Source organism: Adiantum capillus-veneris, chromosome 5 (assembly GCF_014529385.1).
Source record: "Adiantum capillus-veneris isolate H3 chromosome 5, ASM1452938v2, whole genome shotgun sequence".
Classification (NCBI taxonomy): Eukaryota; Viridiplantae; Streptophyta; class Polypodiopsida; order Polypodiales; family Pteridaceae; genus Adiantum; species Adiantum capillus-veneris.
Genome location: NC_140935.1, coordinates 142758090 through 142902268, shown reverse-complemented (window position 1 = coordinate 142902268; position 144179 = coordinate 142758090). Strand labels below are relative to the sequence as shown.

Genomic DNA, 144179 nt, shown 5'->3' with positions numbered 1-144179 from the left:
TGCTCACGAAATCCGGAGGTCGGAGCTTTTTTCTCGCTGCGGGGTGTGTATCACCCCTAATACCAATTTTTAAGTCCTAAGGCCAAGGGCCTTAGGCGTTTAGATGTGAACACCTAACTCCAAAATGCGATGGGTATGAGCAGGCAGCGCGCGAGGGTGTGGGGAAGAAGATGGGGGTCGGTGTGATGCGAAGCAGGCTTCGGCCGTGTGTCGAAGGTTGACTAGTAGGCCAGCGCGCTCCTTTTGAGCTTGCGCACGGCCGTTTTGGTGATGCTTCACCCGGCGGCTCTGATACCAGTGTAAGACTAGGGGAACTAGTGCCTTGGAGTCCACCTCCCAACCTCCCACTATATAGCATGGCTCCTAGCCCTTTGCCCTAGTTGGACCCCCTTTCCACACTGCCTAGCCCGGCCTTGCCCTTGTCTAGTCCGGCCTTGCCCTTGTCCTGACACACACCTCATTTGGCTTACACATTGACCAAGGCATTGCCTCGCACGGCATTCATTTGCAGTAGCCCTTGACTGGCAACATAATTGTGAATTTTTGTGGCCATATCAACATCTTGTGTAAAGCCCCATGCCTTCAAGATGCATGCTTGCATCTAAATAGAGGCCCTAACTTCGCATTTGCTAAAAACACACAAGAGCTTCTAGCCTTGCCTCTGTGGGGCAAATATTGCAATTAGTGAGTCAACTTTCTCAATTTAAAGCTCATCAATAACTCTATGTGCTTTCATAAGGCACCACATTTGACATATATATCACCCAAGGCATTGCCTTGCAAAACATTGGATTGAGTATCAATCAAGCATTGCAAGTACAGATCAAAACATTGCCAAGCACAACACACTTAGCATATATCTTGGCCAAAGCATTGCCAAAGCACCATATTAGGCATATATCTCAACAATGATAGTGTCAAGCACAAGTTCCACCTACTTACCCAGTTATCAATGCGCTTACAAGAGATAAAATTCCAAACAAGAGACTCCTCAAGCACTTATTCTATTGTATTCTAGAACCTGGTTGAAGCTCAAAAACTCCCAGATGACAAATCCCGAGGGGACCAAAGTGGTACAAAACTAGCCCTTGATGAAACTTAAACTGGAAATATCTCGGCAACCAGAACTTCGATTGCTGATCTAAGAAGACCGACACACTCCATATGATGAGCACTTCAGGCCCATGCATTCGTATCAACTTTGACCCTTTAACAATAGCTGCCCAATTTGATACAAATTTGCAAAAAATCACAACTTCAGACTGCCATAAATTCCTCATCGTAGCTCCAATTGATGAGTCGTAAAGACAGGCATGTAGAGCACTTTGAGTACTATAGTGCCGGTCCATAATCTTCCATTTGTGCTCACTTCAATTATACTCTTTTTCAGCATCATCAAGACAACTTTTGGTATGACATACATTTAGCATTCAATCAGGCAATGCATTAAGAACAGTTTGCACAAGTGAACTGTCAGAAATGACTTTGCCTGTAGAAATGAGTTTCTCATTAATATTCTTGATACCAGCAAGGAAAGTGTCCATGTCATCTTCCTCATGCATAATTTTTGACTCCTTCTCTTTACGCAACAATGCAATTCTAGCATCATTGTGACTTGCATAAAGACCAACCAGAATATCCCAAGCCTATTTTGTTGATTTAGCTGAGCGAATGTGAGGAGTAATAGTGTGCTTCATAGATAATGCAATCAATGCATGAGCCTGTGTATCTCTAACATCCCAGTGAGACTCCTCAGCCATAAACAAAACAACTTTCACCTCATTGATCAAGTTGTATGCATCCTAATTGAAGACTAGTTGCACACATACACAAGCATATAAGGAGGCGCTCATTGGAGATTTGGCTCTCTTGCTTCTCACACTCTCTCAAGTGGCCAAGTTGGCAAAGCAAGCTCTCTTTCTCTTTCTCCCTCTCTCATGGGAGCTCTAGAGACGGACTCCGTTCTCAAGCTCTTGGCTATGGATGCAAATCCAAGCCAATGAAAATTTCTTCTTCTCCATCTCTACTATTCTATTCCTAAGCTATGCTAAGAGCTTGCCCATGAGCAAGCACACACAGATTATCAATTCTCTTTCTTGAAAAATACTTCTTTCAGTCTCATCTATCTTTGTCTTAAAGAAATCTCTTTCCTTTCATAGTTATATTCTTCAAAATCTAAAAGTAAGCATTAGCCTATTCTCTGGCACTGTGATGGCCAATTTGCATGTGTTGTTTGTAGTACTTTTTGCATATTATTAGCCTATTTCTTTGAAGCGTAGCTACACAGACAAAGGCCAGAAACTCGAGAGCTTCACTAAGTGTGTTTCAACCACCTTGAGGCTCGAGATGACAATTCTTGTTGCTAGGTGCACAACACCATGTTGACAAGAGGGATATGAAGCTGGCTCAACCAAGGAAGAGGACCTTGTGCCTAGTGTAAGGTGCACACGCCAATTCTATGAGAACATTGTTGAGGCATGGCATTTGTTAGGGGCTAACTATCTGGAAGTGTATTCATGTGGGAATGTGGGATTAAGTTAGGAGCCTAGGTGTCAGGACAAGGGTCCCGTAGGGGCACGGCCCAAACCTAATTACTAGGGAAATCACAGACTACGGCCAGGCAGTCAGGCTAGACAGTGTGGACAGGGGATCCGTTTAGGACAAGAGGCTAGGAGCCCGCCTATATAATGGGAGGTTTGGAGGAGGATCCAAGAGTCTAGTTCCCTAGTTCTTATACTCGTATTAGAGCCAACCATTTTAAGCTTTGCATGTTGCATGAGGCGTGAAGGTGAGGCGTGAAGGTGAGGCGTGAAGCCTCTCTACATAGAGAAACTCGTTGCGACCACTGCGTGGCAATCCCGCTTGCAAAGAGGGAAGGCGGCAACATCACATGCACGAAAGCGGATGATTGCGGTCTTGACCAGTGCGTGAGGCCGCGCTGCACACAGTTAGTCACTGCGACGGGCAAGCCCAAGCAACACACGCGATGGGGGTTGTTTTCCTCTCTCTCGGTGGCTCTGCAGCAGCACGCCATCACCCGATTTGCTTTTCTTTTCACATGCAGTGCCCTAAGGCCAATGGCCTTGGGCAAATTATCTAAAGTAGGGTGCATGCCCACCCCGGCATACACCCCATACAAGCCAAACACGCACTCTCGGTATACAAAGTTGGGCAAGCCTTGCTTCTTGGCATATCTTTTGGCAAGCCATCAGTAATTGAAGTTGCAGAATTTTGCACGAAACTATTGTACGAGAATACCTCCGGATTGAACATCAATATTGTAGTCGGTCAAGTGCAACATAACCTCGCCGACAAGGGTCGGGAAATTTTTTGACAGGCTGTCGATTTCTTGCAAATTCTCCAAAATTGCAGAAATCAAACAAGTATCCAACACCACTTGTTTCTTCGGAAGATCGAATCGCTTGCGACGTGTTCAAGCGGTGTAATTGAACGGGTGGACTTACGGGTTGACAAAGCTTTGACAAACAAAGTAATTAGCACGGTTAACTCTCACCGTTTGCATACTACGGCTACGAGATTGTTTTTCGAATCAAGGTATTCTTCTTTCTCTTTCTTACACTGCACAGTGTTGAAGACCATATGGATATGTTGAAACTCACTCGTCAAAATGTCCGACAAGCGCAGGATCAATATAAGAAGTACGCTGATGAAAAACGTCGGCAAGTTTCCTTTGACGAAGGGGAAGAAGTATTTTTGCATGTGCCAGAGCATTCAGAAATTTTGAAGACTAGGCCAACACCTAAATTATCTCCACGATATTGTGGGCCTTTCAAAATACTCAATTAAGTTGATGATTGTGCCTACAAACTATCGTTACCCACACACTCTCATGTCCATCCGCTATTTCATGTAAGCCGTTTACGTAAGCGATTACATGGGGACGACAATGTCATTGACCAACAGATTCTGATCGGTTTCATTGAACCTCCTACCCCACCGCATGAACCTGAGTGGATTCTTGACTATCATGATTTACGTACGCGTCATCATGTATGTTGACAAGCTTTAATCAAGTGGAAAGATCTCGACCTGAGGAAGGTGCCACTTGGGAAAACATTAGTGCTCTTAAGAAGAAGTTTCCCACTTTTTTCTTTGAGGATGAAAACTCTTCCTTAAGGGGGAAGTAATGTCAAGACAAGGGTCCCGTAGGGGCACGGCCCAAACCTAAGTACTGGGGCAGTCACGGACTATGGCCAGGCAACCGTGCTAGACAGTGTGGACAGGGGATCCGTCTAGGGCAAGAGGCTAGGAGCCCGCCTATATAATGGGAGGTTTGGGAGGAGGATCCAAGAGTCTAGTTCCCTAGTTCTTATACTAGGGATATGGAAAGTCATATGAAGGTCATGGGATTTGGGCTCGATTTGGGAAGCTGCAAAGTCCTAGGAAGTGAGTGGCAGTTGGAAGGTGTCTGTGTCTCTCTTTCTCCATGTGAGCACGAGGCTTAACATTGGTGATCTTGATGTTGTTTTCATGTTGATGGAGGAGTTGGAGCAGACCTAGCATCTCTAGGGAATATAAAGAAGTAGCCAATGTATGCTACTATTTTGCAACACACACACACACACACAAAGGAGCCATGGCAGGTGCAAGGTAGAGTTGTGATCTGAATTTCAGACATCCAATGGCTTTTGTAGCAATAGGAAGCGCAAAAGGATGAAGGGCGAGAAGCACATAAGGGAGTAGGGCTAGAAGCATATAAGGGAGCAAGGGAATTTGAAGTATGGATTTGAGGCTGGAGCCAAACAACATATGGGAGGCATCGTTATCTGCAAATCAGACATAGAAATTTGATGTTGAAAGGGAAGGGCAATGCTCTTGAGAATGGCGTTTCCTAGATGGGAGTGTGCAAGAAAGACAACAACGTGACATTGCAGGTATGCTACTATTTTGCAACACACACACACACCACACACACACACACACACAAAGGAGCCATGGCAGGTGCAAGGTAGAGTTGCGATCTGAATTTCAAACATCCAATGGCTTTTGTAGCAATAGGAAGCGCAGAAGGATGAAGGGCGAGAAGCACATAAGGGAGTAGGGCTAGAAGCATATAAGGGAGCAAGGGAATTTGAAGTATGGATTTGAGGCCGGAGCCAAACAACATATGGGAGGCATCGTTCTTTGCAAATCAGACATAGAAATTTGATGTTGAAAGGGAAGGGCAATGCTCTTGAGAATGGCGTTTCCTAGATGGGAGTGTGCAAGAAAGACAACAACGTGACATTGCAGGCAGATTTCTCTATGTATTTGAGAGGTTATTCATATACAGCAGAGCATTTACACAATTGTCAACAATTTTTGGGGTGGAAATTAATCCTCACGCTTGAATTTTTTGTTTTTGCATGCCACAGTTGTGGGGGGGGCATCATATTTTGATAGGTTATCAATTATTTGGAGCATACTTGAAAGTGGTGGAAAATTCAACATGGCAGAATTTCATGATGGGGAGCGGATAATCTAGCATTTCAAAGCAAACAAATTCAAGAACGATATCTTTAACTGAATTTTCCAAACACATAAAATACATCACTAAACTAAAATATCTCAATCAGTTTAAGCAGCCAATTAAATGAACTTTTAGAATCTCGGTACAACATTTCTGGCTCTTTGTTTAACAAGTTTAATCGGTCTCGGATTGGTGTGATGCACTAATCTTGAGGGCTAAACATGGTTGATGTATTTTAATTGGAGTGCCTGTGATGGGGGGTAAAAAGAAGAAGAAGAAATGTGAGGTTTGCATGAGTCGAAAGCATGAAGTGGATGATTTTCCATGTGTAGTTGATGAGTGCTCAAAGATAGATGCATGGAGGAAGTGGTGCATGGTTGATTTGTGCACGAAGTTTCATAGAATAATTGGGAAGTTACATGGAGAATCATGCTTTTTAAGAAGATGGAAAGAGCTTTAGAGAAGCTAGATGATTTTGAGGATGACGTTGACAATGCATATGAATGGTTAGATGATCACAAAGGGGAAAGGAAGAAATCAAGTTCTAGTAGAAAGAAGGTTTGCATTTTCCAAAAAGTATGTGAGAGGTTGAGGGATGCATATAACGATGAGTTCAAAGGGGATTCAAGTGATGATGATGAAGATGATGGACGGGCTTGTATGTTGCCATCAAGCCATGAAATAGGGACACCAAAGATGGAGGTGCAAAAGCCCCTAGATACCTCTACCTTACCACGAGTATGCTCACTAAGTGCAAGTGGAACATCCATTGGCCAAATTTATATGGGTCATGTCATTTGCATATGGGAAAAGTAACCTTGTTTGTGGGGAGAAGCATGTCATACATGGTAATGATGTTGTTCATGTTAAAGAGGCAAATAGTAAGATGAAAGGAGAGGAAAATGTGATTAGGTTTTCTCTTGGTTCCATGGATGATGAGTACAAAATTAAGAAGAACGAATCAAATCAAGAGCAATTTCTTGAAATCAAATTTGTTGAGGAGGAATTTTTGGCAAACAAATCAGTACAAGAGGAATTTCTTGTAGTGAGATTCACTTGGGAAGATATGTAACCAAACGATGTTGCAGAAATTGTATTTAAACCATATAAACAGAAGTTGAAAGTAAAAAAACAAAAAGAGGAAAATTAGTAATAACATGCGAAAAATCATAAAAAGCAACAAGTGGAAAAATTAAAAAAAGCAACAGGTGGAAGATCAACATAAACAGGGGAAAAGTCAGCAAAGGAGAAAATATTACAAATAGGAGAAAATGGGTAGAAGAAGTTGATTGAAACCAGTGATGGAATTTCAGCAATCAATAAAATGGAGTGAGAAGAGTTTGCAGAAATGCATTTAGATGGGTTGCGGATTCAAGAGAAAAGTCAAACCATTATGTCTGAAAGTGCGGATGCCAAGGAGGATGGAAACTTTGATTATGAACATGTCGAGGAACATATTTGGATGCTAGAGTCTAATTACGAGGAAGGAGATCATTAAATCGCAAAGAATTTAACCAAGTGGATTGATTTATGGTCATATTTGGATGAGAATGGATCATGCAAAATCCTCACTGAGAGCATTCAACAAGTGGATTGTCAAGAGCAAGTATTTGAGGAGTATGAAACAAGTTCAACAGGTTTTGTGGAACAACCAAAGATGTTTGAAATGCAGAATGACAAAACTTCAAGTTTAATTTCAATGGATGTGCTTTCTGAAATTGATGTGGGACAAGAAGTTGGCAATCCAAACATACTTTTCTTAGAAGGTGTGCATAAAAGCTGATGAGACAGTAGATGACATAATAATCAATATATCTAATACTCCTAAATGATTTTCTCATGTTAAACTGATCATTTAATATGGGGAAGTGCCAGGGGAGAAAAAGCTAGAATATTGGTTAAGCTAGCAGACCAGCCACAGTAGGGATCCAAAGGAGGGAAAATAGGGATCCAAAGGGGGGGGCATCTGCAAAAGAGCAATGTGCAACAATGGGCTTAAAACACCCTAAGGTTCAGCCCATTAAGACTTCCAAAATGGTAAGGTCCCAAAATTCAAAGGTTGTGTCCAAAGGCCAAACACTAGGGAAATTGGATGCTTAGTGTGTGTCACAAAAAGTCTTTATCAATCCCTGCATAGGAGGGGGCAAGCCTTTCAAGTAGGGGATGAGAGAGAAACTCACACACACACACACACACACACACACACACACAAGCTCCCTTTACACAAAGGGAATGAGGGACACATGTCAGCTCCCTAGCCCAGATGCCCACAAGGTGTACCCAATTCCTATTGGATGGCCTTGGAGGTGGACCAATGAGAATTAGCTAGAGTAAATCTAGTTTAATTAATTTGAAAACACTTAATAAAAGAACCAATAAGAATTAAGCTCTCTAGAAGACTATTGGACAGTCTCCCAAGTGGACCAATGAGCATTCAGTAGCCCAATGGCTTACCTGATTCCTATTGGCCAGGAGGCAAAGGGGTCCAATGAGAGTTTAGTTGAATTAAATAATTACCTAAATCTCTCACAAAAGGGGAAAGGGGGACACATGTAAGAAGTGTAATGGAATTGCCCTATTTAACTTGAGAGTAGCGGAAATTAATGAAAGTACTTTTGAGAAATGACTTTGTGAGCATAGCGGGTGAACATAGTTGAAGATAGCAACATAATCATAGCAATTAGTTAACTTGGCATGAACAATACTTTTGCAAGAGAGAGAATTTAGAGAACATGACAACAGTTGAGGACCGGATTTATGTGGAGCCGGTCCCCCCTCCAACAGGCATTTGTATTATGATTTCTCCCATTAAGAGAGACTTGTTACAATACAATCTTTGTGTTCCTTGTGACCTAGGTGATGCAATGAAGATGGAAAGCTTCATGCATCACAAACATAACATAAACTTGAAGAAATCTTTAACCATCCCAAGCCTCAGTCCCAAGACCTCAAGCACCTTCGAAGGTGGAGAGAGCTAGCTGGGAATGAGGGTAGGGAAGAGGAAGAAGAAACATTTCGTAGGAGAAAGAATTAGTTCCTCACTTATCATAACTCTTGTTGCTATCATACATAATAGCATAGTAATGAAGAATAAGGAGATGGCAAGCTTAAGCATTGAAGCATGGCTCTTGGTTGGATTTGCACTCCATATCCAAGAGTGTTGGTGTAGGCTCTCAACCTCTACTTGCTTGGAGAAGGAGAGGGAGCTCTTGCACTTTGCATAGCACACAATGAGAGTGTTTGTGAGTGTGTGTGGGTGAGTATACCCCCTAAGCAACCCCCTAGCTTGCTTGGGTCGACCCCCCCTTGTAGCTCATGCTTGAAGCTCATTAGACCCCTCCAGGCCTAGCCAATCAGAAGGAGGAGGCATTACAAGCAACAAGGGTAGCCTTGAGACAAGTGTCCCCCTTTCCCCTTTGAGAGAGAGGGCTAGATAAATTCTAAATCAATTAATTAAATCTCCTAAATTATTATTGGACCCCTTGGGTGGCCAACCAATAGGCTTCAGGCACACCATGAGGGCAACATGAGGAGGAACTTGACAAGTGTCCCTTTTGCTTTCTTTGTACCATGCATGCCTTGTGTGAGTGTGTGGGTGTTCTCTCTCATCCCCCCTCATGTAGGGTTCTCCCCCTCCTTGTAGGGATTGAATATTTGACTTTTTGACACCTCAAGTCCCTCATGCATAGGCCGAGTTCCCACCACAAGCTTGGCTCATAAGCACTTTAAGCTTGGGCTGGGTTCTCACCTCAAGTCCAACCCTAGCATCTCAAGCATGTCAAGCACCTCAAGCATCTCAATAATTAAGCACCTCAAGCACCTTAGTCATCAAGCATGACAAGCAGGACAAGCACCTCGAGCTGGGCCGGGTTCCCGCGCCTCAAGCTCAGCCCTAGCTTACCTAAGGTCAAAGGCCTTTTACACACATTATTGGAGGTCTTCAATGAAGCTAACCCTAAGGTCTTATGCTCCATTTGTTAGCCTTGCTCTTTCATAGACCATCTCTCATTTGGGCCCCTTTACCATTGGCCCCGTTTTGAGATAGATCTATAAGCACATGTCTATATTTTAACACTTGTTCCCGTTTATTCTCCCACATTAAGTGATCAATTTAATATGAGAAAATCATTTGGGTTGGTTAGATATTAGATATTAAATTTTATGACATTACCTCTCTCTTGAAATCATAGTCGTCCTCGACTATGAGGTAGAAGAGATAAAGCCTTGTCATTAGTCAACTTTACTTAGCGGATAGAGGATCCCTTTTTACCCTACGACATCTTTCCAAGATGGGTGACTAATCCATTTGGTGCTTGGGAGACATAGCTGCCGCAAGCATGTCTGCTCTTTAGTCCATTTCATTCTCCCAAAGTAGAGTGACAAATTCTACCTGGTGTTTGAAAGATGTCGTCATCACAAACATGATTCTAAGGATGCATACTAGTTAAATTTGTGCACAATTAAAAAGAGGACTAGTCTTATAAGACAAAAACATGAGTCATTTAAAAGAAATTTGTACATTTGCTTACTCTAATGTAGCATTGTAAGCATTCACGAGGTTCATACTATCCTTAAGCTGTATTCCTTGCATCCATCTAGCATCTTCAAAAGGATAATTTTTGAACTTAATAAGATACCGTCAGATAATCTTACCATGTCATAGTACCTTGTCTTTATGCCGAAGAACAACTTCGGGTTGTAGCACCTCTTCTTGGTCTTCAACTTCACGAGGGTCTTCAATAATTGGTTCAGTTGGTGGTTCTCCTTTGTAGGGCTTAAGTAGGCTTACATGAAAGGCATTGTGTATGAGCCAATGGTTGGGCAACTTGAGTTGATAAGCCGTCTCGTTGATGGGCTTCAAGATTTGGAAAGGACCGTAGTATCTTTTTGCTAGTTTAACATAATACTTTTGATGGCCCGTAGGATTTTTGCCCGTCGTTTTCCTTAATCGAGCCTTAGGAAACTTGAGCAAGACCCAATCATTTTCTTTGAACATTAAGGCTCTTTTGTGCTTATCAGCAGCAGCTTTTTGCCTTTGTTGAGAGATGGATATAGCATCCCTAATCTTTTGAAAAGATTCTTGTAGGTCACGGCTATACTCATCGGCGACGAAGATCTTCCCATGTACTTTGAGTAGCAAGCGACTTTAGGTCTTCCCTCAATGATCTCAAAAGGTGCTTTTCCCATAGAAGTATGTACAGTATTATTGTAGGCATACTCTACAAGAGGTAAGTACTTTTCCCATTGTGAGCGTTGATCTACTTCGGTAACATAAGTCTTGAGTAGATCGAGTATCGTGAGATTGGCTATCTCACTTTGGCCATCCGTTCGTGGGTGATAGGCCGAAGAGAAATTCAATCTTGTTCCTAGATTTTCAAAGAGACCTTTCCAGAAATTACTGGTCATTCTAGGATCTCTATCTGACACGATGGATGTGGGTAATCCATGGTGTTTGAAAATCTGAGATATGAAGAGAGTTGCCATTTGATGTGCCTTAATAGTCTTTTTGACAGGAATAAAATGTGCTTGCTTGCTAAACCTGTCCACTATTGTCCATATTCCTGTATTCCCATGGATAGACTTGGGTAATCCAAAGATGAAATCCATGGATATACTCTCCCATGGTGAATTTGGAATAGGCAATGGTTGGAGTAATCCGGGTTGCTTCCCTCTATCATACTTGGTCTTTTGGCATACTACACATTTTTAAACATACTCTTGTATGTCCACTTTCATGGTAGGCCAATAGAAGTACGTCTCTACTCCTCTGAGAGTAGGTTGAATACCTCTATGCCCTGCATATGGAGGAGCATGGGATTCATACATAAACTTCTCACGAAGGGAATGGGTAACACATAGCCTATTGCCGTGGAGAAGATAACCATCCTGCAAGCTGAATGGTTCCTCTTTCTTCCCCAAAGCAAGGGCTGACATTATGTCTCTAAAGTCAGCGCCAGTAGCATACTCATCTATCATAGAGGATAGATCATTGTGAGTAGCTATAGACACCGCATTAACTTTTGGTCGTCGTGAAAGTGCATCGGCAACTTGATTGTGCTTACCAGCTATGTGAGCAATATGGAAATTAAATTGCGAAAGAAAGTTTGCCCACCTCGTTTGTTTGTCGGAAAGCTTGGTTTGCGTCATGAAATACTTGAGACTTTGGTGGTCGGTTCGTAGGATAAATGGAGTCCCCAATAGGTAGTGCTTCCATGTGTCTAGGGCATGTAGAACAGCTAAAAGCTCTTTCTCATAAATGCCCAAGACTCGTTCATCACTATTGAGCCTTCGGCTCTCATATGCTATGGCATGCCCTTCTTGAAGAAAAACCGCTCCAAGGCAATCACCACACGCATCACATTGGACCTCAAATGGCTTTGAGAGATCCGGAAGCACGAGGACTGGTTGGGAAGTAAGCTTCTCTTTGAGTTTTTCAAAAGCATTTTGCTCCTTAGCAGTCCATACAAACTTAACGTTCTTCTTTGTTAAGTCGTGTAGTGGTCCTGCTACTTGAGAGAATTTTGCTATGAAGCGTCTATAGTATGCACACATACCAATAAAGCTTCTTAGCTCATGTAGATTCCTTGGGTTAGGCCATGATTTTATTACCTCTAACTTTGATGGATCCATACGAATACCATCGTGAGGGATAATATGACCTAGATATTGAATCTCTTGAAGGAAGAATTCACTTTTCTTTTGGTTGAGAAAAAGTTTGTTCTCCCTCTTGGCTTGAAAAATCACTTGGAGATGTTGCTTATGTTCCTCCAAAGACTTGGAGTAGATGATGATATCATCAAAGAACACTCCAGTGAATTTCCGATATGGTCTAAAAAATTTCTCCATGAGACGATTGAAAGTAGCTGGTGCATTAGTCAAGCCAAAAGGCATGACTAGATATTCATAAAGACCAAATGTTGTGCGAAACGCGGTCTTTAGGATATCTTCATCCACTATCCTTATTTGATGATAGCCACTCTTAAGGTCAATCCTACTGAAGTAGGTAGAGCCTTGTAGCTTATCAAACAGAATTTCTGCCCGAGGCACGGGAAATCTGTTTTTGATAGTGATATGGTTTAGTGCTCGATACTCCACACACATACGGTATGTACCATCTTTCTTTTGCACTAAAAGGACTGGAGAACAAAAGGGAGAGGAACTAGGCCTCACCATCCCTTTGTCTACCATCTCTTGTACTTGCCTTATGATCTCCTCTTGTTGAGCTTGTGAGACTCGATAAGGAGGCTTGTAAGGTGGTGAGCTTCCAGGAAGAAGCTCAATACGATGGTCATTATCCCCTTGTTTTGGAGGTAAGTCCATAGGGATATCATCGATGAACACATCTTGGAATCCTTTTAGAAAATTAGACAAGTCTAACTCTTCTTGATTAGTACCATTTACATTTGATGAAACATTAGTATCTTTTAGAGACTCTTTGACAAAAATCATGTACGCAGAAACTGAGCTCTTCATTGACTTATCAAAAGCAAGAGGATTTACAAGTGGAATAGTGCAACCATGCTCACTAGCATCTATATACATGTTCTTTCCCCTGTAGGTGAAGTAGATTCTCCTTTCAGGGAACTTTATGTTGGTAGCCATGCGATCAAACCATGGTGCCCCTAGGATAACATCCTCATGTTGGAGAGGAGAGATGAAGAAGTCTTCCTTGTCGACATAGCTTTGGACATGAAGCCTCAACTTCCCAATCAAGGGAGTAACGGAGGCTTGTTGTCCCTTGAAAGCTGCATGAGCCACTACTATATCTCCCATCTCAAAAGCTTGAATGCCCAACTTGGTGGCCAACTCCATTGATATGAAGTTAAGAGTAGAGCCAGGGTCAAACAAGATGAAGGCATCATGCTCTCTTACCTTTCCCCAAGCATAGGAAAGTGATGATCCTTTGCAATGAGCATCCTCTTTTGGAGCTTCGATGGTGGAAGCCCTAGGAGTCTCATTGCGAGTATTCTTCTTGGGGAAAGAACGATAGCCATGTCCTTGCTCCCCACACTTGAAACACTTATGGTCCTTGCGAAAAGCTTCAAGCTCTTCAGGAGAGAGTTTGTTTTTACCTTTGTAGGCTCCCTTCTCCTTGGATCGATTATTGTTCTTGTTGGAATTGACTTGGGAAGTATTTTGAACATTGGTTTTCCCCTTTGCATCATTTTTGTCTTTGTTTTCCATGGGCTTGACATTACGTCTAGCCCCTTGATGGAAATTGATGCGTGAAGCAACCATGGTGTGATGGATTACTTCGCTAATAGTACCAGGCCGTTGAGAGTTGATGTATTCGGCCATCTCTTCAGGTAATCCCGCACAGAATTGTTGCCTTTGCTCGGCAAGGTCTATCTTTTGAAAGACAATAGCCTTGAGATGTAAATCCCAAAACTTGTCTACATATTTGTGGATAGACTCATGGGAGAGGAGCTTCAAGCTACGCCATTCGGTAAGCACTTTGTCCTTTGCATCGCTTGCAAGGAATTGCTTCATGATGGAAACTCGTAGAGTTTTCCATGTCTTTGGGGCTTCACCATTTCCATGAAGGCTAGCCCACCATTGACGAGCTGATTTTTGGAAGTGCATAGCTACATGGCATAGCTTAGAGGACTCTGTGAAGCCCTCATCTCCAAAGGCCGCATCAAATTGCTGGATGAAGGCCAACACTTTGTCGGTAGCACCGAAGGTGCCATCATAGGTGAGAAAAGAGATACTCTTTCCTCCCTCCTTGAACTTCTTTAGCTTTTGTGACCTTCGCCATGCAGAAAATGATTTGCGATGTCCTCCCCTCTTGTATTCTCTAGGAGAATAACCATAACTTTCTTCAGAAGAGGAGGAAGATAAAGAATAAGGAGAAGACGGTGACCTCTTCCTAGCCCTTTTCTTCCTTTGTTTCCTCTCTTGCCTTTCAGAGTGATGAGGAGAAGGACTATGTGTTGATCTTTTCCTCTTGGGAGGAGTGGGCGATCGTCTAGACCGCCGTCTTCATGGAGCCACATCTTCAGAGGAACTTAAACCTTCATTGCTTTCTTGCTCTTTGGATTCCTCCTCTCGAATGGGAGAGAGTCTTCTTTTGGGGGTCTCTTCAAGAGGCCTCCTAAGCTCTCTCTCCTCCTGGAGAGGAAGGGAAATTCCATAAGCACGAAGTAGTTGAGTAACTTCGGCTTGCAAAGCAGGGTTGCCCATAGCTTGCTGCAACCTAGTGACGAGATAATTCACAAACATGGGAGCATCATTATTAGCACCTTCATGTGCAAAATCAAAGCTATCAATGTTCATTCTACTCTCTTGATTATTGTCAGCCATGTTACCAAAATTTATGTATGTACTTAGTGTATGCTTTGGCAATTCAAAACCTTAGTTGCCACTCCTCTTAGCCTTTGAAAATCGGCTCTTAAGTATCTATACCCACGGCTCGAAGTGGTAATTATAAAGAGTAGAGGAGTAGGTCTAACATAGCAGAGTTGCCAAGGGCTAGCTCCTTTCGGACTTCTTATGGCTCAATAATGGTCAAGACGTAGGCAAGTCTAAAAAGACTCCATTATTCAGTCCAAAGCTCTCGAGGTGTGCACCATCCCCCACATAGTGGGCTCAACAAAACCGATAATAGATCCCAGTTCCACTTACCCTAATATAATTAACAACATCAACCATTTATAGGCTACTTAAGGACCTCTCTTCTTAAGCAAGAAAAGAGAAACCAAATGCTCTGATACCAATGTAATGGAATTGGCCTATTTAACTTGAGAGTAGCGGAAATTAATGAAATTACTTTTGAGAAATGACTTTGTGAGCATAGCGGGTGAACATAGTTGAAGATAGCAACATAATCATAGCAATTAGTTAACTTGGCATGAACAATACTTTTGCAAGAGAGAGAATTTAGAGAACATGACAACAGTTGAGGATCGGATTTATGTGGAGCCAGTCCCCCCTCCAATAGGCATTTGTATTATGATTTCTCCTATTAAGAGAGACTTGTTACAATACAATCTTTGTGTTCCTTGTGACCTAGGTGATGCAATGAAGATGGAAAGCTTCATGCATCACAAACATAAAATAAACTTGAAGAAAGCTTTAACTATCCCAAGCCTCAGTCCCAAGACCTCACACACCTTCGAAGGTGGATAGAGCTAGCAGGGAATGAGCGTAGGGAAGAGGAAGAAGAAATATTTCGTAGGAGAAAGAATTAGTTCCTCACTTATCATAACTCTTGTTGCTATCATACATAATAGCATAGTAATGAAGAATAAGGAGATGGCAAGCTTAAGCATTGAAGCATGGCTCTTGGTTGGATTTGCACTCCATATCCAAGAGTGTTGGTGTAGGCTCTCAACCTCTACTTGCTTGGAGAAGGAGAGGGAGCTCTTGCACTTTGCATAGCACACAATGAGAGTGTTTGTGAGTGTGTGTGGGTGAGTATACCCCCTAACAAACCCCCTAGCTTGCTTGGATCGACCCCCCCTTGTAGCTCATGCTTGAAGCTCATTGGACCCCTCCAGGCCTAGCCAATCACAAGCAGGAGGCATTACAAGCAGCAAGGGTAGCCTTGAGATAAGTGTCCCCCTTTCCCCTTTGAGAGAGAGGGCTAGATAAATGCTAAATAAATTAATTAAATCTCCTAAATTATTATTGGACCCCTTGGGTGGCCAACCAATAGGCTTCATGCACACCATGAGGGCAGCATGAGGAGGAACTTGACAAGTGTCCCTTTTGCTTTCTTTGTACCATGCATGCCTTGTGTGAGTGTGTGGGTGTTCTCTCTCATCCCCCCTCATGTAGGGCTCGCCCCCTCCTTGTAGGTATTGAATATTTGACTTTTTGACACCTCAAGCCCCTCGTGCATAGGCCCAGTTCCCACCACAAGCTTGGCTCATAAGCACTTTAAGCTTGGGCTGGGTTCTCACCTCAAGTGCAACCCTAGCATCTCAAGCATGTCAAGCACCTCAAGCATCTCAATAATTAATCACCTCAAGCACCTTAGTCATCAAGCATGACAAGCAGGACAAGCACCTCGAGCTGGGTCGGGTTCCCGCGCCTCAAGCTCAGCCCTAGCTTACCTAAGGTCAAAGGCCTTTTACACACATTATTGGAGGTCTTCAATGAAGCTAACCCTAAGGTCTTATGCTCCATTTGTTAGCCTTGCTCTTTCATAGACCATCTCTCATTTGGGCCCCTTTACCATTGGCCCCATGTTGAGATAGATCTATAAGCACATGTCTATATTTTAACACTTGTTCCTGTTTATTCTCCCACATTAAGTGATCAATTTAATATGAGAAAATCATTTGGGTTTGTTAGATATTAGATATTAGATTTTATGACAAGAAGGCTATCACTTCTACTACTTAATTCCCATTGGCTAAGCCTAGGGAGGTCCAATAGGACTGTAGCAAGAGCAAATTGGAAGGGGGGGCGACCAAGAGAGAGAGGGGGCTGATTTTTGCAAGGCATTATCACACACACAATCTCATGTGTGAAGTAAAGAAGACTCTCTCTCCTTCTCAAGCTTTAATGGAAAGCTTACCACCTACTCCAAGCTTGTGAGAAGGGAGGCCTCCACCAACAACTCTTGGCTTTGTGATGAAAATCCAACCAAGAGCCAAGCTTCAATGCATGCTCATCTCCTCTACCATGCTAATTACTAAGCTAAGCTATGCTAATATGAGTGATTATGTGAGGAAATGTACATCTTTCTCATAAGAATACTCCTTCTTCCTCTCAATCTACTCTCATACCCGGCTAGCTCTCACCATCTTCGAAGGTTTGTGAGGTCTTGGGTCTGATACCATGAGGGAATTGATGTTGTGTTTGATAAGTGTTTTGCTATGAAGTTTCCATCTTCATTGCACTAGCTAGTATTGAAGGAACACAAAGAATTGTATTGTAAAATGTCTCTCTTGATGGGAGAAACTATAATACAAAGCCTTTTGGAGGGGGGACCGGCTCCATGCAAATCCGGTCCTCAACTGTTGTCAATTGCTAAATTTTTGTCTCTTTTGAAGTATTGTTCATGCTATCTAACTAGGTGTTATGCTTTTTGTTGCTTTCTCCACCCAAGCACTCCTGTTAATCTCATTAGGAATCTATTCTAATGAAATGCTCACTATGTTCATGGTATTTTCCGCTACACGCAAGTTACTAGGCCATTAAATGTTACATTGGTATCAGAGCACAAGGTTTCTCTTTTCTTGCTCAAGAAGGGAGGTCCTCAAGCTAGCTATAAATGGTTGGTACTATTAATTGCGTGTGAGTAAGTAGAATAGAGATTTTTCATCCTTGCAGTGCGCCTGCCTTTGTGCAGTTAATGGGGCATCACCGTCGAGAGCTATGGTCTTAATAGTGGAGTCCTATGGGGATTGCCTGCGGCTTAACCACTATTGAGCTATTAGAAGCTTGACAGGAGCCACTTATGTTTTGGTGTTGAACGACCCTCTCTTCTATTCCTTGCAATTAATGGTATTCGAGCCACAGGTACAGTAGCTTGAGTGCTTTTTCTAAAGGGGTAAAGAGGAGTAGAAACTAGGGCTTGAAGTGCCAAAGTACACCTAAAAATTTTACGCCTAAAAGTTGTTAGAATGGGTGAAAATAGTAAAGAGAGTGAAATTAATGTTGATAACTTTGATTTTGCTAATGAGCAAGCTACTAATAATGCCCCGATGCTTGTTAACTATCTTGTTTCTAGGCTTCAACAAACTATGGGCAATCCATCCCTCCAAAGTGAAGTGCAAGAGCAGCTTCGTGCTCATGGGATTCTTCAAGCTCCCCACCATGACGAGAGAACACCTAGAAGCCTCCTTGTGAGATTTCCAAAAGAGGTCTCTCTCCGATTTGGGAAGAAGAAGAGGATCCCTATGAAGGGCTCAGAAATTTTTTCCTTGATGACGCATCTCCTTCTCAAAGGAGAATTCAAGAGCCTCCACCGAAGGAATGAGAAAGAAGTGAGTCTCCCGCCACCTCGGCGGAGATGGCTCCACGAAGACAGCGGGCTAAACGCTCTCCATCACCTCCAAAACGGAGAAGACCATCGCATACTTCTCCACACCATACTTCAAAGAAGAGGGATGACAAAAGGCAAGAGAAGAAAAAGGCGAGAAAGAGGACACCCTCTTCTCCATCTTCTCCATCCTCTTCGTCTTATGAAAGTGATGGTGAAGACAACGAAGATCAAGGCAAGAAAAAGGTCACCCTCTTCTCCATCTTCCTCAAATTCTTCATCTTTTGAAGAAAGTGATGGTCCAACCTTTGAACCATAAAAAAGAAGAGGCCATAGGAAATTCTATGCCGCATGGAAGAGGTCGTCCAAGCTCAAGAAGTTCAAAGAGGGAGGGAAGAGCATCTCTTTCCTTACCTACGATGGCACTTTTGGTGCTACGGACAAAGTCTTGGCCTTTATCCAACAATTTGATGCGGCGTTTGGAGATGAGGGCTTCACAGAGTCCTCTAAGCTACGCCATGTAGATGTGCACTTTCAAAAGTCCGCTAGGCAATGGTGTTCTAGCCTACAGGCCAACGGTGAAGCTCCACGAACATGGAAAGCTTTAAGAGCTTCCATTATGAAGCAGTTTTTGGCCATCGATTCCAAAGACAAAGTACTCACCGAATGGAGAAGCTTGAAGCTCTCTCCCTATGAATCCATTCACAAATATGTAGACAAGTTTTGGGACCTACAACTCAAAGCCACTATCTTCAAAAAGTTGGATTTTGGATGGATTTTGGAGAGCAAAAGTAACAATTTTGTGCGGGTTTAACTGAAGAAATGGCGGAGTCATGCACCATATCAGCAATTATACACCATACTATGGTGGCCTCTCGAATCAATTCCCAAACGGGGCCTAAAAGAAATTCTAAGCCCACGGAAAACAAGGGTTTCAATGAGCCTAAGGGGAAGGACAATGCCCAAAAGTCTCCTAAGGGCAACTCCAACAAAGCTAAAGAGAAGGGAGTTTATACATGCAAAAATAAACTCTCTCCTGAAGAGCTTGAGCATTATCGCAAGGATAACCGTTGTTTCAAGTGCGGCGAGCAAGGGCATGCGTACCATGCTTGTCCCCAAAAGAACCGCCATGAACCTCCTAGAGCTACCTTGGTCGAAATCCAAGAGGAGGAAATTCACCACAAAGGATCTCCTCTATGCCATGCTTGGGGAAAGGTAAGAGAACGTGATGCTTTTATTCTCTTTGACCCTAGTTCTACTCATAATTTTATATCTATAGAGTTGGCCACAGAGCTAGGCATACAAGCCTACGAGATGGGAGATGTCCTACCCGCAGATGGTGCTTTCAAGGGGCAAGAAGCTTCAGTCACTCCCTTAATTGGGAAATTGAGGCTCCATGTCCAAAGCTATGTGGACAAAGAGGACTTCTTTATCTCTCCTCTCAAGCATGAGGATGTAATCCTAGGGGCACCACGGTTTGATCGCACGGTTGCCAATGTTAAATTCCCTGAAAGGAGAATCTCCTTTAAGTTCAGGAAAAAAGGTCTGTGTATAGATGCTAAGGAAATGGGTAATACTATACCCATTGTACATACACAAGCTTTCAACAAGTCAATACAAAGCTCTATTTCCGTGTACATGATTTTTGTTAAAGATTCTCAAAATGAACCTAATGTTTCAGCAAAAGAAAATATACACAATCAAAAGGAATTAGAGTTATCCAATTTTCTCAAGGGGTATGTCTTTATTGACGACATCCCTTGTGAGCTACCTTCTAAACGAGGTAATGATGACCATGCAATTGAACTTCTTCCAAGAAGTTCACCACCTAACAAACCTCCTTATAGAGTTTCTCAAGCTCAACAAGAGGAGATTATGTGGCAAGTGCATGAGTTAGTTGAGAAGGGCATGGTTAGGCCTAGCTCATCTCCATTTTGTTCTCCTGTGCTACTAGTGCAAAATAAAGACGACACATATCGTATGTGTGTCGACTATAGAGCACTAAATAGGATCACTATCAAGAATAGGTTTCCTGTTCCACGGGTAGAAGACCTATTTGATAAGCTACAAGGGTCCACCTACTTCAGGAGGATTGACCTAAAAAGTGGCTATCATCAAATAAGGATAGTTGATCAAGACATTGTAAAGACCGCATTTCGCACTACGTTTGGTCTTTACGAATACATTGTCATGCCTTTTGGCTTGACCAATGCACCAGCCACATTCAACCGCTTGATGGAGAAGCTATTCAGGCCTCACCGAACCTTTACTGGAGTGTTCTTTGATGATATCATCATCTACTCTAATTCATTAGACAAACACAAGCGACACCTCCATGTAATATTTCAAGTTCTAAGAGAGAATAAACTTTATGTTAATCGAAAGAAAAGTGAATTTTTCTTACAAGAGATTCAGTATTTAGGTCACATTATCTCTCAAGATGGCATCCAAATGGATCCATCAAAGTTAGCGGTAATAAAAGGATGGCCTAAACCAAGGAATCTTCATGAGTTAAGAAGCTTTATAGGTATGTGCACATACTATATACGCTTCATAGAAAAGTTCTCACTAATAGCAGGACCATTACATGACCTAACAAAGAAAAACTCTAGGTACACATGGTCTGCCAAGGAGAACAATGCTTTCGAAAAGCTTATCTCTCAACCTGTGCTTACACTACCGAATCTTTCAAAGCCATTTGAGGTCCAATGTGATGCTTGTGGTGATTGCCTTGGAGCTGTTTTGCTTCAAGAAGGGCACACCATAGGCTATGAAAGTCGAAGGCTCGACCTTGTTGAGCGAGCTCTAGGCATATATGAAAAGGAACTCCTTGCAGTTCTACATGCCTTAGACTCATGGAAGCACTATTTATTGGGGACTCCTTTCATTCTGCGAACGGATCACCAAAGTCTAAAGTACTTCATGACGCAAACCAAGCTCTCCGACAAACAAATGAGGTGGGCAAACTTTCTTTCGTAATTTCATTTTCATATTGCTCACATTGCTATCAAGCATAATCAAGTAGCCGATGCACTCTCAAGACGGTCGAGGGTGAATGCGGTTTCCGTAGCAACTCACAATGATCTATCTTCTATGATAGATGAGTATGCTATTGATCCCAATTTTAGAGATGTGATTTCAGCCCTTGCACTAGGGAAGAAAGAGGAACCATTTACTTTACAAGATGGTTATCTTCTCTACGGCAATAGATTATGCGTTACTAGCTCACTACGTGAGAAAGTAATGTATGAATCTCATGCTCCTCCTTATGCAGGGCATAGAGGGATTCAGTCTATCCTAAAGGGGATTGAAACATATTTCTATTGGCCTACCATGAAAGCAAACATACAAGAGTATGTTTCTAAATGTGTGGTATGCCAAAAGACAAAGTTTGATAGAGGGAAGCAACGTGGATTGCTTCAACCTTTGCCAATCCCTAATTCACCATGGGAGAGCATATCCATGGATTTTATCTTTGGATTGCCTAAGTCTATCCATGGAAATACGGGAATATGGACGATAGTAGACAGGTTCAGTAAACAAGCTCATTTTATACCTATCAAAAAGACTATAAAAGCCCATCAAATGGCAACCCTCTTCATTTCACAAATCTTCAAGTACCATGGCTTGCCAATGTCCATAGTGTCGGATAGAGATCCTAGAATGACCAGTAATTTCTAGAAGGGTCTCTTTGAGAATTTAGGAACCTATCACCCGCAAACGGATGGCCAAAGTGAAATAGCTAACCTAACAATTCTCGATCTACTAAAAGCCTAGGTAACGGAAGTAGATCAAAGATCCCAATGGGAGAAGTACTTACCCTTAGAGGAGTATGCCTACAATAACACTGTACATACTTCCACGAGAAAAGCACCTTTTGAGGTAATTGAGGGAAGATCAAAAAGTCCCTTGCTACTTAAGGTACACGGGAAGATCTTCGCTGCCGAGACCTACAAGAATCTTTCCAAAAGATTAAGGATGCTATCTCTATCTCACAACAAAGGCAAAAGGTTGTTGCTGACAAGCACAGAAGAACCCAAGCCTTTAAAGAAAACGATTGGGTCTTACTCAAATTTCCCAAGGCTCGCTTAAGGCACACGACGGGAAAGAATCCTACGGGACACCAAAAGTACTATGCTAAGTTAGCAAAAAGGTACTATGGTCCCTTCCAGATTCTTAGGCCAATCAATGAGATGGCCTATCAACTCAAGTTGCCCAACCATTGGCTCATACACAATGCTTTCCATGTGAGCCTATTAAAGCCTTACAAAGGAGAGCCACCTCAAGAACCAACTATTGAAGACCCACCAGAGATTGAGGACCAAGAAGAGGTGTTGCAACCCGAGTCCATTCTCCGAAATGAAGACAAGGTACTAAGAGGCGGTAAGACTATCGGATGATATCTTATTAAGTTTAAAAATTATCCTTTTGAAGATGCTAGATGGATGCAAGGCATACAATTAAAGGATAACCTAAACCTTGTCAATGCTTACAATGCTTCCCTAGAGCAAGCAAATGTACAAATGTTAAAAATGAACAAAGTTTTTGTCTTATAAGACTCTCTTTTTCTTTATTGTGCACAAAAATGAAGTAGTATGCATGCTTAGATCAAGTTTGCGGAGACGACGTCTCCCGAACACCAAGTAGAGCTTGTCACTCTACTATGGAAGACTGATAGGACTAATGTGCAGACATGCTTGTGGTAGCTTAGGCTCTCAAGCGCCAAATGGACTAGTCATCCATTTTGGAACGATGTTGTAGGGTAACATAGGGATCCTCTACCCGCTAGGAAAAGGACTAATGAATATGATTTATCTTCTCTACCCCATAGTCGAGGACGACTATGATTTCAAGACAGAGGTAATGTCATAATAATCAATATCTAATTCTCCTAAATGATTTTCTCATGTTAAACTGATCATTTAATATGGGGAAGTGCTAGGGGGAGAAAAAGCTAGAATATTGGTTAAGCTAGCAGACTAGCCACAATAGGGATCCAAAGGAGGAAAAATAGGGATCCAAAGGAGGGGCCATCTGCAAAAGAGCAATGTGAAACAATGGGCTTAAAAGACCCTAAGGTTGAGCCCATTAAGACTTCCAAAATGCTAAGGTTCCAAAATTCAAGGTTGTGTCCAAAGGCCAAACACTAGGGAAATTGGATGCTTAGTGTGTGTCACAAAAAGTCTTTATCAATCCCTACATAGGAGGGGGAGAGCCTTGCAAGTAGGGGATGAGAGAGAAACTCACACACACACACAAAATCTCCCTTTACACAAAGGGAATGCGGGACACATGTCAGCTGCCTAGCCCATATGCCCACAAGGTGTACCCAATTCCTATTGGGGGGCCTTGGAGGTGGACCCATGAGAATTAGGCTAGAGTAAATCTAGTTTAATTAATTAAAAAACACTTAATAAAAGAACCAATAAGAATTAAGCTCTCTAGAAGACTATTGGACAGTCTCCCACGGGGACCAATGAGCATTCAGCAGCCTAATGGCTTGCCTGATTCCTATTGGCCAGGAGGCAAAGGGATCCAATGAGAGTTTAGTTGAATGAAATAATTACCTGAAGCTCTCACAAAAGGGGAAAGGAGGACACATGTCAGAAGGTTATCCCTTATAGTGCTTAATTCCCATTGGCTAAGTCTGGGGAGGTCCAATAGGACTGTAGCAAGAGCAAATTGGAAGGGGGGGTGACCAAGAGAGAGAGGGGGCTGATTTTTGCAAGGCATTATCACACACACACTCACACAATCTCATGTGTGAAGTAAAGAAGACTCTCTCTCCTTCTCAAGCTTTAATGGAAAGCTTACCACCTACTCCAAGCTTGTGAGAAGGGAGGCCTCCACCAACAACTCTTGGCTTTGTGATGCAAATCCAACCAAGAGCCAAGCTTCAATGCATGCTCATCTCCTCTACCATGCTAATTACTAAGCTAAGCTATGATAATATGAGTGATTATGTGAGGAAATGTACATCTTTCTCATAAGAATACTCCTTCTTCCTCTCAATCTACTCTCATACCCCGCTAGCTCTCACCATCTTCGAAGGTTTGTGAGGTCTTGGGTCTGATACCATGAGGGAATTGATGTTGTGTTTGATAAGTGTTTTGCTATGAAGTTTCCATCTTCATTGCACTAGCTAGTATTGAAGGAACACAAAGAATTGTATTGTAAAATGTCTCTCTTGATGGGAGAAACTGTAATACAAAGCCTTTTGGAGGGGGGATCGGCTCCATGCAAATCCGGTCCTCAACTGTTGTCAATTGCTTAATTTTTGTCTCTTTTGAAGTATTGTTCATGCTATCTAACTAGGTGTTATGCTTTTTGTTGCTTTCTCCACCCTGTTGGAATTAGGGTTGCAGGGAAACGCACACAGCTTGGAGAAGACGAAGGAAGCTCAAGGCACACAATAGAGAGTGTTTTTCTTAGTGTGCAATGGAAAGATAGATAGCCCTAGAGTGATAGGCGTATATACAATGCACGGGGGAAAAAAACCTCCTAAAGAGGGAAAAAATGCCCCGGCGGTCCTAGTGTGTTCACACACATCACTACCACATGTATATGGTAACAAATCCCCCCTGGAGTGATGCAGTGAACGAGAGCTGGCACATGAGTAAAGGGAAGTGCCATGCCCAAGGACATGATCAGTCCACAAAGGGGAGTAAGCCCAAAGCTTTGCGGAAAGCTTCAAGCTTCTCAGGAGACAATGTCTGATTAATGTACATCCCAACCAAAATGAGCTGCCAATGCACATAGAAAATGCACAGTAGTCATACGACAAGTGGGAGCAAAAGTCTCTTCATAATCTATGCCTTTTTGCTATGCATAACCCTTTGCAACAAGTCGAGCCTTATGGCGATCGATCTCACCATCCGGCTTGCGTTTCAACTTGTAAACCCACTTCGTACCAAAGGCCTTTTTGCCAGGAGGCAAATCACATAAAGTCCATGTGTCATTTTCTATAAGTGCATCATATTCTGATTGCATGGCAGCCATCCAATTTTCTAAATTCTGTGCTTCATCAAAAGACAGAGGCTCCTCAATATCATGTAAACTAGACACAGCCAAAGCATAACAATCTGATGCATAAGATGCATGGTGAGAGCCTGAACGAGTACGACTAGACAAAGGTGCATCCAATTGATTGTCATAAAATCTAATATCTAACCAACCCAAATGATTTTCTCATATTAAATTGATCACTTAATGTGGGAGAATAAACGGGAACAAGTGTTAAGATATAGATATGTGCTTATAGATCTATCTCAACACGGGGCCAATAGTAAAGGGGCCCAAATGGGAGATGGTCTATCAAGAGGAAGGCTAACCAATGGAGCATAAGACCTTAGGGTTAGCTTCATTGAAGACCTCCAATAATGTGTGTAAAAGTCCTTTGACCTTAGCTAAGCTAGGGTTGAGCTTGAGGTGGGAACCCGGCCCAAGCTCGAGGTGCTTGACCTGCTTGAGGTGCTTGTCGTGCTTGAGGTGTTTGTCCTGCTTGAGGTGCTTGAGGTGCTTGACTTACTCCATGCTTAAGGTGCTTGACTTGCCGCTTGATTAAGGTGCTTGAGGTGCCTTGACATGCTTGCCTGAGATGCTTGTGGGAATACCCCCTAGTCCAAGTGCTTTGTCATGCTTGATGACTAAGGTGCTTGAGCTCCTAAAGTCAAAAGCATCCCTACAAGAGGGGGGGCGAGCCCTTTTCCTAGGGATTAGAGAGAGAACACACTCACACTCACAAGGGAAGCCCCAGCTTGAAGAGGCAGCAAGGACACATGTCAGGTCCCTACCCATGTTACCTTCATGTGTTGCTTGAAGCCTATTGGCTAGGCTTCAAAGGGGTCCAATGATAAATTACTTGAATTATCTAATTGTTTTTGCATTTATCAAGTCCTCTCTCTCAAAGGGGAAAGGGGGACACTTGTCCCAAGGCTATCCCTGTTGCTTGTAATGGCTTTTGCTTGTGATTGGCTAGGCCTGGAGGGGTCCAATGAGCTTCAAGCATGAGCTACAAGGGGGGGTCGACCCAAGCAAGCTAGGGGGGTGCTTAGGGGGTATACTCACCCACACACACTCACAAGCACTCTCATTGTGTGCTATGCAAAGTGAAAGAGCTCCCTCTCCAAGCAAGTAAAGGTTGAGAGCCTACACCAACACTCTTGGCTATGGAGTGCAAATCCAACCAAGAGCCATGCTTCAATGCTTAAGCTTGCCATCTCCTTCTTCTTCATTACTATGCTATTATGTATGCTAGCAACAAGAGTATGATAAGTGAGGAACTAATTCTTTCTCCTACGAAATGTTTCTTCTTCCTCTTCCCTACCCTCATTCCCTGCTAGCTCTCTCCACCTTCGAAGGTGTTTGAGGTCTTGGGACTGAGGCTTGGTATAGTTAAAGCTTTCTTCAAGTTTAGGTTATGCTATGATGGTGATGCATGAAGCTTTCCATCTTCATTGCATCACCTAGGTCACAAGGAACACAAAGAATGTATTGTAACAAGTCTCTCTTTATGGGAGAAATCATAATACAAATGCCTATTGGAGGGGGGACCGGCTCCACATAAATCCGGTCCTCAACTGTTGTCACGTTCTCTAAATTCTCTCTTGCAAAAGTATTGTCTATGCCAAGTTAACTAATTGTTATGATTATGTTGCTATCTTCAATTATGTCAACCCGCTATGCTCACAAAATCATTTCTTGAAAGTACTCTCATTAAATTCCGCTACTCTCAAATTGAATAGGCAAATTCCATTACATTGGTATCAGAGCATTTGGTTTCTCTTTTCTTACTTAAGAAGAGAGGTCCTTAAGTAGCCTATAAATGGTTGATGTTGTTAATTATAATAGGGTAAGTGGAATTGGGATCTATTATCGGTTTTGTTGAGCCCACTATGTGGGGGATGGTGCACACCTCGGGAGCTTTGGACTTAATAATGGAGTCTTTCTAGACTTGCCTACGGCTTTACCATTATTGAGCCATAAGAAGTCCGAAAGGAGCTAACCCTTGGCAACTCTGCTATGTTAGACCTACTCCTCTACTCTCTATAATTAACCACTTTGAGCCGTGGGTGTAGATACTTAAGAGCCGATTTTCAAAGGCTAAGAGGAGTGGCAACTAAGGTTTTGTATTGCCAAAGCATACACTAAGTATAAACATAAATTTTGTTAACATGGCTGACAATAATCAAGAGGGTAGAATGAACATTGATAGCTTTGATTTTGCACATGAAGGTGCTAATGATGATGCTCCCATGTTTGTGAATTATCTCGTCACTAGGTTGCAACAAGCTATGGGCAACCCTGTTTTGCAAGCCGAAGTTACTCTACAACTTCGCGCTTATGGAATTTCCCTTCCTCTCCCAGAGGAGAGAGAGCTTAGGAGGCCTCTTGAAAAGACCCCCAAAAGAAGACTCTCTCCCATTCGAGAGGAGGAATCCAAAGAGAAAGAAAGCAATGGCAGTCTAAGTTCTTCTGAAGATGTGGCTCCACGAAGACGGCGGTCTAGACGATCGCCTACTCCTCCCAAGAGGAAAAGAGCAACCTATAGTTCTTCTCCTCATCACTCTGAAAGGCAAGAGAGGAAACAAAGGAAGAAAAGGGCTAGGAAGAGGTCACCCTCTTCTCCTTCTTCTTCACCTTCCTCGTCTTCCGATGAAAGTTATGGCTATTCTCCTAGAGAATACAAGAGGGGAGGACATCGCAAATCATTTCCTGCATGGCGAAGGTCACAAAAGCTAAAGAAGTTCAAGGAGGGAGGAAAGAGTATCTCTTTTCTCACCTATGATGGCACCTTTGGTGCTACCGACAAAGTGTTGGCCTTCATCCAGCAATTTGATGCGGCCTTTGGGGACGAGGGCTTCACAGAGTCCTCCAAGCTACGCCATGTAGCTATGCACTTCCAAAAATCAGCTCGTCAATGGTGGGCTAGCCTTCGTGGCAATGGATAAGCCCCAAAGACATGGAAAACTCTACGAGTTTCCATCATGAAGCAATTTCTTCCAAGTGATACTAAAGATAAAGTTCTTACCGAATGGCGCGGCTTGAAGCTTCTCTCTCATGAGTCTATCAACAAGTATGTAGACAAGTTTTGGGATTTACATCTCAAAGCTACAGTCTTTCAAAAGATAGACTTTGCCGAACAAAGACAACAATTATGTGTGGGATTACCTGAAGAGATGGCCGAATACATCAACTCTCAACGGCGCGGTACTATTACCGAAGTAATCCACCACACCATGGTTGCTTCACGCATCAATTTCCATCAAGGGGCTAGACGTAATGTCAAGCCCATGGAAAACAAAGATAAAAATGATGCAAAGGGGAAATCCAATGCTCAAAATAATTCCCAAGGCACTTCCAACAACAACAATCGGTCCAAGGAGAAGGGAGTTTACAAAGGTAAAAACAAACTCTCTCCTGAACAGCTTGAAGCTTTTCGCAAGGACCATAAGTGTTTCAAGTGTGGAGAGCAAGGACATGGCTATCGTTCTTGCCCCAAGAAGAATACTCGCAATGAGACTCCTAGGGCTTCCACCATTGAAGCTCCAAAAGAGGATGGTCATTGCAAAGGATCATCACTTTCCTATGCGTGGGGAAAGGTAAGAGAGCATGATGCCTTCATCTTGTTTGACCCAGGCTCTACTCTCAACTTCATATCAATAGAGTTGGCCACCAAGTTGGGCATTCAAGCTTTTGAGATGGGAGATATAGTAACAGCCAATGCAGCTTTCAAGGGACAACAAGCCTCTGTTACTCCCTTGATTGGGAAGTTGAGGCTTCATGTCCAAAGCTATGCCGACAAAGAAGACTTCTTCATCTCTCCTCTCCAACATCAGGATGTTATCCTAGGGGCACCATGGTTTGATCGCATGGCTGCCAACATGAAGTTCCCTGAAAGGAGAATTTACTTCACCTACAGGGGAAAGAACATGTATATAGATGCTAGTGAGCGTGGTCGCACTATTCCACTTGTAAATCCTCTTTCTTATGATAAATCAATGAAGAGCTCAGTTTCTGCGTACATGATTTATGTCAAAGAGTCTCTAAAAGCTAATGATGTTTTATCAAATGAAAATGATAGGAATCAAGAAGAGTTAGACTTGTCTACTTTTCTAAAAGGATTCCAAGATGTGTTCATCGATGATATCCCTATGGACCTACCTCCAAAACGAGGGGATGATGACCATCGTATTGAGCTCCTTCCAGGAAGCTCACTGCCTAACAAACCTCCTTATCGAGTCTCACAAGCTCAACAAGAGGAGATTATGAGGCAAGTACAGGAATTGGTAGACAAAGGGATGGTGAGGCCTAGTTCCTCTCCCTTTTGTTCTCCAGTCCTTTTAGTGCAAAAGAAAGATGGTACATACCGTATGTGTGTGGACTATCGAGCACTAAACCATATCACTATCAAAAACAGATTTCCCGTGCCTCGGGCAGAAGATCTGTTTGATAAGCTACAAGGCTCTACCTACTTCAGTAGGATTGACCTTAAGAGTGGCTATCATCAAATAAGGATAGTGGATGAAGATATCCTAAAGACCGCGTTTCGCACAACATTTGGTCTTTATGAATATCTAGTCATGCCTTTTGGCTTGACTAATGCACCAGCTACTTTCAATCGTCTCATGGAGAAATTTTTTAGACCATATCGCAAATTCACTGGAGTGTTCTTTGATGATATCATCATCTACTCCAAGTCTTTGGAGGAACATAAGCAACATCTCCAAGTGATTTTTCAAGCCAAGAGGGAGAACAAACTTTTTCTCAACCAAAAGAAAAGTGAATTCTTCCTTCAAGAGATTCAATATCTAGGTCATATTATCTCTCACGATGGTATTTGTATGGATCCATCAAAGTTAGAGGTAATAAAATCATGGCCTAACCCAAGGAATCTACATGAGCTAAGAAGCTTTATTGGTATGTGTGCATACTATAGACGCTTCATAGCAAAATTCTCTCAAGTAGCAGGACCACTACACGACTTAACAAAGAAGAACGTTAAGTTTGTATGGACTGCTAAGGAGCAAAATGCTTTTGAAAAACTCAAAGAGAAGCTTACTTCCCAACCAGTCCTCGTGCTTCCGGATCTCTCAAAGCCATTTGAGGTCCAATGTGATGCGTGTGGTGATTGCCTTGGAGCGGTTTTTCTTCAAGAAGGGCATGCCATAGCATATGAGAGCCGAAGGCTCAATAGTGATGAACGAGTCTTGGGCATTTATGAGAAAGAGATTTTAGCTGTTCTACATGCCCTAGACACATGGAAGCACTACCTATTGGGGACTCCATTTATCCTACGAACCGACCACCAAAGTCTCAAGTATTTCATGACGCAAACCAAGCTTTCCGACAAACAAATGAGGTGGGCAAATTTTCTTTCGCAATTTAATTTCCATATTGCTCACATAGCTGGTAAGCACAATCAAGTTGCCGATGCACTTTCACGACGACCAAAAGTTAATGCGGTGTCTATAGCTACTCACAATGATCTATCCTCTATGATAGATGAGTATGCTACTGGCGCTGACTTTAGAGACATAATGTCAGCCCTTGCTTTGGGGAAGAAAGAGGAACCATTCAGCTTGCAGGATGGTTATCTTCTCCACGGCAATAGGCTATGTGTTACCCATTCCCTTCGTGAGAAGTTTATGTATGAATCCCATGCTCCTCCATATGCAGGGCATAGAGGTATTCAACCTACTCTCCGAGGAGTAGAGACGTATTTCTATTGGCCTACCCTGAAAGTGGACATACAAGAGTATGTTTCAAAATGTGTAGTATGCCAAAAGACCAAGTATGATAGAGGGAAGCAACCTGGATTACTCCAGCCATTGCCTATTCCAAATTCACCATGGGAGAGTATATACATGGATTTCATCTTTGGATTACCCAAGTCTATCCATGGGAATACAGGAATATGGACAATAGTCGACAGGTTTAGCAAGCAAGCACATTTTATTCCTATCAAAAAGACTATTAAGGCACATCAAATGGCAACTCTCTTCATATCTGAGATTTTCAAGCACCATGGATTACCCACATCCATCGTGTCTGATAGAGATCCTAGAATGACCAGTAATTTCTGGAAAGGTCTCTTTGAAAATCTAGGAACAAGATTGAATTTCTCTTCGGCCTATCACCCACAAACGGATGGCCAAAGTGAGATAGCCAATCTTACGATACTCGATCTACTCAAGACTTATGTTACCGAAGTAGATCAACGCTCACAATGGGACTCAAGTATTTACCTCTAGTAGAGTATGCCTACAATAATACTGTCCATACTTCTACAGGGAAAGCACCTTTCGAGATCATAGAGGGAAGACCTAAAAGTCCCTTGCTACTCAAAGTACATGGGAAGATCTTCGCCGCCGATGAATATAGCCGTGACCTACAAGAATCTTTTCAAAAGATTAGGGAGGCTATAGCCATCTCTCAACAAAGGCAAAAAGCTACTGCTGATAAGCACAGAAGAACCTTAATGTTCAAAGAAAATGATTGGGTCTTACTCAAGTTTCCTAAGGATCGATTAAGGTAAACGACGGGCAAAAATCCTACGGGCCATCAAAAGTATTATGCTAAACTAGCAAAAAGATACTATGGTCCTTTCCAAATCTTGAAGCCTATCAATGAGACGGCTTATCAACTCAAGTTGCCCAACCATTGGCTTATACACAATGCCTTTCATGTAAGCCTACTTAAGCCCTACAAAGGAGAGCCACCAATTGAACCAATTATTGAAGACCCTCTCGAAGTTGAAGACCAAGAAGAGGTGCTACAACCCGAAGCTGTCCTTCGGCATGAAGACAAGGTACTACGACATGGTAAGATAATCTGACGGTATCTTATTAAGTTCAAAAATTATCCTTTTGAAGATGCTAGATGGATGCAAGGAGTACAACTTAAGGATAGTATGAACCTTGTCAATGCTTACAATGCTACATTAGAGTAAGCAAATGTACAAATTTCTTTTAAATGACTCATGTTTTTGTCTTATATGACTAGTCCTCTTTTTAATTGTGCACAAATTTAACTAGTATGCATGCTTAGAATCATGTTTGTGATGACGACGTCTCTCAAACACCAAGTAGAATTTGTCACTCTACTTTGGGAGAATGAAATGGACTAAAGAGCAGACATGCTTGCGGCAGCTATGTCTCCCAAGCACCAAATGGATTAGTCATCCATCTTGGAAAGATGTCGTAGGGTAAAAAGGGGATCCTCTACCCGCTAAGTACGATTGACTAATGACTAAGCCTTTATCTCTTCTACCTCATAGTCGAGGACGACTATGATTTCAAGAGAGAGGTAATGTCATAAAATCTAATATCTAACCAACCCAAATGGTTTTCTCATATTAAATTGATCACTTAATGTGGGAGAATAAACGGGAACAAGTGTTAAGATATAGATATGTACTTATAGATCTATCTCAACACCGGGCCAATAGTAAAGGGGCCCAAATGGGAGATGGTCTATCAAGAGCAAGGCTAACCAATGGAGCATAATACCTTAGGGTTAGCTTCATTGAAGACCTCCAATAATGTGTGTAAAATTCCTTTGACCTTAGGTAAGCTAGGGCTGAGCTTGAGGTGGGAACCCGGCCTAAGCTCGAGGTGCTTGACCTGCTTGAGGTGCTTGTCGTGCTTGAGGTGTTTTTCCTGCTTCAGGTGCTTGATTAAGGTGCTTGAGGTGCTTGACTTACTCCATGTTTGAGGTGCTTGACTTGCCGCTTGATTAAGGTGCTTGAGGTGCCTTGACATGCTTGCCTGAGATGCTTGTGGGAATACCCCCTAGTCCAAGTGCTTTGTCATGCTTGATGACTAAGGTGCTTGAGCTCCTAAAGTCAAAAGCATCCCTACAAGAGGGGGGGCGAGCCCTTTTCCTAGGGATTAGAGAGAGAACACACACTCACTCACAAGGGAAGCCCCAGCTTGAAGAGGCAGCAAGGACACATGTCAGGTCCCTACCCATGTTACCTTCATGTGTTGCTTGAAGCCTATTGGCTAGGCTTCAAAGGGGTCCAATGATAAATTACTTGAATTATCTAATTGTTTTTGCATTTATCAAGTCCTCTCTCTCAAAGGGGAAAGGGGGACACTTGTCCCAAGGCTATCCCCGTTGCTTGTAATGGCTTTTGCTTGTGATTGGCTAGGCCTGGAGGGGTCCAATGAGCTTCAAGCATGAGCTACAAGGGGGGGTCGACCCAAGCAAGCTAGGGGGGTGCTTAGGGGGTATACTCACCCACACACACTCACAAGCACTCTCATTGTGTGCTATGCAAAGTGAAAGAGCTCCCTCTCCAAGCAAGTAAAGGTTGAGAGCCTACACCAACACTCTTGGCTATGGAGTGCAAATCCAACCAAGAGCCATGCTTCAATGCTTAAGCTTGCCATCTCCTTCTTCTTCATTACTATGCTATTATGTATGCTAGCAATAAGAGTATGATAAGTGAGGAACTAATTCTTTCTCCTACGAAATGTTTCTTCTTCCTCTTCCCTACCCTCATTCCCTGCTAGCTCTCTCCACCTTCGAAGGTGTTTGAGGTCTTGGGACTGAGGCTTGGTATAGTTAAAGCTTTCTTCAAGTTTAGGTTATGCTATGATGGTGATGCATGAAGCTTTCCATCTTCATTGCATCACCTAGGTCACAAGGAACACAAAGAATGTATTGTAACAAGTCTCTCTTTATGGGAGAAATCATAATACAAATGCCTATTGGAGGGGGGACCGGCTCCACATAAATCCGGTCCTCAACTGTTGTCATGTTCTCTAAATTCTCTCTCTTGCAAAAGTATTGTCTATGCCAAGTTAACTAATTGCTATGATTATGTTGCTATCTTCAATTATGTCAACCCGTTATGCTCACAAAATCATTTCTTGAAAGTACTCTCTTAATTCCGCTACTCTCAAATTGAATAGGCAAATTCCATTACATTATTGTCACGCAAAAGTGTGCACCAGATTTTTTGGCATACCTCTAGCTTGCTCATTTTCAGCCTTTTCCTCATCAAGTACATCATGTACATCTACATCAGTAATAGGCTGATCTGTAACATTTTTAGAAACCCCCATAGGCTGTACATTTGCCTCATTGGAAATTACATTCGTATTTCCACCACTGAAAAGAGGCAACAAAGTTCATAAATGTCCTGTGAGCTTACATTACTGTCTCTAGTACATGACAGCAAGGGTTGAACAGAATCTTCCACAAACACTACATCCCGTGAAACCATAATACGTTTTGTTTGCGGATGATACAACCTGTAACCTTCGCTTTCAGCACTATAACCAACAAAAATACATTTGACAGCCTTATCATCCAATTTTCTACACTGCACTTGTGGCACCAAAGCATATGCCAAACATTCAAAAACACGCATGTGCTCAATAGAAGGCTTTCTATCATGCCATGCTTCATATGGAGTAATAGACTGCAAAGCTTTCGTAGGACACCTATTAAGTACATAAGTGGCACACATGATGGCCTCAAGCCAAAAAGAATGCGGCAAAGCTTGACTTTTGACTATACATCGTGCCATTTCCGTCAGTGACCTGTTTTTCCTCTCAGCAACACCATTTTTCTGAGGTGTATAAGGCACTGTACATTGGTGTTTATCCCACGACTAGCCAGAAATGCATTAAATTCATGAGACATATACTCCCCCCCTCGATCAGAACGGAGGGTGCCCATAGTACATTTCGAGACATTTTCAGCCACAACCAGAAATTGTTTGAAGCACATAAAAACTTTGGACTTCGCTTTAAGCGGAAATACCCATGCATGCCTGGAGTAATCATCAATGAAAGTCACAAAGTACAGGTAATTGCCTAAGGATGGAGTTTGCATGGGCCCACAAACATCACTATGCACAAGCTGCAACCTGCATGTGGCCCAAAATGAACCATCCTTTGGAAACTTAGAACGCTGCATCTTACCCAAAATACAGCCTTCACAAACATGTTTGACAGGTGCTTCAAGAGGCGGCAAAGAAGCAACCATATCAGATTTCTGGAAACGCAGCAAACTAGCAAAATTCAGATGACCAAAATGTGCATGCCAAAGTTTTGCATCTGAAATAGCCCTTGAATCTGCAACATCATTTGCAAAATTTTGTCCACACTTGTCATACAAAGTGAGCTTATACTGCCCACGGCACAAAAGGCCAGATGCAACAATTTCATCACCAAAACTGAGATCATGAACTGTACATCTGTCAACCACAAATTTGACTACAAGTCCAAGTCTAGCAAGTGCAGATACAGACAAGAGATTCTTCTTGATCCCAGGTACATAAAGTGCATCAACAAGTGTGAAGGAATTGCCATTTGCAGCAATAAGCACAATCTTTCCAACTCCCTGAACCAGATAAGAGGCATTGTTGGCACAAGTGATTGAATTCCCATGAGGGACAGACTCGAGAGAGGTAAACAATTCACGATGTGAGGTAATGTGCTTTGTAGCACCACTGTCGAAATACCACACATGTGAATCTGCAGCAACTGACAAGCATGCATCATGGACAGCAGGATTGTAAGTGCACTCTGCGCTAAAAGCCCATTCTGCATCAACATCAGCATTACAGTCTCCTTTCACAGAAGACTCAACAATGGCTGCATTTGTAGTGGAACCAGCATTTGCAGTGGAACTACCCTCTTTCTTCTTAGCCTCTTTGGCCTTCAACTTAGGACACGACTTGATCAAGTGATCATTAGCTTTACAATAATGGCAGCGCATCTTCCTTTTGCCCTTATCACCAGAATTTCCAGACAAATTGCTACCAGCAGAAGCATTAGGAACAAAATTTTTGCCACTCGCAGCAGAACCATAAGAAGTGGCTGCATTACTGTTACCACCCTTTCTTTGAGAAGCAATAAAAGCCTGTTCAACTGCACGCTGCCTAGTCCTATTTTTTCTAGAAAGTGACTCTTGCAACAACAATGTGCATAATGCATCAAACTTGACAACTTCAGGATTTCCTTGGGTCATCGGTCTCCAAGTACTAGCAAAAGTCTGGTAAGAATCTGGTAAGGCATCAAGAACAGTCTGCACTAGGGAACTGTCTGAAATGACTTCACCTGCAGAAATGAGTTGCTCTTTGATATCCTTGACACTAGCAAGGAAAGTGTCCATATCATCTTCCTCATGCATAATCTTCGACTCCAGCTCTTTACAAAGCAAAGCAATTTGAGCCTCATTGCGGCTTGCATAAAGACCTGCTAGAATATCCGAAGCCTGTTTTGCAGATTTTGCTGAACGGATGTGAGGAACAATAGTGCGCTTCACAGACAACGCAATCAATGCATGAGCCTGCGCATCCTTTACATCCCAACGAGCTTGTTCTGCCATAGGCAAAACAACTCTAATAGCAACAATCCTTGCAGCAAGACGTGCAACATCCTCAACATCGCGTACATCCTTAGAACCAGGACGTACATCAATGACCTGCACAATGTTCGAGACGCCCTTTGACACAAGAACATGTTGCATCATATAAGCCCACATAGGATAGTTGTCCCCATCCAACCCGTCCTCCGCAGCAAACATCTTGAAGACATCTGTGTTGTTGTTGTCAGCCATGGTAAATGCTGCACCTGATGTGAAAACTACCCGAAAATAGGAGAAACGGAGCGGGAACAACACGTGCTATATAGCACAAACCGTAGAAGACTATAAGGCACCTGCTATGCAGAAAACGGCACTAACAAAAATTCTGCACAAAATGACGAAATAGCCTGTGCAGTACTGCCTGTAGTGGAAACGGCGGTCGAAATGAGCCCAAATCAAAAATCTGAGCAGACTAAGCTCTGCGAGCTATCCCAAAATATTTGTCAACCTGCGAACGCTCGCCAAAGCTCACTAAAAATCGGAGAAAGTAAGCAGGCGTGTACTGGAGCAGCTGGCGACTAAGCCCGGGAGGACGCAACCTGCGCTGATACCGATTGTTGGAATTAGGGTTGCATGGAAACGCACACAGCTTGGAGAAGACGAAGGAAGCTCAAGGCACACAATAGAGAGTGTTTTTCTTAGTGTGCAATGGAAAGATAGATAGCCCTAGAGTGATGGGCGTATATACAATGCACGGGGGAAAAAAACCGCCTAAAGAGGGAAAAATGCCACGACGGTCCTAGTGTGTTCACACACATCACTACCACATGTATATGGTAACACACCCAAGCACTCTTGTTAATCTCATTTGGAATCTGCTCACTATGTTCATGCTATTTTTCGCTACACACAAGTTACTAGGCCTTTAAATGTTACAGTAGAAGTGGATTGTTATAGGATGGACTGTCAGATGTGGATGGTGGATTATCAGAATTCACATTTCATGTGTTGCAGATTTTGGACTTGCTGATTTTTGGAAGAGGAAGGTGTTACAACATACATAAGGATTATGATTTATTGTTTGCAGATCAGATTACAAGTGAATAGGTTCAGAGGATCTCTGTGGATTATAAACAGCTTATTTACTTGATTTTTGTGGATGCTCACGATATTTAGGTGGACTTGACAGATGGATTCGGTGAAATGTGCCTTACACAGGGGGATAATCATATTTTAAAAATTTGGAGTTAGAAAAATTTCAATGGAAGTGCAGATAGTCTGCCATGCGGAAAGTCAGCAGTGCAAAGGATCTATCAGAAATCCGCGGAGCATTCATGTGGGAAGGAGCCTAGGGATATGGAAAGTCATGGGATATGGGAAGTTGCAAAGCCCTAGGAAGTGAGTCGTTGCTTACTTTGAATAACCTTTATATCTCACATTTATTAAGGAATGAAGCAATGCAATGCATGGCAGTTGGAAGGCCTCAGTGTCTCTCTTTCTCCATGTGTGTGCAAGGCTCAACAACACTTATTTCATGGAAGCTCTCATTTCAAAATTCGCTTGCGGATTCTGTTTTGCGAGCTTGCACACGAGGTGTAGCAAAAGTCTTAGCATCAATAGTTGCCTATCAAATAGAGCGGGAAGAGTTTTTGTCCAAAAATTGCACCAGAAAAAGAACAAATTTGAACCTGTCGATTGAAGCCTAGGTTGTCACACATGACCAGTTACATTTTAGATATTACAACTAACGAGAAAATAATAGCCAATAAAGATCCTCAGTTGATTGAGCGCGAGATTCCTTAAGAGGGGTGTCGTAATTCAAGCCCCGTAACTATGTTTGGTGCGCATTGTTGCGACATTGTCCATAGTTGGGCGAAGGGGTAATCCTGATGAACTTTCTGCCTCGTCAGACAAGTCCTTCAACAAACCATTTTTCGCCGGCACACATGTCCGGACGTGTGTGACAAGGGCCTTAGAGCCCAGATTTGGCTCTTACAATGCTCACCCCTTGACCATGAGTTAAGATCCCGTTGGCAAAAGCATTTGAGTGAGGGCATAGCCGCACATGCATAGAAGGGTAGGTGTACAGAAATGAGGGCTGCCACACCCACACTGCCACCGCAATAAGAATTCGGCCAAGTTGCTTATAATGGCAACAAACATTCAATATTATTGGTAGGTTACAGAAAATGCAAAGATTCCCATAACAACCCACCTTTCCCCGCCATCGCCATATTGGCGCCCTCCTCTCTTTCCCATCTCCGCAGCAGCAAAGCTTCCCGCTATCACCGCCCAAGAAACACAGCGCTCTCGCAGAGCAGAGGGGAACCCTACCTCTGTTTGCGATCTTGAATTTTCGAAGCGTCTTTCTTACGCGCTCTGTCTCATGCTGTTTGTGTTGTAATCGCTGGAATTGATCGAACCCGTGCGCACCCACCAGCGCCCTCACAGCCCCTTGCATAACGCAGCATACTCTTGTCCGTCGCGTCTCGCGCGCATTAAGAATTCTGCGTAGCAAACAACTCTGAATACACAGGACTGAGAAATTAGATTCCTCTGTTATTCTTGGCGGAACTGCACATACTTTCCACACACGTAAACATGACCGCCTCTGCGGTATGCCCCAGATCTGAAAGAGTTGGAGCCGATCTCTGCCATGCACGCGGTGGATCTGAAAATAGGTTTAAGCGTCGAAGACAAAAAACTGTTACATGGCCGATTGATCAAAAGATCTGTGAGGTGGGTGTGATTCTTTTTGCAGTTGTTGGGGTTTTCCTCCCTTGTGTATTGTACCAACGTACCATGTTCCACTCTACAGACGTGGGGTTACGGCTGCTTGTAAAATGCATGCGCACTCTGCACATTTATGTTGAAATCTGTGGTTACTGCAAGTTGTCAATCTTCACTCCCTTGCTTGTTGATGCTCGAGCTCTTCCATTGTGGCGAAGTCAATGTCTATGGAGGCCAACTCTGTGGATGTTGACCTCATATACTGCATTGGGCTTGTACAGTTCTGCGTGACTCTGTGCTGCAATGGCAACTTGGTCTTTTATAGCCCGTATACTTGTGATGCCGACCCATGCACTCACATATCTTCCTTTGCAGTGCGTCTACAACACTGTAGCAATTCACATTACCATCGTTGATTAATGCTGCCTTGTTGCCGGACCCTGGATTGGCGTACCACTTGCAGGGTTTCCACTCGGCTTCTGCTGTGGTGACATGCTCAAAAGTTCATAGCTTAATGTATATTAATGGCCAAAGTTCGTACGGTTAGCTTGCTGCATGTGCTAACAAGGAAGCACGTCCTGTTTATGTAAAAGTTCAAAGCTTGCATCCCAATGGCCTAAGTACACTAATGGATGGCTTTCTGCACTTAACTTGCTAACATTGCAGCAAGTGCCGTTTCTTATGGAAATTTAGTATCAGTGTTGTAAATGAGACGCACGTGGCCTCAAGGTGAAAGATGCGTGCACCTGGGTGTGGTCATTGGCATCCTTAGTGAGTTGGATACCACCCTATTGCAAGCAGGATCAAGGGTGAAGTCCCCCACCCCCCTTTCCCTCTTTTTTTTCCTTCATTGTAAAAAGTGGCTTTGAGTTTGGGTTTAGACGAGAATGGCGGAAACCAGCAGCTCTCTGAAGCTCCTCTGACCCCCTGTTCACACAAGGCAGCTGCAGTTAAGGTTTAGGATGTACACACAGATTTATACAGTGAATGGAATGTTATGCTGACGTAGGGTCTCTACACAGACCTGTGCTAAAGTGTCCTACCTGTTTCTCATGCCGACAGGCAGTGCCCAACTCCTCCTTGCGAAGGGAGGGGTGTGACCTGTGTTTGACTTGGGTCCGGAGAGGGTACCTTATATTCAGACCAATAACACCATGCAGTGGCTGCATGATGCCCATGGATTTTTCTGCCGCTGCTAGGTGTGAACTCAGCTTAAGTTACATGATGTTTGACATCCATCGGGTAAGAGGTCTGGACTTCTAGTCGATAACCACAAGTAATGTACTAACCAATCGAAATGTCAGCCTCTTTTCCAGTGGGTGTTTTGGATATATCCCGAAGAGTGCCAGGGGAGTGGCGGTTTGTGTGCCTGATCCCAGCTTCTCTTTTTTGCTACGCATTCTAATATGCCCAAGAAGACGAGAGTCTGATTAGCTTTTGGAGTAGTTTGGCTGGCTATGTACTTTGATTGTCAAACTGCAAGTAGAAATAATCTCTCAAAAAAACAAAATCTGCTTCTTTTTTACTCTCTCAAGCGATGCTTGAATAAATTCCTTTTTTCTGGTCTTAGCAATTTGTTTGACAGTGTAACTTCAGGGTGGCTATTTTGCATGCTAGCTTGAACAAGACCTAGTTGTACTAACATTCTCTTTATTGCTGACACACTATATCATGCATACAGGTCCGTCTCTTTGTTGTAGATGATGCCCCTTCATCTCTAGGAGTTGCTGTACAAGAGAATCTGCAATGCATGCAGGGCAAGGCTCTTGCGTACAATGAAGGTCAACAAAGCTTTGGTGTCTGGGGAGCCAAATGTGCAAGGTTGGAGCATGATAATGTTCCTCCTGGGTTTGGTCTTTCTTCTGGAGCTGCTAAAGCAAGGCAACCCAATACTGAGTTGGATGTTGAAATGGCTGTTACAGCACCATGGCATCAGCCTCATAAGGTAGGTACTGCCTAGACAGTAAAAACTTGCATATCACCCTCCAGGAATTGGTTGCCCAATGTGTGTGCTTTGGAACTTGATATTAAATGTAGTTGGTTCTTGCATTTTGTATGCTAAGACTCGAAAAGCATTTCAGTTTACATGATGATTATGGAAGAAAATGAAATGCACCTTACATGCCTGCATGCCATGTATCTGTACTTCTGATCATACTTGCTAATACTGCTATGTAGTAATGTCGAATTGCACTGCTCTACTTCTCTACCAGTTTCTTCTGGATGCTTCGTGGTTGTGGGCGGATGGGGAAGAAAGCTTGGAAGTAGCTTTGCAACACCAAAGAGAGAGAAGGTTTTTTGAGGCCTTCTATCCCCGATTGGCCTCTATTCCTAGCAGGTAGATTGAGTGATGGAGGTTTCTTTAAGTGTTAATGCCTTCAGTGTTATTTGCCTTCATATACATTTTCTTATGTTTGGATGACATGCAGCCCATCAGAACCGCAAGAATCAAGTGACGAGATAGATGATGCACTAGTGGCACAAGTACCATTAGTCCCTCTTGAAGAGGAAGAGACGGTATATGAAGATACCGACCAGGAGAGCATTGATTTTGAAAATAAAGGGGCTGTGGCAGGTGGTACTTTATGAACATGATGTATGTGCTGAGCTAGAGCTGTTTTGGGTTTTGCATCCAAAATTGAGTGGTTGGATTGTTTTTGTGATTCAGGAGCAGCGGGTATCAAGGCCGATTCATTGTTGCCTACCAGTGATAGTTCCCACAATGCTACTGTGAAACAGATGCAAGAAACTAACATAAGCATTGCGGACTCGAACATTGCTGCAGCTGCTGCTGCAGCTTGTATGGTGGTGAAGGCATTGGGGGAGAGCAATTTAGTAGATGAGAAACTTTTACTTGAAATTCTGAAGAACCCTTCGCTGTTGAAGTCTCTGACTAGCTCTAGCTTTACAAAGGGCAAGAACCTGGATTATGACAGTTGCCCTCCTAGGGTTAGGCAGATTGCTCAAGAATCACAAAATTGCAAGTTGTCGATTGATTGTGGGGCCCATTTGAATAGATCGCCCTTGAGTGTTCTTGCACAGTGGGGCGATGGCATTGATACAACTAATACACAGAGATTGGCACCAATTATGAATACAAGAACTCGCATGGAGCAATCTACGAACTCTAATTCTTTGGGCATGAACCTACAACCGTCATTGTGGCGACACACATCTCATGCTTGCAGTAACTCTGAATCAAGTACAGATTTGGTGCAAAAAGGCAGTGCATGCATATTAAGGGAGCACAAGCAAGTCCCTGGTTTTTCTAAAATGTCTCAGTCTAACCTAAATGGACCATCATCTCTACAAGACTTTGGTTCAAGAGTTAAAATGGGAAGCAAAAATGACCATGCTAGCATTAACACACATACTCATCATAAGCAGGCACCATTGCTTACAACTTCCCCATTCAGAGTGAACCCTACACCCCTACCAACGAAGGACTTGCCTACAAAACCTGCAGGGCAAGCAGAACCACTGAAACACAGGTCAGCTGAAGCTAGTTCACCTCCAAGAAAGAACACTGCCTATAGTTCGACTTCCAAATTAGGTGGCAGAGCAAAAAGGCTTTGTATGTACTTCAACACTCCAAGAGGTTGCCGGAATGGAGAGAGTTGTGCATTTATTCACCAATCATTAGGCTCTGGTGCAAATGCATTAGCTCAAGTATCCTCGTTATCTGCTCGATCTGTCCCTTCTTGATTAGCTGCTTTAAAAAGTAGTAGCATGGTTCCAGCACGGAGGATTGCACTACTCTTGGTGCATATACCCAATGTGCACTAGCATAATGTTTGGGCTGTTGCTGTTTTGATCTTCATCCACTCGGATGATTTGATATGCCTGGAGATGTGGTAATGTTTGGGCTGCTGCTAGTTTTGAGCTGCAGACATTTTTGGTTATGCTGCGAGATGGGCGGCACTCTCCAATGATAGATTTGGGGCAGAGATGTACTTTGGTTGCAAATGGAATCGTCAAGGGCAAAGAGAATTTTCTTCTAGTGACTCTCTCTCTCTCTCTCTCTCTCTCTCTCTCTCACACACACACACACACACACACACACACACACACACACACACACACGTTTATAGCGCTATTAGTCAAAGATTTGTTCTCTCGTTGCAATTGGGTGGGAACAGTGATGCTTCAATTTGCTCTCGAGTTTAGAGCATTGGCAAGTCTAAGAGATGGGGCAACTCTCCCCTTGTAGTATGCTGCATGAGTGAGCACTGAGGATGGTAGGCCTGTTAGCAAGCAATATTAACAGCTCTGGTTGTTATGAAGATGGTCAACGAGGGGCACCGGTAGCGACAATACATGAGGTGGTTAGCGCAGAGAACGTCCTTCCTATGCATTTGAGTTCAAACCCCAGTTGTGGCAAATGGTTTTTGGTGCCTGGTGCGTTGTTGCAAGTAGATGCAGGCTCAGGCAACAACGCACCAGGCAGCAAAAGTCCCCACAATTAAAAAGTTCAAATCTATAGCTCAGCTAATGATTATAGATACTTTCTTGTAGCAATCTTGGCACATATCTTGATCATTGAATGGCTAGCAACCTGCACCAGCCACTTGCTATAGTATTGCTATGGAGAACTTTGTATTCACCCAAATCTACGTAGCAGCCAGAGCCCCATTGTCCAACTCAGCCAGAGCCCTATTGTCCAACTCACAAGTGCTGCAAGCACTTCATGGAATTGCAAAGCCAAGTGCTTATAGGATATCAAGCCTCCGCTTGCAATTAGCAAAACCATATCAAAGATAAAAAAATAAATAAAACATTATATAGTATATATTAATCATTTGAAATTATCACGTGAAGATTGTTTTGGTGTAATACCAATGTAATGCCCAATTGCAGCATATTGACCCAATGTAAAATTATTCACTCAAATGCATGTTCAATTTGTAGAAGACTGGCTTTGATGAGCTACGAGAAAAAGAGAGACAATTGTTAGAACTTTTCATGCTTGAAGAAAATTTGTACTCTGCACGGACTACTTGAGTGCCATACAAAAGTACGGTAGAGAGTTGGCACAATGTCTCCTTAAAAATTATAAGGAACGGAAGCCATGCCTTGCCCTACAATCTAGTGTCCAATCAAGTCTAATGCATTCATAGCAAGGTAAACCTAATAGCCTTGTGGGCCTCCTGGATATGGTCTGTTTGATGCCCTCCACAATTTGTCATATTTCTATGTTGTTGTGTAGCCAAACAGGAGACACATATGTTAGACATGCAATTAAAGATAGGAATATAGTTTCTAGTTAGATACTATCTATTGAAGTTTTTAGGAAAAAATATACACATAATTTATTTTTTTTGTTGAAGATACAAAGGTGGATTTCCATGATAAAACTGTAATGTTTTAGTAGCAATAAATCTACTACAGTCACCATTGTGGCATAGATATTACACAGCAATAAGGTCTATGCAACAACCTAGAAGGGGCACCACACGATACTAGGTTGTACAGGATGATGGACATCTAGTGACCCATCTTTTGTCTATACAAGAGTGGCATGTAAGGGTAGCATTTATGAGATAGATTCTAGTGGAAGACTTGACTGCAAAATTTGTTGGGGCCATTGAAGTAGAGTTTGGACCATTCGGGCCCTATCGTCCACCAAAGTCAACATCCCACCCATAAGGCTCTCGACATAGTATCCTTGATTTTGCATTGTGCTTGTCCCTTTGTGAAATTTGTTGCTAGTAATTTGCCTATTCCCTATGCCACACAAGTCAAGAGGGCACCACATTTTATAAAAAAAGACAAAGTAGTTACCAAGGTACATATATGTGTATATGTCTAGGCTCAAAGGAAGGCGAGTACGTGGTCTAATTACTTGTAATCAAAAGCATGGGCACATAAACTCCATTCATCGACTAGAGTGAGTGCATGCATTGATCACATATTGAATCATATCAAAGGAGATGTAGTTGTGTTGTGCCACTCAAGACACTTAAAAGGATATAAAATGTTATCCTCTCCCGGAGAACGAGTGATAAAATAATGAGGCTTGCCTTTAGGTTGTAATAGGAATACAAAAGCATGATTAATATAGACATCTTTGTCTTTAATTTCATTAGGATGCTAACTCCATAAGGTTTTAAAACACCCACACATTGCCTTCAATCCCCATGTAAAGCCCCATATGCCTCCTACATGTGTCAAACTGGTTTTGACAGTGAGCACTTCTCAAGTTCTTTGAAGGATACGCTTGTGTCTAGAAATTGCATTGATAGAAATCATTGCAAGCAATAAGAGTCCTAACTCATGTCTCTTGGATATTGAGGAGGCTCCTTCAATACTATACTATTAAAAGCATATGAAAGTTGTCAGCACCACAATTTGAGTCAATCTCAAATATACAAGGCTATTATTATTCAACGTCATCCATAAAGATTATAGATTAGGTTACTATAACTTCAAGAGTCTATAGGGAGGCTATAGATGTGCTAGCTTAAGATCAGTAAAGGTCCGGGCAATCGCACCCTCGCCAACAACCAGTATGGTTGGACATTAATGTGAGCGAACAATTCTACAAAACTAAGTAGAAACTTCAACTTGGTAAGACCACCCTACAAGATCTTTAAGCTCTACCACCAATGCAACACAAGCCACCAAGGCGCATGGGAGTTTGCATCTCAATCCTCCATCGTAGCACCCTGAATCTCAATCCTTAGTCGCACCACCTAGCTTGTGTATAACCAACTTTGATCACACCATCATCTTGGTCCTGCTCTTAATCAAGGTGATTGAATGCACTTATTGTACATGTATACATGCAAGAACTTTAACCTCATTTCTCTCATTGAGGCACAAGCTTTCAACATCTGCATACAAATTCTTAATAATGACATGTACATGCAAAGGACCCTCTCAAATCCAAGTGGAGCTCCATATTCCGCAAGATGCCCCCCCACGTCACAAACCCATCATGACTAAGTTCCTACAAGCAATCTAGCATGTGCTATCATCCACATGAAAAAAGATATCATGCGGCTAATTGAGAGGGTCCAGATGCAAGACCAAAACTATTGCTAGAAAGCTAGGAGTATGCATTGATCCTGCCACTGGCATGGACGATGAGGTGGATGCCAGGCTCACAAAAGAAGCCTCCTCTCAATGGAGACTATGTACTCAAATAAGGTAAGAGGGGCACCATCATCGCTCAACAAAGGCCAGTGCCATACTCCATGATCCCAGTCCAGCTGAACAAGAGGCTTGCCTTGCCAAATCCATAGTCTCCAAAGTGCGACCTCCTTAACAGTGAGAATAGGGTTGACACATGATCTCCTTTGGAAAGAGCCAACCACTCTAGCAAGTTGCCAATGGCCAGTCAGTTTCTAATCAGGTGAAACCTTACCCTAAAAGTCCAATTTGATGTGACATCCTTGATGGCCCAAGTGAAGAGTCTCTCTCTCTCTCTCTCTCTCTCTCTCTGGCTAGGTTCAGACCGTGACGCCGTTAGAAACCTACAGAACTTTTGCCTCCACCTCCTCAATTCAGGTGCATCGGTGGTATCTGCGCCTTCAACAGGAAATTGTTCGCGCAACAAAGTCTACTTAGGCAGAGACAACATCTTCATGTTCTATGCTCACGGTCAGTGTTTTAGAAAAGTGTGCCTCAGCTTAGCCTCGAGACAGTTGAGAAATCAAAACAGTCGGTTGAAAGGAGGGGGAGAAGGAGAAAATCCGCTTGAAAAATTTAAGAAAATAGAGTTAAATTGTAAAAAATTATAGTAATTTTTGAAAATTCCCTCTTTCAATCTTCAACAAGCGTGATCAACGCTCTTACGGCGTGGCCACTCTCTCTCTCTCTCAAGCTCAAGGAGAGGTGAGCGCCATGTCTCCTTGAGCTTGAGAGAGAGAGAGAGAGAGAGAGAGAGAGAGAGAGGCTTCCTCTACGGCTCCGCCTTCCTTGATACGCCACCATGGTTCTCTCAAATGACAATGACTTGTTGCATCTGCCTGCTATGAACTCATATTTATGGATGTTTTAGCATTACAACTGTGTTCAGCCATTCCCAAACTATGGACTTGTGTGGCAACTACTCGGCGGTATTGTTCATCTTATAATGAGAAGGGTGATTTTTTTTTATATATATATATATATATATATATATATATATATATATATATATAGAGAGAGAGAGAGAGAGAGAGAGAGAGAGAGAGAGAAAGAGAGAGAGAGAGAGAGAGAGAGAGAGAGAGAGGAAGAGAGATAGATAGATAGATAGATTTTATTATTGTCCTCGAAGGTCATATATGATCTATGGGACCAAAGTTACATGTGATGTAGTATTCATGGGGTTGATGAGTGATTCTTGATGCTCCAAAATTGTGATGATGAGAGACACAATGGAGAGCCCACTTTGTGGTTGGGAGAGGAAAGTGTGTAGGTGTAAGTCATGGCTAAAAATGTGAGGGAAGCAAACTCGAATGTGACCAAAATCTGAACACTCTAGTCGTGTGTGGTACTTAGACTCTCGAATTTGCAATGAGCATAATGTGCACAATTGATTTGACTCTTCTCCATTCCCCCAACGCTCTGTCTCACAGTGAAGGGAGTGGGAGCTAAGTCGAATGGCTGCAATAGTGTGTATCGTTGACAAGGGGATAGGCTCAAGCATATAAGAGTGAGTACGGTTTCCTCTTTCAACACAGAATATGGTTTTTTAGTTGGGGGCAATATGGGTGGTGTAACGTATGTAGCATGACCCACCGGATACCTCCCAAGCCGTAATACATTGGCGTTGTAGAAAAGTTTCATTCACTTGGGAGTCTACTGAGGCATCATGTAGCAAGTGTAATGCATCCCATCTCCCAAACCACTTCTTTATATCTTGCATCCATCCTGTACTTAAGATCTTACTTTTATGCATCTTTTGAAATTTTTAGCTTGCTTTCCATGCAATTGTAGGAAGTTGATGTGAGGGGTTTTGATGCATCTTTATCATGTATTGCACAACCTTTTCCATGCCCAAAACCTCAATTGGAAAAGATCTCGACTCAAGAAGTAGGAGCATCTACGTTGCTTGTGTTTTAACTTGGAGAGAAAGAAGGAGAAAGGGAGAGGGATGTATATAAAAAGGGGGAGGAGATAGAGGTAGAGAGAGTGTGTGAGAGAGAGATGGATAGAGAGAGAGAGAGAGATAAGAAGAGATAGCAACAAGCTCTCTTTTCTAGATTTAGTCAGTTGAGCAAAATCTGAAAGATTCCAATATTGATGCCAATAGAGTGCAAGATTCTCATCTTTTTCCTTATGTTGTTCTTTATGTGGATATAACAGTAATTTCATGTCTCTCTCCTTCTATGTCTCTATCTTGTTGTGGAGAGAGAGAGAGAGAGAGAGAGAGGGAGAGATTGTGTATGTTTGAATTGTATGTGTCTACATCAATTTGAGAAGGATGATGGAGATGGTTGTTTGTGTGTGTGAAAAATTGGAAGTATAAAAGGGTGGTTTATCCCATCCCCATGGCCAACAATTAATGACTCTCTCTCAAATGAAGAAAACTCAAGAAGAGACAAATTGTTGTTACACACAAAAATCGCTACCTGTACTTGTGCTGCAGGATTGCGCGTGTTCGTCGTCGTCAGAGTCCAGTGCTTGGTCCCCCCTCCCCTAGACCTTGATGGTCAAGAAAGGTCTTTAATTGACCTTTCCCTAGGTAAAAACTGCTCCAGCCATGGTTCCTGGCTCCTCGTCGAACGCCATGGGGTCGCACTTTTTACGAAAGGTCAGTAAAAGATCTTTCCCTACCCCATATCGGTAATAAAGCTCCTTTTAGATGATGATTTTAGCAATGAAAAAAGATTCATCACGTCTATCGACAACAAGGTTGCTGTTTGCTTGGCACCAAACCTGTTTTTTTTGGGAAGTTAAGTGGTACATACTGGTGGCTTCGTTATTATTATATTCCGATTATCGAGGGCACATACTTGGGCAGAAACCTTAATAACAGTCGGCCCATATCGTGTGAAAAGGCGGAAGGCAGTATAAATGCTATTTTGAAGGTTGTAATATAGAGCATTCCGTTATCACCACGCTTATGAACCTCTCATCTGCCGTTGATCAACAAACGCACAGGCATCTCCTGCATACGCATAAGGACTCTCGCTGCATCCCCGACAAGGTTTTTGACGTCTATCAATTCCACGCCATCCTCCACAGAACATCATGCCCGCTGCTGGTATTTTGAACACCAGATCTGACAGAGTTGGAAACCAATTTCGCCATATACATGTTCCTTCTGAAAATGAAAAAATTGTTTCTTGGCCACTTGCTGGGAAGATCTGTGAGGTGGGTTTGATTCTTTCTGCACGTAATTGAGTTTTGGTCCAAATTATGCTGTTAGCGTCCCAGCGTTTTGCGTAAACTATTACCATGCTCTCTAATTAGGTTAGATCTTGCATCAGTTTCATGCCTAATTTCGTGTGTGGGAGGCCTTCTAAGAAGAGTTCCGCCCACGACTTTGCATGTTCCTGATCCGCTCGTTTCAGAGATTCGACTTTTAACTTCCTTACGGTGATGGAAGTACGAATTGTTTTCTGTACAGCAGTTGTCTGTGCAGTATCGATTAGATAAGTTCGGAGACTTTGTTCAGAGTGTCTACCAATGTTGAGTTCAAATGTGCATGATCATGTTTCAGATAGGGTGCTCCACAATTTATAAAAGCACATACCTCATAAGCAAGGATATATGTTTTCCCTTCTCCTGTCTGTCCTAATGCAAGTGGAGACAAGGACTCAAATCATGTCAATGGCATCACAGTCTAGAGGTAAAGTGTTTGTGTGGGTGTATATAAATGCAACCTTCATTCCCTGCACTACCGAAATTATTCGAAACAAAAAGGAAAACCAATTCCTCCAGAGTCATGGGGTATATCCTCTCAAAAGACCTCAATTCACAAGAGTTAGTGAATACGTTCCAAATCCTATTGTGAAGAATTGATCTGCCCACTGCCCTTAGCAAGTATTAAAGAGGCAAATAGTCTGCATATGTTGCAAAATCCCATTAGAAAGCTGGTGTGTACTTAAGTTTGCTTGTTTCACAAATGCTGACACAAGGTACATTATGGATATAGGTACACCATCCGCTTGTAGATGATGCCCATTCTTATGTGCCAAAGGATTTGCAATGCTTGCAAGGGAATGCCCTCCCTTTCAATGAAGCTCATCATCTTTCTAGATCAGTCAAGCGTGCAAGGATGACGGAACAGGATATTATGGAAGCTCATCATCTTTCTAGATCAGTCAAGCGTGCAAGGATGACGGAACAGGATATTATGGATGTTCCTCCAGGTTTTGGTTGTTGTATTATGGCTGGAAAATCAGCTCGACCAAAGGCTCAGTTGGATGTTTTAATGGCTATCACATCTCCATGGCATCTCCCTGACAAGGTAAGGATTGTCCGAAAGATTCCACTTGGCTTGTGTAGAACATTGTGCAGTGGGTTCATAACATGGGCGTTTGTACATGCCAGTGGTCAATAGAACAAACCCAAACTTTAATACTAATTTGCATGCTCTCTGCTCCCTTCACAGTTCATCTGTAATGACTCATGGTTGTGGGCTGGAGGGGAAGAGAGCTTGGAAGTAGCTTCACAGCAGGAAAGAGAAAGGAGGTCTTTAGAGGCATTCTATCCCCACTTTGCTTCTATTCCTGACAGGTATAAGATTGGATCTTTGTGCTTTTAATGAAACTGCCCAAGCTCCATTACAGATTTTGACTTTTGAGAGGACTTACAGCCCATGGGAACCGCAAGCGCCAATCGTGGAGATAGATGATGCCGTAGTGCCCCAAATTCCATTGGTGTTTGTTGAGGAGGATAAGCCAGAGAGTGAACATAAGAAGCATGAGAGTGACAAAGGTGTCATTTTGCGAGTAACAGGTACACAGTGAGCATGTTTTTGAAAGGAGCTAGGCTTGCGCTTATCTCACAATTTTTATGCTGCTAATTATAGTACCATATATGTTGAAATGTTGAGTTTGTGTGATCCAGAACCTGGGAAAATGGTTGACGAACTATATGAAATCAATGACATTTTGCATGGCATTGCCATGAAGCGCCAGCAGCAAGAAAATGTGAATCGTATTGTCGACTCAAAAATTGCTGCTACAGCTGTGGCAGCTTGTATGGTGGTGAGGGCATGGGGAAAGAGCAACCTAGTGGACGAGAAACTCCTAATTGAGATATTGAAAAACCCCTCGTTGTTGAAGTCTCTGACAAGCTCTCATAACTCAATGGAGGGAAAATGCCAGGATCAAGACACTAATATGCAAGTTGCTGAAGGTCACCTGCTGCCGACAGATAGTGGGGCAGAATCGCAGAAATCACCTGCAAGTGTTCCTGGTCATTGGGGTGATGGTGTAGATATAAATGAGTCACACAAAATGGCAGCAAGCTCACTTGAAAGCACTCGAATGCAGGAGTTTAATAACTTGAGCTGTAGGAGCATGAACCCATTTCCACAAACAAGCATACCCACATCATATCCTTGCCGTAGTGCTGCATTAAACATGGATTCTGCACAAAAAAGGTTTGAAAACAGACCAAGGGTACACCGGCGGATCAATGAAAATTCTAAAATGAACTCTGTCAGTTCAAATTTAATGGAAGATGCACCCTATGGGCCAAGACATGAAATGAGAAACAAAAATGGTAATGGCAAGGATATGCATACACATGGTACACAGGCTTCTTCCTTGCTAACGGATGACTCACAGCAAAGACACCCAATGCAAGCTGAAGCTACTAAATACAGGTCAGCTGAAGATTGTAAACTTCCAAGAAAGACCAATGCTTTCAGGATGTCTTCTAAAACAGGAGGTAGAGCCAAACGGAATTGCATGTTTTACAACACTCCAAGAGGCTGTCGCAATGGCGAGACTTGTGCTTTTGTTCACCAAACTAAACCTGCAGTGACCACCATGGCTCAATGATTTGATCAAGCCAAAATGACATATGTAAAAGAATGTTTGATTTTTTTGGGCAACCTAAACCAGGCTTGCAATTAATCCAGCACTTATTGGATACAACTGATCATGTTTATGGCACAAATGAAACCTCAAAATCAAGCTGCGAACTAAAATGCCCGATCGTTCCTACAAACCGACAAAAAAACAAGAGAAATCAGAGAAAATTCAATAATACTTTATCAGGCAGAGATAGAAAGAACCATCCCCAAGATCTCAGAATGAGAGATAAAAGGTGCAATCAACGTACGACATATTTCGGTGTATTACCTGACCTTGATTGAAGACTGGCAACAGAATAAAGCATTGCAAGCAATTTGGTAGTTCTTGCCCCACATCCAATCGTAGCCTGTCGTCTCCTTTGTTCGTTCTAAAATTTGTAACATCCTGCCAGCTCAGAATTTTTTTGATGCCATTGATCTAAAGAGCACCTGTGTGCTTGCTCTCCAAATCATTCAATTCACCATCAGGTCTTCCATGACCTTAGATTGACGTACATCTTCACTTCTTAAGGTATACTTTTCATCATATGGAGGTCAAAATTTTCATGAATATGTCATTAGAAGAGCTTGTCTAAAAACTGCCTTTCTATAGGGGAGGGAAGCAAAATAGGGCAGGTGCCACTATAGGGGGTCTAATGTAGAGATGCTATAGCATTTAAAATGGAAAAGTAATATGTAAAATTGGAATATCATGTATTTCCAAAAGTGTAGTGGAGAATTTTAACCTACACAAATGCTTGCAAATAGAGATTCTATCAATATTCCTCACCAACCTCACTTCCTTCTTGTATTCTTCACCAAACATATCGCTTCATTACCCAAATTGATTTGTAATTCTTGTGCTATTGTGTCAATAGAAACGTAAAATGAAATCCATAGAGAAGGGTACCACTTCTTTGAGAAGTCAATTAATGGTTATGTGACTATCATGTGAGTGCCGCAGAAGGGGTCATTAAATTTCATTTTATCTCACATTTTCACATGTAGAAGAGTATTGTATAATGGAGCTGAGTAAAAAAATAGATTGAATTAAAAAAATGTATATTTTATATGTCAAAAATTCACAAATAAAAGAGTTTTAGAGATAGTTTTTGAACGCACACAATATGCATAATTTATACATGACCACCTGAAAACTACTTCATAGTGCCATCTTTTGAAAGAAAAAGGAGCCCTTGAAACCCTAAACTTGCTCAACCTACCATAGAGACAAATGAAGATGAGGAGCTAGCCTCCATGTCACCCACAAGCTTTTGCTCCTACTTTTTTCTTGTTTTTGTGACAAGGATTTAAATGTTAATAAAAAAATAATTGACAATATACAAATGCCGAACTAAAGCCAAGAACGAAGAAGTCAAAATTTTCTCAAAGACCGTGCAAGATTTTTTGAGGGAGCCAAAAACCAAGCAGAACCATTTGATCAAAGTTCAATCAATACATAATCCACCAAAACTCAAAGCATAAAATTAGCACTTGGCAAGTCTAGAGAAAACGATGAGAACTATACTAAATCCATTCCTAGCGCGCGCGCCCCCCCCCCCCCCCCCCCCCCCCCCCCCAAAAAAAAAACCAACAAAACCACGGGGATGGGGGGTGCAATTAGTGGATGGAGGGAAGGGTGATCCATAAGAATGGGGTACTCTATAATCATTACTCCCCCACGCTCCGTGTGGGCGACCCATGCACTCCCCAAGCAGCTAGTGGATGGAAGGAGGGAGGGGTGATCCATAACGATGGCGTAATCCATAACCATTACCCCCCCCTCTGTGTGGGATCACCTTGGACTGACAGTAGGAGGTTTGAGGGGTTTGTAAGAGTGGCATTGAAGGCAAACATCATAACATGACAGTGCAATCGATAGAGACTTCTGAATCTAATGAGGGACATTAAGATGTTGGGCTCTGTGTAGCTCTCAAAATGCAAATATAGCAACATGCACTTACTGGCGACGATTGAGATCTCCATGGCTGGACGACCGTGAGCTGTCAGTGCATGCATAAGAGAGAGAGAGAGAGTGTGTGTGTGTTTTTTTTTTGGGGGCGGGGGGGGTGGATATATACGCGAGCCCTCGAGTATGGCTCTTTTCTTTTCTTTGTCTCCGAGGTAGACAAGATGGGCTCAAGGTAGGGTAGATGTGACCGTATAGAGGCGACGAGATTTGAGCCCTTCAATCACAAACTTTGGTGGATAATTTTGAGCGCTGAGAAGTGGAATCTAAAGCTTGAGATGAAGATAATGTGCAAATGAAGCAATTCAATAAACGACGCATTGTGCAAAGAGCGTGACACCCATCTTCATCTCGTTGTGTTAAAAACACAAACACCAAAAGCGAAGGCTTGATGCGCACGTAAAGGTAGACATCGAGAATCAAACGCGTGATCTGACCAATGGTATGAACTCGCGTCAACTCAGCCTAGCCAACAACGCATCCAGTCGTGTCTCTATACCACAACAAATGTTGTATTATTATTCGGGGGTACACTGACTCGGCTTTGGAGCCTGGCCACTTATTGGCTCCTCTACCCTACGCCATTTCATCTCTCGCTTCTTTCTTGCTACTAGTAGCACCCTACGCCATTTCATCTCTCTCGTCCTTCTTGCTAGTAGCCTAGGGTAGAGGAGCAAGTAAGTGGCCGGGCTCCAAAACTAAGTTAGCCTACCCCCGAATAATAATACAACATTTGCTGTAGTATAGAGACACGACTGGATGCGTTGTTGGCTAGGCTAAGCTGACTTGCGTTCATATCATTGGTCACATCACGCGTTCGATTCTCAGACACGGGTGTCTACCTTTATGTGCGCGTCATGCCTTCGGTTTTGGTGCTTTTTTTTTTACACAGCAAGGTGAAGATGGGTGTCGCGCTCTCTACACAATGCGTCGTTTATTGAGCTGCTTCATTTGAGTATTGTCTTGATCTCCAGGTTTAGATTCCACTTCTCAGTGCTCAGAATTATCCACCAGAGTTCGTGATTGAAGCGCTCAAATCTCATCGTCTCTATATTGACACTTCTACCCTAGCCCCTGCTCCAAAATAAAGTGATTGAGGCGGAGAGAGTCAGTACCTAGAGAAATTAAAGTACGCCAGCTTCCTTACCTCGCCATGGGGGGGGGGTTGGAGAGAGAGAGAGAGAGAGAGAGAGATGGATAGATAGATTTTATTATCGTCCTCGGAGGTCAAATATGACCTATGGGATCAAAGTTACATGTGATGTAGTATGTGTGTGGCTGATGAGTGACTCTCAATGCTCCAAAATTGTGGTGATAAGAGTCGCAATGGGAGCCCACATTGTGGTTGGGAGAGGAAAGTGTGTAGGTCTAAGTCATGGCTAAAAATGTGAGGAAAGCAAGTTCAAATGTGACCAAAAGCTGAGCACTCTGGTAGTTTGTGGTAAGACTCTTGAACTTGCAGTGAGCATAATGTGCACAATTGATTTGACTCTTCTCCATTGCCCCAACGCCCTGTCTCACATCGAAGGGAGTGGAAGCTAATCCGAATGGCTGCGATAGTGCGTATCATCAATAAAGGGATAGGGTCAAGCATGTAAGTGTAAGTACAGTTTCCCTTTCAGCGAAGAACATGGTTTTGTAGTTGGGGGCAATATGGGTGGTGTAATGTCTGAAGTGTGTGACCCACCGGATTCCTCGAAAGTCGTAATACATTGCAAGCAGTAATGCATAGATTAATTTAGATATTTAATTGATAACAAGCGAGGAAGGTATCATAAAATCTGATAGAACATGGCTAGTATATTATCACTCAAGCTTTCAAAAATTTTGCAAAATAAATTGACGAGATGACTAATCTGACTGCCACACATTATGGTCTGCATTGGTTGTTGTGAATCTTAGACCAAAAACGAGTTAGAAATATGAAGATCATTATCAAGATCATTTGGTTAAGTTCAATCAAGACAGAACTCGTATTTCCATAAATTTGTGGTAAACCTAATAAAGATAATGGTGTTGTTGAGTGCTACTATAATTTACAACTAGTAATAGATAACAATGAGCCATTTGAAGAGAACAAAATCAAGAATTTTTCACAGTTTTATAAGTGTAATAAATTTTATACCTTACAGATGAGTTCACGACATTTGACAACCACGATAGATGGAAGGAGGCACAAAAAGATCATGTACTATATCATAGCAGTAATTATGTGAAATTGCAAAAAATGGTTATCACAAACCACCCTTACAGTAGGAGCGTGTGTAGCTATGGTCGTACACAATTTTGTACTTATCCCAATTAAAAGTATCAACCAAGTTCAAATACAATGCTGACGAGAGTGCTAAAAATGGGCGAAGGATTCAGGAAGATCATGCTACATACTCATTGAAAAAAAAAAAAATGAAAAAATAATGGAAATCATGCCATAAGAAGTCACAAATCCAAAGTAAAATGACTATGTAAAAAGATCAATAAGATCCTGCTAGAATTGCTACATAGGCTATCAAAGAGAGTGGTTCAATTATATGCATTTACACATTAATACTGCCTAATTTGGAGTTCTTGCTCAAGCTTGGTAGGTCTCTAACTGGTTGCTAGTTTAGAACTTAACTGCTGCGGACTGCAACCCGCTTTTGGAAACAATATTTGACTTTATAGGCCATACGTGAGTAAAAACTAAAATATTGGACCCACTATTCCAAGACTTCTGAAAGAAAATTTTAGGATGTTGCAACAGTGCCAAGTCAGTTGTGTCTTGCCCACAAGTGATGGCTCAGAGCGGTTGCACCGAGGTAGCGGGGCGGGCTATCATAGTGAGGAAGATCTAGTGCATGCAGACGTACCCTTTTGCATGCCTTCTCCCCCATATCCTACGACAGGTCGCCCTCTATTGCTGCTGCTACGTCTCAATTGTTTGGTGTCGAGTTGGTGTTGTCATCGATGAACACTATGAGCAATGGCGACACTATCTTGGGATTATATATATATATTTTTATTTTTTGAAAATTTACTTCTTGATGGGGTTCTTTCCCACACGTTGGGCAACTGGGTTAACACCCTTTTTATTTTCTAGATGTTCAATGTAAGCCAACCACCCCTGCTCTTGTATGCCGCTATCGATCAATTCCTCTGACTATCGCACTATGTTTTATGTGATCGTACCCAATCTCAACCTTCATTTATTTATTTTTCCTCTTCTTCTTCTTATTTCTTCTTACAATTTTAATCATCTTCTCCCTCTAATTCTAAAGAAATTACTACGGTGTTTTAGCTCCCTACCAATAAAAAGATTTGCGGCGTGTTAGTACTTCGTCAGAGACACGTAAAATTCTTCTTCTCTTATCTTGTTGCACTCATTAAAAGCTCTTCTCTTTTTTTATCTTTCTACCATGGTCATTCATGTGCAAGGTATTGTAATTGCAACTAAACGTATGCATAAACAAATTAATCCTAATATTCAATCAATTAGAGTGTGTCCTCGCATGCATATACTACAAAGTAATTAATTTCTCTATCACGCGATGGGAAGAGCTACATCTAGCTATGGGTTGATCTCAAATCAATCAGGTGTATACCAATCAAAGCATAATCATAAAATTTATAAAGAAAAGGGTGGCAACACTTATCTTTGACGGTTGTTCATGAAGTTTATTATACACATAATTGTTGCATAGCCAAGAGGGTAGCCACAACTCTGATACCACTGCTACAAATGGGAGAGCGGAAGGCCCTGCAAAATAGTGGAACAACATACTGCTAACCATAACAAACAAATCTACATACTTGGCACATCCACAAGCACGTAATCGAAGCCGTACGCGAGCTGAGAGAGATAGAGAGCGAGATAGAGCGAGAGAGCACGTGCAGTGCAGCTCCTAGAGTGGAGTTCTATGCCAGCACGACGAGAGAGAAGAGAAGAGAGGAGAGAAAAACAACGTGGACACTGGGTGCAATCTCCTCCCGTGCAAGAATGACTATTTACCTCTTGCACGTATTTACTTTATAGATTTCTTGAATGGTCAAAGTGAGTACAAACTAGCCGGCCGGTCATAAATGGCCATAGCTCATAAGGAGCACTTGAATAATAATTTATACATAAATGTGATGTCTTTTTGCATAGCCCAAGGCTCGGTCAGCTTTTTCCACCTTGCAGCTATAGAAAATAATAATATATCAATATTCATTGCGATAAGTGGCATAAAAACTCCATTAAAAAGTGCATGCCACCTTGGCACATGCACTACCTCACAACTTAAGACCAATTACATAGCCATCTTTCCCCTTCCAACGAAGTCATTCTTCACCATCCATACTTGCACTCTTCATATCCCATTCAAACTTTAGCTCCATTCTCAAATAATGGCACACTATTATCTTGATATCGGTGTTTATGTGCTTTTGTTAGGATCACAGTTACTAGAAAATAACCCATTATAGTGTGCAAAAAGCATACCTTTTTGGAGTCACAAGACTAAGGGCCAGCATGGTGTGCATCATTGGTTAGGAACTAGACGTGGTTGCAAAAGAGGATGGGTAATTAAGCATGATTGATTTCCTTTGAGGAGGTAGCATCAAAGGTGCAAATAGCATGTTCAACACTCAAAAAAAAGTTGACTAACGATCTAAATCATAGCAACCATGCATTACTACCACACTCATTCATTCAACACAGTAGTGTTCTACCTTTGTTAGTTTCATCACACACCCCACTCACATATAGATTGTACTATTCAATAGTCTTTGTACTATTATAATCAAGCTATAATTTTTCTCAACAAATCGGCATTACTATCAAGTTCCAAGTAAATTTTTATTTGAGTAATAATTTTTTGCAATAGAGTTTACTGTAAACCTTGTATTTTTTACTATTGATGGATTTTCTTGATTCTTGCATTGCTCTAAAGCTCGCTCAGTGTTTGGTAAAACTCCATTTGATGAAACACAAAATTCAAAATGTATTGCAATATGAATATGATGCTAAGTGAAGAATGGCACAAGGTCTTTGTGTGACTTGACTCTTGGAAAAAAGCCCATTATACAAAATCGATTTTTGAGACTTTTTCTCCCACTTGTCGTGCGACTACCATTTGTCACAATTCTAAATTGGCACCTCATTATGGTTGGAATGTACATTGGTTGGACATGAGGACTATGTTTTTGAAAAGAGATTTTCATAAGGAACTGTATGTAGAACAACTTCATGATTCTGTTCAAAAAGGGCACGAAAACAAGGTATGTAGGCTTAAGAAGGCTTTGTATGGTTTAAAGTAAGCTCCACCTTCTTGGTACGAGGTCCATGCTTACATGATTGTTATGGCATAGTCCAGCTCAAATCACTTTGTATGTCAAGCATGCGGATGGTGTGTTTCTAGTCATTGTGCTCCATGTTGACGACATGTTGCTCATTATGTCAAATGAGGGAAAGATTGTAGATTTTAGGGATACTTTGAATGCCTCGTTTGAGACGTTAGATTTGGGGCTTTTGTATTTTTATTTGGGCATACACTCTAAGGAAGTTGATGGAGGTATTTTTGTACAGCACTGAGGAACTGCTAAGAAGAATCCTCCTCCCTACCTCCCTATTTATAGGCCCTTGGCCTTGTAGGATTACCTACCCATTAGCAGTCGGCCCTTGGCCCAAGTCATTGACCCCCCAGGGTTGCCCTTGGCGTGATATTACTCCCCCCTTGGAAAAGTGTTTTCATTCTCGAAAACAAAAGTGGGAAACTTCTTCTTAAGAACACTAATGTTTTCCCAAGTGGCATCTTCTTCAGGTCAATCTTTCCACTTGACTAAAGCTTCTCGACGTACATGATGATGTGTATGTAAATCATGATAGCCTGATATTCATTTAGGTTCATGAGGTTGGGTAGGAGGTTCAACAAAATCAACCAAAATCTGTAGGTCAATGACATTGTCATCCCCATGCAATCGTTTATGTAAACGACTTACATGAAATATCGGATGAATACGAGAATGTGCCGGTAGTGAGAGTTTGTAAGCTTGATCACTAACTCGCTTGCGTAGCCCACAGTATCTCGGAGATAATTTAGGTGTTGGCCCAGTCTTCAAACTTTTTGAATGCTCTAGCACACGCAAAAATACCTCTTCCCCTTTCATGAAGGTAACTTGCCGATGTTTTTTATTAGCGTACTTCTTATACTGATCCTAGGCTTGTCGAACATTTTGAAGACTTAGTTTCAACATATCCATATGGTCTTAGATAAAATCCTTGAATTGTTGGAGTTTTTCAGTTGCCAACCCCACCGGAGCCCCACCGTAACCGGTGACGTAGGTTGAAAACCGTACATTAGAATGAAAGGACTAAATCCCGTCGTTGCAAGCTTAGCACTTTTGTAAGCAAACTCAAGAAGCGGTAGATACTCTTCCCAGTATGATTGCTTCTTGCTAATGTATGCTCGTAGCATATCCTCTAGCACTTGATTGACTCTTTCAGTTTGACCATCCATTTCAGAATGATTTGTTGTATTGAGGGTGAGTTGTGTACCCAATCGTTTAAACACAGCCCTCCAAAAATGACTGTTAAACTTGAGATCACGATCACTCACAATGTTACTTGGAAGTCCATACAACTTTTACATATTGTCCACAAATAGCTTGGCTAGTGCTAGAGTCTTAATGGTTGACTTGGTTGGAATAAACTTGCATAGTTTAGTTAACCCGTCTACGACCACCCATACCAAGTCATGACCTTGTACAGTGGTTGGTAAACCCAGAATGAAATCCATAGAGATACTTTCCCATTTACCATTAGGAATCTCTAATGGATGCAAGAAACCTCCTACCTTCATGTGATCTGCTTTATTAACTTGACATTTTTGACATAGTGTTGGACATAGCCATGTAAACGTGGCAAGTAAAACTGTCGTCTTACAAGAGTATAAGTCTTAGCGTGGGTGCCCTGCACTTGGACTATTGTGACATTCATAAAGAATTTGGCACCAAATGTTCGCTTCCATTGGTACACAATCTCTTCCATTGTGGAATAGGTACCCATTGTCGATGGAAAAAAATTTCGATCTCTACAACTCATCACTCAAGAGAGAAGAACTGAATGTGGACGTTAACGACACACTACCAGTACCATTGGAGTGAGAAGGATCCCTCATTTTCACATGGCTCCACACTTTGGAGTATGCATCGTTATGCTCATATTTGCCCTTAAGAGATTCCAAAAACCCACTTTAAATTTTCATGAGCAAAAGTGTAGGCATACGACTAAGAGCGTCAGCTACCACGTTGTATCGTCCTTTACAATACCGGAGCTTTGAATCATACTCCTGAAGAATCTTAGTCCATCTCGCCTTTCGACCTTTCAAATCTGTTTGTTGTGTAAACCATTTTATGCTTTCATGGTCGAACACAATCTCAAACTGAGCTCCATACAAATAATGCCTCCATCTCTTCAAGTTAGACACTATTGAATAGAGTTCTCGTTCATAAGCAAAGTAGTTTTGTTGTGTTAAATCAAGCTTCTTGCTTTCAAATGCAATTGGCCTTCCCTTTTGTAGAAGGACTTCTCCAATAGCATAATTATTGGTATCTGTTTCTAAAATGAATGGCTTCAAAGGATCCACAATAGCTAGAATAGAAGTGGTGGCTAATGTGTTCTTGAAAGCATTAAATTTTTTTTGTTAAGCGGCACCCCATTGAAAGGTTTTCCCCTTGGCTTTCAGCTAGTCCATCATCGGAACATCAGTGTGAGCATAGTTTTTAATGAATCTTTGATAAAAAGCTGCAAATCTCAAAACAATTTATAACTCTTCTAGATTTCTAATAGAAGGCCACCTGCAAATGACATCCACTTTGGATTGATCCATATGTAACCCATTAGCTGAGATGACATGTCCTAGATAGTGGATTTTCTCCTTGAGAAAACCACACATTGAATCTTTGGCATATAACTTGTTTGCTCGTAGCAATTCAAACACCAGCCTTAGATGTTGCAAGTGCTCTTCTTCAAAGGCATTGTACATGAGAATTTCATCGAGAAAGATCATAACAAACTTGCCCAAATACGGTCTCAAGACACTAGCCATTAAGGGCATGAAAGTTGTGGACGCATTGGTTAACCCAAAGGCATAACCAGAAACTCGTAGTATCCATATCTTGTTCAAAACTCAGTTTTGTGTATATCAGCAAGTTGAATACGTACTTGGTGATATCCCGATCGCAATTAGATCGTAAAAATACAAGCATGAGTGACCTTGTTGAACAACTCATCCACTCGTGGTAATGGGTACTTTTTCTGAATAGTTATTGCATTCAAACCACGGTAGTCAACGCACATGCACATGCTACCGTCCTTTTTCTTCACCAATAGGATAGGAGAAGCCCATGGTGAAGAAATAGGTTGAATAAACCCTCTACTGAGATAGTCAGCAAGCTAACGTTCCACCTCAGCAACCTCAGAATGGTTCATTCTGTAGGGTGGTTTACTAACTAGTTTATTGCCTACAACCACGTCGATGCCATGTTGCACAGGTCGCGACGGTGGTAATCTTGATGGTAAATCATTGGAAAAAACATCGAGAAATTTCATTAAATTTTTTTTAAATTCAATAGCAGCATTTACTTGTTGAGAAGAGAGAGGAGTAGATATTGCAAAGAGAAAAGAGAGAGAAACATGTGGCGTTGCGAAATTGTCAACATAATCAACATTTGCAAGAAAATGACACAAAGAGTAACACAAGAAAACTTCATCTATTGCATTATCAAAAGTGAGCTTCATAAGCTCTGGTGTACATATGAGTGGTGAGGAAGTCACATCCTTCTCTCCTAACAACAACACGTGTGCCATGGGATTCAAACATCAGACTGTTGGTGCTCCTAGCTACACTTAAGTGATGGTCCTAGGCTATGCAAGAATTCTTGACCAAGTACCACATTTGCCCACACCATATTCATAACCTAGAAATCCAAGTATGTGGCATACCCTTGAACTTCCAACAGTACAGCTCTCGCTTGAGTGTCCCACCTCGGCATCATGGCCATTCATCATCGCTACCTTGTAACGGTGGGAACTCGAAGTTTGGGGTACCTTGAGTCATTTCACTAACCTGTAGTTAATGAAATTGTGCAAGGCACTGTCACCTACCAAGATATGCACCTTGTGCCCTTGAGTAGACCCATCAATGCACACTAGCTCATGTGGATCGAAGGTCTGCTGCCACATGGAAGCTGTTATGCACCATTCATGCACTACCTCGGTGTGTGCTACCTCCACATTGGAGAAACCTGAGGAAGATTCAAGAGGCAATAGTTGCACCATGTGCACTGCTCACTCCTTGTCCTAGGCATCAAATTTTCCCTTGGAACAATTCTTTTTTTCCATGGCCGCTTTGTAAGCATTGAAGATATAATTTTTCTTTTTTCATCTTCTCAAACTCTTCTATAGAGAGAGGCCCTCTAGACCCCTTGAGTTTCTTGGACGCCTCGGATTTGGCTACTATAAACTTTCTTTTATTATGCCCATGATGTGTACGTGTATTACCATGTGTATTGTCAAGCTCATGAGTATTGTGTTGTCTTATCATCAGGATCATCGTGGATTTGAGATTGCACTATGGCCTCCTGAAGCGTTTTGAGACCCTGAGTCTTGGACATGCTAATTAAGCTATGGTGTTAGACCGCGAATAAACCCATGCACTTGCTGGAAGGTATCTAACCCCTCCAACTTGAGGATGACATCTCCCTTGGCCTGTTGTTGCATATATTGCACTACTAAAGTGGATAATTTACTAACATTGTCATTCAAAGATGCAATTTTTTTCTCAATCACAAACATGCATGCTTGAAGTGCTCGAAACTCCTGAATATCAAGCAATTCATAAGTGTCATCTCCTTCCGTAGCTGCGTGGGTACCCTCCATGAGAGGATCCATTTGTGGGCCATCATTGGGAAGATCATGTGCATGATGCTCGAAATCAAACGTCATGTTGATGTCGGAATCCATGGCGACTATGTGCAGTGCGAGCAAGAAAAGAAAGAGTACCTTGACTCAAGATGCCTGTAGCAACCACCGCATGTTCCAGTAATTAGCCGTGCTAATTACTTTGTCAATTTGCAACCAGTTGTCAAAAAAAACCGTATCGATTCCAAGCCAAAACCGAGAATTTTGGTAATTGTTGTTGTCGACGAATCTCCCTTTAAGTGTGTTGCCGATGAGGCATTGCTATTGCTTAAATTTCTGTTTGAAGCCGGCCGGCCGTGTGGAGCTCGCTCAAAAATATTGGTTATGGCGAGAGTTTCAAACCACAATCTTCTTCTTGAATTCGCACTTACTCGATAAGTGTTTGTGAATTTCTGAAATTTACAAAAATCTTGCATGTAGAAAACCCTTGATGCTCCGTCATTTGCTCACCCCAATACAATGGCTTGCCGTGGTGTCGAGAACGGAGAATAAAGAGGTGATAGAGGGGGGGTTAGCCCATGGGCACCCTCCCTTGGCTTAATTAAAAGGCCCTAAGGTCCTTGACCTTGGGTGCTTGAATATGAAACGAAGCTCCTCTGGAGCTATGCCGTCGATGCAGCGGCACAGAGAGAGAGAGAGAGAGAGAGAGAGAGAGAGAGAGAGAGAGAGAGAGAGAGAGAGAGAGAGAGAGAGAGAGAGAGAGAGAGAGAGAGAGAGAGCATGATGTGAGGCTCCCCGGCTTGCACATGTGTGACGTAAACTGCTGAGCAAGTCGAAGCAACCTCGCCAAGCCCTCCTGCACCTAATTTTGATCAGGTCGACCCGCCTCCTTCCCCCTTTGCTAGGGTTGTTGCACACAGCCCTTTGCAAATTCGTCGGCTCCATGGTGCTCTCTATTGCATGAGCATGCAAAGGCATGCAAAGTTGAGAGATCACGACCTCTTTGGCCCAAAAATATTAAAGGTCTGATACCAATGTAAAGCCTTAAGGAACTGCTAAGAAGAATCCTCCTCCCTACCTCCTTATTTATAGGCCCTTTTCCTTGTAGGATTCTCTACCCATTAGCAGTTGGCCCTTGGCCCAGGTCCTTGACCCCCCATGGTTGCCCTTGGCATGACAATTTCTTTGTGTCAAAAAAAAGTTCATTGAGGTATTTTTGTGTAGATTCATCCTTGAAGACAATAAGCTTATTATCACTCCTATGGAGATAGGTTTGAAGCTTATTCTTCATGATACTAGAAATCATTTGATGTCATTCTCTATTAACAAGTAGTTGGCTACCTTATTTATATGCATTACGAGGCTAGATGTTCAGTATGCTCGCAAGCGAGCACGTTGATGCATAGGCCAATGTCTACACAATGGAAGGGAATTAAGAGGATCCTTTGCTAGTACACTATACATCTTAAGCAAGGATCATTAACACCAAATTTACATGCTTTTTCATGCTTGGATTGAGATGGTTTTTATGGCACATTGTTCCATGCTTGACATCTCATGCATATCTAGAGTGAGCAAGAAGCAGCCTACATTCGCCATTCCTAGTTGTGAGGCTAAGTACAATGCATCTTTCACACCTTCTATGGAGTGTATTTGGCTCAGACACCTTTTGACTAACTTGGGTGTTGGACAACAGCCTGCCACCACTATCTTCACTGATAGTCAAAGTGCTTTTACATTTGCAAGAGCCTAGTGTTCCACGGTTGCACAAAGCGCATTGAGGTGCATTATCATTAAGTCAAGGAGACACCCTTTGTAAGAGAGGTCATCTTGGCTTGTGTGCCTACGCAAGACAACCCTACTAATCTTTTCACAAAGGCTGCACCTTGTGAGAAGTTCTAAGATTTTCACAACGCTTAGGACTTACTCCTCTTTGTGGCCTGATCACATAGGATCACGCACCTCTCTTCCACCTCTATATGTGAGTGCTAGATCATGTTACCAATCACTCCCAGGGGGACTTTTTACATTCACCACATCACTCCTTGAGGGGATTAGTAATGTGTGTAAACACACTTTGGACCATTTGCGCATTTTTTTTCCTCGTTAAGAGGTTTTCCCCCCCTGGCTTATATATATGCCCATCACTCTAGGGCAAGCCTTATCTTTGTATTAGCAAAATCAATAATACTACTTGTGTTGTGTGCTCTTGAGATTCTTCCATATTGTAAAGATCGTCACCTGTTTTGATTTGACTAAGATTTCAAGGGACCACAACCAATCCCTCGTGGGATTATTGGCCCCTCATCTCCAAAGACTAGCTTGCAAGACACAAGGATGCATGAAAAACATCACCTTAATGCTACAAGATCAAGAAATTCATAAGAATTTCACCCACACTTAAAGATTCTTCTATTTTGCGCAAGAATGCGGTCGATGTTTTGTAAAGTTTTTGCTTTGCATGTGCTTAAATCCCAAGTAGTATTTGTTTAGTATAAACATATCATCAATTTACGAGTCCTTTATAGATACCAATGGAAACTTGTCCTCTAAAGTGAGTAGACCCCCTTTGGCTAATACTGACCTTGGAACAACAGATATCTATGTTGCAAAAAAACTAAAAAAAATACACAATTTTTTTCAACAAATGCAACAGATCTTATGACGCTGCCATTGAAGGTACTTGAATCGTAAAAATCCTGAAAGCCACAAAAAAACCGCAAGATTTGCAACATAGGTAAAATTCCTGTCACGTTTTTCAAGTTTGATGGATCACAAGGTTGACAAGATTGTTTGATCTTGACAAATCCAATTTGATGATTGATTTTTGGATTTTTGGAGAATCATTTACTAAGAAAGTTAGAATCAAGTGTGCAACTAATCAATTGTGGCCATGCTTGCAAAATGGTCTATAGCATGCTTCACTTTAATGGAGCATCCTTTGTAAGCGTGCGAAAGGGTCTATCGCATGGAATCCTTCCAAAAGAGAATCAAAGAATCATTCCTACCACGCACCACATGTATGCAAAATGCTCATGGATCCAAGGCAAAAACATCTCTAGGTAGATAGATCACTTTGGGGAATCTCTACTACTCCTTTGCATGCTTGAGACAATTTCAAGAAACAAGTAAATATAAACAAATTGATGTCAAGAAAAATTGAATTCATTGAAGCTAACTTTAATTTTATGAAGCCATATCTCTAGCACAAGATGCAAGAAATAGATCATATGAACCATTGAAGAGCAAGTATATGTAACAAAGATAATCGTTTTTTCTTCTCAAAATTGTAACAAAGATAATCAATTTTACAATCTTATTATCCAACTTCCTCCAATGTTGCTCGAGCAACACTAAAGCATAGATTATGCAACCAAAAAAGTGAGCAATAATGGTTTTGTACTGTGAATCGCACTGGAGAGAGTGATACGATGCAAATATTATTTGGGATTCTTGTTTTGTACATGATGAGCACTAATGACAGCCTTTAGCCAAAAACTATGGGAAAATATTGGCTTTTACCATACACGATGCTACCATGAGAGCCCATTCTTTCTGAGTTCTATAAGGAAATATACATTGTTGTTCTATGCACATTTAGTTTGAGATGTATAAGATACATGAGGTGGATGTACTTTCCTTCGATTATGATGGAGGGTGCCTATGTTACATCGTGATAGATTTATAGCCATACATGCAATCTAATTGAAGTGCAAAAACTTTTGATTCATGAACCCATGCATGCCCAAACTTAATTTCCAAAAGATGGTGTATCCATCTGACCATGCGTGAAGAGTAATACATTGCAATTTGTGAGCATTCCTCACTGAGTTAGACATTGGAAAAAGAAAGCTAATTTTACTCCAAAATACAACCCTCACATGCAGATTATAGTTGACAAATTAAGAGCAATCAACACACCATATTGGATTTTTGTAGCAAAGTAGTAAAATATAGATATCCTAAACATGCATGCCAAAGGTATGCATCTACGACACCTATGCAAGCACTCATGATACATTTTCCACATTTTTAGCATAACAATTAAGGGTGTATGCATGATGATATAATGTAGCAGTTGGAAAAAGAAAATTGAGATCATAAATCAAGCATTCAAGATTTGTAAATTTCAAAACAACCATGCCAATTTTAGTAAGTGAAAAGATAAGCATGTTCTTTTTTCTCCAAGGTGCACGCAAATCATTTGCAAGTGAAGAAGTATTTCTTTTGCAGCAAAAAAATTGGCACTTGTGACAACAATTTGAAAAGGACTAGACCTACAAGAGTTGCACATGTCAAATTATAAGGTGACATTTCTTACTAGAGATAATATAAAAGACTAGACACGAGAATCCTCAATTGACATGCATACATTCTGTAGCAATGGGTTGTACCAACATTGGCATTTAATGTCCATTGTTTTTTTTTTACAATAAGAGAACAAAAAATTTACAAGTGGGCTCGACTGGCAGGGTTATGATATCTTTAAGTTTTACAAAGCATGCCCATCACAGGCACAAGAAGTTTTGGACAAATTCTCACAATAATTCCCACATTATGACTTACCTCAACATCATGAGCTTCTGTGAGGGAGGCACTGCATACCTAGCTGGGTACGATTGAGGGCAGGGGATTGCCGGCCCGGTGGGGGGGCCGGTGGTCTCCTGCCCCCAATCATACCTATCTAGGTATGTGGTGCCTCCCGAACAAAAGCTCATGATGTTATCCATTGTATGAAAAAAAACTGAAAAAGACTCCCTTTTCCTACATCAGAAAATTTATAAATCTTCTTGTGAGGGTTCCATATACACAAATGAAAAGAATTGCTCTTTCATAAAATCCAACTAGGTCCAAACCTTAGCTAGAAGGATGTTAGATCTTTCCAGAGCTTCAAATTCATCATCTCTTCTCATATTAATTAGCTGTGTATCCAGCAGTAGCTTCCTCAAAGATCATAGCCCTTCTTAATGGCCATTCTATATATTGCACAACAATTGACAATTAATTGTTCGGAGGGGGGCATCTACAAACTAGTGAAATGTTTCTCTTTCTTTATTGCCTTTTTTATAACCATGGTAAAATAGTTGACAATCAAATAATCAATAGTCTTACAATACCTCAAAAGCATTTCTTCTCATACTTGTTCTCATCTTTCTCAATTTGGTTAGGCTTCCCATGTGAAGAGGTTGTTTCACCCTTGCCTCTACAATTTGTAGCAAAGTCTACTCTGCCATCCATATGCATAATAGACTTCTTTTTCCTTAAATGCTCCTCTTGCCATTAAACAAAAACCGATTATACAATTGAAAGATCATTTAGCTTCTCCCTAGGCATACATTTGAGAGCGGATGAAACATTTAAATTTATGGTGACACTACCCGAGAAGCTATGGCCCAATTTGATACCAAGGTTAGGTTTAGGGTTACAATCATCTTCATTCTTCTAGTACGAATTCAAAGATAAGGATGCCCTAGAATGATAGGTGTATATGCAAGGTATTCGGAAAAATACCTACTCTTGAAAAAAAAAAAGTATCCAGTGGTCACATGCATCACTACCCCAATGAAGTATTATGCCACTCAATTAATAAAAGATCCATTGAACAACCTACCGATGCTAAGTTTGGCCTTGCAATGCATAAATAAATGAGGCAACCAATGATTTACTTCCTATACAGAATAACATCAGATTTAACCTCTAACATCAGGCAAACTTAGCTTCAAATTTGTCACCATCCAAATCAACATCACGGCTTTTTAAGATAATGACTACCAAGAAAGCGCCAAGCTCTTAATTTCTTGTCATTTGCAAATACATCCAAGAAGTTTTGCAAAGCTATGGTACTGAGTACTCTATGCAAGGCATTACTCTTAAAGCTATTTAAGAAGCAACAGAAGCCCACCTCATCTATTTGCTGATATTTGTGTCATTCATGCCAAGAGAGTGACAATCGTACCTGAAGAGAGCAGCCTTACACATTGTCTTTGTTGCAACCATGACTAGCTCAGTTTGTAATGAAACCGTGCGTTTATTGTAAGCTCCAAGCTTAACATCTTCTGATGTACACGAAAGTAGTTTGCTTTTGAAGTTTAAACGTATTCCAATTGCACAAAACAACAACTACAAGGCAAAGTTATTAAGAACCCTCCTGGCCTGGCATTGCAATAGTACGCTACGGCAAGCAAAGCAAATGAAATGTGAACTTTCAATAACCAATTGGAATAGTCTATAGATGTCAATGTAGAGAGAGTTAACATCAGGCAACTCACCAAGCAAGATAGATATGGCAATGCTACAACAAGAGGGATTATGTAGCCATTTCACAGTGACTCTACTAATTCTAGTGCATAGATTTGATTTCTCTCTTGCAGTCATCAGATACCACTGCTACTTAGTTCCGACACTCAGCAAAAATTTTATTTGCAAGGCTGACCAACTCCATACCATCAGTGGACCCATGCATACCTCGCATACCTCATCAAACAGCGCTGAAAAGTTTACTAGCACTTATGAAGATGAACTTAATGATGAGCCGCAACATTTGGACATACAACAAATCAATGGTCTCGATTAAGAGGCTTGACACTCGAGGACTCATAATAATCATTGTCATTGTTGCATCAGTGCACTGGATAGTGTTCATGCTAGCAAAAATACGATGTTATTTCTCTATCTCAAGAATATAGAACAACTGCAGTTTAATGCCCAAGCAATCGAGAGGCGTGCACCTTTAACATGACAAAAAGAGCACAAGGTCACACAGAGCACAGGCTCATAGTGCAACCGAGCACACACGTGTAAAAAGAATCCATAATACTTTGGTCAAAATCAAACCATGATTCATATAACAGCAAGTGTATGATGGCCCATCATACTTCTTGTAATTGTGAGCAAAAAGAGTGTAGGGCTTAGAACCTTTGAACATGGTTGCATAAAAGAAAATGCCCATTGTTGGCCAGAAACCATGTGGGGTATCAAGTCCAAAATTTGTGTATAAAATATGACGCAAAACAGTCTTAACTGTAGTCGATAGGGCAAGCTAATTCATACACCCTCAATTGTTAAAGCTTCCCATAAAGATACTCCCGCCCACTTGCATTGTAGAAAGGCGACCCATTGCTGCACTTAGAAGTCTCCCAATCTACGTCTGGTGTCATGATGTCGGTGCTAGTAAAGTTGTAACCTTTCGTTGGAGACAAGTTAAGGTTGAAAGCAAGAGAGTGCCCATTGGCCGTAAGACCAGAAAAACCTGAAAACCCTAAAGTCCACTCCATGAACTCATTAATGCTGCACAGGCTTTAGAGGATGTGCTCGTAGAGAAGAGAGGTCCAGATGCTCATCTAGCTCCTCATCCAACTCACCTACAACCGCACTACACATAACAAAAGGGCAAAAGTAAACAACAGCCAATTGTAAGTCATGAAATCAGGCTTAAGTTGTAAAGTCTTACATGTTGTCTCCCCTTATAATGTATAGTCCTAACACTATAGGCTCCACACCGACCTGACACCAAGCGACAAAAGATGGTGACCATACATACAAAAGAAAACTGTTAAAGTTGGTATAAGCAAATGGAGTAGGCATTATAGTGACTGATCAGGCATTAGGTACATTAATAACTCATTACGTAGAACTGTTGAGTTATTAGGTACGTTAAAAAGTTTTTTTTTAAAAGCCTACAATCTAGAATACTACAAGAGATTTGTGGTAGATTCATAAGTTTTGACTCCTGGTAAGAATACGGCATCAAAAATGCTACATTACCCACTAATGTAATATGGCTAGCAGTGGTAACCAACGCACCAATCACCCAACCTTCGTGGCTTGTTTCAGAGTCTCCTCTCGTACTATAACCACTATCTCCAGCCTATATGTTTTATACAAGTGTTATTTGGAAGTCTATGGCCCATCATCAATCTTGACAACCAAAGCCTTGGATGGTCATGAATCAGAGGCCTGCAGGTAACTATTTTGCAGATTGATCTTCAAGAATAGCAGCAAACAGGCGGAGGCCACGTACGTTGCAGCCTGGCCTTTACAATGCCAAATGAACTGATTGAAACTGCTAAATGGGCCAGAATGTGGAGCATCAACTTTGGCCAAATCTACGAAGGCTTAATTAATTTCCCGCCAGCATCAAAACAAGAATTAGCAAAGGCTAATGCACTATTAGCACTCCCGGGCCCCAACAAGCATTCCTAAGTAGTAAGGGTTTGGAATGCATGGAAAACACCAGTTGTGACCATGACCTTAATTAAAAGCAAAGAGACAGAAATTTTACCAAACAAGAAAAATTGCAAGCCATTTTAATTGTCAAATCAGCCCATCCCAACAGTTGAGCTCTGCATGCCTTTTCCCTATTCTCTAGCAAAGGGAAGAGTCCATGCAAACCCATAGGCAGTGGAAAGCAGCCACTGTGAAGTAAATTTGCAGACACCATAGAAACCTCAGACCATAGCCATAGCCTTGTACAAAGTGGCCTCTTGACCTTGTTTATGAGGGCTCCAAAAGCCTCCTTGTGGAAAGCTCTTCCAAAAAGCTTAGACACCCAAAATTAATACCTATAGAGTTACCATTACCGTAGGCCGTCTTGAGCTTACCCTTGTTGTGCTTCATTTCTTGGAGTTGAGCCAAGCGTATCGCCTCTTGTAATGTCTTTGGATCACCAGCTTCCACGTCAAGCTTTGATCAAGTGGTCCAATCCAAAGAGAAAAGCCTCCAACCTTTCCATATCCGATTTTCTCAATTGTCCACCTAACTAGGACACAAGGTTAGCATACGACATCGCAGGTTTACCTCGTTGAGACAAAGCCCAAAAATCCTCCTTTAATCGCTTCACGTACTGTGGAGGCAAGAAGCGAGTCTTTAGATCCTCCTCAAACTCCTCCCAACTAAGCTCAAGAGGGGAATAAGGAGACCTGGCATGGGACACCTTGTGGGCATCGTCGTCCTCCTCTATCCACTCATCCTTCTAGGTGATAGCATCACTCGTGAGATGCATGGAAGCCAAGAGAACTTTGTAATTATCTGATTTTGTAATGACTGCAAAGTAAGATGTGAATTGATGCAACCGAGAATAGATGACAACCGCATCCATCTTACCGTCATACTTACTGAACGTAATCTTCTCGGGAAATGGTTCATTGATGGTTCGTGTAGCATTGGTCGCCTCCACGATGGTCTTGGCAAGCTTGTCATAATCCGGCTCCGATGAGGAGGAATCGGATCGAGCCGCAAGAGAGGTGATGAGATCTTGCATGGCTGCCCTCTCTTGCCATCTATCCTCTGTGTCTGCCTCGCGCTCCCGTCTACGAGACTCGGCTTTGGCTGCCAATCAACGTTCCTCTCGCTTCGCTGCTTCCACACGCTCTTGTCGTCGTGCCTCATCTTGTCGCATTGTCATCTCCATTATCATTCGCATCATGGATTATATGGGATTGGGTGGCAAGGGTGGAGCATCTGGTGGAGGATGGGGAGGATTCCTAGGAGGATTCAAAGGAGGAGCTTGCTCGCCTTCTGGATTGTGAGAGGTCTCAATACCACTAACCATGCAAGGATTTCCACTCTTGTGTTCAAGGAAGGTCGCAGACTTATCTTCAAGACAGCTATCTACCCCTCATCGACGCACCCCGCATGCAACACTTGGTATACACTTGGTTGCTATTTTTCGACGCTCAAGGCTTACAGTTCTAACGCGCAATGGCAGGCCTGCGGTTCAAGAGTGGAAGGAGTGTCCCAAAACACAAGAGAAGAATTTTTTTTGGGGTGGATTAGCGGATTAGTGCAAAATCTTCAAAGCTCTAATACCAATGTCAGGTGCAGCAGAATTGAAATGGTTGACAAGATCTAGACTTTACACTTAGTTCCTTCTACAAAGAGAATGAGAGAGAGAGATGTGTAGAGGAAGAGAGAGAAAGAGAGGAGGACAACCAATGGGGTCCCAACCAACCCCCTCAAGGCCCCCCCACACCGTTCCCCATGTGATATTTGCTTTTGTTTGCGTAATAGAATGTACACACATGCAATACCTCAATGCAGACTCTACTGACTCGAATGGGGAATGTCACCGCGGTAACTCTTCAAAACGAAGCACCTCCGTGGCTGATTTGATGCACCTTTGGATCCGTCTCGATGTGGGTTGCAGATGGCCACCAAGGGGTAGATCTCGGGCTAAATTGAGCTCCCGATGTGAGAGGAATGAAGGGTTGATGGCTGGCTGCAAAAATGCGAATGTGGTTGCAAAAATGCAGCAGATCAAATGAGATTAGAAGGGCTGAAAACGCAGCTGATTTTGCAATCGAATCTTATGAAAAAACACTGGTCTTGCTGCTTTTTTTATACTGACTTATTGGGTGATCAGGAAAATGTGCAAATGTGCACGCATGTGAGTTTCAAGCAGTTGAATGGCCATAACTCACTGATCTGTGGACCATTCGAGGAAAAGACTGGACCAACACTTTCCTCTATCCTAGACCTACATGCACGTCATGGCAGATGCCCACCACCAAAGTGTAATAACATCTATCAAAACGGGGATACAAACCATTTATGCAAGAGGGTTCCAAAACTGAAAAATCTAATCTAATGGAGTTGTCCGGACATGCAAGTCTTGCAAGCACCCTCACAAAATTGCCGGTACTAATCCTCCTAGGATTCTAGACACTCCTATCTAGAGATAGGTACAGAATTGGCTCTTGGAGTCGATGAAGCATGTCCATGTGGCACACAGAGCCATGTGCATGTGACAAACGTTCTCCAAGAGCTGCAAGACCCAAAAGCATGAGCCAAACCTTGGTTCCGCATTTTGCCATTTTTTCGTATAGGTGCCATGTCAGCAAGCTTCTTCCGCGATTTGCCAACGTCCGTGTGCTGGTGACGTCAGTAGGTTTATTACGCGATTAGGTTTTATCCAAGCTTTTAGGGTTTTAGGCCCCGCGGTTGACAAGTCCACGGTTGAACAAGGTTAGCTTTTGAAAACCCTAACCCTTTTGCTACGTCACTATCTTGAGACAGTTTGGGTTTACGTTTGTTGGCTTGCCGCTTTGCTCTCGACTCGCTCTATCAGGTTCTACATCAAGTTTCCAAAGTTGTTGTTCCCTAAGCCTCCTTCGCTATCTTTCTGGAGGGAAAAAAGTTGTTGTTCCCTAAGCCTCCTTCACTATCTTCCTAGAGTTCCCTCCCCAGCTCTAGTCTTCACGAGCCACCTTTCAGCAAGTCGACTCGTTTCTACCTTGGCTGATCACTCCTTGTTACCTCTAATACAATGCTCTGTTATGCATCTTGTGGATCCTCCTGCAGTTTCTTGGTGATGTCGGTTGCCTCTTCTAGCTGTCTTCCTTCTGTCTATCCATTGCCTGCTACTATCAAGTTCTACCAGTTGGCTGGTAATGCCCAATGTTCGCGCTCTTGCCATTGCAAATGTTACTTGTCCTATTCACCGTTGGCATGTCAGGTGCACGGAATTGACTATGGTGAAGATCTAGGTTTTACACTTCCCCTCCCCCCCTCTTGTGCCATAGCATTTTAAAACGTTGTTAGCTGAAGCTTATGGGCGCCTCAAGGCATTGCATCGGACCACCCATCGACGGAGTCTTGAAAATTTGGGAGTGAGGACTTTAAAGTCCCCTTTGTAGATTTTTTGGAGAGCTTTGAGGAGCGGCTTGGAAAAAGAGGATTTCAAGCTCAAAATTTTCGGTGAGCAATGTGGAACGGCTTGGGAGTTTTGTGCAGCCAACTCTTGGAGTAGTACGAGAAGGAAACACCTTTTAGATCTTGTAAGTGCATTATGGCTCCCCCTTGCTCGAGCGCCAGCAACAGTAATGACTAACACCAACTATCGGCTATGTTAAGTAGATCCTCTAGCATCGAGTTAGCGGCCTATGCACGGGTGAAGTTCTCAAGGAAGTCGTCAAATTGTTTGGCTCAGGATTGTGAAGCCAAAAGCAAATGATGAGTTTGCTAAAGGACAAAGGCAAAGGCAAGCTTGACAAGGACTCCAATACCAATACTCAATTAGCTGCCTCAACAACCACGAGGTTTGACAACCGTTGTTATAAATGTGACAAGACGCCTTGTTTGACTCACGAATGCATAGCCAAAGGCAAATGCAGCAAGCAACTCACACAAGGACAAAGGGAAAGGCAAGCTGGAGAGACGTAACGGTGATAAAGAATTGATAGAGGAGATCGACATGGCACACGTAGTGGCGACCATAGTGGCCACAACACCATATTTCTAGTCACGATGCAGTTACCACCACTAGCTTTAGCCAAGGAGAGGCTTATAAGTGGCAAAGAGGGACAAAATGAAGCTCCCTACAAATAATTTGGACCCTTGTGTTGAAGTTCAAGTTATCAGTGTTTGAACTTGTGGGCCGGAGTTCAAGGCGAGGAACCAATCAGAAGCATCTAATACACTATAGATGTGTGCACTAATTCATTGTTGTTGGCCGGATTATGGACAAGATGGAATTTAAAGTTCATTGTCTAGAAAGTTTGGACGTGATCTGTTCACAATTCACAAATGGGGATTCTTGAACATAGTGTGTTCTATATGTCACAAACTGGTGACGTGGCGTATCCACAACACACACACATACACTCTCTGATGGTCGTATATGCTGTTTGCTCCAGGAAAATGCCGTACAGAAACTGATGACGTGGCTGCAATGTACGGACAAGCCCGCAAAAAGCGGCGCGTTTTGCGCCGAGAAAAAAGGGCTGACACATGGCAACGATGTACGGACAGCAGCGTCAGTTTTTGGGACAGCTTTTCAGCCTACGCAATTGCCAAGAGAATGCTTTGCTTTATTTTCGCAAAGCCTATGAGACAGAAAGCTTTATTTTTAAGAGGCTTTTAAAATACCCAAGCTTTTGAAGCTTTTGGGCTCTGCTTTTGGCATCCCTTGTAAACATTTAAATATGTAGGCAGGGCTCCCACTCTGCAGAGCATCTGGACGCAGAGTCTGAGAGTGAGCGCTTGCCTACTCTCTTGTACTTTGAACACAGATTAATAACAAAAGAAATACCGAAAGGGCGCCAGTCTTTGGGGCCAATATCTCTCGGTATGGAACTCCGTCGGGCCAGTGTCGAATCACTTGTGAACTGTGAACTGTTTTGAGTGATAAATTGTGGTGTCGCGGTAGATTCTCGACTTGGAGTGTCCAAGTCTGTTACAGTGGTATCAGGGCAAAACCATTGTACCATTGTGTTATCCACGCTCTTACTCAGTGGCGGCACTACCTACTCGGAGTGGATTTTATTGTCTTTACAGACCATTAGAGTTTACGCTACTTGTCACAGAAGCAGCTATCGGAAAAGCAAATGCGGTGGGCGAACATCTTGTCACAGTTTCACTTCCAGATTGTCCATGTTTAGGGACAGAAGAATTTGGTGGCGGATGCTTTGTCTCGAGAGCCGTTGGTTCAGGCTATTTCCGCGATACATCATAGGAGCTTCGAGGATATGGTCGATCAGTATGCCACAGATACAGATTTTGCAAACATTTTCAAACGGATACAAAATGGGGACATAGTAGCGGGATATTCCATTGGGCATGGCTACTTGATGAGGAAAACCATGTTGTGCGTTACACAGCCGTTGAGGAAAAAGGTTATGACCGAATGCCACTGTCCACCTTTTACGGTTCATCGCGGCATTGCTACCACCTTGAAAGGGGTAGAGAGATACTTCTTTTGGCCGACACTCAAGAAGGATGTGGACGAGTTTGTGCGCAGGTGCTTGGTATGCCAGAAGGTCAAGTTTAACATGCATAAATGTTAGGTGCAATGGAATGAATGTTTGCGCTTTGCTCAAGATGAGTGCTCCGAACTGTGCTCAAGGTTCCTTTTGTTCTTATGGAAGGTAGAGCCTTCCGTTCCTAGTGAGCGAATGCTATGATCACAAACAAAGTGAATGGACACTGTGCGTGCAAGTGTATGAGACTGAGAGATAGAGCGAGAAGAGAGATACGACACCAGAGACGTTGTAAAACCCTCCTCCGAAGGCCCCACTCTCGTCGGAAGAGTGGTCTACTTATGATTGCACACTCTAGTACAAATGAATACAAGTGACTAATGCAAGTCTAGGCTGTGTCGACGATGACGACGGTGACGAAGTCGACCTAAGGGCTGAAATCTGCAATCTTGCTACTGCTGTCCAAAAACGCTATGGGCTGAAATCTGCAAATCTTCTATCTGCTGAATTCTGACTCTATGTCGATGGCGATGATGCGATGACGACGCGCTGAAAACGCAGATGCTGAAATCTGCATTTTCCGGGCTGAAACTGTAACTCTTGCGGAAACTGACCGTGCGGTGAGGAACTACTACGGGGAAGGTGAGATCTGCGAGGTTCGGGACTTGATCGGCGGGTACTAACTGCTGAAAACTAAAAACGCTAATGTTCCTTGACTGCCGTCGCAGTAAAGGTGCAAAACGCCGGGGCTGATTTGCAACCAAAAACGCTAGGGCTGAATTTTGGTCCTTCTGTCGCCGGGATTCTGCAAATGCAAAAACGCTAGGCTGATCTGCTGTGTCTAACTGAAATCTGCGTTTGCCGGGCTGAAACTGTAAATCTTGCGGAAACTGACCGTGCGGCGAGGAACTGCTGTGGGAAGGTGAGATCTACGAGGTTCGGGACTTGATCTGCAAGTACTAACTCCTGAAAACTGAAAACGCTAATGTTCCTTGACTTTCCGTCGCGGTAAAGCTGCAAAACACCGGGGCTGATCTGCAACCAAAAACGCTAGGGCTGAATTTTGGTCCTTCTGTCGCCGGGATTCTGCAAATGCAAAAACGCTAGGCTGCTCTGCTGTATCTAACTGTTACCGGGTTGATCTGCCATGCAAAACGCTGGGGCTGATCTGCAATGGAGAAAACGCCAGGCTGTCCTTGGCTGAAAACGCTAAGTCTCCTGCCAGGGGGGGTTCTGCTGAGAAGTTGTCTGTTGAGCGTGGAGCTCCTGCTGCCTCTTCTGCCATTGAGTGCTAACTTGGGTTTGCTTATATATTTTCTTACCCAAATTGCCCTACCTACTTTTGTTGGAAAGTCACTTAAATTAATAAGTGAAAAATGCCAAAAATAGGTAAAATAGGCTAAATGTACTGGAAAAATCCCCTAACTGACTCTAATGGATTCTGATGGGAATACTGATGATCATGCTGTGTGCAACCAGAGGATATGCATCTACACTAAGTGACTGGGCATGCACGGTCTACGAATAGACTCACAAAAGTGCCAGATCACTTGTACTCTAGATCGACTTGACTCAACTGAACCCTGGTCATGCTGTAGCTTGTCCACGGACACATAGGGTTGGATGTGTCACGTGACATCCCCTTCTTTTCAAAGTGAGGTACTGGTACCGAACTGTATGTCGTCGAGGGAGATCGCCAATAGCATCCGGAATCTTGGAAGGGACTCTTCGCTGGCCCACACTGATGTGTGGGTGGTGCGGTACTTGAACTTCATAAAGGTCTGCAATGCTTGCTTCTTTGGGCCGCGCCGAAAGCGACACAAAGTCTTCTGTGGCTCCTTCAATGCTTCAACTCCGTCGAGTGTCATGCTTCTTTCTTCTTCAAGAATCTCCACGGCTGAAAATTCCTGAAACCAATTCCAACACAAAAACATGAACATACCTATTCCATGTAAAGTGAGTGGAAAAAATCTTGTCTTCCTCGAAGACTATGCATGCAATGTAGATGAACAAAGAGACGGAGTGCCAAACGGTTCACCACACACACGCAAACAATGAGATCGAATCTTTCTCTTCTGATCTAAATCAATCAACTTTGGCAATTCACAACGGAAATGCCCATGCTTGGTGCTCATACTGTCATGTGCTCTTTCTACAACTGTGTCGTGCCAAGGAAGAGACATAGAATGTGACTTCCTTACATACATACTTTTCAGCTTTTCATGAAAAATCCGTATACAAGCGTGCTCATCCATGAGAGAAACGTGCTCAACATACAATATGTCACACCTTGGAAAAGGGATCACATAAAGATGCTGACTAAAATACAAGAAACGATCACGAATGAAACACTCGATCACTACGTGCGTATCAATCATGCGAACACATAATACTTCTTGTGAGGGTTCTTTGGACCTAGGCTCGAGAGCCAAGATCGGTTCTTCCTGAATGATCGAATCGTCCTGTGGGGGTTCTTTGGACCGCGACTCGAAAGCCAAGATCGGTTCTTCGTGATTGATCGAATCTACAACGAGATTAGCTTCGCTAGAAAAAGCATCAACTAACACATCATTCTTCTTGTGAACAATCACATCTTCTTCATGCAACTCATCATGCTTGTGAGAAATCACATCTTGATCATGCAAATCATCATGCTTGTCATTGTCATCCAAATCATCATGCTTAGCAATATCATTCAAATCAGCATGCTTATCATTGTCAATCAAATCATCATGCTGCTTACAATCATGCAAATCCTGTGTGTCATGCTTTAGAGAAGAAGAGACTGAGAGAGTCTCCTTTTCCCGAATCTCTTGCATCGGTGCCTGCACTTGAGAAAAAAGTCGCAAGAACTCTTGCATGCGTCGCTCGCGCTGTTCTCTTGTCTTGCTTTCTTTCTGCTTCTCTTTCTGCTTTGTCTTCTGCATGTCTGCGTTTCATTTCTGCATTTCTTGCTTCGCGTTCTAAATTTTGTTCCAGAAACAATTGCTCCAAAGCCTCCATAGGAGTTAGTGCAATCCTTGACGTAGATGGGAAAGGGTCAGAAAAATCTCCTGGTGGGGAAAATTCTTCTTCGCCTCTCTCCTGCTCATCACCTCCAAGCAAAGTATCCATTCCGCTTCGAGTGATGACCATTCTGAAGTCGTAGGTTCTTGTGGGTTCGTGTGGGTCTTGGGTTCTTAAGTTCACGAGGAACTTGGGTTCTTGGGGGCCTTGGTTCTTGGGTTCTTAAGGTTCTTGAGGTTTTCTTTCGTTTGCAAACCGTGTTTGAGAAGGATCTTCTCTTCACCCGAGTTCTACTCCTTTCCGCGGGTGCACCCCTTGACGGCCTTGCGCTCACACCAAGGTTGATTTTTCCCACCTCACGTCGATTGGCCGGCCGCTAAGTGCACAGTCCGCTCTCAATGAGTGAAAAGAGACACAAGGGGAGGCTGGACAAGCCCTTCTTTCTTGGGATTCCTGTCACTCTTCAAAACACACGATTAGGAATCGACACGCACAAGCGAACTTAGGTTCGTGTGACCGCAACAATCAAAAAAATTCTAGTCATTCTTGTGGTTCTTTACTTGAGTGATACAGAACACTGCCAAAGCTCTGATACCAATGTTAGGTGCAGCGGAATGAATGTTTGCGCTTTGCTCAAGATGAGTACTCCGAACTGTGCTCAAGGTTCCTTTTGTTCTTATGGAAGGTAGAGCCTTCCATTCTTAGTGAGAGAATGCTATGATCACAAACAAAGTGAATGGACACTGTGCATGCAAGTGTATGAGACTGAGAGATAGAGCGAGAAGAGAGATACGACACCAGAGACGTTGTAAAACCCTCCTCCGAAGGCCCCACTCTCGTCGGCGAGAGTGGTCTACTTATGATTGCACAATCTGGTACAAATGAATACAAGTGACTGATGCAAGTCTAGGCTGTGTCGACGATGACGACGGTGATGACGAAGTCGACCTAAGGGCTGAAATCTGCAATCTTGCTACTGCTGTCCAAAAACGCGGCTGAAATCTGCAAATCTTCTATCTGCTGAATTCTGACTCTATGTCAATGGCGACTATGCGACGACGACACGCTGAAAACGCAGATGCTGAAATCTGCGTTTTCCGGGCTGAAACTGTAAATCTTGCAGAAACTGACCCTGCGGCGAGGAACTGCTGCGGGAAGGTGAGATCTGCGAGGTTCGGGACTTGATCTGCGGATACTAACTGCTGAAAACTGAAAACGCTAATGTTCCTTGACTTTCCGTTGCGGTAAAGGTGCAAAACGCCGGGGCTGATCTGCAACCAAAAACGCTAGGGCTGAATTTTGGTCCTTCTGTCGCCGGGATTTTGCAAATGCAAAAACGCTAGGCTGATCTGCTGTATCTAACTGTTGCCGGGTTGATCTGCCGTGCAAAACACTGGGGCTGATCTGCAATGGAGAAAACGCCAGGCTGTCCTTGGCTGAAAACGCTAAGTCTCTTGCCGGGGGGGGGGGGGGGGGGGGGGTTCTGCTGAGAAGTTGCCTGTTGAGCGTGGAGCTCCTGCTGCCTCTTCTGCCATTGAGTGCTAGCTTGGGTTTGCTTATATATTTTCTTACCCAAATTGCCCTACCTACTTTTGTTGGAAAGTCACTTAAATTAATAAGTGAAAAATGCCAAAAATAGGTAAAATAGACTAAATGTACTGGAAAAATCCCCTAACTGACTCTAATGGATTATGATGGGAATATTGATGATCATGCTGTGTGCAACCAGAGGATATGCATCTACACTAAGTGACTGGGCATGCACGGTCTACGAATAGACTCACAAAAGTGTCAGATCACTTGTACTCTAGATCGACTTGACTCAACTGAACCCTGGTCATGCTGTAGCTTGTCCACGGACACATAGGGTTGGATGTGTCGCGTGACAATAAAGCATAGGGATTGTTACAACCTTTGCCAATACCCTCGGAAAGTCTTGCAATGGATTTCATTTTTGATCTCCCAAGAACACAGAGTGGTCAAGATGGTATCTGGACTATTATTGACAGGTTTAGCAAGCAAGTTCATTTCATTCCAGTGAAGAAAACAGTCAAGCCGGATCACTTAGCGAGACTGTTTGTGGCCCAGATCTTCAGATTACATGGCATGCTCGAGACGATTGTCTCCGACAGGACCCCAGATTTACGAGTTTGTTTTGGAAGGCAATTTGGGAGAACATTGGCACGCGGTTGCAGTTCTCGTCATCTTTCCACCCGCAGACTAACGGGAAATTTGAGATTGCCAATTCAGTGGTTCTAGATTTATTGAAGTCTTACATCTCAGATCAGAAGACTCAATGGGAAAAGTATTTACCTTTGGTGGAATTTGCCTACAATAACACGATACACTCTTCGATGGAAAAGGCGCCATTTGAGATTATTGAAGGTGCTACGAAGGTTCCACCCTTCTTAAGCATGAAAGATGAGATTTTTGAAGCCGATGAGTACACGCGCGACTTGGACACGGCTTTTGCCAAGGTCCACGAGGCTTTGCAGAAATCTCAAGAAAGACAGAAAAAGGCAGCACATCGCCATCGACACGATTTGAATTAAAGGAGAACGATTGGGTGCTCTTACGTTTTGAGAAGGCACGCTTGAGAAAAAAAAAGGGAAAGGAGAGGCTTTTTCCAAAGCTTAGTATGCGATACTACGGACCTTTCCAGATCTCCGAAAAGATAAATGATGTCTCCTTCCAACTAAAGCTGCCCGAAACTTGGAGGATTCACAATGCTTTTCATGTGAGTCTCCTCCGACCTTTTAGAGGCAATGTGCCTGAAGATGGGGAGCCTGATCAGCAACCCGAAGTGGAAGAAAACGAGAAGATCCTTGTTCCACAACAGATATTGGCAATAAAGACAGAAAGATTAAGGTAAAGTAATAAGGCGGTTTTTGGTTAAATTCAAGAACTATCCTACATTGGATGCGAAGTGGATCGAGGAGGAGGACCTAGCAGATACTCCTCAGATTGTGAAACTATACCTTGAAGCTTTTGCTTTAGCATAATCTATTCCAATTGGAACCCCGTGTCACAAACTGATGATGTGGCAGCTGAGTCTACACACACACACACCTTTCCCTCTTTGGCATGGACAGTCCCGGGGAAAAACAAGCTAAAATGATGACGTGGCATTGCCGTACGGTCAACACTCGGAAAATGTAGCGCCATTTGCGGAAGGCTGTACGAACGGCCACGTGGCAGGCTGTACGGACGCCAGCGGATTCTACGGCAACAGAAAAGCCAGCTTTTGGCTACGCAGCTGGAAATCTCACGCAATTTTGAAAGTTGCTTTATTTTATTAAAGCATAAGAGAAAGAGAGAGAAAGAGCCTTTGATTTATTTTATGAGGGTTTTTAAAAATACCCAAGCTTTTGATTTTTACCAGCTTTTGGGGCTCTGCTTTTAGCATCCCTTGTAAACATTTAAATATGTGGACAGGCCTCTCACAATCGAGAGCATCTGGACGCAGAGTCTGAGTGTGAGCGCCTGCGTGCACTCTTGTACTTTGAACACAAATTAATACAAAAAGAAATACAGAAGGGGTGCCAGTCTTTGGGGCCAATATTTCTAAGCATGGAAGTCCGTCGCGCCAGTGTTGAATTGTGAACTATGAATTGTTTTGAAGTGATTATTTGTGGTGTCGCGGTAGATTCTTGACTTGGAGTGTCCAAGTCTGTTACAGTGGTATCAAAGCGCGGCCGATTTCTCTCCTACGGAAAATCCGATCCTTTTTACGCGGCACCTATGGCTTCAGGCAAAGATCAGTCGACTTCCTTTGCATCCGGAGATGCGGGAAGAGACCACAACAAAGATTCACGCGAGGAGTATGGCCCGCCCCGGCCTACTCCGGCGGACCGTCAAGAGATGGAGCGTCGACAACTGATCGGCGATGCAACAAAGATGATGCTTAATTTTGCGAAGGACCCGAAATTTGCAAAACATATGAGCCAGACTTCTTCGACGAGGTGCACACACAGTGGTGGAAGACCACAAAACCACCCCGCAAACCCGCTCTCAAGAAACCTCCTACCCCCAGGAAGTATACAGAGCAAGAATTAGAAGAGGTGGTTAATGCACGAATTGCTCAGCTTTTTGACGCGCAGAACAAAGCTAAAAAGCACGACAAAAAGCAAAAGAAAGGCGCTGACTTCTCGGGTTATTTGGGTCATCAGTCTACATTTGAAAAGGCAAAGAAACAGAAGAAGCGTGTTCGATTTGAAGGAGTACCCAATTCTTCTTCTTCTTCTTCTTCTTACAGTTCTTCTAGCTCATCTGACTTGAGCGAAGAAGACAGAAAAGGCAAAAAGCGAAGCAAAAAGCAACGCTTCGGAAAGGGGAAGAAAAAGGCAAAGAAGTCTAAACCTCGCCCCGTGGTTGACAGTTCTACGGAGGACTCGTCTTCAGATAGTTCGGACTACGATGACAACTTTTACGCAAAGAAGAAAATTTTTTATAAAGCCAACCGGTATGACTTTCTGGAAGATAAAAGCAAGAAAGTCAAAGAGTTTAAGGAAGGTGGACAGTCAATTAAATTTGACACCTTTTCTGGTTATAGAGATGTTCGAAGGCTTTGTCTTTTATACAACAGTTTGACATCACTTTCGCTGGAGGGCGTTACTCAAAGCACTCTAAGATTTGGAGAGCTACCTCTTTCTTTAAGGGGAATGCTCGAACTTGGTGGTCCATGCTTCTATTAAACAAGAAAACGCCAGTTAAATAGCTGAAATTCAAGAGGCTTTTTATTTCTTCTTGGCTGACTCGAGAGTATGAACACGATACACGAACTGCTTGGAACCATCTTCGCATGACCAAGAAGGATACATTGGATGCTTATCGCGAGAGATTCTGGAGCTCTTTTCTACCCGCCTCTTCATTTAAGAAGATCTCGTTCAAGGAACAGAATGAGCGGTTTACCTTGGGTCTTCCTACAGAGACCCAAGATCACTGCTTGGAACAAAAGTTAGCTTCCATTCAAGAGTTGATGAGTCATGCGAAACGGGGTTTTGCCATTCACTCAGGCAGTTTGACCTACCCCACAGATGAGATCATGATGCAAAGAGCCGAACACACTTCGACAAATGAAAGTAGAACAAGGAAGAGCAATCCGGAAAAGAGAGAAAAGGATGCACGACCCAAACTTACTCCTCAAGAGAGGGCTCACTACATCAAGGAGGGGAAATGATTTGGATGCAGGGAAACTGGGCATATCTCTGCGAAGTGCCCTAAAAAGGCACAGAAAGAACAAAACGACAAGGAAACGAGAGGCGTGAGAGTTCGAGAGCAGCTGAGGAACGTGGAAGACTGTTTTCCAGATTGCGTGGGTATCGATCCCAGCACGAGAGAAAAGGATGCACGACCCAAACTTACTCCTCAAGAGAGAGCTCACTACATCAAGGAGGGGAAATGCTTTGGATGCAGGGAAACTGGGCATATCTTCGCGAAGTGCCCTAAAAAGGCACAAAAAGAACAAAATGACAAGGACAACGAGAGGCGTGAGAGTTCGAGAGCAGCTGAGGAACGTGGAAGACTGTTTTCCAGATTGCGTAGGTACCGATCCCATCACGATGGACGAGTACAGAACTTTGCCGAGCTTGGGGCAAAGTGAAAGACCAAGAAGCCCTGATCTTCTTTGATGGAGGAGCCAAGGCCAACTTCATTTCACCGGAATTGGCGGCGGGGTTCGAGATCACTCCCGATCGGATGGGACCACTTGCAGAGGCAGTTCTAGCGGCACCCGGCAAGGACGTAACCATTACACCTGTTATTGGCAAACTTCGGTTGCATTGTCCAGGGTATTTGGGGCATGAGGACTTTTACATAATGCCTTTGGAAGGTTGTGATGTTCTCTTAGGAATTCCCTGGTACCACAAGAACAACGCCGTGGTCGACTATCGGGCGAGGAAAGCGACATTGACCACAGAGAAGGGCAGAACCATTGTACTCGATGTAAAACTTAAGGGCGAGTCTATCCCTATTGTATCGGCTTTGGCCATTTCAAAATTAATGAAATCCAATAGGTTTGTTTACTCGATCTTTATGAAAGAGTTGAGTGATGAGGATAGGACAAATATGTTTGAACATGATAAAGAACGCCAAGATTTTTCTCTACTCTCATGCCGATTGCTTCTCAGAGGGCTTGCCAGGCGAGTTACCACCCGCTTGTCCTGAAGATCATACTATTAATCTGATTCCTGAAAGCACACCACCGAACCGGCCACCTTACCGTGTGAGCCGAGCCAGGAACGAAGAGATTATGAACCAAGTGAAAGACCTCTTGGAAAAGGGTCTTGTCCAGCCTAGTACTTCACCGTGCCTTGTGTTGTTGGTTTTGAAGAAAGACGGATCTTAGAGAATGTGCATCGATTATAGAGCTCTCAACAAAATCACCATGTCACGTGACACATCCAACCCTGTGTGTCCGTGGACAAGCTACAGCATGACCAGGGTTCAGTTATCGATTATAGAGCTCTCAACAAAATCACCATGTCACGTGACACATCCAACCCTACGTGTCCGTGGACAAGCTACAGCATGACCAGGGTTCAGTCCAGTTAAGTCAGTCTACAATAGGAAGTGATATGGCACTTTTGTGAGTCTGTTCGCAGACCGTGCATGTCCAGACACTTAGATTAGATGCATATCCTCTGGTTGCACACAGCATGACCATCAGATTCCAATCAGAACCCATCGGTAGCATTTTTACAGTGGATAGACCTATTTTCCCGAATTTTGACATTTTTCACTTATTATTTTTAAGTGACTTTTGTTGGGAACTGGGTATGACAAATTTACTAAGTTTGTATATATAGACACTTTCTAGCAAAAGAGGCAGCAGGAACTCCGGTTCAACAGGCACCTTCTCAGTAGGACCCCCAAGACCTAGCGGTTTCAGCCCTCTGCAAAGCTAGTGTTTTTGGACAAGACAAGCAACCTGGCGTTTTTGCATTGCAGATCAGCCAGCAGCAGCAGAGGACAGATCAGCACTAGCGTTAGTAGTTTGCACCAGTAGATTCACACTGTTTTTGGAGCAGGACCCATTTTCAGCCCTAGCGTTTTTGAATCAGCATACCATCCTAGCGTTTTGCAGATCCTTTGCGACGGAACAGTTAGAAGCATCAGCATTTTCAGTTTTCAGCACTTAGGCACAGCAGAACGACCCCCGAACCTCGCAAATCTCACCTTCCTGCAACAGATCCTCACCACACGGTCAGATCCCGCAAAGTTCGCAGTTTCAGCCCGGAAAACGCAGATTTCAGCATCTGCGTTTTCAGCGCGTTGTCGTCACATCGTCGTCATCGACATCGTCACCAACATAGAGTCAGAATTCAACAAATAAAGATTTGCAGATTTCAGCCCTTAGCATTTTCACATTTCAGCCCATCTCGTCGTCGTCAACATCGTCGGCAAGTCCAAGCATTGTAGAGATTTGTGCAATGAATAGTAGACCGCTCTCGCCATAGAGAATGGGGCCTTCGGAGGAGGGTTTTGACAACATTTTGGTGCCGTATTCTTCTCTCTCTCTCTCTCAGTCTCAGCACCTTCATTCACAGTGTTTATCCACTTTGTTTGTGTCCATTGCACTCTCTCACTAAAGGAACAGAAGGCTCCCCCTTCCGTAAGTAAAAGGAACCTTGAGCACAGTTCGGAGCACTCATCTTGAGCAAAGTTCAACATTCACTTCCGCTGCACCTTACACACCATCAAGAACAAATTTCCGATTCCTAGGATCAATGATATACTCGACATTTTACAGGGATCCTCGTGCTTTAGCAGGATCGATTTGAAGAGTGGATATCATCAGATCCGAATCGCACCACGAGACGTCTACAAGACAGCCTTTCGGACGACTTTTGGGTTATTTGAGTTTTCGGTGATGCCTTTTGGCTTAACCAATGCTCCTACGACATTTAACCAGATGATGGACAAGATTTTTCGAGAGTATAGACTATTCGTTGGCACTTTCTTTGACGACATCATTGGTGATTAATGCGAAGAAAAGTGAATTTTTCCTACCAGAGATACACTTTTTGGGACACATTGTGTCATCAACAGGAATGCAGATAGACCCGGCCAAAATTGAGACTATCCGTGATTGGCCCGATTTAAAGAATGTCCATGAAGTTACGAGCTTCTTGGGACTCTGTTCGTACTACAGGCGGTTCATTAGAAAGTTTGCAGAGGTTGCTTCCCCTTTGCATGTTTTGACACAGAAAGGAGTCACCAACTGTGTTATCACTTTGCAAGTCACCAACTGTGTTATCACTTTACCTTGAAGCCTTCGATTTGCAACCTACCTTGACCCCTTGAGTTTCAAAGCTAAATGGATTGTCAGTGTGACAATGGCTTCTGAAACAAATGATGTACATGGTATTTAAAGTGAGCTCAAATCAAATACCTGTTACATGAATGTTAGAGCTGTACAGATTGTCAGTTTGGCAATTGCTCTTATGGAATGTCCAAAAGTTGGTTAGTGCTATAGAAGTGAGTATTTCTTGTCAGTTTGTCAAGGATATAGTGATTGCTTCTATTAAAGAGTACATGTGTAACTGCATTCTTAAACTGTCGGTTTGGGTATGCTCGAAAGTGTTACGGGATCCAACGTGTACTATAAGACAGTGGCAAAATGTGCAGCTACCATTTTGTCATTGGAAAGTTAGTGACTCAAAGCAATGGCACAGTGCGAAGCTACCACTATGTCATTGCGACAGGGTTCACACGCAGGCAATACATGAGTCGACGAGGTGTTGAATACACCAGGGTTGACAATGAGCATGTATGTGTCGTACATGTGTCGGCAGGTGTTGAATACATCAATGTTGACTAGGAGCTTGTACAACATAGATGCAAACGAGGACGTTTGAGATTTCAAGAGGGGGGTATGTCACCAGCGTGTGACTACTATCTATCCTTTTCGTTGATTTCTTTCTTATTATCTATTTACTTTCACTTTTTGGAAACACCCCTCGGGAAATCTAACTGCCCTGCATTGCATAGCTAGTGTGGAACTGTCCAGAGGGAGTCCAGGCCTGAGGGCAAGAGAGCACTAAGGTTGGACAAGGACTATGGTTGGCCAAGTGGGGTCATTGACTAGCCAAAGTGGAATCCTTTGCTACAGAGGCTACATTTCAGTTCTGGATGTGGCCGTAGTGTACAAAGAGGGTCGGATGACCTAGAAAGATACAATGGCAGCATCTCCTAAAATTTAGGGAACTGCTATTTTGGGACCTGAAAATGTGTTGACGTCATTACCTCCGGAATGACAAGGGGAACATTTTCTTACTCTGCCGTGAAGTCAATTGGGCAACCGGTTGGGAGATTTTTAGGCGGCAACCCCGAAACGGGAAAATGCTTATAAATGTGCCAAGTGGCACATTCTGGTGCACTTGCCTCATGCAACAAGAAGTGGCGCTGAATTTAGGAGGGGGAGAGCCTCATTTTCAGATTTTGTCACAGGTTAAGAGCTATGGAGTGCTTGCTTTCCCTCTTATGCACAGTGCGGTGCCAGGAGTGATGCCCTGCACGCTACGCACTGCCCTCTCTCTCCCCTTTGGCAGTATGTTATGCCCCTCTAGTGGGCTCTTCATTTGACCAATGTACAGATGTGTGGGTTCATGCGCGATTGCCGAGGCAAGAGCCTCTTGCACAGGTACTGGATTAGCTAGCGGCTAATCCCCCCGCAGATACAGGTGAATTCGGAGAGGTTTCACGCCAAAAATCTCGTCCGATTCAAAGGGCAAGTAGCCCTACACGTGCGGGAGCTCGAGGACTTGCTACGGATGCGACCGGCACGCGAAACGGAGCCCGAAACAGTAAATTACAGCCTGCTGTGTATTTTTGCAGGTTTAGGGTTTTGGCCCTAAACGGACCCTAATACCCCCAAGAGGTTCGGGGACGCAAGGGGACCGCTGTACAGGCGATCTGGCGCATTTTCAGGGCTGAAAACAGAGAATTCAGCGTGCTGCAGATTCTCGCCAGGTTTTGCAAAGTGCCCGTATGCGTCGGGAAAGTCAGTCAATGCGTGGGAATATTGACTGTGAAGGGTTCTAGTACAGTTATGCTGCCGAAATCAGGCTGGAACAGTGGAAATTCAGCCGAGTTTGTGCGGGGCAGCTTGTAGGGAACCACAACGTTTATTCCGTCTTTTGAACAATAAAGAAATACCGAAAGGGGCGCCTAAGTTAGGGGCCAATCTGGTGTCCGTCTACTCATACAGGTGCAATCTAGCAGCCTGTATCCCTCTCCCCTCTGTTGTGTCTTGAAAGTACAGGTAAAATAGACGACTAATAATGGGTGAAAGCTAAATCAAGGTTTAAAGTAAAGTCTACCGCCCTTTTTGGATTGAACAGGCCGGTTTCATGGTTCCATCGACGGGATTAAATCACTTTTTCCCATAGAAGTGAGCCTTGGTCAGTTTTGGACTTGAAGACACAGGGGATCATAGACCAGACACAGGGAATTGTAATTATGGCTGACAGACCAGATGATGTGACTGAAGAGGTTTCCTCTTCACAGGGTCAACAGACACATGAAGTGGGTGAGTCCTCAAGACCACCACAGACCGATGACGATATATTCAGGACCCAATTGGCTACTGCTGTGGCTATGTTCACACAAGTAATGTAGAATCCGAGGTTTTTAGCCTTTCTGCAACCTCCTGTTCCGTCTCAGCAAGTTGGGTCACTGGATCATATTCAAAAGCCTCTTAAGGCTCGAGCACAGGTGATTCATACCGCACAGTCAATGAAAACACCTGTACACTTGACGGAGAACATGCAGTCTCCACAACCTGTGCCTAAGGTGCAAGAACAGGTGGCTGAGATGCCAGTCTTTCAAGCTGTACCAGTTCAGCCCGCCACTTTTCAGCAGCCTATAGCTGGTTCTAATGGGCAGGGAAGTAACCTACAGGCTATGCAACAGGTCTTCCCACCACCTTCAGTACACCCTGGCTATTTTGGAGGTGGATCCGTATTCCAGAGCATGGCTGGTCATGCACCTGGAAATCAGTTTTATACGCCAGGAACAGTGTTTGGGGGTGCTCAAACGATGATGCCTAACCCCATGTACAGTGTCATGGGTATGCAACCAGGGTTTCAGAGCACTCAGGGCCAATTTGGGATGCCACGGGCAAATTTTGGTATGGCTGGAATTACAAATCAGTAGCCAAATATGGCATTTCCAAGTCAAGTTAATAGCGGCCAAGGAACACAGATGAACCCTAATAGTGTTCCCATGTTTCAGTCACTTCCATATGACAATTTAACGCCACTGGAGAGGCCAACTCCGTACAAAGAAGGTGGCAAAGGTGTGTCATTCACGACCTTTACAGGGTTTGATGACAGGAAGAAGGCTCTTTCATTCCTCCAGCAGTTTGACAAGGCCTATGCAGGGGGAAACTTTACAGAGGCTTCAAAGGTCCGCAAGGCAGCCATTTTTTTGACAGGGAATGCGGGACAATGGTGGACAACTTTATTGCTTCAAGGGCAAGCTCCGTCCACATGGATTTACTTCAAGCAGATTTTTGCAGCAGCATGGTTATCTGATGACTTTGAAGCAGATGTCATGACAGAATGGCACCAGCTTATTGCTGCCACTTGCAGAAATCTGGATGATTACAATCGGAAGTTTTGGAAAGCTCTACTTCCAGTAACTTCTTATAGGTTTGTGCCATTGACAGAACAGATTGAAAAATACTGTTGTGGCCTACCCAAAGGATTGAGAAAATACTGCACGAAGACAAAAGTCACTACTTTGACGCAGCTCATCGAGGTAGCAAACACTGGCAATGGTTTGCTCAAGGGAGAAGATTGTGAATTTAACACTGGCGTCAAGGCAGGATCAGGCAAGAAAAATTCAGCCAAGAAGCACGTTCCCAATGAGGCTCCTAAAGGGATTCAGGAGTCAGCCAACGCAAGGAAAGATAAAGCTACGGCTGAATCAGAAAAAGGACCAGCAAAGAAATGGAAAAGACGTTTTCCTCGCAAGTCAGAAGAGCAAAAGAAGGTCCTGAGGACAGAGAACAAATGCTTTATATGTGAGCAGCCTGGCCACATTGCTTACAACTGTCCTACAAAGAAAAGGCCAGCTGATTCTGAAGACAAGGAGGACAGGAAAGGAAAGAAGCCCATGGCTGGTCTAGTGCCAGATATGGTGGGCGACAAGCCAAATTCAGATGCAAGTGAGCTTTGCAGAGCATGGGGAAAGGTCAGGGATCAAACAGTGCTTATCTTCTTTGATCCAGGTGCCAAAGCCAACTTTATTTCCCCACAATTGGCTTCAAAGTTGGGAATCAGACCTGAAGAGATGGGGTATACAGCAGAGGCAGGTTTGGCATGTCCTGGCCATACAGAGGCTGTGACACCCATCATTGGAAAGTTGCGTCTACATATCCAGTCCTATGTAGATGCTGAAGAATTTTACATCATGCCACTGGACGGATGTGATGTGTTGTTAGGTATTCCTTGGTTGTTTCGTGTACAGGGAATCATGGATGCCTACAACAAAAAGATCACTGTACAGAGCAGGGGAAAGACTCATATTCTGGATGTAAAGCTTAAAGGGGAGTCTATTCCTACTGTATCAGCTTCTGCTATTACTTCTGTAATGAAAAAGCATCTTTTTGCGTACTTGGTTTTTGCACGTGAAGTGTCAGATTGTGATGAATCAAATTTATCTGTGCTAGATAAAGAAAGGTCAATGTTTTTACAACAGTATAGTGACTGCTTTTCTGATTCATTACCGTCTCAATTACCGCCAGAGAGACCCGAGGACCATGCGATAGATTTGGTGCCAGGCAGTAGCCCACCAAATAAGCCTCCGTACAGGGTTAGTGCGGCTCAGCAGAAAGAGATAATGGGCCAAGTACAGGAGTTGTTAGAAAAGGGGCTGATTCAGCCCAGTTCATCTCCATTCTGTTCTCCAGTGTTGTTGGTGCAGAAAAAGGATGGTTCATGGCGTATGTGCATCGACTACCGTGCACTGAACAAGAATACCATCAAGAATAGGTTCCCTATACCTAGAATTGATGATATTATGGACAAATTAGAAGGAGCAGCTATGTTTAGCAGGATAGATCTAAAGAGTGGGTACCATCAGATCCGCATTAGGTCAGAGGATGTGCACAAGACTGCTTTTAGAACGACGTTTGGCCTTTACGAATTTTTAGTGATGCCCTTTGGTCTCACAAATGCTCCTGCTACGTTCAATAGGATGATGGACAGAATTTTCCGTCCACACCAGCAGTTTGTTGGTACATTCTTTGATGACATGATAGTCTACTCAAAGAATGAAGAGGAGCATAGGCATCACTTGGCCATTGTGTTCAAAGAGCTACGCAGTCATAGGTTGCTCATCAATGCAAAGAAAAGTGAGTTTTTTCTGGAAGAGATTCACTTTCTGGGACACATTGTCTCAAAGGATGGTGTCAGAATGGATCCTGCAAAAGTTGAAGCGATCAAGTCATGGCCAAATTTGAAGACGGTGCATGATGTCCAAAGCTTTTTGGGACTATGCTCCTATTACAGAAGGTTTATCCGAAATTTCGTTGAGATTGCTTCACCTTTACATGCTCTTCAAAAGAAGGCAGTCACCTTTAGATGGACACAAAAAGAGATTTCAGCTTTTAATCTCTTAAAGGAAAAGATGACTTCGGATCCAGTCATTGTGTTGCCAGATCTTAGGAAGTCATTTGTGGTCCAGTGTGATGCCTGTGGTAGTAGTATTGGTGCAGTGCTAATGCAAGATGGCAGGGTAGTAGCCTATGAGAGCAGAATTTTGCAAGGGCCAGTGATGACCATGCAGGTCTATGAGAAAGAGTTACTGGCTGTGATTCATGCGCTCTTAAGTTGGAAACACTACCTGCTAGGTGCAGATTTCGTTGTCCAAACGGACCATCAGACCTTGCGATACTTCTTGACACAAACAAAGTTATCTGAGAAGCATATGCGATGGGCAAATATCTTGTCCATGTTCCATTTTCAGATTGTGCATGTGGAAGGCAAGAAGAACGTTGTGGCTGATGCCTTGTCAAGGAAGCCACAAATTTCAGCTGTGTCGATTCCTTATCATCATGAACTTGATGATATGAGAGAACAGTATGCAAATGATGAAGATTTTACAAGGGTCTTCGAGCAACTAATGGATGGACAACGTCATGAACACTATCTTCTTAAAGACGGGTTCATGATGATGCATGGCAGATTGTGTCACAAAGCCATTGCGACGCAAAGTTATGGAAGAGAGTCATGTCCCACCGTATGCAGGGCATCGTGGTATCGATGCTACAGTTAAAGCGGTTGAGACATTCTTCTACTGGCCTTCATTGAGAAGAGATGTGGATGCCTTTGTGCGAGAATGCCTAATATGCCAAAAGGTCAAGTTTGACAGGCAAAAGGCACCAGGGTTATTGCAACCACTACCTATTCCAAATAAACCATGGGAAAGTATTTCTATGGATTTTATCTTTGATCTTCCGAGAACGCAGACAGGAAACGATGGTATTTGGACCATTATTTGCAGATTCAGCAAACAGGCTCATTTTATTCCTGTCAGGAAGAAGATAAAGCCAGATCAGATGGCACGCTTGTTTATGAGCAATATTTTCAAATATCATGGCATGCCACAGTCGATTGTTAGCGACCGTGATCCACGCATGACAAGTTTTTTCTGGAGAGGCTTGTTTGAGAATATGGGCACCACGCTCAAATTCTCTTCGTCATTTCATCCTCAAACAGATGGGCAGTCAGAAGAGGCAAATTCTACTGTCCTAGATCTGCTGAAGTGCTATGTGTCAGAGCATAAAGGAAAGTGGGAGCAGTATTTGCCATTGGTGGAGTATGCATACAATAATACAGTGCATTCATCAACTGGCAAGGCACCCTTTGAGATAGTTGAAGGTGGCAAGAAAGTTCCTCCCATACTGCATACAAAGGACAAGATATTTGAAGCAAATAAGTATGTTCAAGACATGGATAAAATGTACAAGAAGGTCAAAGTGGCCTTAGAAAGGACTCAGGCAAAGCAAAAGAAAGCAACTGATCGTCACCGTCGTGAAGTGGTATATTCACTTGGTGATTGGGTGCTTTTACGCTTTGAAAAGGCAAGGTTAAAGAAGATGAAGGGCAAGGAAAGACTGTTTCCAAAGCTCAGCATGCGTTACTGTGGGCCTTTTCAAGTGTGCGACATAATCAGTGATGTTGCATATAGGCTGAAATTGCCTGACAGTTGGAAGATTCACAATGCGTTTCATGTGAGTCTTCTCAGACCCTATGTGGGTGATGTGCCAGAAGATATGCCAGCTGAAGATCAGCCGGAAGTCGAGGAACTTGACGAGATCTTGGTCCCTGAACAATTTTGGCACACAAAGAAAGGAAAGTGAAAGGCAAGGTTGCTAGGCGTTACTTGGTAAAGTTCAGAAACTATCCACCAATGGATGCTAAGTGGATGGAAGAAGGTGAACTTGCAGAGTCACCAACTGTGTTCTCACTTTACCTTGAAGCCTTCGATTTGCAACCTACCTTGACCCCTTGAGTTTCAAAGCTAAATGGATTGTCAGTGTGACAATGGCTTCTGAAACAAATGATGTACATGGTATTTAAAGTGAGCTCAAATCAAATACCTGTTACATGAATGTTAGAGCTGTACAGATTGTCAGTTTGGCAATTGCTCTTATGGAATGTCCAAAAGTTGGTTAGTGCTATAGAAGTGAGTATTTCTTGTCAGTTTGTCAAGGATATAGTGATTGCTTCTATTAAAGAGTACATGTGTAACAGCATTCTTAAACTGTCGGTTTGGGTATGCTCGAAAGTGTTACGGGATCCAACGTGTACTATAAGACAGTGGCAAAATGTGCAGCTACCATTTTGTCATTGGAAAGTTAGTGACTCAAAGCAATGGCACAGTGCGAAGCTACCACTATGTCATTGCGACAGGGTTCACACGCAGGCAATACATGAGTCGACGAGGTGTTGAATACACCAGGGTTGACAATGAGCATGTATGTATCGTACATGTGTCGGCAGGTGTTGAATACATCAATGTTGACTAGGAGCTTGTACAACATAGATGCAAACGAGGACGTTTGAGATTTCAAGAGGGGGGTATGTCACCAGCGTGTGACTACTATCTATCCTTTTCGTTGATTTCTTTCTTATTATCTATTTACTTTCACTTTTTGGAAACACCCCTCGAGAAATCTAACTGCCCTGCATTGCATAGCTAGTGTGGAACTGTCCAGAGGGAGTCCAGGCCTGAGGGCAAGAGAGCACTAAGGTTGGACAAGGACTATGGTTGGCCAAGTGGGGTCATTGACTAGCCAAAGTGGAATCCTTTGCTACAGAGGCTACATTTCAGTTCTGGATGTGGCCGTAGTGTACAAAGAGGGTCGGATGACCTAGAAAGATACAATGGCAGCATCTCCTAAAATTTAGGGAACTGCTATTTTGGGACCTGAAAATGTGTTGACGTCATTACCTCCGGAATGACAAGGGGAACATTTTCTTACTCTGCCGTGAAGTCAACTGGGCAACCGGTTGGGAGATTTTTAGGCGGCAACCCCGAAACGGGAAAATGCTTGTAAATGTGCCAAGTGGCACATTCTGGTGCACTTGCCTCATGCAACAAGAAGTGGCGCTGAATTTAGGAGGGGGAGAGCCTCATTTTCAGATTTTGTCACAGGTTAAGAGCTATGGAGTGCTTGCTTTCCCTCTTATGCACAGTGCGGTGCCAGGAGTGATGCCCTGCACGCTACGCACTGCCCTCTCTCTCCCCTTTGGCAGTATGTTATGCCCCTCTAGTGGGCTCTTCATTTGACCAATGTACAGTTGTGTGGGTTCATGCGCGATTGCCGAGGCAAGAGCCTCTTGCACAGGTACTGGATTAGCTAGCGGCTAATCCCCCCGCAGATACAGGTGAATTCGGAGAGGTTTCACGCCAGAAATCTCGTCTGATTCAAAGGGCAAGTAGCCCTACAGGTGCGGGAGCTCGAGGACTTGCTACGGATGCGACCGGCACGCGAAACGGAGCCCGAAACAGTAAATTACAGCCTGCTGTGTATTTTTGCAGGTTTAGGGTTTTGGCCCTAAACGGACCCTAATACCCCCAGGAGGTTCGGGGACGCAAGGGGACCGCTGTACAGGCGATCTGGCGCATTTTCAGGGCTGAAAACAGAGAATTCAGCGTGCTGCAGATTCTCGCCAGGTTTTGCAAAGTGCCCGTATGCGTCGGGAAAGTCAGTCAATGCGTGGGAATATTGACTGTGAAGGGTTCTAGTACAGTTATGCTGCCGAAATCGGGCTGGAACAGCCGAAATTCAGCCGAGTTTGTGCGGGGCAGCTTGTAGGGAACCACAACGTTTATTCCCTCTTTTGAACAATAAAGAAATACCGAAAGGGGCGCCTAAGTTAGGGGCCAATCTGGTGTCCGTCTACTCATACAGGTGCAATCTAGCAGCCTGTATCCCTCTCCCCTCTATTGTGTCTTGAAAGTACAGGTAAAATAGACGACTAATAATGGGTGAAAGCTAAATCAAGGTTTAAAGTAAAGTCTACCGCCCTTTTTGGATTGAACAGGCTGGTTTCAGCGGTTATCCATGCTCTTACTCAGTGGTGGCACTACCTACTCGGAGCGGATTTTACTGTCTTTACAGACCATCAGTGTTTACGCTACTTCTTGTCACAGAAGCAGCTATCGGAAAAGCAGATGCAGTGGGCAAACATCTTGTCACAGTTTCACTTCCAGATTGTCCATGTGCATAGACAGAAGAATTTGGTGGCAGATACTTTGTCTCGGAAGCCGTTAGTTCTGGCTATTTCTGCGATATCATAGGAGCTTCGAGCATATGGTTGACCATTATGCCACAGATACAAATTTTGCAAATGTTTTCACACGGATACGGGATGGGGAAACAATAGCGGGATATTCCATTCGGGATGGCTACTTGATGAGGAAAACCATGTTGTGCGTTACACAGCCGTTGAGGGAAAAGGTTATGACTCAATGCCACTGTCCGCCTTTTACAGGTCACCGCGGCATTGCTATCACCTTGAAAGGGGTAGAGAGATACTTCTTTTCGCCGAGACTCAAGAAGGATGTGGACGAGTTTGTGGGCAGTTGCTTGGTGTGCCAGAAGGTCAAGTTTGGCAGGCATAAAGCACAGGGATTGTTACAGCCTTTGCCCATACCCACCCGCCCCTGGGAAAGTATTGCAATGGATTTCATTTTTTATCTCCCAAGAACACAGTGGTTAAGATGGTATCTGGATTGTTATTGACAGATTTAGCAAGCAGGCTCAATTCATTCTAGTGAAGAAAACACTCAAGGCGGATCACTTAGCGAGACTGTTTGTGGCCCAGATTTTTTGATTACATGGCATGCCCGAGACGATTGTCTCCAGGGACCCCAGATTTACGAGTTTGTTTTGGAAGGCAATTTGGGATAACATTGGCACGCGGTTGCAGTTCTTGTCATCTTTCCTCCCCCATACTGACGAGCAATCTGAGATTGCCAATTCAGTGGTTTTAGATTTATTGAAGTCTTATATCTCGGTGATCAGAAGACTCAATGGGAAAAGTATTTACCTTTGGTGGAATTTGTAACAAACTTGGACACTCCAAGTCAAGAATCAACCGCGACAGCACCAAATAACCACTTCAAAACAATTCACAGATCACAATAGATTTGCACTGGCCCGGCGGAGTTCCGTGCCTAGAGATATTGGCCCCAAAGACTGGCGCCCCTTTCGGTATTTCTTTTTGTATTCATCAATCATCAAAGTACAAGAGAGTGGTAAGGGTTTCACTCTCAGACTCTGCGTCCAGATGCTCTGAGAAGTGAGGCCCTCACCACTAATTTAAAGGTTACAAGGGATGCCCAAAAGCAGAGCCCCAAAAGCTTTTAAAATCAAAAGCATCAGTTCTCTCTCTCTCTTAGAGAGTCTTTTCTTTTTTTTTTATAAAAAAAAAAAGCAAAAGCAAAATTCGCGTCGCCCATCATTTTCCAAAAAAAAATAAAAAATTATAATAATCCGCCTCCGCGATTTCCGGAATTTAGGGTTTTTGGCAAAAATTAGGGCTTGCAAGAATTTTAGGGTTTCTGGCAGAAATTAGGGTTTCTGCTGTCCGCCACGTCATCACTTTGTGACATACCCCCCTCTTGAAAGCATTGTAATCGACCGCGATTACGCCTGCAAAACCGACAAAAGCCATAAACCGTCTTAGCAGACACTGACTGTTAGTACCTACGTACTAGGAACGCACATCTAGCACATGTACAAAATCGACAGTCACATCACACGACATCACAGGACATCACATGACATTCAACATTCATTCGGATCTTAGACCATGATTTATCGGCAATGTAGCTAGCAATCACATCTAGGTCCAATCGGGACCTCATCGATGTCCGATTGACTAACCCCTATTGCAACCATGTCTATTCGAGATCAATCAGACCAAAATGCTGCAGTCATTTCGTCTATCAGTTCCTGCACTCACAAGAAGTCAAGAACAAATCAGTATCATAATCAGGAATTCCATTTCATAAAGTCATCAAGTAGAATACTGTCAGCTCTCAGTATCCCTGAAGCTCAAAGAGACATCAGTGACTTTAGTATCAAAATCGAGGCATCTGTTGACAAAGGAGTGGAGTAACTCCCCTCTTGTGCATCCCACTGCACCAGATCTTCGGCCAAGCTGAATTCTGGGTTCCATTTGGAGTAGACTATGCTAAACCAAAACATCGAGGTAAAGTTTCACAATCCGAGGAGTATCTGCTAGGTCCTCCTCCTCCATCCACTTCGCATCAAATGCAGGAAAGTTCTTGAACTTAACCAAGAACCGCCTTCGGACTTTACCTTTCTTCGTATCATTATGTGCCAAAATCTGTTCAGGAACAAGGATCTCCTAGTTTTCTTCCACTTTGGGTTGCTCATCAGGCTCCCCATCATCAGGCACATCACCCTTAACAGGGTTCAAGAGACTCACATGCAATGCATTGTGAATCCTCCAAGTATCTGGCAGTTTCAATCGGAAGGAGACATCATTTATCTTGTCAGTAATCTGGAAAGGTCCGTAGTATCACATACTAAGCTTTGGAAAAAGCCTCTCCTTTCCCTTTTTCTTTCTTAGGCGTGCCTTCTCAAAAGTAAGAGCACCCAATCATCCTCCTTCAGTTTCCAATCGCGACGATGGCGATCCGCTGCCTTTTTCTGTCGTTCTTGAGACTCCTGCAAAGTCTCGCGAACCTTGGCAAAAGCCGTATCCAAATCTCGCGAATATTCATCCGCTTCAAATTTCTAATCTTTCGTGCTCAGGAAGGATGGAACCTTCGCAGCAGTTTCAACAATCTCACATGGCATCTTCCCCGTCGAAGAGTGTATCATGTTATTGTAGGCAAATTCCACCAAAGGTAAGTTCTTTTCCCATTGAGTCTTCTGATGCGAGATACAAGACTTCAATAAATCTAAAATCACTGAATTGGGAATCTCAGATTGCCCGTCAGTCTGCAAGTGAAACGATGACGAGAACTGCAACCACGTGCCAATGTTCTCCCAAATTGCCAATCATCGTGATCATTCTGTATTCTCGGGAAATAAAAAAAAATGAAATCCATTTCAATATTTTCCCAGGGGCGGGTGGGTATGGGTAAAGGCTGTAACAATCCCTGTGCCTTATGCCTGTCAAACTTGACCTTCTGGCATACCAAGCAACTGCGCACAAACTCTTCCATATCCTTCTTCAGTCTCCGCCAAAAGAAATCTCTCTCTACCCCTTTCATGGTGGTAGCAATGCCGCGGTGACCCATAAAAGGTGGACAGTGGCAATCAGTCATAACCTTTTTCCTCAACGGCTGTGTAACGCACAACATAGTCTTTTTCATCAAGTAGCCTTCCCGAAGCGAGTATCCAGCTACTGTCTCCCCATTCCGTATCCGTGTGAAAATATCTGCAAAATCTGTATCTGTGGCACACTGATCGACCATATCCTCGAAGCTCCTATGATGTATCGCGGAAATAGCCAGAACCAACGGTTTCCGAGACAAAGCATCTGCCACCACATTCTTCTGTCCCTGCACATGGACAATCTGGAAGTGGAACTGTGACAAGATGTTGACCCACCGCATCTGCTTTTCCGAAAGCTGCTTCTGTGACAAGAAGTAGCGCAAACTCTGATGGTCTGTAAAGACAATAAAATCCGCTCCGAGTAGGTAATGCCGCCACTGAGTAAGAGCGTGGATAACCGCCAAAAGCTCTTTCCCATAGATCTGTGCTGTCATCTCCGGCCTAGAGAACAAACAGCTCTCGTAAGCTATGACATGGCCTTCTTGCATCAAGACCGCACCCAAACTACGACCACAAGCATCACAATATACTTCAAATGACTTCTGCAAGTCCGGCAAAGTCAAAATAGGTCCCGTAGTGAATTTCTCTTTCAATGTCCGAAAGGCAGTCACCTCTGTGGGTCCCCACGAAAAAGGTACTCCTTTCTGTGTCAAGGTAGGCAAAGGGGAAGCAAGCTCTGCAAACTTTCGTATGAACCGCCTGTAGTACGAACACAGTCCCAAGAAGCTTCTAACTTCATGGAAATTCCTCAAATCGGGCCAATCACGGATAGTCTCTATCTTGGCCGGGTTCATTTGCACTCCTGCTGTTGACACAATGTGTCCCAAAAAGTGTATCTCTGGTAGGAAAAATTCACTTTTCTTAGCATTAATCACTAATGTGTGATCTCGTAATGCCTGAAAGACTTGAAGCAGATGATCTCTGTGTTCTGCCTCATTCTTCGAGAAAACAATGATGTCGTCAAAGAAAGTGCCAACAAATAGCCTCTACTCTCGAAAAATCCTGTCCATCATCCGGTTAAATGTCGCAGGAGCATTGGTTAAACCAAAAGGCATCACCAAAAAACTCAAATAACCCAAAAGTCGTCCGAAAAGCTGTCTTGTAGACGTCTTCCGGCGCGATTCGGATCTGATGATATCCACTCTTCAAGTCAATCCTGCTAAAGCACGAGGATCCCTATAACCTGTCGAGTATATCATCGATCCTAGGAATCGGAAATTTGTTCTTGATGGTGATTTCGTTGAGAGTGCTATAATCGATGCACATTCTCCAAGATCCGTCTTTCTTCAAAACCAACAACACTGGAGAGCAATACGGTGAAGTACTAGGCTGGACAAGACCCTTTTCCAAGAGGTCTTTCACTGAGTTCATAATCTTTTCATTCTGTACTCGGCTCACACGATAAGGTGGCCGATTCGGTGGCGTGCTTCCAGATATCAGATCAATGGTATGATCTTCAGGCCCTCTCAAAAGCAATCGGCATGAGCGTGGAGAAAAAAAAATCTTGGCGTTCTTTTCTTCAGGTCAAAACATATTCAACCTTTATCCATCGTTCAGTTCTCCCAAAAGAATGAGTAAGAAAACTGAAGTTCATCAAGTACAATCTCTAAGCCCTTCATTTATCAAAGTCGCTTTCTCGGCCCGGTAGTCAACCACGGCGTAGTTCTTGTGGTACCAAGGGATCCCGAGTAGAACGTCACTCACGTGCCCTGAACACCCCTGTCATTGCAAACGAAGTTTGCCAATGCTCGGTGTAATGGCAACATCCCATCCGGGTGCCAGCCAAACTACCTCCGCCTGTGGCGTCAGTCTGTCGGGCGTAGTTCCAAATCAAGCCGCCAATTCCAAGTGAAAAGAAGTTGGCCTTGGCTCCTTCAAAAGAGCTTCCTGATCCTTCACTTTGCCCCAAAAAAAAGCGGCAAAGTTTGTACTTTCATTCATTTGATTCGGTGCAAGTCCCATGCCATGTGGTACCAGTTCTGCTTTTCTATCTGCCTTTTCTGCCACATTCCTCAGCTGCTCTCGAACTCTTAGGCCTGTCGTCGTCTTTATCATTTTGTTCTTTCTGTGCCTTATCAGGGCACTCTACGGAGATATGTCCATGTTCCCCGCATCCAAAGCACTTCCCCTCTCTCATGAAGCGAGCTCTCTCCTTAGGAGTAAGCTTGGGTCGTGTATCCTTTTTTTCTCTAGGTTGCTCTTTTTCATTCTACTTTCATTCCCAGAAGTCTGTTCGGCTCGTTGTGTCATGGCCTTATCTGTGGGGTAGGTCAAACTACCAGAGTGAATGGCAAAGCCCCGCTTTGCATGACTCATCAACTCCTGAATAGAAGCTGACTTCTGTTCCAAGTAGTGATCTCGGATCTCTGTAGGTAGACTCAAGGTAAACCGCTCAATCTGTTCTCTGAACGAGATCTTCTTGAATGAAAAGGCGGGTAGAAAAGAGCTCCAGAATCTTTCACAATAAGAATTCACTGTATCGCTCTTGGTCATCCGGAGATGGTTCCAAGCAGCTCGTATATCTCGCTCAAACTCTTGAGTCAACCAAGAAGAAATTAAAAGCCTCTTGAATTTCAGCCATGTAACTGGCACAGTCTTGCTTAATAGAAGCGTGGACCACCAAGTACGAGCATTCCCCTTAAAGTAAGAGGCAGCTCTCCGAATCTTGGAGTGCTCTGAATAGCGTCCTCCCGCGAAAGCGATGTCAAACTGCTGTATAAAAGACAAAGCCTTCGAAGCATCTGAGTATCCTGAAAAGTATCAAACTTGATCGAGTGGCCACCTTCCTTAAACTCTCGGACTTTCTTGCTTTTATCTTCGAGAAAGTCATACTAGTTGGCTTTGTAAAAATTCTTCTTGTTCGCATAAAACTTTCCGTCATCGGAATCTGAGCTGTCTGTAGACGAGACCTCAGTAGAACTGTGAGTCTCTGGGCGAGATTTAGCCTTCTTTGCCTTTCTCTTGCCCTTTCCAAAGCGTTGCTTCCTTGCTTCGCTTTTTGCTTTTTCTGTCTTCTTCGCTCGAGTCTGAAGAGCTAGAATAACTGTCAGAAGAAGAAGAAGAACTGGGTATGCCTTCAAACTTGACGCGCTTCTTCAGTTTCTTTGCTTTGTCGAATATCGACCGACGACCCAAATATCCCGGGAAGTCAGTACCTTTGTTCTGCTTTTTGCCGTGCTTTTTGCCTTTCTTTTGCACGTCGAAAAGCTGAGCAATCCGTGCATCAACCACATTCTCCAATTCCTTCTCCGTATATTTCTTGGAGGCAGAAGGTTTCTTGAGAGCGGGTTTCGGGAGTGGTGTTGTGGTTCTCTGCCACTCCATCTGTACCTCTTTCAAAGAGGTCTGGTTCATATATTTTGCCATCTTCGGGTCCTTGGCAAAATTGAGCATCATCTTTGTTGCATCGCTGATCAACTGGCGACGCTCTATCTCTCGCCGCTCCGCCTAAGTAGGCCAAGGCGGGCCATACTCTCTGCCTGAATCTTCGTTGTGATCCCAGCCCGCATCTCCAGATGCAGAGGGAGTCGACTGATCATTGCTTGAAGCCATAGGTGCCGCGGAAAAAAAAATTCGGGGATCGGATTTCCCGTAGAAGAGAAATCGGCCGTGCTCTGATACCACTGTAACAAACTTGGACACTCCAAGTCAAGAATCAACCGCGACAGCACCAAATAACCACTTCAAAACAATTCACAGATCACAATAGATTTGCACTGGCCCGGCGGAGTTCCGTGCCTAGATATATTGGCCCCAAAGACTGGCGCCCCTTTCGGTATTTCTTTTTGTATTCATCAATCATCAAAGTACAAGAGAGCGGTTAGGGTTTCACTCTCAGACTCTGCGTCCAGATGCTCTGAGAAGTGAGGCCCTCACCACTAATTTAAAGGTTACAAGGGATGCCCAAAGGCAGAGCCCCAAAAGCTTTTAAAATCAAAAGCATCAGTTCTCTCTCTCTCTCTTAGAGAGTCTTTTCTCTTTTTTTTTTTTTTAAAAAGCAAAAGCAAAATTCGCGTCGCTCATCATTTTCCAAAAAAAAAAATAATAATAATAATAATAATAATCCGCCTCCGCGATTTCCGGAATTTAGGGTTTTTGGCAAAAATTAGGGTTTGCAGGAATTTTAGGGCTTTTGGCAGAAATTAGGGTTTCTGCTGTCCGCCACGTCATCACTTTGTGACAGAATTTGCCTACAACAACACGATACACTCTTCGACGGGGAAGGCGCCATTTGAGATTATTGAAGGTGCTGCAAAGGTTCCACCCTTCCTAAGCACAAAAGATAAGATTTTTGAAGCCGATGAGTACACGCGCGACTTGGACATGGCTTTTGCCAAGGTCTGCGAGGCTTTGCAAAAATCTCAAGAAAGGCAAAAACAGGCAGCAGATCGCCATCGTCGCGATTTGAAATTGAAGGAGGATGATTGGGTGCTCTTACGTTTTGAGAAGGGACGCCTGAGAAAGAAGAAGGGAATGTTCCAAAGCTTAGTATGCGATACTACGGACCTTTCCAGATCTCCGAAAAGATCAATGATGTCTCCTTCCGACCGAAACTGCCTGACACTTGGAGGATTCACAATGCATTTCATGTGAGTCTCTTGAAACCTATTAAAGGTGATGTGCCCAAAGATGGGGAGCCTGATGAGCAAACCGAAGTGGAAGAAAATGAGGAGATGCTTGTTCCTGAACAGATTTTGGCACATAAGGACAGAAAGAATAAGGGTAAAGTAAGAAGGAGGTTCTTGGTTAAATTCAAGAACTATCCTGCATTGGATGCGAAGTGGATGGAGGAGGAGGACCTAGCAGATACTCCTTAGATTGTGAACCTTTACCTTGAAGCTTTTGGTTTAGCATAGTCTACTCCAAATGGAACCCCGAATTCAGCTTGGCCGGAGATCTGGTGCAGTGGGTTGCACAAGAGGGGAGCTACTCCGCTCCTTTGTCAATAGATGCCTTGATTTTAGAATACCAGAGTGACTGATGTCTCTTTGAGCTTCAGGGATATTGAGAGCTGACAGTATTCTGCTGTATGCTTTATAAAATGAATTTCCCGAATATGAAACTGATTTGTTCCTGACTTGCTTTTAAGTGGAAGAACTGATAGACAAAATGATTGCAACATTTTGGTCTGAATGATCTCGAATAGACATGGTTGCAATAGGGGTTAGTCAATCGGGCATCTATTAGGTTCTGAGTGGATCAAGATGCGATTGCTAACTGCATTGCTGATAAATCATGGTCTAAGATCCGAATGAATGTTGAATGTGATTTGTCATGTGATGTCCTGTGATGTCAAGGGATGTCATATGATGTCGTGTGATGTGACTGTCGATTGGTACATGTGCTAGATGTGTGTTCCTAGTGCATCGGTACTAACAATCAGTGTCTGCTAAGACGGTTTATAGCTTCTGTGTGCTTTGCAAGCGTAATCGAGGGCGATTACAATGCTTTCAAGCTGGCGACGTGGCAACCAGTGTACACACACACACACCTTTCCCCATTTGGCATGGACAGTCCCAGGGAAAAACATGTTGAAATGATGACGTGGCACTGCCGTACGGTCAACACACCGGAAATGAGGCGCTATTTGCGGAAGGCTGTACGGATTGCCACATGGCAGGCTGTATGGACGCCAGCGGATTCTACAGCAGCAGAAAAGCCAGCTTTTGGCTACGCAGCTGCAAATCTCACGCAAATTTGAAAGTTGCTTTATTTTATTAAAGCATAAGAGAAAGAGAGAGAAAGAGCCTTTGCTTTATTTTATGAGGGTTTTTAAAAATACCCAAGCTTTGATTTTTACCAGCTTTTGGGGCATCCCTTGTAAACATTTAAATATATGGGTAGGCCTCTCACAACTAAGAGCATCTGGACGCAAAGTCTAAGTGTGAGCGCCTGCCTGCACTCTTGTACTTTGAACACAGATTAATATAAAAAGAAATACCGAAAGGGGCGCCAGTCTTTGGGGCTAATATCTCTAGGCATGGAACTCTGCGGGGCCAGTGTTGAATCAATTGTGACCTGTGAATTGTTGTGAAGTGATTATTTGTGGTGTCGCGGTAGATTCTTGACTTGGAGTGTCCAAGTCTGTTACACCCCAAATTCAGCTTGGCCGGAAATCTGATGCAGTGGGTATGCACAAGAGGGGAGTTACTCTGCTCCTTTGTCAACAGATGCCACGAGTTTTTGATAGTAGAGTCACTGATGTCTCTTTGAGCTTCAAGGATATTGAGAGCTGACAGTATTCTGTTGTAATGACTTTATGAAATGGAATTCCCGAATATGAAACAGACTTGTTCTTGACTTGTTTTAAGTGCAGGAACTAATAGACGAAATGACTGCAACATTTTGGTCTGAATGATCTCGGTAGACACAGTTGCAATAGGGATTAGTCAATCGGGAATCTATGAGGTCCTGAGTGGATATAAATGCGATTGCTAATTGCATTGCCGGTAAATCGTGGTCTGAGATCCGAATGAATGTTGAATGTGATTTGCCATGTGATGTCCTGTGATGTCTAGTGATGTCCTCTGATGTCATGTGATGTGATTGTCGATTGGTACATCTGCTAGATGTGTGTTCCTAGTGTATCGGTACTATCATTCAGTGTCTGCTAAGACAGTTTATGGCTTCTGTCTGTTTTGAAGGCGTAATCGAGGGCGATTACAATGCTTTCAAGAGGAGGGTATGTCACAAACTGGTGACATGGCGTGCCCACAACACACATACGCTCTCTGCTGGCCGTGTATGCTGGCTGTCCAGGAAAATGCCGTGCAGTGTACAGACAGGCCCGCAAAAAGTGCCGGGTTTTGCAGCAAGAAAAACGTGCTGACACGTGGCAGCGATGTACGAACAACAACGTCAGTTTTTGGGAGAGCTTTTCAACCTACGCAATTGGCAAGAGAATGCTTTGCTTTATTTTTGCAAAGCCTATGAGAGAGAGCTTTATTTTTTAGAGGCTTTTAAAATACCCAAGCTTTTGAAGCTTTTAGGCTCTGCTTTTGGCATCCCTTGTAAACATTTAAATATGTAGGAAAGGCTCCCACTCTGCAGAGCATCTGGACGCAAAGTCTGAGAGTGAGCGCCTACCTACTCTCTTGTACTTTGAACACAGATTAATACAAAAAGAAATACCGAAAGGGGCGAAAGAGAAAAAAAAAGAGAACTTGCTTTTTACTGACTCTCATTGAGAGAGAGAGAATCTGCTTTTGCTTTCCAGCTTTTGGGGCTCTGCTTTTGGGCATCCCGTGTAATCTTTAAATTAGTGGTGAGGACCTCACTTCTCAGAGCATCTGGACGCAGAGTCTGAGAGTGAAACCCTAGCCACTCTCTTGTACTTTGATCTTATTAATATAAAAAGAAATACCGAAAGGGGCGCCAGTCTTTGAGGGCCAATATCTCTAGGCACGGAACTCCGTCGGGCCAGTGTACATCTATTGTGATCTGTGACTTGTTTTCAAGTGGTTATTTGGTGCTGTCGCGGTTGATTCTTGACTTGGAGTGTCCAAGTCTGTTACAGTGGTATCAGAGCACGGCCAATTTCTCTTCTACGGGAAATCCGATCCCCAATTTTTTTTCCGCGGCACCTATGGCTTCAGGCAATGATCAGTCGACTCCCTCTGCATCTGGAGATGCGAGCAGGGATCACAACGAAGATTCCGGCACGGAGTATGGCCCGCCTAGGCCTACTCAGGCGGAGCAGCAAGAGATGGAGCGTCGTCAATTGATTGGCGATGCAACAAAGATGATGCTCAATTTTGCCAAGGACCCGAAGATGGCAAAATATATGAACCATACCTCTTTGGAAGAGGTACAGACGGAGTGGCAGAGAACCACAACACCACTCCCGAAACCCGCTCTCAAGAAACCTTCTGCCTCCAAGAAATATACGGAGAAGGAACTAGAGAACGTGGTTGATGCACGCATTGCTCAGCTTTTCAAAGTGCAAAAGAAAGACAAAAAGCACGGCAAAAAGCAGAAGAAAGGCACTAACTTCCCGGGATATTTGGGTCGTCGGTCGACATTCGACAAGGCAAAGAAACAGAAGAAGCATGTCAAGTTTGAAGGCTTACCCAGTTCTTCTTCTTCTTCTGACAGTTCTTCTAGCTCTTCAGACTCGAGCGAAGAAGACAGAAAAAGCAAAAAGCGAAGCAAGAAACAAAGCTTCGGAAAGAGCAAGAAAAAGGCAAAGAAGGCTACATCTCGCCGGGAGACTGACAGTTCTACTGAGGACTCGTCTATAGACAGCTCAGATTCCGATGACAGAAACTTTTATGCGAACAAGAAGAATTTTTTTTACAAGCTAACCAATATGACTTTCTCGAAGATAAAAGCAAGAAAGTCCGAGAGTTTAAGGAAGGTGGCCACTCGATCAAGTTTGATACTTTTTCAGGATACTCAGATGCTTCGAAGGCTTTGTCTTTTATACAGCAGTTTGACATCGCTTTCGCAGGAGGACGCTATTCAGAGCAGTCCAAAATTCGGAGAGCTGCCTCTTGCTTTAAGAGGAATGCTCGTACTTGGTGGTCCACACTTCTTTTAAACAAGATTGCGCCAATTAAATGGCTGAAATTTAAGAAGCTTTTTATTTCTTCTTGGTTGACGCAAGAATATGAACGAGATATACACGCTGCTTGGAACCATCTTCGGATGACCAAGAAAGATACAATCAATGCTTATTGTGAAAGATTCTGGAGCTCTTTTCTACCCGACTCTTCATTCAAGAAGATCTCGTTCAGAGAAGAGATTGAGTGGTTTACCTTGGGTCTACCTACAGAGATCCGAGATCCCTACTTGGAACAGAAGTCAGCTTCTATTCAGGAGTTGATGAGTCATGCGAAGCGGGGCTTTGCCATTCACTCTGGCAGTCTGACCTACCCCACAGATGAGGCCATTACACAACGAGCCGAACAGACTTCTAGGAATGAAAGTAGAAAGAAAAAGAGCAACCCAGAGAAAAAGGATGCACGACCCAATCTTACTCCTGAGGAGAGAGCTCGCTTCATCAGAGAGGGGAAGTGCTTTGGATGCGGGGAACAGGGACATATCTCCGCGAAGTGCCCTAAAAAGGCACAAAAAGAACAGAATGATAAAGACGACAACAGGCCTGAGAGAACGAGAGCAGTTGAGAAACGTGGCAGAAAAGGCAGATAGAAAAGCAGAATCGGTACCACATGGCGTAGGACCTGAACCGAATTAAATGAATGAAAGTACAAACGTTGCCGCTTTTTTGGGGCAAAGTGAAGGATCAGGAAGCTCTTTTGCAGGAGCCACGGCCAACTTCTTTTCACTTGGAATTGGCGGCTCGATTTGGAATTACGCCCGACAGACTGACGCCACAGGCGGAGGTAGTTCGACTGGCACCCCGATGGGATGTTTCCATTACACCGAGCATTGGCAAACTTCGTTTGCAATGACAGGGGTGTTCAGGGCACGTGAGTGACGTTCTACTCGGAATCCCTTGGTACCACCACAACTACGCCGTGGTTGACTACCGAGCCGAGAAAGCGACTTTGATAAATGAAGGGCTTAGAGATTGTACTTGATGAACTTCAGTTTCTTACTCATTCTTTTGGGAGAGAACTAAACGATGGATAAAGGTTGAATATATTTTGACGTGATCAAAAGAACGCCAAGATTTTTCTCCACACTCATGCCGATTGCTTTTCAGAGGGCCTGAAGATCAAACCATTGATCTGATACCTAGAAGCACGCCACCGAATCGGCCACCTTACCGTGTGAGCCGAGTACAGAATGGAAAGATTATGAACCCAATGAAAGACCTCTTGGAAAAGGGTCTTGTCCAGCCTAGTACTTCACCGTATTGCTCTCCAGTGTTGTTGGTTTTGAAGAAAGACGGATCTTGGAGAATGTGCATCGATTATAGCACTCTTAACGAAATCATCATCAAGAACAGATTTCCGATTCCTAGGATAAATGATATACTCGACAGGTTACAGGGATCCTCGTGCTTTAGCAGGATTGACTTGAAGAGTGGATATCATCAGATCCGAATCGCGCCGGAAGACGTCTACAAGACAGCTTTTCGGACGACTTTTGGGTTATTTGAGTTTTTTGGTGATGCCTTTTGGTTTAACCAATGCTCCTGCGACATTTAATCGGATGATGGACAGGATTTTTCGAGAGTACAGGCTATTTGTTGGCACTTTCTTTGATGATATCATTGTTTTCTCCAAGAATGAGGCAGAAAACAGAGATCATCTGCTTCAAGTCTTTCAGGCATTACGAGATCACACGTTAGTGATTAATGCAAAGAAAAGTGAATTTTTCCTACCAGAGATACACTTTTTGGGACACATTGTGTCAGCAGCAGGAGTGAAAATGGACCCAGCCAAGATAGAGACTATCCGTGATTGGCCCGATTTGAGGAATGTCCATGAAGTTAGAAGCTTCTTGGGACTGTGTTCGTATTCCCCTTTGCATACCTTGACACAGAAAGGAGTACCTTTAGGCTTTTTCGTGGGGACCCACAGAGGTGACTGCCTTTCGGACATTGAAAGAGAAATTGACTACGAGACCTATTTTGACTTTGCCGGACTTGCAGAAGTCATTTGAAGTATATTGTGATGCTTGTGGTCGTAGTCTGGGTGCGGTCTTGATGCAAGAAGGCCATGTCATTGCTTACGAGAGCCGATTGTTCTCTAGGCCGGAGATGACAGCACAAATATATGAGAAAGAGATTTTGGCAGTGATCCATGCTCTTACTCAGTGGCAACATTACCTACTCGGAGCGGATTTTACTGTCTTTACAAACCATCAGAGTTTGCGCTACTTCTTGTCACAAAAGCAGCTTTCGGAAAAGCAGATGCGGTGGGCGAACATCTTGTCACAGTTTCACTTCTAGATTGTCCATGTGCAGGGACAGAAGAATGTGGTGGCAGATGGTTTGTCTCGGAAACCGTTGGTTCTGGCTATTTCCGCGATACATCGTAGGAGCTTCGAGGATATGGTCGATCAATATGCCACAGATACAGATTTTGCAAATATTTTCACACGGATACAGATGGGGAGACAGTAGCTGGATACTCCCTTCGGGAAGGCTACTTGATGAAAAAGACTATGTTGTGCGTTACACAACCGTTGAGGGAAAAGGTTATGACAGAATGCCACTGTCCACCTTTTACGGGTCACCACGGCATTGCTACCACCATGAAAGGGGTAGAGAGATACTTCTTTTGACCGTGACTGAAAAAGGACGTGGAAGAGTTGTGCGCAGTATGCCAGAAGGTCAAGTTTGACACGCATAAGGCACAGGGATTGTTACACCCTTTTACCCATACCCACCCGCCCCTGGGAAAGTATTGAAATGGATTTCATTTTTGATCTCCCGATTACACAGAATGATCACGACGATTTTCCGATTACATGGCACGTCTGAGACGATTGTCTCCGACAGAGACCCCAGATTTATGAGTTTGTTTTGGAAGGCAATTTGGGAGAACATTGGCACACGGTTGCAGTTCTCGTCATCGTTCCACTTGCACACTGACGGGCAATCTGAGATTGCCAATTCAGTGGTTTTAGATTTATTGAAGTCTTGTATCTCGCATCAGAAGACTCAATGGGAAAAGAACTTACCTTTGGTGGAATTTGCCTACAATAACATGATACACTCTTCGACGGGGAAGACGCCATGTGAGATTGTTGAAAGTGCTGCGAAGGTTCCATCCTTCCTGAGCACGAAAGATTAGATATTGGAAGCGGATGAATATTCGCGACATTTGGATACGGCTTTTGCAAGGTTCGCGAGACTTTGCAGGAGTCTCAAGAACGACAGAAAAAGGCAACGGATCGCCATCGTCGCGACTTGAAATTGAAGGAGGATGATTGGGTGCTCTTATGTTTTGAGAAGGCACGCCTACGAAAGAAAAAGGGAAAGGAGAGGCTTTTTCCAAAGCTTAGTATGCAATACTACGGACCTTTCCAGATCACTGACAAGATAAATGATGTCTCCTTCTGATTGAAACTGCCAGATACTTGGAGGATTCACAATGCATTGCATGTGAATCTCTTGAAACCTGTTAAGGGTGATATGCCTGATGATGGGGAGCCTGATGAGCAACCCGAAGTGGAAGAAAATGAGGAGATCCTTGTTCCTGAACAGATTTTAGCACATAACGATACGAAGAAAGGTAAAGTCCGAAGGCGGTTCTTGGTTAAGTTCAAGAACTTTCCTGCATTTGATGCGAAGTGGATGGAGGAGGAGGACCTAGCAGATACTCCTCGGATTGTGAAACTTTACCTCGATGTTTTGGTTTAGTATAGTCTACTCCAAACGGAACCCAAAATTCAGCTTGGCCGGAGATCTAGTGCAGTGGGATGCACAAGAGGGGAGTCACTCTACTCCCTTGTCAACAGATGCCTTGATTTTGATACTAAAGTCACTGATGTCTCTTTGAGCTTCAGGGATACTGAGAGCTGACAGTATTCTGCTAGATGACTTTATGAAATGGAATTCCTGATAATGATACTGATTTGTTCTGGACTTCTTTTGAGTGCAGGAACTGATAGCCGAAATGACTGCAGCATTTTGGTCCGATTGATCTCGAATAGACATGGTTGCAATAGGGGTTAGTCAATCGGACATCGATGAGGTCTCGATTGGACCTAGATGTGATTGCTAGCTACATTGCCGATAAATCATGGTCTAAGATCCGAATGAATGTTGAATGTCATGTGATGTCTGGTGATGTCCTGTGATGTCGTGTGATGTGACTGTCGATTTTGTACATGTGCTAGATGTGTGTTCCTAGTACATAGGTACTAGAGTCAGTGTCTGCTAAGACGGTTTATGGCTTTTGTCAGTTTTGCAGGCGTAATCGAGGTCGATTACAATGCTTTCAAGAGGGGGGTATGTGACAAAGTGATGACGTGGCGGACAGCAAAAACCCTAATTTCTGCAAGAAACCCTAAAATTCCTGCAAACCCTAATTTCTACCAAAAACCCTAAAATTCTGGAAATCGCGGAGGCTAAAAAAAAAAAAATAATTTTTTGTCTTTTTTTTTTTAATGATGAGTGACGCGAATCTTGCTTTTTCTCTATGCAATGAGAAAGAGAGAGAGAATGCTTTTGCTTTCAAGTTTTGACTCTCTGTGAGAGAGAGAGAGAGAGCAGTTGCTTTTGATTTGAAGCTTTTGGGGCTCTGCTTTTGGGCATCCCTTGTAATCTTTAAATTAGTGGTGAGGGCCTCACTTCTCACAGCATCTGGACGCAGAGTCTGAGAGTGAAACCCTAACCGCTCTCTTGTACTTTGATGATTGATTAATACAAAAAGAAATACCGAAAGGGGCGCCAGTCTTTGGGGCCAATATCTCTAGGCACGGAACTCCACCGCGCCAGAGCAAATCTATTGTGATCTGTGAATTGTTTTGAAGTGGTTATTTGGTGCTGTCGCGATTGATTCTTCACTTGGGAGTGTCCAAGTCTGTTACACAAGAATATGAACGAGATATACGAGCTACTTGGAACCATCTTCGGATGACCAAGAAAGATACAATCAATGCTTATTGTGAAAGATTCTGGAGCTCTTTTCTACCCGCCTCTTCATTCAAGAAGATCTCGTTCAGAGAACAGATTGAGCGGTTTACCTTGGGTCTACCTACAGAGATCCGAGATCACTGCTTGGAACAGAAGTCAGCTTCTATTCAGGAGTTAATGAGTCATGTGAAGCGAGGCTTTGCCATTCACTCTGGCAGTCTGACCTACCCCACAAATGAGGCCATGACACAACGAGCCGAACAGACTTCTGGGAATGAAAGTAGAAAGAAAAAGAGAAACCCAGAGAAAAAGGATGCACGACCCAAGCTTACTCCCGAGGAGAGAGCTCGCTTCATTAGAGAGGGGAAGTGCTTTGGATGCGGGAAACATGGACATATCTCCGCGAAGTGCCCTAAAAAGGCACAGAAAGAACATAATGATAAGAACGACGACAGGCCTGAGAGTTCGAGAGCAACTGAGGAACGTGGCAGAAAAGGCAGATAGAAAAACAGAATTGGTACCACATGGCGTGCAACCTGCACCGAATCTAATGAATGAAAGTACAAACTTTGCCGCATTTGGGGCAAAGTGAAGGATAGCGAAGCTCTTTTGAAGGAGCCAAGGCCAACTTCTTTTCACTTGGAATTGGCGGCTCGATTTGGAATTACGCCCGACAGACTGACGCCACAGGCGGAGGTAGTTCGACCGGCACCCCGATCGGATGTTGCCATTACACCGAGCATTGGCAAACTTCGTTTGCAATGACAGGGGTGTTCAGGGCACGTGAGTGACGTTCTACTCGGAATCCCTTGGTACCACCACAACTACGCCGTGGTTGACTACCGGGCCGAGAAAGCGACTTTGATAAAAGAAGGGCTTAGAGATTGTACTTGATGAACTTCAGTTTCTTACTCGTTCTTTTGGGAGAGAACTGAACGATGGATAAAGGTTGAATATATTTTGACGTGATCAAAAGAACGCCAAGATTTTTCTCCACACTCATGCCGATTGCTTTTCAGAGGGCCTGAAGATCAAACCATTGATCTGATACCTGGAAGCACGCCACCGAATCGGCCACCTTACCGTGTGAGCCGAGTACAGAATGAAAAGATTATGAACCCAGTGAAAGACCTCTTGGAAAAGGGTCTTGTCCAGCCTAGTACTTCACCGTATTGCTCTCCAGTGTTGTTGGTTTTGAAGAAAGACGGATCTCGGAGAATGTGCATCGATTATAGCACTCTTAACGAAATCACCATCAAGAACAGATTTCCGATTCCTAGGATCGATGATATACTCGACAGGTTACAGGGATCCTCGTGCTTTAGCAGGATTGACGTGAAGAGTGGATATCATCAGATCACGATAGCGCCAGGAGATGTCTACAAGACAGCTTTTCGGACGACTTTTGGGTTATTTGAGTTTTTGGTGATGCCTTTTGGCTTAACCAATGCTCCTGCGATATTTAACAGGATGATGAATAGGATTTTTCGAGAGTACAGGCTATTTGTTGGCACTTTCTTTGACGACATCATTGTTTTCTCCAAGAATGAGGCAGAACACGAAGATCATCTGCTTCAAGTCTTTCAGGCATTACGAGATCACACGTTAGTGATTAATGCAAAGAAAAGTGAATTTTTCCTACCAGAGATACACTTTTTGAGACACATTGTGTCAGCAGGCAGGAGTGCAAATGGACCCCGCCAAGATAGAGACTATCCGTGATTGGCCCGATTTGAGGAATGTCCATGAAGTTAGAAGCTTCTTGGGACTGTGATCGTACTATAGGCCTTCATACGAAAGTTTGCAGAGTTTGCTTCCCCTTTGCATACCTTGACACAGAAAGGAGTACCTTTAGGCTTTTTCGTGGGGATCCACAGAGGTGACTGCCGTTCAGACCTTGAAAGAGAAATTGACTACAAGACCTGTTTTGACTTTGCCGGACTTGCAAAAGTCATTTGAAGTATATTGTGATGCTTGTGGTCGTAGTCTGGGTGCTGTCTTGATGCAAGAAGGCCATGTCATAGCTTATGAGAGCCGATTGTTCTCTAGGCCGGAGATGACAGCACAAATATATGAGAGAGATTTTGGCGGTTATCCATGCTCTTACTCAGTGGCGACATTACCTACTCGGAGCGGATTTTACTGTCTTTACAGACCATCAGAGTTTACGCTACTTCTTGTCACAGAAGCAGCTTTCGGAAAAGCAGATGCGGTGGGCGAACATCTTGTCACAGTTTCACTTCTAGATTGTCCACGTGCAGGGATAGAAGAATGTGGTGGCAGATGCTTTGTCTCGGAAGCCGTTGGTTCTGGCTATTTCCACGATACATCATAGGAGCTTCGAGGATATGGTCGATCAATATGCCACAGACACAGATTTTGCAGATATTTTCACACGGAAACGGGATGGGGAGACAGTAGTTGGATACTCCCTTTGGGAAGGTTACTTGATGAAAAAAGACTATGTTGTGCGTTACACAACCGTTGAGGGCAAAGGTTATGACTGAATGCCACTGTCCACCTTTTACGCGTCACCGCGGCATTGCTACCACTATGAAGGGGTAGAGAGATACTTCTTTTGGCCGAGACTCAAAAAGGATGTGGAAGAGTTTGTGCGAAGTATGCCAGAAGGTCAAGTTTGACAGGCATAAGGCACAGGAATTGTTACGGCCTTTACCCATACCCACCCACCCCTGGGAAAATATTGAAATGAATTTCATTTTTTATCTCCCGAGAACACAGAATCATCACGATGATTTTCCGATTACATGGCACGTCTGAGACGATTGTCTCTGACAGAGACCCCAGATTTATGAGTTTGTTTTGGAAGGCAATTTGGGAGAACATTGGCACGCAGTTGCAGTTCTCGTCATCGTTCCACTTGCAGACTGACGGGCAATTTGAGATTGCCAATTCAGTGATTTTAGATTTATTGAAGTCTTGTATCTCGGATTAGAAGACTCGATGGAAAAAGAACTTACCTTTGGTGGAATTTGCCTACAATAACACGATACACTCTTCGACGGGGAAGACGCCATGTGAGATTGTTGAAAGTGCTGCGAAGGTTCCATCCTTCCGTGGCACGAAAGATTAGATATTTGAAGCGGATGAATATTCGCGAGATTTGGATACGGCTTTTGCCAAGGTTCGCGAGACTTTGCAGGAGTCTCAAGAACGACAGAAAAAGGCAGCAGATCGCCATCGTCGCGATTGGAAACTGAAGGAGGATGATTGGGTGCTCTTACTTTTGAGAAGGCACGCCTAAGAAAGAAAAAGGGAAAGGAGAGGCTTTTTCCAAAGCTTAGTATGCGATACTACGGACCTTTCCAGATAACTGAAAAGATAAATGATGTCTCCTTCCGATTGAAACTGCCAGATACTTGGAGGATTCACAATGCATTGCATGTGAGTCTCTTGAAACCTGTTAAGGGTGATGTGCCTGATGATGGGGAGCCTGATGAGCAACCCGCAGTGGAAGAAAACGAGGAGACCCTTGTTCCTGAACAGATTTTGGCACATACGGATACGAAGAAAGGTAAAGTCCGAAGGCGGTTCTTGGTTAAGTTCAAGAACTTTCCTACATTTGATGCGAAGTGGATGGAGGAGGAGGACCTAGCAGATACTCCTCGGATTGTGAAACTTTACCTCGATGTTTTGGTTTAGCATAGTCTACTCCAAACGGAACCCAGAATTCAGCTTGGCCGGAGATCTGGTGCAGTGGGATGCACAAGAGGGGAGTCACTCCGCTCCCTTGTCAACAGATGCCTCGATTTTGATACTAAAGTCACTGATGTCTCTTTGAGCTTCAGGGATACTGATAGATGACAGTATTCTGCTGGATGACTTTATGAAATGGAATTCTTGATTATGATACTGATTTGTTCTTGACTTCTTATGAGTGCAGGAACTGATAGACGAAATACTGCAACATTTTGGTCTACTTGATCTCGAATAGACATGGTTGCAATAGGGGTTAGTCAATCGGACATCGATGAGGTCCAATCCTAGATGTGATTGCTAGCTACATTGCCAATAAATCATGGTCTAAGATCCGAATGAATGTTGAATGTCATGTGATGTCCTATGATGTCTGGTGATGTCGTGTGATGTGACTGTCGATTTGGTACATGTGCTAGATGTGTGTCCCTAGTACGTAGATACTAACAATCAGTGTCTACTAAGACGGTTTATGGCTTTTGTCAGTTTTGTAGGCATAATCGTGGTCGATTACAATGCTTTCAAGAGGGGGGTATGTCACAAAGTGATGACGGGCGGACAACAGAAACCCTAAAAAAACCTACAAACCCTAATTTCTGCCACAAACCCTAATTTTCGGAAATCACGGAGGTGAAAAAAAAAATAGCGACGCAAATCTCAGCTTTTTGCTATGATTTGGGAGAAAGAGAGAAAAAAAGAGAACTTACTTTTTACTGACTCTCATTGAGAGAGAGAATCTGCTTTTGCTTTCCAGCTTTTGGGGCTTTGCTCTTGGGCATCCCTTGTAATCTTTAAATTAGTGGTGAGGGCCTCACTTCTCAGAGCATCTGGACGCAGAGTGTGAAACCCTAGCCACTCTCTTGTACTTTGATCTTATTAATATAAAAAGAAATACCGAAAGGGGCGCCAGTCTTTGGGGCCAATATCTCTAGGCACGCAACTCCGTCGGGCCAGTGTACATCTATTGTGATCTGTGACTTGTTTTGAAGTGGTTATTTGGTGCTGTCCCGGTTGATTCTTGACTTGGAGTGTCCAAGTCTGTTACATCTTCCCATTGCTCTACGCTTCCCCATCGTCGACTTTGACAATAATCATCCTTTATTTCCTCGACAATGCTATCCCAGCCTGGGGTAGCCCAACAATCCTTACTTCATTCTTGATCCTCTCCACTCTTTCCTTCTCTTTGACCACTGATATGACTTCATTTGCAAAATGCTCTAAGCTAGATGAGTTACCTTTAACACTTGGTTAGTCAATGCTTGTGTAAAATCTCTATTATGGGGTCTTCCCTGACAATCTATTGCTCGGTCTTGATGATTTGTACTTGTGCTTGCAATTCTCGAATCAAGTCGTCCTTCTTGATCATCTCCCGAGATATGGGACAAGCCGGACAGAGCAATCTTTGAACAAGAGACGATACAGTGCTACCACAATCTAACAAAATGGGAACACCCCTCTACTCTCTTTATATAGGCTCCCCGACTCCCCAAAAATACCGCACGACCCAAAAATGGGGGGAATATGAAGAGACATGGCATAAACAAAGGCGCCCCCTTACCAAAATCAGTGACAAAAACTGAGCGAGACAGCTGTATAGGTGAACAAGCCACAGCAATAGGCGGCCAGGGCAAGGACAAGCTACAACAGCAAACCACCATGGCAGGCAGGCAGAGCGGCTGGGCGAGCAGCATAGCGAAAGCACAGTGCAAGTCAGTGCACGTGAAAGAAATTGGAGAAGGCAGCGGCCGATGGGGAAGCATTGGCGAGGACAAAGGGATACAAGCAGGTCGCGGCAATAGCTTCCGGGACCCGACACCACCGCTAGGGCAAGCGCCCCCCCCCCCCCCTCTCTCTCTCTCTCTCTCTCTCTCTCTCTCCCTCCTCTTCTCTTCTCTTCTTTCTCTTCTCCTCACCAGTGTCTTCATTGCTTCTTTCTTTTTCACATCCGAATGAGATTTTATGCGCATTGTTTGACTGTGTGGGTCATTCTAGAGAGCTTTTTTAGCACGATTTTGTGCAGTTTCATGCTATGTACGCATCTTGTGGATACCGCTTGAGGTAGGGGTAGCTTGCAGGTAGTAGATTTACAGGTTTGCAACATTTTTGGACAGGTACACGTCCATAGAGCCACTCGATCAGGAGTGAGTTGTTTTGCTAGGCTTTTGGCAGTGCTATGTATGCCAATTTGTGGATCTGTTTACTGAGACACTGAGTGTCTGTCATTATGAGATTTGGTGAGATTTTTTGAGTTTTTGCTTAGTTTTTAGGGGAAACTCTGTAGGATTTTCGCAGTTACGTACACCATCACATGTAAACAACCAACATGGCTTCATCAACGGTTCATCAATAAGTCTCAAAGCTACTAGTATCGACAAATTCTTAAGTATAATCGACAAAAACCATAACTTTCAAAGCAATTTGCACAATTACACTAGAAATGTCACTCTTTGGTTCACAATGAGAAGCCCTTCATACACAGGATATCATTCCATGCTTTCCGTGCACAATTGGTATAAGCATGAATCTGTCTAGAAAGTCCTAATTCCATCGCCCTACTCCCTACACTATGTCCATACTGGTAGGTTCTTGCTTTTATTAGGCGGAATCTTTCTGGATTCCGCTCCAATCTTTTGGTTCTTAGCCAATCCTTGCGTGGGCACCAGCCCAAAAAACCCCATGCACGAGTCAATCCCAGACAGATGAACTCGAATAGTCACATACATTCGGATAACCACCTCACCCAAGGACTACCGGTGCTCAGGAGGTGCCAGCGTAAATATGAAAAAAACTAGACTTCCACAGCTCTCCTACAGCTTCGCCCCTTCCTCACCTGCTCTCCGCCAGTCTCCCTCGCCTGAATCGACCTGATGCCCGAGTCCGCAACCTCCTCTCTGCGTTCCACACCACACTGTACACCTCCTCCTGCTTTTCCACATGTGGGATCTCCCAAGATTTCGATTAATGACAATTTTGTGAAATCGTAGGGACATACTTGCTCAACTCTTGAAAATTCATTAATAAGCTAGATTCCTGTAGAGTATGGTCTTAGGAAGCTATAGGAAAGTTTAAAGGATAGGACGGAAAGAATGACGATGAGAACTCAACTCGTAGACACCGTTTATAGTTAGCAACCTGACTAATTCTTTCTCTCTTTCATCTTCCATCTTCTGAGGTTCTTTCACCCTTCAATTCAAGCTTGTTCAATGTGATTAAATTTATTCATTTTGGGGGGCTCTACTTCCGGACTGTGGACATTCCAAAGCAATGGCAACATTTAACAAACCAGTTATCATTGAAAGATGCTTACCTTTGTGGAGTAAACTCGCTCGTGGGACTCGTCCAAAATGAGGTTTGTGGCCTGATCAAAGCCCTTAAGTACACCCTGTGTATAAACAGAGATAGAAACATAAACACAGAGCATGCACACAAACTAACACTCGGTACACATTCACTTTTCTGAAACATGAGCAAAAGTATACATACACGCGTACCACTATATTCCGGCCATCGTTCGTTATGACGGATATTGTTTCTGCAACGAAAAACCAAAGAGCTCGTTCAATTCTACTACCTCAGCTTTCACTTGTTTAAGCAAAAAGAATGAGAAGAGCGGGGGGGCGTCTAGGCCTGCCATCTGCACGGGCGTGCGAGAGAGAGAGAGGAGAGAGAGGACATACGGTCGACTAGCGACTCCAGTCCTGTTGTTGCCATTGCTGTTGAGTTCTCTTTAAATTGCTCGAAGAGGGCTTCTACTTGTAACTAGTCTTGCTTGGTGGGCGTTGCTATAGAACATCTAGAGAGCAGATTGACATCGAACATCTAGCATTGAATGAAACAAGTACAAAGTGCATTGGCGAATTTTAAAAAAGAATTGATGATTGGTTACCTCTATAGTTGTATCTAAAATGGTCCAATTTCACGGCTTTCTTTACAACTGTTTGAGTGATGATACAAAGGCACTGCTCTTTGTCGTCCATTTTCTGATAGATTTGGAGCACAGTTGGTTATTGGTTGTGATTGCTATCGCATCGGCTTTTGTTGTGGAACACGAGCGGATGTGTAGAACCAATTGATAGGCAACAACAATAGCTCAGCTTATGACTTGATGAGCATTGGGAAGAAGCAAGTTGCGCCCCATAGGGCTGATTATACAACGAAGGGCTACTAAAGGGGATAAATAAATCGAGCAAAAGGTTGGAGCTTAATCATTCTTCTTAACCCTACTCCTTAACCTCGTTTGGTAGTTGTTTGCAGATTTCCATTTAGCCTGGTAATATCGGCCATTTAATCTCTACATTGAGGAACCATCCTACTCTAAATCAAGCGTAAGCAATTTTTTCTTATTTCTCATATATATATATATATATATAAAGAGAGAGAGAGAGAGAGAGTTACGTATTGTCTTGGTTTCCAAAGGGGGGGCCATCTGCAAAAGAGCCATGTGCAACAATGGGCTAAAAAGACCCTAAGGTTCAGCCCATTAAGACTTCCAAAATGCTAAGGTTCCAAAATTTAAAGGTTGTGTCCAAAGGTCAACCCTAGGGAAAATTGGATGCTTTGTGTGTGCCCTAAAAGTCTTTGCACATCCCTACATGGGAGGGGGCGAGCCCTAAAGGTAGGGGATGAGAGAGAGAAAGCCACACACACACACACACACACACAGGCTCCCTTACACAAAGGGAATGAGGGACACATGTCAGCTCCCTAGGCCAGATGCCCACAAGGTGTGCCCAATTTCTATTGGATGACCCTTGAAGTGGACCAATAAGAATTAAGCTAGAGTAAATCTAGTTTAATTAATTTAAAAACATTTAATAAAAGAAAACAATGAGAATTAAGTCTCCTAGAAGACTATTGGGCAATCTCCCAAGGGGTCCAATGAGTATTCGGGAGCCCCATGGCTTGCCTGATTCCTATTGGCCAGGAGGCAAAGGGATCCAATGAGAGTTTAGTTTAATTATTTAATTACCTAAAGCTCTCACAAAAGGGGAAAGGGGGACACATGTCAGAAGGCTATCACTTATGCTGCTTAATTGTAATTGGCTTGACTTGGGGAGGGCCAATGAGGCTTCAGCACGAGCAATTAGCAAGAGGGCTCGCCCAAGAGAGAGAGGGGGCTGATTTTTGCAAGGCATTATCACACACACACTCACACAAGCTCATGTGTGAAGAAAGAGAAGACTATCTCTTCCCCAAGCTTTAATGGAGAACTCATCACCTACTCCAAGCTTGTGAGATAGAAGCCTACATCAACACTCTCTTGGCATGTGGATGCAAATCCAACCAAGAGCCAAACTTCAATGCATGCTCATCTCCTCTACCATGCTAATTACTAAGCTAAGCTATGCTAATATGAATGATTATGTGAGGAAATGTACATCTTTCTCATAAGAATACTCCTTCTTCCTCTCAATCTACTCTCATACCCCGCTAGCTCTCACCATCTTCGAAGGTTTGTGAGGTCTTGGGTCTGATACCATGAGGGAATTGATGTTGTGTTTGATAAGTGTTTTGCTATGAAGTTTCCATCTTCATTGCACTAGCTAGTATTGAAGGAACACAAAGAATTGTATTGTACAATGTCTCTCTTGATGGGAGAAACCATAATACAAAGCCTTTTGGAGGGGGGACCGGCTCCATGAAAATCCGGTCCTCAACTGTTGTCAATAGATTAATTTCTCTCTCTTTTGAAAGTATTGTCGATGCTATCTAACTAGTTGTTATGCTTTTTGTTGCTCTCTCCACCCAAGCACTCTTGTAATTCTCATTAGAAATCTATTCTAATGAAATGCCCACTATGTTCATGCTAATTTCCGCTACACATAAGTTATTAAGCCATTAAATGTTACATTGGTATCAGAGCTCAAGGTTTCTCTTTTCTTGCTCAAGAAGGGAGGTCCTCAAGCTAGCTACAAATGGTTGGTATTGTTAATTGCCTGTGAGTAAGTAGAATAGGGATTTTTCAGCCTTGCAGTGTGCCTGCCTTCGTGCAGTTAACGGGGCATCACCGTCGAGAGCTATGGTCTTAATAGTGGAGTCCTACGGGGCTTGCCTACGGCTTAACCACTATTGAGCTATTAGAAGCTTGACAAGAGACGGTGATGTTTTGGTGTCGAAAGACCCTCTCTTCTATTCCTTGCAATTAATGGTATTCGAGCCGCGGGTATAGTAGCTTGAGTGCTTTTTCTAAAGGGGTAAAGAGGAGTAGCAACTAGGGCTTGAAGTGCCAAAGTACACCTAAAAGTTGTTAGAATGGCTGACAATAGTAAAGAGAGTGAAATTAATGTTGATAACTTTGATTTTGCTCATGAGCAAGCTACTAATGATGCTTCAATGCTTGTTAACTATCTTGTTTCTAGGCTTCAACAAGCCATGGCCAATCCATCTCTCCAAAGTGAAGTGCAACGGCAGCTCCGTGCTCACGGGATTCTCCAAGCTCATCACCATGACGAGAGAACACCTAGGAAGCCTCCTTGTGAGACTACCAAAAGAGGTCTCTCTCTGATTCAGGAAGAAGAAGAGAATCCATATGAAGGGCTCAAGAATTTACTTCTTGATGATGCATCTCCTTCCCAAAGGAGAACTCAAGAGCCTCCACCGAAGGAACGAGAAAGAAGCGAGTCTCCCGCCACCTCGGCGGAGATGGCTCCACGAAGACGGCGGGCTAAACGCTCTCCATCACCACCAAAGCGGAGAAGACCATCACACTCTTCTCCACGCCATAATTCAAAGAGGGATGATAAAAAGCAAGAGAAGAAAAAGGCGAGAAAGAGGAAACCCTCTTCTTCATCCTCTTCCTCTCATGAAAGCTATGGTGAAGAAGACAAAGATCAAGACAAGAAAAAGGAGAAAGAGGTCACCCTCTTCTCCACCTTCTTCAAATTCTTCACCTTCTGAAGAAAGTGATGGTGCAACCTTTGAACCATCAAAAAGAAGAGGCCATAGGAAATCCTATGCCGCATGGAAGAGGTCGTCCAAGTTGAAGAAATTCAAAGAGGGAGGGAAGAGCATCTCTTTCCTTACCTATGATGGTACCTTTGGTGTTACGGACAAAGTCTTGGCCTTTATCCAACAATTCGATGCGGCGTTTGGAGATGAGGGCTTCACGGAGTCCTCTAAGCTACGCCATGTAGCTATGCACTTTCAAAAGTCCGCCAGACAATGGTGGTCTAGCCTACGAGCCAACGATGAAGCTCCACGAACATGGAAAGCTTTAAGAGCTTCCATTATGAAGCAGTTTTTGGCCACCGATGCCAAAGACAAAGTACTCACCGAATGGTGAAGCTTAAAGCTCTCTCCCAATGAATCTATCCACAAATATGTAGACAAGTTTTGGGACCTACAACTCAAAGCCATTGTCTTCAAAAAGTTGCATTTTGGAGAGCAAAAGCAACAATTTTGTGCGGGCTTAACCGAAGAAATGGCGGAGTATGTCAACTCCCAAAGACCACGTACCATATCGGCAGTAATACACCGCACTATGGTCGCCTCTCGAATCAATTTCCAAACGGGGGCAAAAAGAAATAATAAGCCCCCGGAAAACAAGGGTTCCAATGAGCCTAAGGGGAAGGACAATGTCCAAAAGTCTCCTAAGGGCAACTCCAACAAAGCTAAAGAGAAGGGAGTTTACAAAGGTAAGAATAAACTCTCTCCTGAAGAGTTTGAGCGTTATCGTAAGGATAACCGGTGTTTCAAGTGCGGCGAACAAGGGCATGCGTACCGCGCTTGTCCCCAAAAGAACAACCGCCAAGATCCTCCTAGAGCTTCCTTGGTTGAAATCCAAGAGGAGGAGACTCACCAAACTCACCACAAAGGATCTCCTCTATGCCATGCTTGGGGAAAGGTAAGAGAACATGATGATTTTATTCTCTTTGACCCTGGTTCTACTCACAATTTTATATCTATAGAGTTGGCCACCAAGCTAGGAATACAATCCTACGAGATGGGAGATGTCCTACCCGCAGACAGTGCCTTCAAGGGGCAAGAAGCTTCAGTCACTCCCTTAATCGAGAAATTGAGGCTTCATGTCCAAGGCTATGTGGACAAAGAGGACTTCTTTATCTCTCCTCTCAAGCATGAAGATGTAATCCTAGGGGCACCATGGTTTGACCGCCTGGCTGCCAATGTTAAATTTCCTGAAAGGAGAATCTCCTTTAAGTTCAGGGAAAAAGACATGTATATAGATGCCAAGGAAATGGGTAACACCATCCCCATTGTACATACACCAGATTTCAATAAGTCAATAAAGAGCTCTATTTCCGTGTACATGATTTTTGTTAAAGACTCTCAAAATGAACCTAACGCTTTAGCAAAAGAAAATAAAAGCAACCAAAAGGAATTAGAGTTATCCAATTTTCTCAAGGGGTTTCAAGATGTTTTTATTGACGACATCCCTTGTGAGCTACCTCCTAAACGAGGTAATGATGACCATGCAATTGAACTTCTTCCAGGAAGTTCACCGCCTAATAAACCTCCTTATAGAGTTTCTCAAGCTCAACAAGAGGAGATTATGCGGCAAGTGCATGAGCTAGTTGAGAAGGGTATGGTTAGGCCAAGCTCATCTCCATTTTGCTCACTTGTGCTATTAGTGCAAAAGAAAGACGGCACATATCGTATGTGTGTCGACTATAGAGCACTAAATAGGATCACTATCAAGAATAGGTTTCCCGTTCCACGGGTAGAAGACCTATTTGATAAGCTACAAGGATCGACCTACTTTAGTAGGGTTGACCTAAAAAGTGGCTATCATCAAATAAGGATAGTTGATCAAGACATTGTAAAGACCGCATTTCGTACTACATTTGGTCTTTACAAATACATTGTCATGCCTTTTGGCTTGACTAATGCACCAGCCACATTCAACCGCTTGATGGAGAAGTTGTTCAGGCCTCATCGAACCTTCACTGGAGTGTTCTTTGATGATATTATCATCTACTCTAATTCATTGGAGGAACACAAGCAACACCTCCAGGTAATATTTCAAGTTTTAAGAGAGAATAAACTTTATGTTAATCAAAAGAAAAGTGATTTTTTCTTGCAAGAGATTCACTATTTAGGTCACATTATCTCTCAAGATGGCATCCAAATGGATCCATCCAAGTTAGAGGTAATAAAAGGATGGCCTAAACCAAGGAATCTTCATGAACTAAGAAGCTTCATAGGTATGTGTGCATACTATAGACGCTTCATAGAAAAGTTCTCACAAATTGCGGGACCATTACATGACCTAACAAAGAAAAGCGTTAGGTATACATGGTCTGCTAAGGAGAACAATGCTTTCGAAAAGCTTAAAGAAAAGCTTATCTCTCAACCTGTGCTTACACTACCGGATCTCTCAAAACCATTTGAGGTCCAATGCGATGCTTGTAGTGATTGCCTTGGAGCTGTTTTGCTCCAAGAAGGGCACGCCATAGGCTATGAGAGTCGAAGGCTCGACCCTGTTGAGCAAGCTCTAGGCATATACGAAAAGGAACTCCTTGCAGTTCTACATGCCTTAGACTCATGGAAGCACTATTTATTGGGGACTCCTTTCATTCTGCGAACGGATCACCAAAGTCTTAAGTACTTCATGACGCAGACCAAGCTCTCCGACAAACAAATGAGGTGGGCAAATTTCCTTTCGCAATTTCATTTTCATATTGCTCACATTGCTGGCAAGCATAATCAAGTAGCTGATGCACTCTCAAGATGGCCGAGAGTGAATGCGGTTTCCATAGCAACTCACAATGATCTATCTTCAATGATAGATGAGTATGCTATTGATCCCGATTTTAGAGATGTGATGTCAGCCCTTGCATTAGGGAAGAAAGAAGAACCATTTACTTTACAAGATGGTTATCTTCTCTATGGCAATAGACTATGCGTTACTAACTCACTACGTGAGAAAGTAATGTATGAATCTCATGCTCCACCTTATGCGGGGCATAGAGGGATTCAGTCTACCTTAAAGGGAATTGAAACATATTTCTATTGGCCTACCATGAAAGTGAACATACAAGAGTATGTTTCCAAATGTGTGGTATGCCAAAAGACAAAATTTGATAGAGGGAAGCAACTTGGATTGCTTCAACCCTTGCCAATCCCTAATTCACCATGGGAGAGCATATCCATGGATTTTATCTTTGGATTGCCTAAGTCTATCCATGGGAATACGGGAATATGGACGATAGTAGACAGGTTTAGTAAACAAGCTCATTTTATACCTGTCAAAAAGACTATCAAAGCCCATCAAATGGCAACCCTCTTTATTTCACAAATTTTCAAGTACCATGGCTTGCCCATGTCCATAGTGTCGGATAGAGATCCTAGAATGACCAGTAATTTCTGGAAGGGTCTCTTTGAGAATTTAGGAACAAGGCTAAACTTCTCTTCGGCCTATCATCCACAAACTGATGGCCAAAGTGAAATAGCTAACCTAACCATTCTCGATCTACTAAAAGCCTATGTAACGGAAGTAGATCAAAGATCCCAATGGGAGAAGTACTTACCCTTAGTGGAGTATGCTTACAATAACACTGTACATACTTCCACGGGAAAAGCACCTTTCGAGGTAATTGAGGGAAGATCAAAAAGTCCCTTGCTACTTAAGGTACATGGGAAGATCTTCGTTGCAGATGAGTATAGCCGAGACCTACAAGAATCTTTCCAAAAGATTAAGGATGCTATCTCTATCTCACAGCAAAGGCAAAAGGCTGTTGCTGACAAGCATAGAAGAGCCCAAGCCTTTAAAGAAAACGATTGGGTCTTGTTAAAGCTTCCCAAAGCTCGATTAAAGCACACAACGGGCAAGAATCCTACGGGTCACCAAAAGTACTATGCTAAACTAGCAAAAAGGTACTATGGTCCCTTTCAGATTCTTAGGCCAATCAATGAGATGGCCTATCAACTCAAGTTGCCCAATCATTGGCTCATACACAATGCTTTTCATGTGAGCCTATTAAAGCCTTACAAAGGAGAGCCACCTCAAGAACCAACTATTGAAGACCCACCGGAGATCGAGGACCAAGAAGAGGTGTTGCAGCCCGAGTCCATTCTCCAACATGAAGACAAGGTACTAAGAGGCGGTAAGACTATTCGACGGTATCTTATTAAGTTCAAGAATTATCCTTTTGAAGATGCTAGATGGACGCAAGGCATACAATCAAAGGATAACCTAAACCTTGTCAATGCTTACAATGCTTCCCAAGAGTAAGCAAATGTACAAAATGTTAAAAATGAACAAAATTTTTGTCTTATCAGACTCTCTTTTTCTTTATTTGTGCACAAAAATGAAGTAGTATGCATGCTTAGATCAAGTTTGCGGAGACGACGTCTCCCAAACACCAAGTAGAGCTTGTCACTCTACTATGGAAGACTGATAGGACTAATGTGCATACATGCTTGCGGCAGCCTCAAGCTCTCAAGCGCCAAATGGACTAGTCATCCATTGTGGAATGATGTCGTAGGGTAACATAGGGATCCTCTACCCGCTAAGAAAAGGACTCATGAACAAGCTTTATCTTCTCTACACCATAGTCGAGGACGACTATGATTTCAAGAGAGAGGTAATGTCATAATAATCAATATCTAATTCTCCTAAATGACTTTCTCATATTAAACTGATCATTTAATGTGGGGAAGGCCAGGGGAGAAAAAGCTAGAATATTGGTTAAGCTTGCAGACCGGCCACAGTAAGGATCCAAAGGAGGGAAAATAGGGATCCAAAGGGGGGGCCATCTGCAAAAGAGCCATGTGCAACAATGGGCTAAAAAGACCCTAAGGTTCAGCCCATTAAGACTTCCAAAATGCTAAGGTTCCAAAATTCAAAGGTTGTGTCCAAAGGTCAACCCTAGGGAAAATTGGATGCTTTGTGTGTGCCCTAAAAGTCTTTGCACATCCCTACATGGGAGGGGGCGAGCCCTAAAGGTAGGGGATGAGAGAGAAAGCCACACACACACACACAGGCTCCCTTTACACAAAGGGAATGAGGGACACATGTCAGCTCCCTAGGCCAGATGCCCACAAGGTGTGCCCAATTTCTATTGGATGACCCTTGAAGTGGACCAATGAGAATTAAGCTAGAGTAAATCTAGTTTAATTAATTTAAAAACATTTAATAAAAGAAACCAATGAGAATTAAGTCCCCTAGAAGACTATTGGGCAGTCTCCCAAGGGGTCCAATGAGCATTCGGGAGCCCCATGGCTTGCCTGATTCCTATTGGCCAGGAGGCAAAGGGGTCCAATGAGAGTTTAGTTTAATTATTTAATTACCTAAAGCTCTCACAAAAGGGGAAAGGGGGACACATGTCAGAAGGCTATCACTTATGCTGCTTAATTGTAATTGGCTTGACTTGGGGAGGGCCAATGAGGCTTCAGCACGAGCAATTAGCAAGAGGGCTCGCCCAAGAGAGAGAGGGGGCTGATTTTTGCAAGGCATTATCACACACACACTCACACAAGCTCATGTGTGAAGAAAGAGAAGACTATCTCTTCCCCAAGCTTTAATGGAGAACTCATCACCTACTCCAAGCTTGTGAGATAGAAGCCTACATCAACACTCTCTTGGCATGTGGATGCAAATCCAACCAAGAGCCAAACTTCAATGCATGCTCATCTCCTCTACCATGCTAATTACTAAGCTAAGCTATGCTAATATGAATGATTATGTGAGGAAATGTACATCTTTCTCATAAGAATACTCCTTCTTCCTCTCAATCTACTCTCATACCCCGCTAGCTCTCACCATCTTCGAAGGTTTGTGAGGTCTTGGGTCTGATACCATGAGGGAATTGATGTTGTGTTTGATAAGTGTTTTGCTATGAAGTTTCCATCTTCATTGCACTAGCTAGTATTGAAGGAACACAAAGAATTGTATTGTACATTGTCTCTCTTGATGGGAGAAACCATAATACAAAGCCTTTTGGAGGGGGGACCGGCTCCATGAAAATCCGGTCCTCAACTGTTGTCAATAGCTTAATTTCTCTCTCTTTTGAAAGTATTGTCGGTGCTATCTAACTAGGTGTTATGCTTTTTGTTGCTCTCTCCACCCAAGCACTCTTGTAATTCTCATTAGGAATCTATTCTAATGAAATGCCCACTATGTTCATGCTAATTTCCGCTACACATAAGTTATTAGGCCATTAAATGTTATAGAATGCTCACTACGTGTACCAATGAGGAATGAACACTCAAAAATGCTATTCAAACACTTGTCCCCACTTTCTTTTCTTGAAAGAACTAGTCCCCTTTCTCTTTTGACTTGTGATTAGTAATGGTGTACTCACACACACACAGCCTTACCCAACTTCACAAAAGCAAGGGAAAGCTACTTTGAACATGTGGCCTAGCCAAACTTGGAAGAGAACGCCTAGGGTCAACTTACCAAAAATGGTGGGGTTCATCTAGCCTTGGACACAGCTTTTCTCTTTCACTTATTAAAAACCATAAAATTACCCCTTAATTAAACTAGCTCGGGTGCAAGACCTTTGCAAGGCTTTATGAAGCTAACTTGGGCTACAACCTACTTGCTAATTTAGGACCTTCTAAATCAAGATGAACTTTGGTAAAAATAAAACTCACCCTTGGGCTTTATAAATCCACCTCATGTGAGAAACCTTAGCATAGTGCTTTGGAGGAAATACTTGTAGATGGAGATGGAAAATACTTGTAGAAGGTTAGAAATTAATATTCATGACATTACCTCTCCCTTGAAATCATAGTCGTCCTCGACTATGGGGTAGGAAAAATAAAGTCATTGCTAGTCATGTTGCTTTGGACAAAGGAATCCATTTTACCCATTGACATTCTTCCACTATGGTGACTCACTCCACTTGGTGCTTGGAAGGCTTAGTTGTCGCAAGCATGTCTTTACTTATCCCTAATCATCTTTCTAGTAGATTGTCAAGGTCTACTAGATGCTTGAGAGACTAAGCTGCCACAAGCTTGATTTATGGTATGCAAGCATTTAAAACTTATGAACATTCAAAAGAAATCTTAGAGTCAAAACAAATAAAAAATCTTTATAAAGCATACTTGTTCATTCCTGATTCTTACCTTTGATAGTTGTCATTGCAAGTATCTACAAGGTTTACATTATCCTTTAGTTGGATGTCTTGCATCCACCTTGCATCTTCAAAAGGGTAGTTTTTAAAGTTGACAAGATATCGTCGGATACTCTTACCACTCCTTAAAACCTTGTCTTCATGTCGTAGGATTCTCTCTGACTGCAAAATCTCTTATTGACCCTCAAACTTGGCCCTTACTGGTTCTTTGGATCGGTCACCCTTATAAGGTCTCAAGAGACTCACATGAAAGGCAATATGAATGAGCCAGGTACTCCATAACCTTAACTTGTAAGCTGACTCATTTTGACAAGCTTAAGGATTTGAAATGGGCCATAATATCTTTTTGCTAACTTAGCATAATATTTTTGGTGACCCGTAGGGCATCCTTGTGTTCCCTGAGTCTTACCATATGCCGAGCGTTATCAAGTGAATGGTAAAATCGAGTAAGACCCACCACAAAGACTGGACACTCAAAGAAATTAAACACTAGTTTCGGAGGAGATATCCTCCCCTCTATCCATGTTGAGGGTGTGGACTCATGGTTGTAACACGTCACATGCCTTACAAGTGCCTGATAGGTGTATTGTCTCACTGTTGTTCAAACTCTGCCATATATGCTGACAATAGGTCACTCTAAATGGAGCATGTAAATCCTGCTAGCCCAAGCGTAGGCACACCACTAACCACCACTCTCTCTTCTTGATTTTTTGTGGAGCCGCGATGATCATAATAGGGGCAAACATCACAGGAATTCCCTATGACCGTGTCCTCCAAGGATCAATTGCATAACGTGGCCATCCCATATCTATACAAAGACTCAAAATGCACTCTATACCACGTGAAGACTATTTGCAACTTGTTTAGGTGTATTTACCACTATTGTCATGAACTTTTTGAAAATTAATCTTTAAGATATTATCACTAGCTTAAAACTCAAAAACCAAGCTAGATTTCAAGAAGAGAGGTCGCTTAAAGAAATGGATGAAATTAAAATTGCACTGTTTTTTTTGGATAACTAAAAAGTAGTCGCATTACATGGTTGTGTACCAACCCAATGAGTCTTCCCTCTCTCTCTTTCTCACTCTCTCTTCAAGGCATCACAAAAACGATTACCTTTGGTGTAGTTTTGAGAAATCTATGTCAAATTTCAAGACCAAAGAACTTGATAGAATTTTACGCATTAAAGTATAAAAATTGATGCATCCTTCAAAATTTTGATACATAGATGGATAAAATCTTGTTTGGCTACTGTCTACCAAAATTTGTACATTTTTTTGCGGGCACTAATTGCCCTAGTAGGTGTCTCCAATTTTTTTTAATTCCCCATTAGGAGGAATAAATGTGTATTCCACCACCCACAAAATCTTTTAAAAGTCTTTTATCTTTTACTTTGTTGGAGGCTTATATTTTCTACCATCTTATGTCTAGGCCTGCCGGACTGCAAGGAAGCAACCGAGATCTCTCTCTCTCTCTCTCTCTCTCTCTCTCTCTCTCTCTCTCTCTCTCTCTCTCTCTCTCTCTTTGAGCCTTCTCGCAAGTTCATGAGCTATTGGGCACAAGGGCATGCAGTGGAAGATGACAATTGAAATCTCATGCAGGGCAGCTGGCAAATAGCGAGCGAGGAGAAAAGCAAGAAAGGGTGGCACTAGGCAAGAGATGGAGTTGTGCATCATGTGAGCAGGAGGCCAGGAGGTGGGCGGAATGGAGACCAGCAAAACGGCATAGGGAGCAACAGGCTTTTTTAAAACTGGTTTAAACGAGGACGTTAGATAATCACCTTGCACATTGTGAGGATTTTACTTAGGTAGGTAATCTCATTAATGGGAATCTTGGACATATGTCAGGCTCAACGCTCTTTTAAGCACCTCTCTCTCTCTCTCTCTCTCTCTCTCTCTCTCTCTCTCTCTCAGCCATTTTTTGACCTAGTAGACAGCAGTTCACTCTTTTGACCATAACTTGCTCATCCGAACTCCGATTTAAGTGATCTATAGCCTCAATCGAAGAGCACGAAGCCCTCTACGCATTGATGTAAATACAGAATTTTTCTGTGTAATGGAATACTTTGCTGTAACAGTATCTCAGAACTGAAAAAACTGTCAAAACTTTTTGTTTTTGTTGCCGACTTGAAGGCACTGTCAGACAAAACTCGCAAGGGTTGAAAAGCCACACTCGCCATGGAGAATGATGCAAAATCTCCAAGGAATTTGGATGTTAATCCAACCACATCGTTTATAACAACGGAAGCAATGATCATGGCTTACTTGATCTCGTTACAAGAAACCGTCAACAAGCAAGGTGAAGAGTTGCGCGTACTTGCAATGGAGAATGGCACTTTAAGAGTGTTCGTTGTGGAGAATGAGCACCTCAAGAAGGTTCTTGAAATGCAAACAACACGCTTGATGCATCTTGAGAATGAAGTTCAAGAATGTAAACGCTCTCTTGTTGACATGAATATATTGAAAGAGCGCTTCAGCAAAATTGAGAGTAATCATGTATTGAAAGAGGAAACGATAGATACAATACGACATGATGTATGTGAGATGAGAAATGCATCCAAATCATGGGCTGATATATGTAAAGATAATGTGGTTTCTACATCTCCTATCACGCAAGCCATTGTCTAAGCAAAGAATGTAGAGAATGTGGACACTCAAGAATTCCAAGAACGACAAAAACGCTCAAAGAACATCGTCATTTGTGGAATCAAGGAGGAAAGCACGGAAACACCCCAATCTCTTGCGGTTGCTATTGAAGAGTTTTTTGCTACACACTTTGGCATGTCAGGAATCATGGCTTATGGTGCACATCGAGTTGGAAAACAAGGAGTCCCTCGCTTGGGAGAAAGACCTATTGTATGTACCATGGCTGATGAGGTAAAGAGAAAGATCATCCTTGACAATGGTTGGATCTACCTCAAAGGAACGGGTTGTAATGTATATGAGGATCGCACTCTTATGCAACAAAATTTACGTCGCAAAGCATATGAGGAAAGAAGCAAGAAGGTTAAGGTATCATCTCAAGAAGAAAAGCCACTTGAGGAGGATGCAAGTCCACCCAACAAATAGGGACACATGATCTATGAGACCAACTCACGCTTGCGAATAAGCTTTTGGAATTGTAACGGGTATCCATGGAATGCGGGAATTGGCATTGATGAGCTTACCAATGACTCCAATGTGATACTTCTTGTCGAAACATGGGAGCATGATGCACAACGAATTCTTGGATTTGACAAATACGATGTGCATTCATGGATGTGGGCCAAAAATGCAAAGCAACGAAGAGGCCAAGGAGGCGTAGCATGTATGACCAAACAGGGTTTAAAAGATGTTTCCATTGTCAAAGAAGATAAGTATAAACGCTACTTATGGCTGAAAATCAGCCCACCAAATGGTCAAGTCATGTTTGTGGCTGGTTGCTACATTCCTCACTATGAATCCAACTTTTATGCTCGCTTGAATATGGATAGAGATCAGTCCTTTGTGAGGAAGACATTGCTCATTACAAGGATCAAGGTGAAGTCATTGTTTTTGGAGACATGAATGCTCGCACAAATATGTTACAACACGACACACAACAAGTCGATATGCCGCATGTCTCGAGAAGAATGGATGACTCATACATGTATAATCGAAGTTCTAATGATGTAAAAGACTGGATCACTATGGAAAGTCACTTCTACATATGTGCAATAGTACCGGAATGCTCATTGCAAATGGTGTATCTTTATGGCAAGGCACCAATGACTTTACATGTAGAAAGCACAATGGTGATAGCGTGATTGACTATATGTTGTTCTCGGAAGCCACTCTAGAATGCATACAAATCTTTACACTTCGTGAATGGAATCCGGAATCGGATCATAGGATGTTATGTATTGACCTCAAGTGTGATAAACGGCCCGAGCATGTAGCCTCCAATCATGATGTGAATAATTTGTACCTACGTTTAGACTTCAAATGAGCACTTATATATGCTAATATGGTGGACCAAATGTTGAGCATGATAGAGCATCAAGAGAGCCCAGCATTAGAATGCAAGTGGAAAGTTTTCAAAGAAGTAATTTGCTCTTGTGCGAAGGAATGCTTTTCGGTGAAACACATGTCTTGCAAAAGGTCTAAGAAGGGAAGAAATGGTTTGACATGGAATGTAGTCAAGCCCGAAAACACTTGCTAAGATTGGATGCAATCAAAGACAAGGAAGATGTTCACACACATACAAAGCACTTGTTCAAAAGAAGAGGAGAATGTGGGAAGTCAAAAAACAACTTCTTTTAGCGCAAGAGAAAGCAGATGCATGTGGCAAGTTTTGGCAAAATCTAAAAGGCAAGCGCGTTGAGAGCTTTGGTGACTTGACTCTTGAGGATATGTATATGCATTGCAAGAACCTCTATGAGCAACCCAATGTTGATAAGATGGAGTGTTGTAGCTCCCTTCCATTTATGTCTCCCTTCTTTACCATTGAAGATGTATGCCGCGCGCTTGAGAAACTTGCTGGTCGCAAGGCAGGTGACCTTCAAGGTGTCAAGGCTGAAATGATTAAATGGACAAGCAAGAAAACACGATATTGGATATGCGATATGTTTAACCTTGCACTTCAGTGTGGCATGCCTCATGATTGGAGTGTAAACTGGATCAAACCTTTGCACAAAGAAGGAGATGTAAACAATGATGACAAAGTTATTTGGATGGATCATGGAGATGAAGATAAGTGAATGGGCTGAAAAGAATGGCAAACGTGCGCTTGGCCAAGCAGGTTTTCGAAAGCATCATAGCACTATTGATCACCTTGTCACTCTTTGAGTTCTTATGGAAGCGTCTCGATTGAAAGGAAAAAAGTTGTAATGTTGCTTTGTGGATTTCAAGAAAGCTTTTGACATGGTACCGCGAGGAAATCTTTGGAGACGTATGCAAAGCCTTCAAGTGCCGAGAGAATTTATGCATGCAGTCTTTCGCATCTACCAAAAAGTGATATGTCGATTACGTATGGGAGATGGAATTTTAGAATTTTTTGCAAGCACCATTGGTGTCAAACAAGGATGCCCACTTTCCCCAACCCTCTTTGGGCTACTCATTGATGAATTGGAATGCATGGTTCTTGATTTTATACAACAAGAAGGCATAGAAGACGTTAAGATCGGAAATGCGGTGATCATGCTTTTGCTTTATGCCGATGATGTAGTGCTCTTGGCACATACCTTAGAAGATGCACAAAAGCTTATGAGTGTCTTGGAACGCTTTTGCCTACATAGCGGGCTGATCGTGAATGGATCCAAAACCAAGGTTATGCTTGTACAGACCCTCAATGACGAAAATCCATGCATTGTATACAACAATGAGCAACTTGAAGTGGTAGATCACTTCAAGTACCTTGGCCTTGAGGTTCCATCCAATCATAAATGGAAGGATTGTGCAATGCGTCGCTTGGAAGCCGGAAAGAGGGCTTATTATGCATTTGAGAACATGTGCAATGCTGGAGAGATCAAGTGTTGGGCTCTCAAAAAGAACCTCTTTGACACATTGGTGACACCGGTGCTTCTTTATGGAGTGGTGGTGTGGGGTGGAAGCATCGGGAAGTCTACTTGGAAAGAGTTTGAGAATGTCCAAAAGCATTTTTTCACCAACTTTCTCCAAGTCAAGACACAAACACCCTACATGCTCTTACTTCTTGAGTCCGGATCACTTCCCATTGAGGTCTTGGGCATGCAAAGGGTTGTGGAGTACATGCGTAAGACACAACATACCCCTTTGCATCGACTTCCTAGAATCGCATATGAAGAAAATACTAAGTTCGGAGTGGATGCTTGACATCAAGAAATGGTTTGGAAGATGGTATGCATGTCACTTGGTCAAGGATGCGTCGATCGACTCCCAAGTTAATGAGGCCTTCCTACAACGCTAATGTATCACGGCTTGGGAGAAATCCGGAGGTGCTCGCTTCAGCCATTACACCACAAACTACAAATCTCTCTTCTTCTCCGAACGAGGTAACCGAACCCATCCCTACATCCTTGAGCCCATCCCGTTGAGTGTGATTCACACCATTGCCTCCATTCGTCTTAGCTCCCATTCTCTACGCTGCGAGACAGGACGTTGGGGCACTGGCGAGGAGTGTCATCGACTTTGCACCTTATGCCCTCGTCAAGTGCAAGAGAGTGAGTACCACACACTACTTGAGTGCTCATCTTTTGACCACATTAGGTCCTCTTTTCTCCATATATTCAGCCATGAGCTCTCCCTACATACCTTCCTCTCCCAACCACGATGTGGACTCTCTACTGCGACGCTCATTTCATCCATTTTTGAGCATCGAGAGTCACTTATGACCTCCACTCACACCACGTGACATGTTCATTTGGTCCCATAGGTCATATTTGACCTCCGAGGACGATAATAGAACTATCTCTCTCTCTCTCTGTGTGTGTGTGTGTGTGTGTGTGTGTGTGTGTGTGTGTGTGTGTGTGTGTGTGTGTGTGTGTGTGTGTGTATGCTCGAGGGACTTTGTCCGCACACAAGCCTACTTCCTAACTTTTTCCAGCAAAGGTTTGGTTAGCAGAAGGGATAGCGGATAGCGAAGGAGAAGACTTATTAGGTTTTCTCTGTTTTTTTAAAGGGTAAATATATATGCATTTTAAAACTACTCAAAACAGTTCACGGTTCCGCAGACTGTTTTCATGAGTTTTTGGACTCATTTATAGCAAGTATGTATGTTTCCTATGATAACTCATAAGAATTTCAAAGCTCCTCAAAAACATTCCACGGCACTGCGGACTGTTTTTAGGAGTTTTTGGAGAGAGAGAGAGAGAGAGAGAGAGAGAGAGAGAGAGAGAGAGAGAGAGAGAGAGAGAGAGAGGTCAAACACCCCCACGGTCCACCTTCATAAGCTCGGAGGGAGGCACAATCCTCCTCCTCACGACTGGTTGTTCCTCCTCCTCACAACACGCCACTCTTCATCATCCTTCTTCTTACGGCTCCCCATGCTTTCTTTTGTCTTTTTTTGCACCCTCTTCTATGCATGCTTTCTTTGGCATGATGGCTAAGCAAATGAGCGAAGAGCGGATCTCGGAGCTCAAGGAGGCTTTCAATCTCTTCCACTGACAAAGAGGCAATGGCAATATCACCACTAAAGAGCTTGGTACTGTGATGCGCTCACTTGGACAAAACCCGACAGAAGTAGAGCCACAAGAGATGATCAATGAAGTGTATCCAAACGGTAATGGAACGATCCATTTTTTTTATTTCTTGAATCTGATAGCTCACAAGATGAAAGATGCTGACTCGAAGGAGGAGTTGAAAGGTGCATTTGGGGTTTTCAATAAGGACCGGAATGGGCTTATTTATGATGCAGAGCTTGGCCATGTGATGAGTCATGAGACAAATCTAGGAGAGAACTTAATAGATGAAGAGGTTGACGAAATGGTTCAAGAGGCAGATGTTGATGGTGATGGATAGGTGAATTATGAAGAATTTGTGAGGATGATGCTCTCAAAGTAGTGCTTTTGGTAGGTGTAAACATTAAACAGTGCTACATTCAAACCACCATTCTTCTGGTTGTTATAATCCACCATTGTATAGAGCACCAGTTGTTTAATATTTTATACACTTTAGATATGAAATTTATTCATTGTTGCCTCGTTTTGAGACACACACACACACACACACACACACACACGCGCGCACACACACACACACACACACACACACACACAGAGGCAGTTGATGCAAGGTTAAAAAGAGCTTGCCCACCCACAGAGTGTCTCTAGCTTAGTAAGAAGAATTAGGAGGGGTATATTGAAGCTCGCGATACAGCTTGTTCTAGGGAAAAGAAAGAACGCCCCAAAATTTGAACGTATTGGAGGAGTCGCCATAAGAACTTGGATAAAATGGATGAAGTCTAGGTAAGAACTTGACCCACAGAGAGAGAGAGAGAGAGAGAGAGAGAGAGAGAGAGAGAGAGAGAGAGTAGTTTAAGAGCTTTGATGCTATTGGAAGGATATCAACAAGCCTAGGCTGAAAGCTGTCCGAGTAAAACTAGTGGTGGCTTGGACAGACCGTGACCAAGGAGGCTAAATTGAACACGCTCACAGCTTGCTAGGCTGTGTGTGTGTGTGTGTGTGTGTGTGTGCCCCCCTAAGTTCTTCTAAGAATCTTGCTAAACTATGGAAAAACATAGTGTAGAGGCAACATCTAGAGTGAGGACAAGTTGGCGCATTGTAGCCAATGCGAACCCAAGAGACTGGTGGAGACAAAGGCTAAGAAGTACATGCAACCACCAACGCACATAGAGACGGCAAGACGATGTGTGCAACAAATATGAAATAAAGAAGAGCAAGCCCTAGCGCCTCTCTCTCTCTCTCTTTCTCTCTCTCTACCCAAGTTCTTCTCAAAATCTTGCTAAACCACCGTGCCCTTGGCTATCGATGTTTATCCAAGTCATCATTGGGTTGCAAAGGGTATCGTAATATGGGGATTTTTAGTCCACAATCTCTAAAATATGGATAGTTGGTCAACAAAATACTCCATAGTGTGGACAATAGTGTGTACTTGTCTCATGATCTCCTCTTGTTGAGCTTGAGAGACTCGATAAGGAGGCTTGTTAGGTGGTGAGCTTCCTGGAAGGAGCTCAATGCGATGGTCACCATCCCCTCATTTTGTAGGTAAGTCCATAGGGATAGCATCGATGAACACATCTTGGAATCCTTTTAGAAAATTAGACAAGTCTAACTCTTCTTGATTCCTACCATTTACATTTGATGAAACATTAGGATCTTTTAGAGACCCTTTGACAAAAATCATGTACGCAGAAACTGAGCTCTTCATTGATTCATCAAAAGCAGGAGAATTTACAAGTGGAATGGTGCAACCACGCTCACTAGCATCTATATACATGTTCTTTCCCCTGTAGATGAAGTAGATTCTCCTTTCAGGGAACTTCATATCGGCAGCCATGCGATCAAACCATGGCGCCCCTAGGATAGAATCCTCATGTTGGAGAGGAGAGATGAAAAAGTCTTCTTTGTCGACATAGCTTTAGACATGAAGCCTCAACTTACCAATCAAGGGAGTAACAAAGGCTTGTTGTCCCTTGAAAGCTGTGTGAGCCATTACCATATCTCCCATCACAAAAGCTTGAATGCCCAACTTGGTGGCCAACTCCGTCGATATGAAGTTGTGAGTAGATCCATGGTCAAACAAAATGAAGGCATCATGATATCTTACCTTTCCCCAAGCATAGGAAAGTGATGATCCTTTGCAATGAACATCCTCTTTTGGAGCTTCGATGGTGGAAGCCCTAGGAATGTCATTGCGAGCATTCTTTTTGGGGCAAGAACGATAGCCATGTCCTTGCTCCCCACACTTGAAACACTTATGGTCCTTGCGAAAAGCTTCAAGATCTTCAGGAGGGAGTTTGTTTTTGCCTTCGTAAACTCCCTTCTCCTTGGACCGATTGTTGTTGGAAGTGCCTTGCGAAGAATTTTGAACATTGGTTTTCCCCTTTGCATCATTTTTGTCTTTGTTTTCCATGGGCTTGACATTCCATCTACCCCCTTGATGGAAAATTGGTGCGTGAAGCAACCATGGTATGATGGATTACTTCGCTAATAGAACCAAGCCATTGAGAGTTGATGGCCATCTCTTTAGGTAATCCCGCATAGAATTGTTGCCTTTTCTCGGTAAAGTCTATCTTTTGAAAGACAGTAGTCTTGAAATGTAAATTCCAAAAATTGTCTACATACTTGTGGATAGACTCACGAGAGAGAAGCTTCAAGCTGCACGATTTGGTAAGCACTTTGTCCTTTGCATCCCTTGCAAGGAATTGCTTTATGATGGAAACTCGTAGAGTTTTCCATGTCTTTGGGCCTTCGTCGTTGCCACGAAGGCTAGCCCACCATTGACGAGCTAATTTTTGGAAGTACATAGCTACATGGCGTAGCTTGGAGGACTCCGTGAAGCCCTCATCTCCAAAGGCCGCATCAAATTGCCGGATAAAGGCCAACACTTTGTCACTAGCACCAAAGGTGCCATCATAGGTGAGAAAAGAGATACTATTTCCTCCCTCTTTGAAATTCTTTAGCTTTTGTGACCTTCGCCATGCAGGGTATGATTTGCGATGTCCTCCCCTCTTGTATTCTCTAGGAGAATAGCCATAGCTTTCATTGGAAGAGGAGGAAGGTGAAGAAGAAGGAGAAGAGGGTGACCTCTTTCTAGCCTTTTCTTCCTTTGTTTCCTCTCTTTCCTTTCACAATGACAAGGAGAAGGACTGTGTGTTGATCTTTTTCTCTTGGGAGGAGCGGGCGATCATCTAGACCGCCGTCTTCGTGGAGCCACATCTTCAGAGGAACTTAAAATTTCATTGCTTTCTTGCTCTTTGTATTCCTCCTCTCATATGGGAGAGAGTCTTCTTTTGGGGGTCTCTTCAAGAGGCCTCCTAAGCTCTCTCTTCTCTTGGAGAGGAAGTGAAATTCCATAAGCACGAAGTTGTTGAGTAACTTCGGCTTGTAAAGCAGGGTTGCCCATAGCTTGTTGCAACCTAGTAACGAGATAATTGACAAACATGGGGGCATCATCATTAGCACCTTCATGTGCAAAATCAAAGCTATCAATGTTCATTCTACTCTCTTGGTTATTGTTAGCCATGTTAACAAAATTTTATATATGTTCTTAGTGTATGCTTTGGCAATTCAAAACCTTAGTTGCCACTCCTCTTAGCCTTTGAAAATTGGCTCTTAAGTATCTACCCCCACGGCTCGAAGTGGTTAATTATAGAGAGTAGTAGAGTAAGTCTAACATAGCAGAGTTGCTGAGGGCTAGCTCCTTTTGGACTTCTTATGGCTCAATAATAGTAAAGCCATAGGCAAGTCTAAAAAGACTCCATTATTAAGTCCAAATCTCCCGAGGTGTGCACCATATCCCACAGTGGGCTCAACAAAACTGATAATAGATCCCAGTTCCACTTACCCTAATATAGTTAACAACATCAACCATTTATAGGCTACTTAAGGACCTCTCTTCTTAAGCAAGAAAGGGAAACCAAATGCTCCGATACCAATGTAATGGAATTAGCCTATTAACTTGAGAGTAGCGAAAATTAATGAGCGTACTTTTCAGGAATTACTTTGTGAGCATA

At 43.1% G+C, this 144179-nt stretch overlaps 2 protein-coding genes, 1 long non-coding RNA gene and 1 pseudogene across 3 annotated transcripts; 2 read left to right on the top strand and 2 right to left on the bottom strand.

Moving 5' to 3' along the window:
* The first annotated feature begins 38781 nt into the window (after positions 1-38781).
* LOC147458210 (uncharacterized) lies at positions 38782-52806 on the top strand. Its single transcript, XM_086513411.1, has 11 exons — positions 38782-39470; positions 41143-41406; positions 41675-41799; positions 41891-42036; positions 42130-43154; positions 49343-49477; positions 49614-49763; positions 50548-50862; positions 51007-51131; positions 51211-51353; positions 51465-52806. Exons 1-11 carry the CDS (start codon positions 39333-39335, stop codon positions 52403-52405), a joined length of 3507 nt encoding a protein of 1168 aa, XP_086369537.1. The 5' UTR covers positions 38782-39332; the 3' UTR covers positions 52406-52806.
* A 15875-nt stretch (positions 52807-68681) lies between these two features.
* On the bottom strand, positions 68682-70317 carry LOC147458209 (uncharacterized). The gene is made up of 3 exons (XR_015188024.1): positions 69383-70317; positions 69122-69241; positions 68682-69029 (listed from the first exon to the last, which is right to left on the bottom strand). It is a non-coding gene; the product is annotated as an uncharacterized LOC147458209 (long non-coding RNA).
* Positions 70318-71063: 746 nt separating this feature from the next.
* On the bottom strand, positions 71064-122802 carry LSM8 (Small nuclear ribonucleoprotein family protein). The gene is made up of 5 exons (XM_086511778.1): positions 122688-122802; positions 122502-122542; positions 122318-122392; positions 71716-71768; positions 71064-71637 (listed from the first exon to the last, which is right to left on the bottom strand). Exons 1-5 carry the CDS (start codon positions 122719-122721, stop codon positions 71547-71549), a joined length of 294 nt encoding a protein of 97 aa, XP_086367904.1. The 5' UTR covers positions 122722-122802; the 3' UTR covers positions 71064-71546.
* Positions 122803-140083: 17281 nt separating this feature from the next.
* On the top strand, positions 140084-140545 carry LOC147458207 (calmodulin pseudogene; annotated as a pseudogene).
* Positions 140546-144179: the final 3634 nt, after the last annotated feature.

Excerpts from the sequence above, each read along its gene's own strand:
- LOC147458210 (XM_086513411.1), top strand. The coding sequence starts at position 39,333 with ATGACCGCCTCTGCGGTATGCCCCAGATCTGAAAGAGTTGGAGCCGAT. Across the intron at positions 49,478-49,613 it reads GTATAAATGCTATTTTGAAG|ATTCCACGCCATCCTCCACA; the intron begins GTTGTAATATAG and ends TGACGTCTATCA. Across the intron at positions 50,863-51,006 it reads CATGGCATCTCCCTGACAAG|TTCATCTGTAATGACTCATG; the intron begins GTAAGGATTGTC and ends CTCCCTTCACAG.
- LSM8 (XM_086511778.1), bottom strand. The coding sequence starts at position 122,721 with ATGGCAACAACAGGACTGGAGTCGCTAGTCGACC. Across the intron at positions 122,393-122,501 it reads ACGATGGCCGGAATATAGTG|GGTGTACTTAAGGGCTTTGA; the intron begins GTACGCGTGTAT and ends GTTTATACACAG. Across the intron at positions 71,638-71,715 it reads ATTATAAGGGGAGACAACAT|TGCGGTTGTAGGTGAGTTGG; the intron begins GTAAGACTTTAC and ends TGTTATGTGTAG.